This window comes from Camellia sinensis, chromosome 3 (genome assembly GCF_055761805.1).
Source record: "Camellia sinensis isolate YWXY chromosome 3, ASM5576180v1, whole genome shotgun sequence".
Taxonomy (NCBI): Eukaryota; Viridiplantae; Streptophyta; class Magnoliopsida; order Ericales; family Theaceae; genus Camellia; species Camellia sinensis.
Window position 1 is genome coordinate 126842111 of NC_138963.1, and position 132787 is coordinate 126974897.

Sequence of the window (132787 nt, forward strand, 5' to 3'; positions counted from 1 at the left end):
TTCGCGAAATAACTTCGCGTGGGGCGTTGGAAAACGCGTATAAAGTGCAGATCTGAGAGAGAAAATGGTCTAGGAAGGAAGATGGATGTATTTCGACCTTAGAGATGTGAGCGAGAGTGATTTGGATGTGTGAACTTAAAGGGCCGAACCTTAAAAGACAAAACTGCCCCGAATTTTGTAAACTAGTCGGCCGAGCAGTTTTTCTGGCTGGCCGACCACTTGGTGGTCAATAACTGGTCGGCGACTGTTCTAGGTGGTCGGTGGCCCTCATGGGTGGTCTCCAAAGTCCCTTTGTTCTCCCTGTGTATTTTGGTGATGATTGGAGTCCTCGGCTCTCGAGAAAATACAAGAAAAGTACACTTTTTGGCGCGAAATTGTCTCTGCGGGAACTTCAAATTCGAATCCTCGATGCGTGGCTCATCGTTACTCATCATGGGCAAGGTGTATCCTTTTGGAATACGGTGTAACCCCTCCGAGAGGTAAATCGGAGGTCACGGTTGAATTGCTTTCTTTAAGGCATGAACTTCTTTACTCGTCATTTTGTTCCAAACATGCTATTGAAGTTGCTCTTTTCTTGCATTGTTATGCACACCTTGTTTGCGTTGTTGTGCACGTTTCCTGCATTGTCATGCACTTTCTTTACTTGCGTGATCTCTACTTGCGTTGTCACGCATGTTACTCGCATTGTTATGCGCGTCTGCCTTGCGTTGTTATGCACGTTACTTGCATTGTCATGCACCCCTCCACTTGCGTTGTCACGCGCTTTTCACTTGCCTTGCCATGCATGTATCTAACGATATTGTACCTGTTGAGTTTCATCCTTTTGCAGGCACGATATTGTATGTACGATTCATTTGAAGCTGGCACGACAAGACGACCCGGACGGTATTGTATTCTCCGCGTGAGAAGTAGCGAGAATTGTATAATTCTCTCACATTCTTTCTGCATGAAATGTAGTTTGATTTGTATTTGTTCGCTTAAAACTGTTGCATTTATTGTGTATAATTGCTTCGTTACAGCTTTCTTTGCATGATCATAAGTTATGTTCGGCCTCGTGCGTGTCTTTTCATTTCGCCCCTGCCTGCAGGCACGTCTCTTTGTTATCTTGCCTATTTGTCTAAGTCTTCGGCCTTGTCAAAAATGAGTCGTCTCTGGGCTTTGACATTCACTCCTGTCATTTATGACTCTCGAGTTCTGTCAAAGAGGGGCAACAGTAGACACCCTATTTTTGACTAACCTTAAAACTCAGACGTCATCGATTGAGCACTTGGTGATAGTGCATGTCGTGCTCGTTTCGAGCTTCGGAGTTTTGGCTGAGAGCCTTGCCTCCGTGTCTCCGAACTTTTTGTGCTTCGGCTCGGTTTGCGGACCAAAGCCTTGTTTCCCTTCCCGGAGGGAGGGAGAGGTCTTGTAGACTATCTCTCTGTGGTCATAGACTACTTTTCGTGGTCGTAGGCCACTTTTCCCGTTTGGAGACTAGTTTCCGATTTTTTGGAGCCTTCGGTCGTGCGCCTTGTCTCAAGACCGCTTAACGTTCTCCGTTTGGCTTGGTTTTTGAACCACACCTTGCTTCCTCTCCCTAGAGGGATACTGTGGTCCGAGAGACCACTTTTTGTGATCGTGTACCACTTTTGGTGCTCGACAGCTAGTTTTCGAGGCTCCCGACTGCGCACTTTGCCTCCTGAACTCTCGTCTTGCATCCATTTTGGTTTATTTTTGGTACAAATCTTGTGTTCCTTGTTTGGAAGGTGGTATATGGGTGGGAGACCAGTTTTTTCCCTTGGAGACCACTTTCCTTCCCCCCAGCCCATTTTTTGGTCGGAAAATTGGTTTTCTTGGTCTTTAGGCCACCTTTTCTGGTCTCCTCCCCACCATTGGCTTGCTTTCAGTGTGAAGACCACCAATTCCCCCTGCCGATCACCTTTTTTTTTTTTTTCTAGGAGACCACTTGAAGTGGTTGGCCGACCACTGCAAGTAGCAGGTCGACCACTTTAAGTGGTCGATACCTCTCCCCCTGTTTTGGCAGACTGTGTGGATGCCTGCTGGAGGGCACAGACTGTATCCTCCATATGTATGGAGGGATTGCATCCAAGTTTTAGCTTCTCTAAGAAGCTTTAACTTTGGTTTTTCTATAAGACAGGGGCCCTCTCTCCATGGCAAGGATTCGGATTTTGGGCTAAGGAGATAGGCTTACACTCTCTTTATATCCCTCTCTTTCTCTCTTTATATGGGTGCTTTGCTTCACACTTGTGCACACAACCTCTCTTACCTTGTTGCTGAGTTGCTGGAGGTTCTTAAGGGAGCTCAAGAGGTGGTTTTGGCTCAAGAAATCTGCTGGTTTTACAGTGCTTCAAGGGTAACCTCTATTCTCCCTTTTAAACTTTATTTTGGTTGCTTTCTTGGTCTCATTTGCATGCTTATTTAGGCCTTGCTTTTAACTGAAAAAAGTTTTGTATTTAAGTGTTTTTGATGTTTTTTTAAGGCCTCCTGGGCGTTGAGGGTCTTCTACTCTCTTGCATGTCTTGTTTGGCCTTGTTTTGTGCCATGCCTTAAGGCCTTTGGGTTGGTCTTTGCTTGGCCTTTTAGTCACTGAAATCCAGTGGATTTTCAGTGGTAGGCATGTCGTTTTGAGGCCTCAAATCAGAGGGGGGTGATCCCCTCTCTTCTTGTTTTGTTTGCTTGCATTATTGGCTTATCAAAAGAGCATGCACCTTCATACTTTCAAGGCTTGGTTCAGGCACTTTTTCATGACTTTTAGGGCCTGCCTTAGCTCTGTTTATGGCTGGTTTGGCCACCTTGTGTTTGCTTCTTGTATGTGTAGTGTATTCCCATTTGTGGCTCATCAAAGTAGCATGTCTTTCTAGCATGTATTAGCTCTATTTTAGTAGATTTTTGGCCATCATTTGACATGTCATGACTCTTTTTTTGGCTGGTTTGGTAGCCTCTTGCATGCTCCATATGCTTGTAGTGTAAATCTTGTTTACTAGCTTTGTATGCATGATGTTTTGGCTCATTATCCTAGCATATTTTGGCTATGTTCTAGCATGATTTTGTTCTTATTTTGGGTTGTCTTAGCTCTGTTTTGAGGCTTCTTGGTCGATTGAGGCTTGTCATGCATGCTTGTAGTGTAATAGCCTTGACTAGCTTTGAGTTTTGAGGTCTCTTGCATGCTTAACTTGAGGTATTTGCATGTTTTGGCATCATTGAGAATGATATTTCAGAGCATGTAGGGCTGTTACACTTCCATATTTTCCACTCCTTAAGTGCTCTTGAGGGTTGTGCCTTTATGCCCTATTTGTGAGCCATTACATGAGCCTCATTTTCGTGCCTTTCAAGCATCATCTCAACCCATCTTTGCTACTATTTTGGCCTGCATAGGGTCTATTTGGGGTTGGTTTGGCCATTTGAGGATTGCCTTGTATGCCTCTAGTGTAATACACTTTACTAGCTTCGACGCTTGAGCTTTTCAACATGCATTACACGGGTTGTTCGCATGATTCTAAATCATTTTGCATGCCATTTCAGTGCTAGAGCATATGCCATTGTACTCCATGTTTCATCCTTTTAATGCCTTTGGAGAGTTGTATTTTGTGCCTTGAGCTTGGACTAACATGCATGCATGTTTGTATAGCATTTTGAGTTTCCATCTTAGCATGTATGGCCACTGATTTGGACATGGATGAGGCCTATCCATTTTGGTTTAAGTCCATCGAGCATTGTGTATGCCATGTGGTTCATTGCGATGTGTATGCCACGTCCATTTGCATTGTGTATGCTAGTTGTTGTTCACATTGATTGCATGCCTGTGTTGCCTTGCATTGAGTATGTGTGCATGTGCATTGAGCATGCCATTAGCCTTGTTAGGTTGTTCATGTTGCATTGCATGTTTTCATGCTTGTCCCTTGCATCTTGTTCACATGCTTGTTTCCTTGCATTGTATGTTTGTATGCTTGAGCCGCATTGTGTATGCCATGCCATGTTATTTGTTGCATTGTGTTTGGAATAGGAGTTAGTCCAAACACGGGAAACGAGGGACGTTTCATACTCAAAGTGATGAAATGTGTCTCAATTCTCGGTCGCCGACACTCTTGACTATACATGATAGAGTTTTAGGCTTTATGTGTTCGTGTGTGCATTTATTTCATATTGAGTTGTACAACCTAGGCTCCTCGGCCATCATGCATTGAGATGTATGATTGGTGGCCCGAGGGTCGAGAACCATATCCCCTTGAGCTTATGTAATGAGAGAGAGAGTGGTTGTGCATACATGTGTTGCAAATACTTTGCCATGCCCCCTTTCTTGCTCTCTGTTGCAGCAAACTGAAGTCTGGCAGCAGAAATTGGTTGGCCGATCAGATAAAGTGGCTGGCCGACCACTTTTTCTGGTTTTCAGCACAGAAAGTGGTCGGCAGGTGGTCTCCAATGCCAATAGCTGGTCGGCAGCATCCCTACAGATTCCCATGATGGAGTTTCAGCCTTCTGGAGCTTTTGTAGTGTTTTGAGACCAGTTGCAAACAGAGGCAAATCGGGGCATCGCGATGGATTTTTGCACGAGGTTACTGGACACGCATCTTTCGTCATCCAAGGCAGAGTTGAGGCAGCCTATTTCATCATTCAATTGCTAACTTAGTTAATTTGTTAATTAGTTAGAGTTATGTAATAATTAGTTCTAGCTTGTTATTCATTCTATTGTGTAACAACTAGTTTAACTAGATTAGCTTAGATTAGCTAGTTGGTTCTGTATTATTCATTCGGATCCTCCATCGAGAGCGCACAACGGTTGTAAATAAGTGTGCGTGTGTGTGATGCATGTCTTCCAACCCCCATTTCTTTCTCCCTTTTATTTACCAACTTACGATGGTTAGTTTTAGGGCATGTTTCAATTAGCATCCTTATGCTCGCATGTTTGCATCCATTCATCTGTCTTGCATGCACCGGGCTTGGCGCATCATGCTAACTGCATTATATTTCAATTCCTGTTTGAATACATGTATCAAATTGCATTTCACATGACATTTTAGAATAGCCGAGCCTATCTTAGTTGCATTTTGTATGTGTTGCATTAGGCATTCTTGACATAGCTAGAATCATGCATTGATTTCTAACATAGCTTTTGTTTTGGCTTGGAGTACTCGGTAAGTGTTTATGCTTTAGCATCCTTGCATGTGTGTGAGTGACAGCCCTGATAGCATGCTTGCCATGAGGCTAACTGCTTATGTGATATAACTACCTGAATGCCTGTGGGTGAAGGTTAGATTATTTGAATTGGAACAATTCATTGATTGCGAGTTTTAAGCCCACTTGAGAGTGGCAAATCACCATGTTTTCTAAGCCCACTTGAGAGTGGCAAAATCCGCATTTTAGCCTACTTGCGAGTAGTAAATCGCTTTCAAAAATAAACATGAGATGTTTTGTTCCAACTTAGGCGATCTAGTCTATACTTGTATGTTGTGCGCATCACATAGTAATTCTAGATTAAATAACCGGAATAAGAGCACATGTGTTTTCAAAAACAAGATATCATGTTAGTAAAGGCCGATCTTTGATCGGGCGAGCGGGGTTGCTCATTGCATGACCTTCCCCTCTTGTACCCAAGTTCCCGAGCCGAGGCAACTTTGGTGATGACGGAGACGTGGCCTTAGGCACGAGTCAAGGTTTCCTAAATTTTCCAAAATATAAAATTTAGGTGGCGACTCTGTATCTGGCAAAGCAGTCCATGTTTGGCACTTTTTTTCTAAAAATCAGTTTTTCAAAACGATTTGCCGGATTTGGACTCTTTGGTGATTTATCAATCTCGCATTACACTCTGCGAGATTAGATTCAGACCCGTGACATTTGAGTCCGAACTGTAGTGAGCCTAATGAACAAAACGGGATTTTCCCGGGACGTTCAGGCGCGTCTACAATAATTAGCAGAGAATATTGCTTCCTCCCACAAGTTTTGTGGTAAGCTTAAACTTAGTAATATGGCATTCATCATTTCTTTTAGGGTTTTATTATTTCTTTTAGCAATTCCATTTTGCTGTAGAGAATAGGGTGCTGTAGTTTGGTGAATAATGCCATGTTATGCACAAAATTCATTTAATGGTGCATCATATTCACCACCCCTATCACTTCTAACCATTTTAATGATTTTACCAAGTTGATTTTCAACTTCAGTTTTGTAGAGTTTAAACATTTCTAAGGCTTCATCTTTACTTCTAAGTAAATATACAAAACAATATCTTGTGCAATCATTGATAAATGTTATGAAATACTTTTTGTCTCCTCTAGTTTGAACAAATTTAAGATCACATACATCAGTATGAATTAATTTTAGAGGTTTGATTTTTCTTTCAATTGATTTAAATTGAACCTTAGTTAGTTTCGCTTCTACACAAATCTCACATTTGTGATTAGGATCAATTTCAAACTTCGGTATATAGTCCAAACCAATTAATCTACGCAAAGCATCAAAATTTACATGTCCTAATCTACCATGCCATAAATTTGACTTAAGAATATAAACAAAAGATGTGTTATTCTTATTAATAGCAAGTTTTGGTACAACTGTCATTAAATTCAACTTGAAGAGACCATCACTCATGTATCCCTTACCAACATACATACCACTCTTTATTAATACAAATTTATCATACTCAAATATAAGCCTAAAACCATTTTTACTTAACAAAGAACCAGAAACTAAATTCATCCGAATGTCTGGTACATGTAGTACGTTGTTAAGGGTAAGTTCTTTCCCTGATGTCATCTTCAAGATCACCTTTCCTTGTCTAGCCATGGTAGAAGTAGAAGAATTTCCCATGAAAAGTTGTTCACCATTTGCAGACTTATTGTAAATAGTGAACATCTTATCCGACAAATGTGTCGAGTTGCCCTAATGTCAACCCACCATTTTTTGGGATTTCCAATCAAATTAGCCTCAGACACCACAGCAGAGAGATTGATGTCATTTACCTCGTTGGAGATGTAATCAAGTTCTGTCACATTGGCTTGATTGGTAGTCTTCTTGCTTATACTTTCATGATCCTTCTTAGGGCGGCGGCAATCAGAAGCTTGATGTCCGGTCTTGCCACAATTATAGCATAGACCTTTGAACTTTTTATTGCCATTGTTGTTGCCTTGTTTAGGACCATTTCCAGTAAACTTCCTCTATTTATTATATGGTTTGTGCACTTGTTCAACCACATTAGCCTTGGACTCAATGGGATTTTTACCATTGCTCTTTTCAGCCTTTCGGTTATCTTCCTCAATTCTTAGTCTTACAATCAATTCATCCATGGTCATCTCCTTACGTTTATGTTTTAAATAATTTTTGAAATCTTTCTAGGCCGGTGGTAACTTTTCCACTAAAGCAGCGACGTAGAAAGACTCGCTAAGAGACATACATTCAGAATGAATATAATGCAAAATTAATTGAAAATTTTGAACTTGAGAAATTACCGTTTGGGAGTCTACCATAACGAAGTCCAGAAATTTACCGACAACAAATTTCTTTGTGCCGGCATCCTCTATCTTGTAATTTTTCTCTATAGAATTCCACAATTCTTTTGCTATTTTTAGAGGGTTGTAAACATTATACAGCATGTTGTCAAGGCCATTGAGGATGTAGTTTCTGCACATAAAATCAAAATGTTTCCAAGCGTCTACAGCAGCAACAACTTGCCGATCACTTTCATCCTCTCTAAGTACTGGAACCTCTTCACGGAGAAACCGGGCTAGATTTAGAGTTGTAAGATAAAACAACATTTTCTGCTGCCATCTCTTAAACTCAATACCATTAAATTTTTTCGATTTTTCTCCATGATTTATTGGAACTTGAACATGGTTCTGGATAGGGACCGGAGTTGGTGTAACGATCGGATTTGGAGTACTACTTTCAGCAGCCATAATATCTGATTACAAAAATAAGAAAAACCAAAACACAAATTAATTTTTTGGTTACTAAAACCAGAAAATAAATTATAATACAAAATAATTTTGCTTTCTCTGTTACTAAAACTAGAAAAATAAAATACCACAATAATTTTCTGTAACACAAATTAATTTCCTGCAATTGTTAATGACACCAGTATATTCTTACTAGTTGTCAAAGAAAATAAGCAGTATATTACTACTATTTGTATTTTCCAACCAGAATATCACTTTGTGACACAGAAAATTAAATACAATGAAGACACCAAAAAATAAATCTGTCTTAAGATTGTTGGACAATCTTCACTGTATTTAAAAAAATAAATTCTGTTTGTGTACTTAACAACAAACAGAATATAGAAGAAATAAAGGAAATGAGAGAGATTGTTTGATTACAAAAATCAAACCAGAAAATAAAAATAGATAAATAAAAACAGATTTTTATTTTGTTACAAAAACAAAATCAACATCTGAAGCAGAAAAACAATAAAACGGAAAGTAAATTCATAACTTACCAAATTAAATGTGATCGGTGGAAAATGTGATCGGTGGAAAATGTCCAAAACGCGAAGGAAATCGCGAATCCGACGACGAAACGAGCGTAGAACGCGAAGAAACGGGCGAAAAATGAGAGAGAAACACTCTAGAGAGAGAGAGCAAGGGATTTCGGCGGTGGAGAAGTGAGGAAATAGGGCTTGAAGCCCTATTTTAAAACACCCAAGGTGAAAAGTCAAAACTGCCCCGCACCAGCAACTGTTTGCCGGTCGGCAATGTTTTGTGCAGGCCGGCACTTTTTTGTGCCGATGGAATTATTTTGATGCCGGTGGCCTCCCCTTTCGGCCGGTGGGGTTCCCACAGCCTTGTTTAGGCCATATGAGAAGTTTGTGGTCTTCATAGCTCAAGAACGTGCAAGAAAGTGCATCTCCGACGCTCAACCGGCCTCCGTTCTGACCGCAGGCCGTGTCTCCAGTACGTGACACTCGAATTCGTGCAAGGTGTATCCTTTTTGTATCCTTTTAAATTCAAAAGTTGCCCCATGTGTGTTGCACGAGTTCATCGCACTACTTCGGTGCATTACATCACGCTGTCATGCGCCACGCATTTGCATTGTTATGCACGTGTTACACGCATTGCAACACGCACCCCTTTGCATTGTCGTGCACATTTCTCATGCATCATCATTGCATTTCCATTCCATGCATTGTCATGCATTCTGGAATACATGCGTTGTTGCGCATTTAAGCCCATTTACATTCCGTGTGGCATGCGTGTCACACTTATTGTCGCACTGTTTTGTGCATTGTATTTCAATCGCGCTGTTTTGCGCATCGCACTGTTTTGTGCACCTCACTTGCATCTTGCATGTATCCATTCGCGCTATCTTGCGCATCTTGCTTGTACTTGTTAGTACATTGCATTGTTTTGAACACAAACCGGCTTCGCGTAGCGTATAAGTCCAACTTTCAAAACCGGCTTCGCGTAGCGTATAAGTCCAACTTTCAAAACCGGCTTCGCGTAGCGTATAAGTCCAACTTTCAAAACCGGCTTTGCGTAGCGTATAAGTCCAACTTTCAAAACCGGCTTCGCGTAGCGTGTAAGTCCACTTGTATCATTTTTGCATCTTATGAGACACACGTATCTCATTTGTTTCATTTTGCATTCCGTGTGGCATGTGTGTCACACTTACATTTTGCGCATGGTCTGGCGAGGCCTTAAACACGTACGATCTAGGAGACCTTAAATCCTTGGAAGGTGTAAGACCTTTAGTGTTCGCATTGTCGTACACTTCGAGAGCCGCGTGTTGTCGCGCATTCCATGCAACATGCATCACTTGCATCATGTGCATCTCAAAAAAAAAACAAACAAAAAACATGCATTGTCATGCATACATTTTGCATCCCGGTCTAGGAGACCTTAAATCCTCTAAAGGTGCAATTCCTTTGGTGTTTGTCGTGCCCGAACGACTTTCGGTGGTCTGGTAAAGCCACCTGCCTATGTTTGCGATGAGTTCCTAGAAGACCAACTGGGACGGTGGAAACTAGAGTTCGAACGGCTTATGCCTAGAACGCAAAGGTTCGGGAGTTCCGAGACTAAAGTCTGGTTTAAATACCCAGGGATTTACCCTCGGCTTGAAATCTGTATGGAAGCCCCATAGGTTGAGACGGCATGTCTACGCCTCAATTCTGGATACTGAACCAACCTAGTATATCACCCTGTTGGTAAGATAGGGAAAGTTGCAATCATAGTCATTGCATCATAGTGCATTGTCATGCATTTCCATTGTAGCTTGCATGCATCCATTGCATTTTCCCTAGTGGGTCGCATTGCACTGCATTGTCATGCATATTTGTAAATATCCACTCCATTGCATATTTGTAGATATTGCATTGTAGATTGCATGCATTCATTGCATCACCTTCCGCCTATGGCTTGCGCCTTTCCAAGTTGAGCTTGGTCCGGTATGTGCCCTTACTTTTCATGTTAAAACACAGTTCTGTATGTGTATCGCGCCGATTCCACGCTGATATGTTGGTTGAGGGTTGCGGCACCTTTTCTGTGTTACACATGGCTCGTACGTGTACATGCCTTTCCTAGGCAAAATTTGGTTTGGCTCGCGTGCCATATCCATTGTATCCATATCCATTCCATTGCATATTTGTAGATATTGCATTGTAGATTGCATGCATTCATTGCATCACCTTCCGCCTATGGCTTGCGCCTTTCCAAGTCGAGCTTGGTCTGGTATGTGCCCTTACTTTTCATGTTAAAACACAGTTCTGCATGTGTATCGCGCCGATTCCACGCTGATATGTTGGTTGAGGGTTGCGGCACCTTTTCTGTGTTACACATGACCTGTATGCGTACATACCTTTCCTAGGCAAGATTTGGTTTGGCCTGCGTGCCATATCCATTGCCATCTTCCTAGCATATCCATACATATTACATTGTAGTGTAATTTTTGCATCCGGCATTAGGATCGTAGTCCTTTCTCTAGCGGATCGTTTCCCCACTTATGTCAATTCCACCCAATACTTGTTCTTGCGTCTGTCTACAATGCTCATAGTTCAGTTGACTGTTCTATGGTAGACAGACTTGTTATCTCCATCAATCTATTTGACATAGGTGTGGTTTCGAACCACTCGTGATTGGATCACGATTCAAATGCTTCGCATGTAGCTTGCATTGTTTCAATTACATTGCATCTTCACTTGCATTGTTTATACATTGTTTTGTATATATTGCATATCGTTTTGCATCCATTTTGCATTGTCATGCATGTTGCTAACAATATTGTACCTGTTAAGTTTGTTTTCTTTTCAGGCACGATATTGTATGTACGGTTCATTTGAAGCTGGTGCAACCAGACGAGCCGCACAGGTATTGTATCTCCCGAGTGAGACGTATTGAGAATTCCATAATTCTCTTACATCCTTTCTGCATTGTAGTGTAGTTTGGTGTATGCTAGCTTAAAACTATCGCATGTTTGCTTCATTACAGCTTTATTTGCATGATCATAAGTTATGCTCGGCTCTGTGCATTGTCTTGCATTTTGCCCCTGCCTTCGGGCGCATATCTTGATTGTCTTGCATGTTTGTCTAAGTCTTCGCCCTTGTCAAAAATGGGTCGTCTCTGGGCTTTGACATTCACTCCCGTCATTGTTATGACTTTCGAGTTCTGTCAAAGAGGGGCAACTGTAGACACCCCATTTTTGACCGTCCTCAAGACTTGGACGTCACCGTTTGAACACTCGGTGATTATCCATGTTTGTGTTCGTTTGGAGTTCCCGGAAGTCTCGGCTCGCGCGCCTTGCTTCAGGATCCCCGAACTCGACCGTTTAGTGTCTGGTTTTGCACCAAACACTTTTGTTTTGCCCTTGAGAGGCAGGGTAGGGCTTGTAGACCATCCCCACCCACCACCGGCAGTGGCCAGAGGCCACCGGCTGGTGTTTGCTGCCACCGGCAATGTTTATTGCCGGCCGGCAATATTTGTTGCCGGTTAGCACTATTTAGTGCCGGCCGGCACTCTTTTTGGCCAAGATGGCATTTTTGGCCGGCCGATTGCTGTTCATCTGCTTTTGCAGATATTTTTGGACAGCTGTCTTACTTTTGCATCCCTCCTTACACGTGTATGGAGGGATCTCCCTCTTGTAAAGCTTGTCTTGTGAGCTTTACAAGACATATAGAGAGAGGCTTGTCTCTAGACTAAGAGGGAGAGGTGGAGAGATATTTTGAGAGCAAGAAACAGCCATTGTTGAGCTCTGGTTCTAGGGTTTGAGTTACATACATTCTCTATCTCTCTTTCCCTCTCTTTTGTTCACTAGGTGCTTTGTGTCTTACTATTGCACACAAACACCTAGTGTTTCACCTTCCTCTTGGAGCTGAGGTTCTAAAGGGTTTGTTTTGAAGTTTTGGTGTTAGATTCAAGCTAAAGGAGGCCATTGGAGCACCATTTGTGAAGAAGGCTTCAAGGGCGAGAATCTAGTCCCATTTTCCCCCATTTTTGCATTGATTTTATACCTATCTTAGAGCTGTTTTTGTGTTTATTGTATAACATAAAAAAGTTCTGTTTTTAGGCCCTCTTTATTGTTTATTAAGAGTGTTTTGTTGTTTGAGGGTTGTTGACCACCCTTAGGCCTTAAAAGGCCTCATTTTGAGCCATTTTGTGCTAGCTCCGGGATTTTGGTGTTTGGGGTCTCTTCACCACTGAAATCTTGAGGGATTTCAGTGGTGAAGGTGATGCCTTGAAGTCCCAAGAAGGAGAGGGTCACCCCCTCTCCTTGTTGTCCTTGAAAAGGGCATGTTTTGGCCTCTTGAGAGAGCATTATGCTTGAGTGTGTGTTGAGCATGTTTGGTTTGTTTTTCATGCTTATATATCCATAATATAACATGATTTTAAGTTGGTTTTGGAACTCCATGCATGCTTAGCATAGTTGCCATGTAATGCCTTGTTTATGCCTTAATGTGCCTTAGGTTGTTAGCCTTTGTTGGAGCATGTTTTAGGCTTAGTCTTGTGAAGATTATGTGCTTATCTTGCCATGTTCTAGGTCTGTCCTAGGTTGTTTGGGTTGATTTTGGCATGCTTGATATAGCTCCTTTGTATTTGGGCTTGTTGGCCTTGAGTATGTGCATGTGTAGCATGCCATCTTTGCATTGTTTTGGTGATTTGGGATCATTCTACATGCCATTTCAGTCCCATTTCCATGCTTGTTTGATTGCCTTGCATGCCTCTTTAATGCTTTGGAAGCTTGTGTAGCAATGCTCCATGTTTTGGTGTTTATGCATGCCTTTGTTTTTTGAGTTACTTAGATGCCATCTAAGTGGTCCTTTAGCTTCTTTTAACATGCTAAACCCCTGATTTTGGTCCTTCCTTTCATGCCATGTTTGGTCTTGTTAAGTATAGTTCGACGCCTCATTGATTTGCTTTGAACACTTAGGCCATTTGGTGCATGCTTGGCTTGATTTGTTGCTTGGTTTGGCACCATGTATTAGCATGATTTCAAAGCTTATAATGCATGCTAATTGTTCATGTTTGTCCCTTTCAAGTGTGCTTGAATGTTGCTTGATTTGTGCTTAAGTATTGGTCCTTATGTGCATATGTGTGTGTATGCCATTTAGCCCTCACTTTTTAGCACTTTGGCCACTGTTTTAGGCCTTATTAGAGCTGCCTAATTCATGTATAAGACCATTTTTCCATCTATTTGCATTGCCATATGTATGCTTGCATGATAGCATAAGTTCATTGCCATGCCATGTTGCATCCTTAGCTTGTATGCCTAGGTTGCATTGCATCTTGCATGCATTCCTTGTCCCTTGACTTGGGTGATAGGGATTGGGAGTTTTGTTTGATTGGTTTGCATACATTTGAAATCAAAGTTGCATACTTGGTTCTTTTGGCCATCATGCATGGAAATGCGTGATTGGTGGTCCGAGAATCGAGGCACATGCCCCTTTGAGTCGCAAACATGATAAGGGACATGATTATTGCATACATGCCTTGAATTGTGCTGCCATACTTTGCCTTGCCCTCTGTTGCTGTCAGTTGCAGGTTCTGCAGGAACACTCTGCCGACCGGCAGTGTAAGGTGCCGGCCGGCAACAATTTCTTTGCCGACAGCTTCAATTTTGTGCCGATGGCCATATCACACTGCCGGTGGCAATTTCATTCAGCCGGTGGTGATCCTCTCTGTCCAAGGGAGCAGTCCTGAGGTTTTGACAGTCTCCAGAGGAGTGAAGGAAGGAAAATAGAGGCAGCTTGCGCATGGCGGCGCGCTTCTCGAGGCGTTTTACTGTTTTTCTTAGTCTATTTAATTTGTTAATTAAATTAGGCAATTTGTAATATTAATTAGCTTGCGTAGTTAATTAATTTGTAATATTTATTCGGTCCCTCCGAGTGAGGGCGTGTCTGTAATAAGTGTGTGTGCGTGGTGTGCATGTCTTCCAACCTCCACTTCTTTCTTCCCTTTTATTTACCTGCTTATGATGGTAGATTAGGGCACATTTATTTTAGCATACCTTATGCTATGCATGCGTGCATTCATGCATTTGTTGACATGCACCGGGCTCGGTACATCATACAAACTACATTGTACTTTTCAATTCCAAATTAAATACATGTTACTTGTAGCATTTCATATGCCATTTTAGGGTTAGCCGAGCCTGTTTAGATTGCATCTTTGCATGTGTTGCATTAGCCATTTTTAACATGAACTAGGATCATGCATATGATTACTGACTAGTTTTTGTTTTGGCTCGGAGTACTAGGTAAGCTTTTATGCTTTAGCATATCGCATGCGTGTGAGTGTTGCCATGACAGTATGATTACCATGAGGCTAGCTGCTTATGTGATATAACTGCTTGAATGCCTGTGAATGGAGGTTGAATTACCTAAATTGGAATAATGCATTAAAACTGTGAGTTTTAAGCCCACTAGATAGTGGCAAAATCATCTTCTCTAAAAGCCCACTTGAGGGTGGCAAAATCTGTATTTTAGCCTACTTGCGAGTAGCAAACCATTTTCAAAACAAACATAAAATGTTTTGTTCCAATTTGGGCGATTTGGTCTATACTTGTTTGCTGCGCGCATAACATAGTAATTCTAGGCTAACAATTGGTTTAAGAACACATAAAGTTTTCAAAAACGGATATCACGGTTAGTAGAGGCCGGTCTTCGGACCGGGCGAAAGGGGGTGCTCATAGCTGACCTTCCCCGATCGTACCCAAGCTCCCGAGCCGAGACAACTCCGGTGATGATGGACATGTGGCCTTCGGCACCGAGTCAGGGTTTCCTAAATTCTCCCATAAAAAATATTTAGGTGGCGACTCTGTATCTGGCAAAGCAGTCCGTGTTTGGCACTACTTTTTCAAAAATCTGTTTCTCAAAACGATTTGCCAGATTTGGACTCTTTGGTTCAGATTAAGAACCGTGACACAAATCGAGTCCGAACTGTAGCGCGAGGCCCACGGGCGCGTCTACAGATAGGTATTGGACCAGACAAGCCCAACCCAACCTCACACCACGCACCCAAGCCCAAGCCCATCCCAGCCCGCCCAACCGGACAAACAGCGGCGGCGCGCACACGTGTGTTTATTTTTGGGTCCAATGGGTCTAGCCCACTTTGCCTATAACCTCACCCTTCTACAAACTTGGGGTGCCCCTTGGGGCCCTCTCCAAGTTACAAACCCATGCCTTATAAACCCATAAAATTCTTCCCACCAAACCAACGTAGGACAAGCCTTTATTCAAACCTTAACGAATTTTCACCAAAAACTCCATTTCCATGGAGCTCACATTGGCTTCAATTTTCTATTCACCCGATAATGGTTTTGAGCAACCAAATATACCATGTGAATCACAACACGGTATAGAACGCGCTACCACTTAGACCCGCTAATTTTGGTGCATGGGTCTCACCTAAAAAATAGACCAAAGTTGAGGGAAAATCTGATTTTTCTAAAACTTCCAAAACCATTTCTAACACTAGAGCTCCTGGATGGTTCATTTGTTTCATTTAGTATGATTTGCTAGATTCAACAGTAGTTTGGCTGGATTGATCTAATGTTGTAATAATTTCTTTAACCCCCCTTCTTTTCTTTTGTTATTTATTCAAAGTGTTGTAACAATCTCTCTTTCTCTCTCTCTCTCTCTCTCTCTCTCTCTTCCTCCCTTTCTTCTCTTCTTTCTTGTTCAAATTGTTGTAATAATCTTCTAACCGCACGTCTTTTTAACCATTTTATTTATAGGAAACTTATGTGTAGGTCATAATAGGTGGACTTATTGTTCAATAGGTTCTATGATACTTAATGACATTTTTCATTAAACACTATTAAAAAAGTGACTAATCGTTATTTTCCAGCGATAGTTTGAAAATTTTGTTACAAAAAATATTACCAATTATAAGTTTTAGCGATAGTTTTAAAAAAATCGTCACAAAAAAAGGTCACTAATTTTTAACTCTCAGTGACAGTTTAAAAATTTGTCACAAAAAAGTATCACTAATTGTAAGTTTTAATGACAATTTATAAAAATCGTAACAAAAAAAAAGTTACTAATTATCAATTTTTAGTGACATGTACAAAAAATCATCACAAAAATTATTTTTAACGACGATTTTACTAACTTATTTTCAATAGGATTTGATAGGAATTAAGTATAATTATTAGGACCTATTGGTAGTTTACCCTTTATTTATAAGCTTTATGTACAACATCATGTCTTATATATCACGCCCATGTATTACATCCATTTTTCATGCATTAGGGTCCGATTCATTTGAATTTGTGAAATTTATCGTTTCTAAGTTGAATATATGTGTCATTCCATGGCTTGAGATGATATTCATGCCATATCCTAGTATTCGGACCTATAGATGCATGTCGTGTACATATTGCATTAATTATTTGTATATAGGATCATTCATATATTCTAACCTATTCTTTTGGCTCACCTCGAAGTACTAGGTGAGTGTTTCTTTGTTTTAGCATGTTGTATGTGCGTGTTATTTATCATGTTCATTGTTATACCATGAGGATGAATGCTTAATTGAGATATTTGCATGAATGCCAATGGATGGAGATGTGTTGCTTGTATTGGAATGTAATTGATTATTATGTTTCTAAGTTTGTATAAAAAAGTTTTTCAAAAATGTATGAAATCAAAACATAAAAAAAATTAGTGCACAATCTATATTTGATTGTCTCAGATAGTAATGTTAGTATTAATAATAATTGGAATATGAATATATATATATATATATATATCAATTATAAAAATCACATCATGACTTAGTAGAGGCCAATTTTTTGATTGGGTGAGCGGGGGTGCTTAATTAATAACGTTCTCCCCCTCATACCTAAGTTCCCGAATTGAGACACTTTGGTTATGATGGACAGTGGCCTTTGGCATAACTCACGGGTTTCCTAATTTCCCTAAAAGATTAGGTGGCGACTCTGAAATCTGGTGATGTAGTATATTTTCTAGTACATTTTGACAAAAAAATGGATTTTCTATAAAAGTTGTTAGATTTGGACTCTCATTTTCTGTTCACATTGCACTAGCAAGACAAGATTAAGAGATTAGGAGTCTGAACTGTTGGGCGTGTTTAGTAACCCCAAAAGCATCCTACAAACCCCCTTATGGCTTGTGGACCAAAACACACCATTAACATCGTTGACAAAAATCAGAAAAAGACTATTTTACCCCTATATATAAGGATTACTACATTATTTTTTTCCTTTTTAAAACTTTTTCCCCCTCTCGACTTCTTCTAAAGTAGTTTAAATTCTTCTCTCTACTACAACCACCATTATTGACATAACAGAGACAATTGGGAGCAAGAGAAGGGGTGCTGAAAACCAGTCTGGTGCTCTCTCTTTCTTCCACACCTACTATTGGCACCTTTCCATTGCAGGAGCCCCATCTCTACCCTTCTCCAGCTGTACCCAAATCATCCTAATGATTTCCATTTCAACACCACAAATTTGTATGAATTGATATATATATATATATATATACTATCATATATATCTACATTGGTCTCTTAGAAATCAATGAATTGGTTCCATCCCTATGGGGGCCAAGAAGATGATTACCTCAGAACAGCAAATAGAGTATATCCAAGCCCATTTTAGATGGGTCGAATAAAGCCCAAGCCCATTAGACGTTGAACCATTGTCAAGTATACACAAGAATATAGAGAGTATGTCGAATAAAGGATATCTGAGCCATAAGGTTGAGCCGAGTATATCTGGAAAGTCGACTCCACCAAGTTAGACTAATCTGGATTGTCCTTTCTTTTAATAAAATCTTTTAATAGCAATATGATAGGGAGATCGGCCCTAACAGAGTAATGATAGAGGGCTAGGCTACGTGGAGAAAAGATCAAGAAGAATAACGATAAAAAATGAGCAGGGACGTCAAAGAAGGACGTATGTCTAAAAACCTTGAACCTCAAGAAACTAAAAAAAACACCAACCTTTCTGTAGAGACTAACTTATTCATCGGAATGTTGATTCCGGTACCACTGTCTAGAGCTTTATTTTTATTTCAGGTGACAGTAGAGAGGATTATCCAAGATCTTGTTTGGACTAGAGGAGTATTCCATATCCATTTCTACACAATTGGCACCGTTTGTGGGAATACTCAAACTCATCCATGGTGAGCCCAAACCAAGATCCTCCGATCACTGGAGATGATAATATCACACCAGGAGCAATTTTAGGCCCAGAACAAACCCCTACAAGGCGGTCGTTGAATTTTGACCCGCTAACCCGATTTCAGCCTTCAACATTAGCAGAGGATGCCATGCAAATATTGATGAGTCGGATGCAACGTAGTGAACAGCGTCTCGAAGACATGGCAGTGGAAAACGAGCGCCTACGTTAGGAGTTGGAAAAGTCCCAACAATTACCTTCTCCCCACGAGCGTGTTCGATAGCCAAGAGTGCAAAAAAGGCGACAACGTCAGCCTTGAAGGCATGGTAACAGTACATCAGATTTCTCCTGGGAAAAACCCAAAAAGTAAGGCCGAGTAGACACGTCTAGCTTATCAAATGAGGAAAGCCCTCCGCAATAGCGTCACAAACAAAAAAAGAGAGATGATGATTCAGACTCAGAGGATAAGCATGATCCTTTCACACAACGTATTACCAAGGTTGTCCTACCTAAGAAGTTTAAAACACCATTGTTCACTCTCTACGATGGAAAGTCGGACCCCACAGATCACATTTGTCATTACAAGCAATCAACGAACCTATATGCAGATAACGATGCACTCATGTGCCAGATATTCCCTAATAGTTTGGGACCGCTCGCCGTCAAGTGGTATTACAAGCTTGACCCGGCTTCAATTGAGAGTTTCCATCAACTCTAAAACTCCTTCAAGTCTAGGTTCATTACCAATGAGACCTAGCTGAAATAAGTAGACTCACTGTGAGCAATGAAAATCAAGACTAATGAAACCTTGCATGAGTATTCGGCGAGCTATTGAGAGTGCTTTAATTTGGCGGATGACGATTGCAATGACTCCATGGTAATCACAGCCATCAAGATAGGGTTGCATCCCGATAGCACGCTCAGGAGTTTGCTAATTCGAAAACCTCCCAAGACAGTTTGGGCTCTGATGAAGAAGGTAGAAGAATACTGCAAAGTGGAAGATGATGCAATACGAGTTAAAGCCAGACTGCAAGCTGCAGAAACGGCAACACCTATCTTGGTACAGCCACTGACTATTACACCACCAAACACAACCCTGCCAAGGAGGAACCCAGAGTCGATAGGCCAATCAAGAAGGAAAAACCGCTGAGATTCATACTGGGAGCAATACCAAGTAGAAAACAGGCACTCTAGGCGGTCAAACAAGAAATACACAGAGTTGTTCGAGCCGATTAGTTAGATTCTGCCAAAAATCCAACATCTGTCTTCCTTCAAATGGCTGACCAAAATGGCCAGGCCCGCTAACCTGAGATAGCGAGACCTGATATGCAACTATCACAAAGACCATGGGCACACGACTGACAAATGTCACGCCCTGACCTGGTCCGAAGTGGTCAACTGACTGAATACATCCCAAAAAAGGCTGACCTCCCAAGTGTACTTGTTGTACACCCCGACTTACCTCCACTCAAGGTAATTCACGGGATATATAGCTTACCCCAACTGAACAAGGTGAATATGATCCAGCCGCAATGTTCTTCCCAATTTAGTTTGGAGCCTAGTATATCCTTCAAACGGCATCAGTTATCGAATAAAATTAGCGTCTCTGATGCCGATCTCGAAGGGGTAACTCTGTCCTATGACGATGCCCTTGTGATTGAGTTGCAAATAAATAAGTTTGTTGTTAGGCGTATCCTAGTTGATTAGGGGAGCACCTTCAAGATAATGTACTATAAAAGGTTTCTCAAACTTGGCTTTAAGGATGTAGATCTCATGCCGGCCGACTACCCCCTTTTTGGTTTCAATGCCAACTCGAAATACCCTCTAGGAAAGATCATGTTACCGGTACTGTCATGACCCAAACCCGCTCCCATGGATTTAGGTCATAACTGGCCAGTAATTAGGAGATTACCTACGACCTCTAACCAAATAGAATGTATTTGAACAGAGTTAAGGGGCCAAAACGGAAGAAAATTTAAAACTTTTGTCCATAGAGCTGTGCTTACATGGCACATCATAACAATCCATATATATATATATGTTAATAACTCACATCAAAGGAATAACAACACAAAGTTCTATACATACAGGATCATTCAAGTCTAAGTTAGTCAAATCCAAAGTTTATATACAAAGGTGATCCAACGTTTTCGCCATCGTAGCAAAATTATAACAAAAGAACAAAAGAGGTGAAGACGAGTCTAGTGCGTGAGACGTTTGGGCTGACTCTTCAAAACCTTGACTATTTTCTGCATATTTCACCGAGGCTGGGTTTAGACATCTCTTGGCTCACCTACATACACATGAATGAGCGTGAGCGAAAGCCCAGTGAATAATATCAAATAAAGAAGGTACACGAATGTGATTCACATATATCAAACGGCCTTGGGCCCATTTAGAGTTCTATTTAGTGCATTATTTAGTACATTAGGCGATTCAAGCCCGAACATGTCAAACGGCCTCTGGCCCATTTCGTTCCTTAACAAACGGCCTCAAGCCCAAATCATTGATGTCCAACGGCCTTTGGCCCAATCATTTATGTCAAACGATGTCCGACGGCCTTTAGCCCAATCATTCATGTCAAACGGCCTTTGGCCCAATCATTTATGTCAAACGACCTTTGGCCCAATCATTCGTGTCAAACGGCCTTTGGCCCAATCATTCATGTCAAACGGCCTTTGGCCCAATCATTCATGTCAAACGGTGTCTGACGGCCTTTGGCCTAATCAATCGTATCCAACGGTGTCCGACGGCCTTTGGCCCAATCATATGGCATAACAAATATTTGTCCACAATTCTGTTTAACAAATTTATAAGACTGATATGGAAATAAGCAATTGGACAAATAACATACTTCAAATATCTTTACTAAGATATTACTCACAGTGTTCTGCCAGTGGATTTGCCCTGGAGCTCGACCCTGCACATTACATAACACATATAGGTCACAATTGATTCAATTCGTTCTTAATCTATACATCCCTCTTAGGCTTCTTTCTTATTCTTTTAATTCATTCATAATGTTCAATACATCCCTAAGAGTGCTTGGAAGTGAAAGAGAACGGAAAATGAAACACAGAACACCTTTACAAAATTTCTGAAATAGGGGCTCCCCGCTCGAGCGGACCCCATGGTCTGCAAAAGTACTGGTTGCCTTACATTCACACTCGAGCGCGACTTCGGATGCTCGAGTTGAACGTTAAACATGTGCCTTGGACGCTCGAGTGTGATTATCCCTGCTCGAGGGGAAGACAATGCCTGCAAAACTGCTGGGAGCTCACATTTCACGCTCGAGTGGCCATTTCCCTGTTCAAGCGGACACGCCAGATTCTGGGTTTTCCAGCAGCCATTTGGGCTTCAAACTTGCATTCAAACTAATGTAACTTGCATATTATGACTCATACTTCACATGCAAACCTTCTAACATGATACAAATGCTAAATTACAACATTTTGAAGTTCAATTCCCATGGATCAATTTCATACTCATACCATTCTTGCCAAATTCATCTCCAAAATATGTAGTTGAGTCCATAGTCTCATTTTCATGGATGCATGTCTTAAATAACTTCCAATTCAACCTAATCAACATGTTTTATACACAAACATGAGGACTCATAACAAATTGCTACATGTATGCACACATTAATCTCAATTTCATCATGATTAGCATGCTTTACCTTCAAATATGCGACTATATGGCAAGTCATGGTAATTACACACATGCATGTACATACAAGCTCCATATTCATCAATTACATCTCAAATTATGGTCTCAATTGCCATCTAACTTTGGATTCACAAAATTACAACTTAAACTCATAAGTTTTTGCTCAATTACTTACCTAGGAGCTTCAATCCTCACAATTGTAGTTAGATCTCGGAGCTAAGCTTCCAAATTCACAAACCTTGAGCCAAAAATGCAAAATTCTCCCTCTTTCTCTCTCTAGAATCGGCTCCCCTCTCCCTCTCTAGAGTGATTTCAGATTTTGAGCTCACCAAAATGAAGAATTGAGTATAATAAGGCCCTTATATAGTCCCTCTCTTAATCAAATTGATTAAGGTTAATAATAGAGCTTAATTCAATCAGTTTACTCGAATTATTTTGATCCGAATCAATTTCCAATTAAATTTCACCATAGGCTCTAAAAATTATGCTAATCACGACGACGTAATAAATTTCTGCTTCTGTGGCCGATAGGGCCCTCAATTTTCAGTTTTTAACAGTAAGTTGAATAGATTTTCCTACGGTGAACAGATAGAAATTCAAAATCACATATAATCATATAAATGGAACCCAAAATCATATTAAACACATAATCACAATTATAATTAAGATTAATTAACATAATATGGAATAGGGTTATCACAGGTACGGGCAGGCACCAAGACACTAGAGGTTGAATTCCTAGTCGTCAAGCTCTCATCGCCTTATAATATAATCATGGACCGAACATGGCTTCACACAATGTAGGCCATATCGAGCACTTACCACTAGCTCCTTTGATATCCAACTCAATTCGGCGTCGAGCAAATTTGTAGTTCACAGAAATCAACAAAGGATTGTTATCTCACAGCCATTGAGAAGAGGCTAAGAGAATTAGAGGTGAATTCAATTGAGTTTTTAAATCGGGAGTGTTTGGAGGATGTTGGAAAACTTCAACAGAGAAAGTAACAGAGGATCTAAATCGAGTGCAAATCAATGATGAGCCTCAAAAATTCTTTTTATTCGGAAAGAGTCTTGATGCTACCCAGCGACGAGAGTAGGTTTCATTCCTCCTCAGCAATATCGATGTTTTCACTTGGTCACCCTTCGACATGCCGGGGGTAGACCCTGACATAGCTATGCATAGCCTAAATGTTGATCTTAAATTTAAACCTGTCGTTCGACGAAGTTGTCATTCAGCTGCCGAGCATGCCGCGACAATAATTGATGAAGTTGACAAGCTATTCGACGCCGATGCAATTCGTGAAGTTACATACCCTAAATGGTTATCTAACACTGTCGTGGTAAAGAAGAATATAGGGTCATGGCGTGTCTGCATAGACTTTACGGATCTAAACAAGGCCTGCCCTAAGGATTATTTCACCCTTGCCCAAAATTGATCAATTGGTGGATGTAACTGCCCTACATCAGTGCATGAGCTTCTTAGATGCTTATAGGGGTTATCACCAAATTGCCATGAATCCAGCCGACCAAGACAAAACGGCATTCCTCACTCCTAGGGAAACATATTACTACAAGGTCATGCCCTTTGGACTGAAAAATATCGGGTAACGTATCAAAGATTAGATGAAAGTGATTATGTGATAGGATATAAGTGAAAGGCTGTAGGGTTGCAAGTGTCTATGTTTGTTTTTTAAAAAAATAAAAAAAATTATGTCCCACAAGAATGTAATTCCCCCAAAATTATTCAATAAGCATGTCTAGGTGGTGTTCCAAATAATTAGTTATTGGTTAAAATTATGAGATCCACCACTTTTGTGTTAGAGTTTTAGGAGACAAAGTGTTAAGTGTCAATCTATTAATAGAATAGGAGTATGGCTATCAGAGCATTGAATAATTACTCCAATTTAAGAAAACAAATGAACAAGTGTCCAACCGTGATGTTGAGCAATACTCTAAGCCAATCAAATACCTTCTCATAAATTTGAGTGGAATAGTGAATATGTTAAATCCGCATTTAATGCAATTTTTTTGAGTGTGATAGTTATTGAAAAAAAGATTTTCATCTCTAACATAATTACTTTGTGATTATTATAACTATTTACAATTTGTTCATTTTAATATGAGGTAGTCTAATTTAAAACTATAATTAAGATTAAGTTGAAAAATAAATGACTAGGTGTGGTTTGTATTGTAAAAAACAATTTTTGTTAAACAATTTAATAGAGTGTAGACAGAGTTAAAATTATTATAAAATTTAAATATCAGAGTTTAAATTACAATAATTAAATATTTAAAGTTTGATTTGTTAGGTTGGTCAAATGTTAATTTATTTATTTTTTTTGTAATTGTTCCCCAAAAAAATAAAATAAAAAGGTAAATTACAATAAACTTCCTCAATTATGATATTTTTACACTTTACCCCAACATTTAAAACCTAACCAATCAATCCCTTTATGTTTGGGGAGTAATGCGGGTTAAAGGGCCCAAGCCCTAACTTGAGTTATACTAAGAGTTTTCCAAGTCAGCCCAAACCCTACTTCCAACCCAAATTTATTTGTCCAAGCTCGACCCAAAGCTCAATAGGTTGAACTCGAACTTAGCTTGAATTGTCCAAGCATTTGAGCTACATTCTCTTTTGATTTGATTTGATTTATATTTTGTAGCTAACCAAGTTAATTTTATTAAACCTGAGTCCTATTAATATTTTTTGACAAAATCATAAGTAGTTACCAAATGTATAAATCGCAACAATAATATGAATTGAAATAACCTAAACAATATAACAAATTATTGTTATAGTATCACCCTAGACATTATTGCATGACATAAATATACTTTTATCAATAATGCTACAGGTGTTCAGATCCTCTAGAGTGCTACTTGTCTATAGTTTTTTTTTTTGCTATGAACAAAATGACGTCATTTTACTTAAGGCTAAAAAAAAAAACACAAAACAATGAAGAAGGAAGAGAAAGGAAGAATGCTGGCGAAACCATATTTGGAACCCAGTCCCCTCGATATTCTCACAACTCCAAATTCTTCCCATTTCTCACAGATCCAAATCCAAATCCAAATCAAAATCCAAATCCTCTCCCTCTATATTCTCACCATCTCTCTCTTTCAACATATATATTTGATTTGATATTTACTACTTGCAATTTTGCTTAGGTCTACGACTTCTAGTGAGCTTATTAGCCGAAAATGGGAATTTTCTATATTTGATTTGATCTTTTTCCTAGGTACATTTCACAAAATTATAGAATTGAACTATTTATTGGTTGGATTCACAACCAATATTCATGTGCAAAAAATCTTCAAAGCTAGTAGACAAGCGAGGCATTTCCAATTTAGTTGAATTATTTAGGAAAAAAATTGTTGAACAAAGTTTTTCCCAAATCGTTTTAAGACAGTGAACTTTTTCCCAACTTGTTAACCAATGGTTTTGTTTTTTGTAATTACCTGGGAAAAAGATCTTCAAAGCAGTAAATAGTGGGAAGAGAAGACTATCCAAATATGGCTTCGTCGGTGGTAAGGGAATGGTAGCTATTGTGGGGAAGTGGTTTTAGGAAATACTCTTCTGATCCTGGAGGACGCTCGTGGTCCACTGATAGGCACCTAAAAGGAAGTAAACGCTCTGGTCGGGGGTGCCGGAATTAGCACTCCGACGGACAAGTCAGTCTCTCGTTCTAGATTACTTGTATTCTAAGTTAAACACCACAATTATCATATACCTCTTTCTGGCTGATGTCACTTCTATTTATATCTTTTCTTCTTTGGGCCTCGGGATTAGTTCCAAATCCAACCTCCTATTCGGCATATTTTGTAATAAAACGATCTTCACTCGGCCCCTTGCTTAATTGACTATCTAACCGAATAAGGTTGGGTCCGAATTTCCGTAGCAATGGCCGAATGTTTCGAATCTTGATTCTTCAATGTTCGACTCTCCGGAATCTCTACGACTCCTAATATTCAGCCCCCACAATTGCCCCCCAAGCACATCACTAGCAGCAGTTGGCTGGAATGTTTGGCTTTGAACTCGAAGAGTCAGAGCCGAAATTCGGCAGCTGACCGTATTCCAACGCGAATGTCTGTCCACAGGCTTCTTGGTTATCATTTCAACTTCTCGCCTCTTCGTACACTCTCATTTATTGTGATTTAAAATTTCGACGTCTTTTCAAATGGATACACGCTTTTAGACACCCGTCGTTGGATTGCCTTCCGAACTATCTCTACGGCCTCCTGCTCTTCTCCACCTCCTTCGCCACTTGTAAGTTCTCTCCTTCTTTGCTTTGAATTTCTTTTCTTGCTTTGTTTTTGGCTTAGCATAATCATATTGGCTAGGGAGAATGGCGAAACATTTAAAAGATCTCCTCTCACCGATCAAATTTCTGGCTTCCGACGCCATTTTTCCATCCCTGATGACGTCCGTCTGTCTTTTGTGGCAGACGGCACCCTTGATATGGAGAGGGTTGATAAAACCACAATCGCCTTCCCTCTTCTATCAATCGCAGAGGGCGGGCTCCGTTTCCCCCTTCACCCACTCCTTAGGGCCGTGCTTTGCCATTGGGAGTTAATCCCTTCATAACCCAACGTCAATTTCTTTAGGATTGTGATGGAGATTGTCGCACTAAACCACCGCCTTGGGCTTAACCCTGGCATCCCCGCTATTCGGCATTGTTACGCCTTGGCCAAGTCTTCTGGTCGACACGGGCGTTATTTCCTTAGAGCCAAAGACTCCGACCATCAACTAGTGACTATGCTTTCCAGCTCTAGGAAGCGAGTCGATGATGTCATGGTCGTCGTCCAAGGAAACTGGGAATTCAGCGAAGGCGAGGACCGCCTTGATCGTATTCCTAGACAGAGGGGCGAACCAGGTGGCTGAGTATCATTTTTTATTCATTTGTTAAATTTATAAAGTTTCATTTTGGGGATCTTATGGTTTTGCTTTTGCAGGAAACGATTTGAAGAAAATCTTGACCTCAATTGACGACACCGTCCTTTTAGAAATCAAGACTGCACTCAAGTACTTCGGCCAACAGAGTCTTTAGAAGCAGGGGAGGGTGGCCCACGTTCTGCTTCGCTACAAGCTGACTTATACAACCTTTTCGGCAGCAGAAAATATCCCAATTCCGATCGGTGAGCAGTTTCTTGTCGCCCGTATCTTGACTGACTTCAAAAATTTGAGGTAAGTCGGTTGCAAGGAATCAGATTCAGAGCGACCAGAAGTAGCTGAGGTCGCCGAATCAGACGAAGCCGAAACAGAGGTTGACGAGGCTTTGAAATTAGCATTTGAGGAAGCCGGCCTCAATTCAACTGATAATCCGTCCACTTCGGGTTGAGAGGACTGTCTACTTGACGATATTTTTCAGGGTCTGGAGGATCTTCCCAGCGTGTACCCAGAAGATATGGCTGGGCTGAGCCTTACTAAGCTTGCCACGAAAGCGAACGCAGAAAGGCTAGCTGCACGGTGAAGGGCGGAGAAGATTCGGGCTGCCGAATCTCAGTCTCAGTCTCAGTCTCAGTCCTCCCTGCCCGTTATTGAGGAAGCGACGACAAATGGAGGAAGCACCGAAACGGAACCCTTGGTGTAGGCCAGTGTAGAAGCTGAGCAAAGGGTGGAGAAGCGCCCTCCCAATGTCGAGGTCGGCTCAGAAGAAGATCGCGCCGACAAACGGCCTCGTTTGGAGGAATCAGACGTGATTGTACCTTTTGTTATTCAGCCGAAGATGAAAAATACGCTGATCTTCTCTGATGCTTCAGTAATCAAAGATCCAGCGGTTGCACTTAGTTTGGCGACGTCCGTTCCACTACCTGCTGATAAGGCGACTTTTCGAGCGGAGCCGGATCTAGTTGCAATCGCGTTGGCTACGCAATCGGCTCTTTTGGTACATTTCTTGACTCTGTCTTTTCCCCTTACACATTATTTTGGTTTAACTTCCTGTTTTGCAGACCGTCAGAAGGATAGCCGACATAGGCCATTGTTATCATGATGCCGTGGAGCAGATTGGCCGTTTACAAGCGGAGGTTGAGGTCCAAAGGAGTAGGGCACAGATCGAGGGCGCTCGTGCCGAGACCGAGTTGGAGAGAGCCCGTAATGTTGAAGATTTGAGATCGGTCGCCGAGGAGAGGGTGAATGCGCGCGACACCGCGCTTAAATTGGCCCAGGAGGCGAATTCTAAATTGAAGGCTGAGTTGGAAGAGATGAAGGTGGCGAAGGAAACAACTGACCTGAAGGCTTCCAACGCATTTGATGCCGGGAAAAAAATTTGCTTATGATGAATACGTAGACGAAGTCCCTAAGTTTGAGAATCGGGGCTTTAAACACTGCTGGCTCAAAGCCCTTGCTGCCACTAATGTGTCTTTGGCTGCGCCAATTCCATATGAGCAAGTGGATGTTGAGCCGCTGGAGTCTGATTCCGATGGCTGATTTCAATGGCGCTTGTTTTTTGTTTTAAGATTTGCGTGTATTTTTCAGCTTTTTACAGTTTTTTGCTTAGTAATTTTCATATGTAAAATGGTTACAATTTGTGCCCAATTTACTTAATGAAAATTCATTTTGTACCTCGCTGTTACAGATGAATGGAATTACTTTGGGTCAAATGTTGTATAATTGCTGACTAAATGATTAGGACGCTTTAAAAGCCAAAAATTGGTGAATGAACTGGCTGCGGCACATATCGATCGGCATGAGGTCAGGGTACGCGGCCGGCTAGATTAATAAATCTGCCCTTGCTCCAACCAGTGCATGAACTTCAAAGGCATTGACCAAAAATTGCCGTTTAGATAGTTAGGCCGTTTTAAAAGCCAAAAATTGGTGAATGAACTGGCTACGGCACATATCGATCGACATGAGGCCAGGGTACGCGGCGGACTAGATTAATAAATCTGCCCTTGCCCTTGCCCCAGCCAGTGCATGAACTTCAAAGGCATTGATCAAAAATTGCCGTTTAGATAGTTAGGCCGTTTTAAAAGCCAAAAATTGGTGAATGAACTGGCTACGGCACATATCGATCAGCATGAGGCCAGGGTGCGCGGCCGACTAAATTAATAAATCTGCCCTTGCCCCAGCCAGTGCATGAACTTCGAAGGCATTGGCCAAAAATTGCCATTTAGATAGTTAGGCCATTTTAAAAGCCAAAAATTGGTGAATGAACTGGCTGCGGCACATATCAATCGGCATGAGGCCAGGGTACGCAGCCGGCTAGATTAATAAATCTGTCTTTGCCCCAGCCAGTGCATGAACTTCAAAGGCATTGGCTAAAAATTGTCGTTTATATAGTTAGGCCGTTTTAAAAGCCAAAAATTGGTGAATGAACTGGCTGCGGCACATATCGATCGGCATGAGGCCAGGGTACGCGGCCGGCTAGATTAATAAATCTGTCCTTGCCCCAGCCAATGCATGAACTTCAAAGGCATTGGCCAAAAATTACCGTTTAGATAGTTAGGCCATTTTAAAAGCCAAAAATTGGTGAATGAATTGCACATATCGATCAGCATAAGGCTAGGGTACGCGACCGGCTAGATTAATAAATATGCCCTATCGTTTGGAGAGTAGTGTTAATGAAATTGTCTCGGGGGCGTTGCAAGTATTAGAAATAAATGGGGGATGGCTGTTTGCGCCAGTAACTTCGCTTACTGTGTTTTCAAGGCGACTTATCACGAATGGCAAATAGAGTTTTCTTCAACAGCAGAGGCGAATGTCGAACTTTGGCTGAGCTTGATACTGCGATGAATCGCGACAGAGAAGCGACCCGTGCGGGAAGTGGGGCGTCCAAAGAGCGAGAAAAACGTCAGCCTCCAAGTCGTTGAAGCAGATCACCCCGAAAGGAGAAACAGCAACGGGGAAGCTCTCCGCGACCATGACCTTTGAGTTTCACAGTTTTTGTGGGGAACAGACCGATGACGGAGGCAAACTCCATTATTAGGGACCCAGTGGTGGCGGTCGAATTTGCTCGACAGATTTTTCTACCGGAGGTGCAGCAGTCGATGGTTGGCCGACAAGATTTCGACGTCTTTCGAGATGGAATCCACGAGGCGGTGAAGGGGCTGTACACCGCTTACGAAGTCGGCATGCGCCTACACGCTGCGTGGCGGGAGATAGAGAAGATGGACGAAAGGGTCCGTAGTTCGGAGTTTCGGGCAGAAAAAGCCGAACGCAAACTTAATGAGCTTAGGATGGCTAAAGCCGCCGAGCTGCACGTGGCGGGTCGATCTAATCCAATCGTGAACGAAATGGTGACCCAACGGCTATTGAGTCATGCCATTGCCGATCGAGACACAGCTAGCATGTTTGCTATAGAAAATGCGAGATCCAAAGGTTATGAGCAAGGCTTTCACGCGGACCGGAAGGTTGGGATCGACAAAATGAAGGAGAGGCTTGCAGAGGAGTCTACCGATGCGAGAATCGGGGGTTTAAGCACAATTGGATCGCGGCACTTCAGGCCGCAGAGGCTCTTCAAGCAAAGGGTGTTGATTCGGCATTGCCACGGTACTGACGCAGTCATTTTCCCTTTTTCCGCCTTTGAGGTCAAAAAGAGCAATGATGAGGGAGAGGCCGCCTAAAAATATTCGTTGTAATGTTCAGGCGCGGATTGCGTCGAAAATTATGTAATTACTTATCAGATGAATAAAATGCTATGTTGTTAATATTTCTGTTGCCTTACAATTACTTGTCAAATTGTGTAATTATGTAATTCTTTGGTGTATATATGTTTGCATGTTTTGTGCTTTATTGGACAGAGATTGCCTAATGGAGCACGTACTAAATATTTATTTAGTATGCTCGTTACATTGCCCAAAAACGATGTTGATAAGACTCCGAATCTGGCATTTTCTTTAGGTATTTATTTGGCTCGAGCTTGGACGACGTCATGCGCCGAATGGGCTCCGAATCCGGAGACTTTGAGTGGCCGATCGTGATATCCACGAAGGGCGCTCCGAATCCGGAGCCTTTGATTGGCTGATCGTGATATCCATGAAGGACGCTCCGAATCCGAAGGCTTGTTCGGCCCAACGGCGTCATGCGCCGAAGGGGCTCCGAATCCAGAGACTTTGAGTGGTTGATCGTGATATCCACGAAGAGCGCTCCGAATCCGGAGACTTTGGTTGGCCGATCGTGATATCCACGAAGGGCGCTCTGAATCCGGAGGCTTTTTCGGCCCAACGGCGTCATGCGCCGAAAGGGCTCCGAATCCGAAGACTTTGAGTGGCCGATCGTGATATCCACGAAGGGCGCTCCGAATCCGGAGACTTTGATTGGCCGATCGTGATATCCACGAAGGGCGCTCCGAATCCGGAGACTTTTCCGGCCCAACGGCGTCATGCGCCGATGGGGCTCTGAATCCGGAGACTTTGAGTGGCCGATCGTGATATCCACGAAGGGCACTCCGAATCCGGAGACTTTGAGTGGCCGATCGTGGTATCCACGAAGGGCGCTCCAAATTCAGAGGCTTTTCCGGCCCAACGGCGTCATGCGCCGAAGGGGCTCCGAATCCGGAGACTTTGATTGACCGATCGTGATATCCATAAAGGGCGCTCCGAATTCAGAGGCTTTGATTAGCCGATCGTGATATCCACGAAGGGCACTCCGAATCTGGAGGCCTTTCTGGCCCCACGGCGTCATGCGTCGAAGGGGATCCGAATCCGGAGACTTTGATTGGCCGATCGTGATATCCACGAAGGGCGCTCCGAATCCGGAGGCTTTGATTGGCCGATCGTGATATCCACAAAGGGCGCTCCGAATCCGGAGGCTTTTCCAGCCCAACGGCGTCATGCGTTGGAGGGGCTCCGAATTCGAAGATTTTGATTGGCTGATCGTGATATCCACGAAGGGCGCTCCGAATCCAGAGGCTTTTCCGGAACACTTTTAGAACAATTATCGACTAGAATCCTCGTATTACAAAAGTGGAATTGTACATGGTGAATCGTTTAACACTAAAATCATTCCCCACAGGTCGGGTTTAATGATAAAACTTTCGCAAGTGGGTCGAGTTCCAAGGCCTTGGAAGACTCCTTCCTGTCATATCTTTCAGCCGATATGCCCCTGTCCCTGCGATGGAATCTATTTGATAGGGGCCGTGCCAGTTTGGACCAAGTTTTCCATTAGCCGACTTCCTGTCGGCTGGAAGCACCTTCTTCAGGACCAATTTTCCTAGTGTGTAGCAGCGCAGCTGAACTCATTGATTATATGATTTCACCAACTGTTGTTGGTACCGTGCCATGGACGCAAAGGCGCGGTCTCTTCATTCCTCGATTAGAATCAAATCCAAAGCCAGCATCATGTCGTTTCGGCCCGTATTAAAAACTTGCGACTTGAAGGTCGGAAGGCCGATCTCCAGGGGTAAGATCGCCTGGTTGCCAAAGCATAAGGCAAACGGAGTTTCTCCAATTGATCTCCTCGGTGTTGTTCGATGAGCCCACAATACACTCGGCAATTCTTCGACCCATTTGCCTTTGGCTTTCTCCAACCTTTTCTTGATGCCGTCCAGGATGGATTTGTTCGAAGCTTCAGCCTGACCATTGCTTTGAGGATAAGCCGGCGCAGAAAAATACAGCCTAGAAAAATACGGCCGAATACCATATTTGTCGCACAGTTCTCGGTAAACACCACAATCAAATTGAGTGCAATTGTCTGAAATAAGGGTTCTTGGAATGCCGAATAGTGTTATGATGTTCCTCCACACAAAGTGTTTAACATCAACGTCTCGAATGTGTGTTAATGCCTCCGCTTCGACCCATTTTGTGAAGTAATCTGTTGCGACGATCAAGTATCGCTTATTCCCTGGTTCCCTCGGCAATGGTCCTATGATATCGAGCACCCACTAGGCGAACGGCCAGGGACTGGTAATAGAGTTTAGCTCTTCTGCGAGCAAATGGGTTAGTGGGGAGAACTTCTGGCACTGTTCACACTTTTTCGCATAACACTCGGCGTCCGCTCTCATTGTCGGCCAATAATACCCCTGAGTTATAGCTCGATGGGCTAAAGAACGCCCGCCAGAATGGGCACCACAACTGCCCTCATGTATCTTAGTCAGAAGCTCCTCGACTTTGTCTAGGTGCACGCATTCCAAATATGGGCTAGAGAGGGATTTTTTATAAAGCCTTCCTTGCGAATCTAAGTAGTATCTCATGGCTTTGTTTCGCAACTTGTGCGCTTCTTTCTTCTCCTCTGGGAGTTGGTCAGAAGACAGGAAAGCAGCAATGGAATCCATCCAGCTTGGGGCAGATTCTATAACGTTAATCTGGACTTCCTCCGAAGGGCCAATGCTTGGCTCCGGCATGAAACCTACTTCGATAGTCCGTTTAATCTCTAAGTTGATAGCGGAGGCTAGGCAAGCCAAGGCGTCTGCATGGGTGTTCTGACACGTTTTATCTGGTTCAACTCATGATGGTCGAATTTTGCTAACAAGGAATTGGCCGTTTTCATGTAGGCTGCCATACGGTCGTTCCTTGCCGCGTACTCCCCCTTTAGCTGGTTGATCACCAGTTTTGAATCACAAAACACAAGCAAACGCCGAGCGCCAAGAACGTGCTCGTTCCGTAAACTGGCTAGGAGGGTTTCGTATTCGGCTTCGTTATTTGATGCTTCGAAGCCAAGCTTGACGGCCTGCTCAATTATTGCACCGTTAGGAGACATGATGACAACTCCGGCTCCACTGCCCCGCTGATTGGATGATCTATCGCAATACAACTGCCAAATATTCCCAACATAAATCCTTCAGTTCGGCTTCGGTCGAATTTCGTCAGGCTTAAAGTCGGTCAGGACACCAGTGAAATCGGCGACAAAGTTGACAAGCACCTACCCTTTGATTGAGGTTCTGGGTAGAAATTGAATATCGTATTGGTCGAGTTCCAGAGCCCACTTTGAAACAGCTTCTGTACAGCGTAGTACAGACCGGAGGGAATAGTCTGTTAGCACCCCGATGCTATGACCCTGGAAGTAATGCATCAGTTTCCTCGCTACCATAACTAGGGCTAGGATGAGCTTTTCTAGCGGAAGGTAGCGTGTTTCGGCATCGACCATTGCCTTGCTCACATAATACACCGGTCGTTGCTCTCCCAGCTCTTCCTTTATCAGCACGGCGCGACGGCCCGGTCGGAAACTACCAGATACATAATGAGCGAGTCACCAAGAGAGGGCGTTGCCAAGAGTGGTACTAAGCGGAGGTATGTCTTAAGGCTGTTGAAAACGGCTTCGCATTCGGAGGACCATTCAAAAGTCTTGCCCTGCCGTAGTGTATGAAAGAATTATCGGCAGCGATCTGTGGAATAGCTGATGAACCTGTTGAGCGCGGCGGCCATCCCCATTAACTTTTGCACCTCTTTTACTGATCGGAGGGAGCTGAGCTCTAGGATTGCTATGATCTGCCTTGGGTTAGCTTCGATTCCTCGGTGATTGACGATATATCCCACGAATTTGCCAGAACCGATTCCAAAGGCACATTTAGAAGCGTTCAGCATTGCGTAGGATGCCGAATGTTTCTTCAAGATCAGCTATATGATTCTGCTTTACCTTTGACTTGACCACCATATTGTGCGATCGAGTTACTTTTTAAACATGGTGGTGACTAGTCTCTAGTAGGTTGCCCCGGCGTTCTTCAGCCCAAAATGCATAACCTTATAGCAGTAGGTTTCTCTTGGGGTGAGGAATGCAGTTTTCTCCTGGTCCTCTGGATACATGGCAATTTGATGGTAGCCTCTGTAAGCATCAAGGAAACTCATGCGCTGATGGCGTGCTGCAGCATCTACTAGTTAGTCTATCCTTGGGAGAGGAAAACAGTCTTTGGGGCAGGCTTTGTTTAGGTCTGTGAAATCAACGCAGACTCGCCATGTACCATTCTTCTGCTTCATAACTACAGTATTAGAGAGCCATGTGGGGTAGGTAACTCCTTGATTGCCCCTGCATCAAGCAGCCGATCAATCTCTTCAATCACGGCAGTAGTGTGCTCTGCAGCAGATCGCCGACTTTTCTGAACGATCTGCTTACACTTAGGGTCGACATTCAAACGATGCTCAGAAATAGTTGGGTCGACGCCCGGCATTTCATATGGAGTCCATGCAAATACATCAAGATTATTGTGCAGGAAGGATACTAGCTGCTGTTTGTCGGCTTGATTCAGGGAGGCGCCGACCATGAAGAATCTCGCTGGATTGCCGTCAATCTCAATTCGGTCTAAGTCTTCCGTGGCTTTCTCATTCGAGAGCCGCCCGACATCGTCGAGGCTTTCACGATCTGGCACCTCGATGGAATTAACTTGCAAATCCTTTGGCGTCTTTCCGAAGAGGAGATAGCATACTTGTGCCGGTTGTTGGGAACCACGGATCTGCTCGATGCCGTATTCTATCAAGAAGTGCAGAAGCTGATGATAGGTGCTTGAGACAGCCGCATAGTATGCAACGAAGTTCGCCCTATGATGAGATTGTATGGCGAAGGCAGCCTGACGACCAAGAATTTCACATCCACTGTTCGGGAGCCTGCTCGGACGGGTAGTATGATTTTTCCCAATGGATATTCTGGATTTGCGTTGAAGCCGAATTATGGATAAGGAGCCGGAGACAAGTCTGATTCGTTTAAGCCAAGTTTGATGAAAGTCTTGTAATACATAACCTTAGAAGTACTTCCCTGGTCTATGAGAACGCGCTCGATAGTAAATCAGTTGACACGTAGTTCAATGACCAATGGATCAATGTGGGGAACTATTATGCCGATACGATCAGAATCGTCGAAGGTGATACTCGGAGCTTCATGCGGCCGTTTCGCCAGCGTGAGTTGCTTCTGGGATGTAGGGTGTGTTTGAATTGTATGCACGGCTGAGGGTGTTGGCAAGCTGTATTTTTAGCCCACTTTCAAAGATTCTAGAAAAATGTAAAAAATCCTATTGACCTCATTGTTATGTCAAAACATTCCCTAAAGTGTTAGATTTCAAGTAAAAATAGTTTTATTGAAAAAGAGTGGGTGGTTTAAGAGAAAATCTGATTTTCATAACAGTCGATGAATCTGGACTGTGCTGGAACATTTCTTTAATACCTAAAAGTATAAGAAAGCTATCCCATTTTTGAAAGATGATCTACAAAATAGATAAAATTATCTACGAACCATAGAAATTCTGAGTTCGGAAAATTTGAAAATGCCTCTTTAATTGTGATATTTAAAGTGAACCGAATCTAGAAATTTATTTTCTTATTAATGATTCATGTTCTTCATTTCTTGAAAGTGCTTGTCATCACTTGTTGAGCCTTGGTATGACTTTTACATATGTTTGTAAATATATTTCTTTACAATGGTGCTTTTATAATGCTCATGCTTATGTAGAGTTTATTGTCTCAATAGTTTGTTCTAACCTTAACCTAAAACAAAACTAGATGGGGTGGTATTGAGTTTTCGATCACTTGAATAATGACGAGATGATAATATGTTAATTTCAAGTATGAATTGATGAACGTATTCTCTAATTGAAGGTTAAATCTTGCATAAATAGTTAGCTTAGAACTTTTGAATGGACTGATCGTATTTGGACCCTGCGTATTTATGGCGAATAAGGTTGGAAGAGGTTATGGGCAAGGCCTTTATTTTTACTGTCTTTTTTGAGGTCCTCAGTTGTCACTATGCAGTACGTAACTGTTGTAGGCATCCAGGATAAGGCCTGCAAAGCAGCAAAAAAAGGGGGCATACTGAATAATTCGAGTCCAATTTTTGCGATTGGGAGGATGAAATCTCTTTGGGGGATTTCTAGATTACTAAGACCTAACTTTGTAACCATTTCCTTGTTTACCTGATTATCATGCTATATTGTTTATTGTAAATATGATTGGGTATTGGATTGGGAAAAATAGATAGGGTGAGTGTGAGTTTACTGGGCATTCAAAACTCATGGCGTTTCATGCTAGGCATTGAAGACAATTAGTCGGTCGAAGATGAAGCCAAAGCATTTGAAGATATATGGCTACCCTAGAAGAATTAGAAACTAGTTTTGTTAAGTCCCGTTTTGTAATCTTGTTTGGAATTGTAATATTTAAACTCTTGATGTAATTAAAACTTATCTCCAATAATTATTATTTTACTTATATATCTATATATCTATATATATATATATATATATTGTGAACTTATCCTTATCATTTCGTCAATTTATGTAGACCCTGTATTAATATCTTGTTAAGATATGTTAAAAATGTAGCTTTGTTATCTAAGGATATTGCACTTTGAAGGGAGGCTATATTGACTCCTTCGATCTTTCTTGGGATCTTACTTGGTTATTAACCAAAGAACTCATTAGTGACGTTTCCTAGACTTGTAATCTTAGAAAAACCCTATATTTATTTGTTAATATATATTCTTTGATGTTCTTGATTTTTGGGGCGTCACATGAGAGGACTTACCTGTATGCCCACTTAAGTGTCTTTCATGCAATACATAAATTAAATATGATCTAATATACAACTAATCATGCATGTAATGACCCTAAGCTTGGTTCAAGGCTACTAATATGATGTTTATGTACAAAGAGAAAGTAACAAGTAAAATGGGACAAATACTAAATAATGCATGCTCCTTACATTATTAAACAGAGCCTAACACATGTTGTTTTAATAAAGTAAAGAAAACATGTGAGAATAGGCGAAAAAGCTAACAAAAATAATAATCTACACGATGAGATGATAGACTAACCCCCTAGCATGAACTAAAACCAAAAAAAATAAAGTGAAGAGATACTAAAATAAAGTTGAGGAACAAAATATGGATGTTTGGGATAATTTTTTAACTTTTTATAGAAAAATGTGTATTAAAAAATTGTGTAAAGAAGTGTGTAGGAGAAGATATGTAGTACGCTGTACGGATGAGAACACTATAGTTGGCTTGGTGAATATATGGGAAAAGATTGTCTCCTTTTCAGGTTTTGATTCGACGGTGTTGTTCGGCCCATGGGGGCCCACCACGGGTCCCGCTTTTCTAATCAGAACCGTTCATTGTGTAGAACTCGTCGATCACTATATACTTATAAAAAATCACATTAATTAGATATCGATAGCTATCTGATCATATTAGTTTTTTTTGTCAACTATTAACTATAATACCATGTAATTTTTATACAAAACTGATTTGATCTGTAATTAGCAATATTCGATAGACGTGATTTTTACAGGCATATAGTACTAGACTAGTTCTACATATTAAACGGTTCGGATTATCAAAACGAGACCTATGGTGAACCCTCACAAGCCTAACTTTACCATTCAATTTATTGAATGTACACGTGTTATTATTATTATTTTTCCTTTCATTGAAAGTGGTTGACGTCAGTACGTTGATGGGTGAAAAAAGTTAAACTTTTATATTAATTTACCATTCAAAATAATATTTGTATATTAATTTTTTAAAATTTTTTTAGTAAATAGTGACAAATTTTTAATTTTTTGATAATTTTTTAATTTTTTTTTAAATTTGTCAAACCAACCCTCAATATACCTTATTATATTCCCTAATCATGATACCTTACCGGCCTTGTCTATCAATCATAATTATCCGATTTGGGGTGGTTTGTTTGTATAAAGCAGTAAAAGATTACAGGGGGAGTGATGATAAAGAAATTGATGCGTACACGTTAAAGCAAGCAAAGCCATACTTGTCAGCAAGTCGCTCTCTTCCTCCGGCTCCGTCCAAGTTCCATCGCCACATAAAAGAAAAAGAAAAAGAAATTTAGGGTTGGTTTGACATAAATTAAATAATACAAAAAATTAAAAAGTCACTATCCTATTTAAGTCACATCATCTTATTTAAATCACATCACCTCTCTAACACATCACATTAAACCCAACCCAAACCCAACCCATATAAACCAATAAGTCAAAAAGTACATTTTTTTAGAACATTCCAAACCAACCCTTAGTGTGTTTAGTTTGAATTTTTGAATTAAATTTTTGAATTTTTATATTTTTTAATTTTTTGTGAATATTTTTAAAATTTTAAATATTTTTTATTTTTTTAGATGCACCTTATTTAGATGTATTTAAAAAATAAAAAATTTATAAAAAAATATTTTTAAAAATTAATAAATATATAAAAATATAAAAATATACTGAATTGTCATATATATATATATATATATATATATATTTTTATATATATATTTTTAGTATTTAGTGAATTTTTAAAAAGTTTTTGTCAAATTTTTTTTTAACTTTTTAAGTATATGTATGTTAGATATATTTAAAAATTAAAAAAATTATTTAAAATATTAAAAAAAATTATTAAAAACAAAAAAATACAAAAAATAAAAAAATAAAATTTTCTGAAAATTATTTTTAAAAAATAATAACCACATAAGGTAAAGTCCGTCCTACAATATGAATCCCCACCGCTATCACTGTACTCCAAAAATAATAAATAAGAAAAAGACGACCGCATCCCATGTGATCAAATCACGACCCCATCCCATGTGATCAAATCACCAATAATACTAATACATTGTTTCTAAGAGAAAAGGTAAAGGGAAAGTCATCTTTTGCTTGCTGCTGCTGCTCGGTTCTGAGAATACAAATACGAAGAATACCAGTAGTCTGTTTCTGTCTAGTTTCTATCTACCACTACTAGTACTACACTGCACTATACTAGTTCTCTTTCTATAATTTGTAGGTACACTTCACTTCTCACCTTTCCTCCCTCCCTCCTTCCCTCCCTCCCTCAACCTACTCTGCCTTGTAACCAAATGAACCACCAGGAACAGGTACTATATCTATCTGTCTATCTATTTGATTATCCATGTTGTTTCATGTTGCATTAAGATTCCATGCCAGCTATACACACACACACACACACATATATATATATATGAAAAATGATTTATCGCCTAATTTTGTCCCCCAATTTTACCCCAATGATGTGCAATTAGGGGAATAGAGATGAGAGAGGAGTGTGAGATCACTTCACATTGGTTTAGCCACGTCATTGGGATGGAATTGGGGGTTTCAATTAAGGGATGTAACATATCTCATATACATATATGCATGTGTATATATATATATGCGTAAGAGCACTTTTTGTAAACTCCAGATCAACAGCTTGTCTTACCTGTAATTTCATTAATTTTTACTGCACATTCCACTCAATTCTCGTATTGGTTCTTTTTGATGCGTTTGAATTATGAATTTGGGGAAAAAGGAAAAAGAAATGGAAATTTTAGAGAAATATGAATGAATTTGGGTAGTGATTTGGAAAAGAAAAAGGGAAATGAAAATTCTAGAGAAATGTGAATGAAATATAAGTTCAAATGGAAAGATCATGGATTTGGATTTTGGTAGTGATTTGGAAAGGTAAAATGTTAAGGAAATGTGAATGAAATATCTGTACTACTATAAAGTGAAGTCTTTCTAGGGAAATTCTATTTCCGTGCACCCTTTCATCTCTGTGCACATCATATTTTAGTTCACACAAAAAATTTGAAAAAAAAAATATTCTACTCAGTACACAACCCATTATACTAAAAATACCCTCTTCTTCAACCTTCCAACACTAACCCTAATCTCTAACCTTAACTAGCCACTGTTGCCACTTCCACCGTCAAAGGCAGCATCGGTGCCAACACCACCTTCTCCCTTTGCAGTTGCCATTTCCCTAACCCCCTTCACTCTCAGTCACCTTCCTCGGTAGCCATCTATAACTGGTGAACCCTACTTCCTCATCCTTTGCCGCCGTCGCCCAGCTTCTCCCTAGTGTTAGCCGCCACTATCTCCACCCATCGGCACCATAATTGTGACCTCCAACCCCTCCCCTTGATCTCACCTCCCCCCTCTCTCTCTCTCTCTCTCTCTCTCTCTTGTGCACGCACATATAATGGAAGGCGTAATCGTGATGGCGGAGATCGCAATGGTAGGGGTTGTAGGGATGGGCCATCATGAGGTGAGGGAGATGACAGAAGTGATTGAGGTGGTCAAGGGAGGAAGCCAGTGGTGGCGGTGGTGGTGCGGTGACTGGTTAGGGTTAAAAATTTTTGAGTGGTTTGGAAATTAGGGTCTTGGATGTGGAAGATAAGGGGTATTTTGGTATTTTTATTTTAGGATAAAAATGTAATTAAAAAAAATTTCATTAAGTGTGTAGAGTGAGAAGAATTGGTGTGTAGAAATAGAATTTTCTGTCTTCCCATGGTGTTTATGTTTCATAATTTTGGTTTTCCAAAAATATCTCTATATTAGTTATGTGGGTAGTTTAAGGCCTCATTTGGAAACATGTTATTTAGTAACTTTTTGGCTTTTTACGAAAAGATGTGCAGAAAAATAGAGAGAGTGATGTGACAACTTATAGTGACGTTTTAGCTTTTTGGCTAAAATACTTAGTTCTCAAACGAGGCCTAAATTCAATTTTTTTTTTTTTTCAAATCTCTCAACTTTTGAATTTTCCAAATTCATTTCAATTTTTAGATTTTGAATTTAATCATAGTTTACATTTTTATTTTATGAAACAAAATGATCATATGTGTACACATCGTGCGCACCATCGCTTCTAGTAAGTTAAAATGTAAAGATTATAGATTTGGTAGTGTTTTAGAAAGGAAAAGGGAAAATGTTAGGGAAATGTGAATGGAATATTAGTTAAAATGGAAAGATCATGAATTTGGGTAGCAATTTGGAAAGGAAAATAGAGATGGTTAGGAAAATGTGAATGAAATATAAGTTAATTTTTTCCATTTCCCTTGCCCTTTTCAAATTCTTATTTAAATCAATGATCCAAGCGCAACATTTGAGAATGAGGGAAACCAAACAAATGGTTAAAATATTTCATGATTTGTACGACAAGGATTTAAGTTCTTGTTAGAGATTATCCTTGATTAGCTCTCCTTTGACCTTGTATAAATGGAATAGTTGATTGCATTTATTAGGGTTTTATTACAGGCTTGTGTTTAGGTATAATGTGTGTACATACGCATATGTTGTAATCGCTATATGCACCTCAAGTGAGATGAATAAATCATTCGATTCAATTCAGAAAACACTTACATGGTATCAAAGGGTTTAAAGATTCATCATGTTCTTCTGCTTTTTACTTTCTCTTTCGTTTTTATTTGAATAGAGGCTCTGCCTCTTTTGATCCTCTCTGCTTCCTTACAGTTCTCCACACAGTTTTGTAATCCCAACAACCAAAACTGCTTGAATTCACACAAGAAACATTCACAAATAGAATTCGAAGCATAAAACTCTAGAAACATAGGCTCTAGATAGTAAATTTCAACATCTTAGAAGGGAGGCTACACATTGCTCATGCTTTCTGCTGCTAGGTATCACCTCCAAAGCAAATTTGCCAAATTATATGGAAAACTGATCATACTATCACTGCGCAGTGACAAAACACGTTAGAAGCTACAAAGCATAGACATGAACACGGGACACGGATACAACATGTCACGGACACGTCGACATGGAAAATTCCAAAAAAGTAAGACATGGATACAGTTCAGACACGCCACAAATTATTATATTTTGATATGATATTATCTATGAATATATTATATTATATTATATAGTTGTATATGTGCTTAATATATATAAAAAAAAATTAAATAATTATTTTATACTAAAGAAACTTGTGTCTAATTCTCTTACATGAATTTTTAGACTATGGCAAACATATATAATTGTAACATTCGCCTCATCCTTCGTAGCCATTTACTAATACATTTATGTCTCTTTTTCATGTTTCATTTAATTTTGTGTGAAATTTCTATAGGATTATTCTTAATAATTATATATATTTTTCAAGATATAAGATATTTATGTCCAATTCTCAAATTTTGAAAACTATATGTTGCAAAATGAGTGTAGGACATGTGTCCGAAATTAAGATTTTTATTTTTAATTAAGGATACTAAAAAAGAATTCGGACACGTGTTCGAAGAGTGTTGGTATCTGACGCGGACATATCACCTTCTTAGAAATATCCATGGTTCTCGGGTTAGAAGTATTAGAGAGACAGAGAGGCCGTCTAGAAGAGAGGAAAGAGTCCAAACGGAGAGAGGGAGGGGAACCTGAGTTCAAAGTACATAGCTCGAGTGAAGAACTCAATTTCAAGTAATGCGTGTCTTGTTCTTATGATTAAAGGGGGTAGAGTCATCTATATATAGATGTTAAGCATGTGGCCTTAACTGAGTGGTTGTTTCGGGTTGGCTTTTTTGTGCTTTTTGGCCTTTTTAGGAGCTAAAAAAGATGTAGTGTATTTGGGAAGTTGCTAAAACAACAATTTTTTTGTGAGTGAAAAAATTGATGTGACATCTAGCTTTTTTAGCTGATGGAAAACCAGCTTATTGGCTTTTTAAGCTAAAATCTGGCTTTTTTGGGAGTTCGCAAACAGCCTCTGAATACCCAAGAATGTCACCATATCTTATATAAACCATTAGACTTGTCATGATTTAGATTGACTTTAGAATTGTCTCTTGGCAGGAAACAATGTCTTTAGGAAGTTTCTAGAGCAAGTTCAGTGGCAAGGTCTTTACCTCCTTTGGGTTGGGCCAAGGCAACTTGACTTGTGTTGGGTTGCAGCACAACAACAAAACTTGCATTTCTAGTCTCCAATTCCCTAGAGTTGCATGATGCGTGCCAAATGATTCGACATACCAGGGCCCAACTTCTTGGCCCTGGTTTGGGAGTTGTGCAGTGCAATGACCATTGTAGTGAAGCAATGTGTAGGGTATGACCACTGCAGTAACAAGTTCATGGAATGTGCAAATCAGCCTCCGTGATACTAATATGATGTTTATGTAGAAAGAGAAAGTAGCAAGTAGAATGGGGAAAATACTAAATAGTGCATGCGCCTTACATTATTAAACAAAGCCTAACACATGTTGTTTTAATAAAGTAAAGAAAACATGTGCGAATAGGTGAAAAAGCTAACAAAACTAATAATCTACACGATGAGATGATAGACTAACCCCCTAGCATGAACTAAAACCAAAAAAAATAAAGCGAAGAGATACTAAAATAAAGTTGAGGAACAAAATATGGATGTTTGGGATAACTTTTTAACTTTTTATGAAAAAATGTGTATTAAAAAATTATGTAAAGAAGTGTGTAGGAGAAGATATGTAGTAGGCCGTACGGATGGGAACATTATAGTTGGCTTAGTGAATACATGAGAAAAGATTGCCTCCTTTTCGGGTTTTGATTTGACGGTGTTGTTCGACCCGTGGAGGCCCACCACGGGCCCCGCTTTTCTAATCGGAACCGTTCATTGTGTAGAACTCGTCGATCATTATATACTTGTAAAAAATCACATTAATTAGATATCGATAGCTATCTGATCATGTTAGTTTTTTTTGTCAACTATTAACTATAATACCATGTAATTTTTATACAAAACTGATTTGATCTGTAGTTAGCGATATTCGATAGACGTGATTTTTACAGGCATATGGTACTAGACGAGTTCTACATATTAAACGGTTCGAATTATCAAAATGAGACCCATGGTGAGCCCCCACAAGCCTAACTTTACCATTCAATTTATTGAATGTACACGTGTTATTATTATTATTTTTCCTTTCATTGCAGGTGGCTGACGTCAGTACGTTGATGGGTGGGAAAAGTTGAACTTTTATATTAATTTACCATTCAAATTAATATTTGTATATTAATTTTTTAATATTTTTTTAGTAAATAGTGATAACTTTTTAATTTTTTGATAACTTTTTAATTTTTTAACTTTTTTTTGAACATATCAAACCAACCCTTAATATACCTCATCATATTCCCTAAGTACCTAAGATGATACCTTACCGGCCTTCTCTATCCATCATAATTATCCGATTTGGGGTGGTTTGTTTGTATAAAGCAGTAAAAGATTACATGGGGAGTGATGATAAAGAAATTGATGCGTACACGTTAAAGCAAGCAAAGCAATACTTGTCAGCAAGTCGCTCTCTTCCTCCACCTCCGTCCAAGTTCCACCGCCTCATAAAAGAAAAAGAAATTTAGTGTGTTTGGTTTGAATTTTTTAAATTAAATTTTTTAATTTTTATATTTTTTTTATTTTTAGTGAATATTTTTAAAATTTTAAATATTTTTTACTTTTTTAGATGTATCTAAAAAATAAAAAATTTGTAAAAAAATATTTTTAAAAATTAATAAATATATAAAAATACAAAAATGTACTAAATTGTCATATATATATATATATTTTTTTATATTTTTTATATTTAGGAAATTTTTAAAAAAAAATTATCAATTTTTTTTTTACTTTTTAGGTATATGTATGTTAAGTATATTTAAAAATTAAAAAAATTACTCAAAATATTAAAAAAATTTACTAAAAATAAAAAAGTACGAAAAATAAAAAAATAAAATTTTTTAAAAACTATTTTTAAAAAATGATAACCACATAGGGTGAAGTCCGTCCTACAATGAATCCCCACCGCTATCAATATCCTCAAAAAGTAATAAATAAGAAAATCACGACCCCATCCCATGTGATCAAATCACGACCCCATCCCATGTGATCAAATCACAAATAATACTAATACATTGTTTCTAAGAGAAAAGGGAAAGGGAAAGTCATCTTTTGCTTGCTGCTGCTGCTGTTCGGTTCTAAGAATACAAATACGAAGAATACCAGTAGTCCGTTTCTGTCTAGTTTCTATCTACTACTACTAGTACTACACTCCACTATACTAGTTCTCTTTTCTATAATTTGTAGGTACACTTCACTTCTCACATTTCCTCCCTCCCTCCTTCCCTCCCTCCCTCCCTCAACCTACTCTGCCTTGTAACCAAATGAACTACCAGGAACAGGTACTATATCTATCTGTCTATCTATTTGATTATCCATGTTGTTTTATGTTGCATTAAGATTCCATGCCAGCTATACACACACACACATATATATATGAAAAATGATTTATCGCCTAATTTTGTCCCCCAATTTTACCCCAATGATGTGCAATTAGGGGAATAAAGATAAGAGAGGAGTGTGAGATCACTTCACATTGGTTTAGCCACGTCATTGGGATGGAATTGGGGGTTTCAATTAAGGGATGTAACATATCTCATATACATATATGCATGTGTATATATATATATATATGCGTAAGAGCACTTTTTGTAAACTCCAGATCAACAGCTTGTCTTACCTGTAATTCCATTAATTTTTACTGCACGTTCCACTCAATTCTCGTATTGGTTCTTTTTGATGTGTTTGAATTATGAATTTGGGGGAAAAGGAAAAAAAAAATGGAAATTTTAGAGAAATATGAATGAATTTGGGTAGTGATTTGGAAAAGAAAAAGGGAAATGAAAATTCTAGAGAAATGTGAATGAAATATTAGTTCAAATGGAAAGATCATGGATTTGGATTTGGGTAGTGATTTGGAAAGGTAAAATGTTAAGGAAATGTGAATGAAATATCTGTACTACTATAAAGTGAAGTCTTTCTAGGGAAATTCTATTTTCACGCACCCTTTCATCTCTGTGCACATCATATTTTAGTTCACACAAAAAATTTGAAAAAAAAAATGTTTTACTCAGTACACAACCCATTATACTAAAAATACCCTCTTCTTCATTCTTCTAACACTAACCCTAATCTCTAACCTTAACTAGCCACTGTCGCCACCTCCACCGTCATAGGCAGCATCGGTGCCAACACTACCTTCTCCCTTTGCAGTTGCCATTTCCCTAACCCCCTTCACTCTCAGTCACCTCCCTCAGTAGCCATCTATAATTGGTGAACCCTACTTCCTCATCCTTTGCCGCCGTCGCCCAGCTTCTCCCTAGTGTTAGCCGCCACTATCTCCACCCATCGGCACCATAATTGTGACCTCCAACCCCATCCCTTGATCTCACCTCCCTCTCTTGTGCACGCACATATAATGGAAGGCGTAATCGTGATGGCGGAGATCGCAATGGTAGGGGTTGTAGGGATGGGCCATCATGAGGTGAGGGAGATGACAGAAGTGATTGAGGTGGTCAAGGGAGGAGGCCAGTGGCAACGGTGGTGGTGCGGTGACTGGTTAGGGTTAGAAATTTTTGAGTGGTTTGGAAATTAGGGTCTTGGATGTGGAAGATAAGGGGTATTTTGGTATTTTTATTTTAGGATAAAAATGTAATTAAAAAATTTTTCATTAAGTGTGTAGAGTGAGAAGAATTGGTGTGTAGAAATAGAATTTTCTGTCTTCCCATGGTGTTTATGTTTCATAATTTTGGTTTTCCAAAAATATCCCTATATTAGTTATGTGGGCAGTTTAAGGCCTCGTTTGGAAACTTGTTATTTTAGTAACTTTTTGGCTTTTTACGAAAAGATGTGCAGAAAAATAGAGAGAGTGATGTGACAACTTATAGTGACTTTTTAGCTTTTTGGCTAAAATACTTAGTTCTCAAACGAGGCCTAAATTCAATTTTTTTTTTTTTTCAAATCTCTCAACTTTTGAATTTTCCAAATTCATTTCAATTTTTAGATTTTGAATTTAATCATAGTTTACATTTTTATTTTATGAAACAAAATGATCATATGTGTACACGTCGTGCGCACCATCGCTTCTAGTAAGTTAAAATGTAAAGATTATGGATTTGGGTAGTGTTTTAGAAAGGAAAAGGGAAAATATTAGGGAAATGTGAATGGAATATTAGTTAAAACGGAAAGATCATGAATTTGGGTAGCAATTTGGAAAGGAAAATAGAGATGGTTAGGAAAATGTGAATGAAATATATGTTAATTTTTTCCATTTCCCTTGCCCTTTTCAAATTCTTATTTAAATCAATGATCCAAGCGCAACATTTGAGAATGAGGGAAACCAAACAAATGGTTAAAATATTTCATGATTTGTACGATAAGGATTTAAGTTCTTGTTAGAGATTATCCTTGATTAGCTCTCCTTTGACCTTGTATAAATGGAATAGTTGATTGCATTTATTAGGGTTTTATTACAGGCTTGTGTTTAGGTATAATGTGTGTACATACGCATATGTTGTAATCTCTATATGCACCTCAAGTGAGATGAATAAATCATTCGATCCAATTCAGAAAACACTTACATGGTATCAAAGGGTTTAAAGATTCATCATGTTCTTCTGCTTTTTACTTTCTCTTTCGTTTTTATTTGAATAGAGGCTCTGCCTCTTTTGATCCTCTCTGCTTCCTTACAGTTCTCCACACAGTTTTGTAATCCCAACAACCAAAACTGCTTGAATTCACACAAGAAACATTCACAAATAGAATTCGAAGCATAAAACTCTAGAAACATAGGCTCTAGATAGTAAATTTCAACATCTTAGAAGGGAGGCTACACATTGCTCATGCTTTCTGCTGCTAGGTATCACCTCCAAAGCAAATTTGCCAAATTATATGGAAAACTGATCATACTATCACTGCACAGTGACAAAACACGTTAGAAGCTACAAAGCGTAGACATGAACACGGGACACGGATACAACATGTCACGGACACGTCGACATGGAAAATTCCAAAAAAGTAAGACATGGATACAGTTCAGACACGCCACAAATTATTATATTTTGATATGATATTATCTATGAATATATTATATTATATTATATTATATAGTTGTATATGTGCTTAATATATAAAAAAAAAAAATTATATAATTATTTTATACTAAAGAAACTTGTGTCTAATTCTCTTACATGAATTTTTAGACTATGGCAAACATATATAATTGTAACATTCGCCTCATCCTTCGTAGACATTTACTAATACATTTACGTCTCTTTTTCATGTTTCATTTAATTTTATGTGAAATTTCTATAGGATTATTCTTAATAATTATATATATTTTTCAAGATATAAGATATTTATGTCCAATTCTCAAATTTTGAAAACTATATGCTAACAAATGTCCAAGAAGTGACGAACATGTTGCAAAATGAGTGTAGGACATGTGTCCGAAATTAAGATTTTTATTTTTAATTAAGGATACTAAAAAAGAATTCGGACACGTGTTCGAAGAGTGTTGGTATCTGACGCGGACATATCACCTTCTTAGAAATATCCATGGTTCTCGTGTTAGAAGTATTAGAGAGACAGAGAGGCCGTCTAGAAGAGAGGAAAGAGTCCAAACAGAGAGAGGGAGGGGAACCTGAGTTCAAAGTACATAGCTCGAGTGAAGAACTCAATTTCAAGTAATGCGTGTCTTGTTCTTATGATTAAAGGGAGTAGAGTCATCTATATATAGATGTTGAGCATGTGGCCTTAACTGAGTGGTTGTTTCGGGTTGGCTTTTTTGTGCTTTTTGGCCTTTTTAGGAGCTAAAAAAGATGTAGTGTATTTGGGAAGTTGCTAAAACAACAATTTTTTTGTGAGTGAAAAAATTGATGTGACATCTAGCTTTTTTAGCTGATGGAAAACCAGCTTATTGGCTTTTTAAGGTAAAATCTGGCTTTGTTGGGAGTTCGCAAACAGCCTCTGAATACCCAAGAATGTCACCATATCTTATATAAACCATTAGACTTGTCATGATTTAGATTGACTTTAGAATTGTCTCTTGGCAGGAAACACTGTCTTTAGGAAGTTTCTAGAGCAAGTTCAGTGGCAAGGTCTTTACCTCCTTTGGGTTGGGCCAAGGCAACTTGACTTGTGTCGGGTTGCAGCACAACAACAAAACTTGCATTTCTAGTCTCCAATTCCCTAGAGTTGCACGATGCGTGCCAAATGATTCAACATACCAAGGCCCAACTTCTTGGCCCTGGTTTGGGAGTTGTGCAGTGCAATGACCATTGTAGTGAAGCAATGTGTAGGGTATGACCACTGCAGTAACAAGTTCATGGAATGTGCAAATTAGCCTCCGTGATAGAGAAGTCATGGGCTAGATTCCTTTAAGCTTATTTGGTGTGACCATGGACCTACGTGTTTCCCTTAAAGGTTGACACATGGAGGCCTATATTTGGATCTACAAGGCACACACCATTGCAAGAATGTCTATGACAGGTGGCATGTAAGGAGGTATCTACAATAATCGTTGGGTAAATTGCAGCCCTGACTTTTCTGGTTACTTAAAGCACTGCATTGAATTTTGTTAGAAAAACCCTAAGGGTAATCGATTTTAAAAAGTTCGGCTCTTCTATGCTGAAATTGAACAAAATTGTGATTCCTTGTGCTGCTGTTGAAGCTACTGAACTTGAATAACGGATGCACCTGCAATTCAATCAAAATGATTTGACTAGTGCTTTGAAACACATAAAATGTTCTTAGTGCAGCTTTTACTAATGTATGTCATTTTATTTTTTATATTTGTTTTGTTGCATCTTTAAAGTAATTGGTCATCATTATTCTTCAATACTGTTTTTTTAATAAGTCATTAATCTTCTGCACTGTTATAAAGGCAGAATACATTTGTGTCCATTTCTAAGCTTTTAGAGAAATATTACCGTTCAGTATTTCAGCGTTTTTCAATCATTTGAAAGAAAAATAAGTGATTTGATGCTCTTGTTCATAATTGCAAATACTCAATTGTCTTCCTATTCCAGTGATGTTGGGACTGGTGAGCAAAGTTATTCTGCAACATGCACTGTTTTTCCATCCATGGTAAAAAGAAGGAAAAATATAAAACCAATATATATATTTATGTATTTTTAAATTTTTTGTTGTTAGATGCATGGTAAATTCTGAACCTCAAGTGACTTAATGAGACTTGAGTCAAGTCTCATTAAGTTTTCAAGCCAAGCTTAAATAACCTACTACTTGGCTGGACTCAATTCGTTTACAACTCTAGGAGATTGGAAAAGAAATAAGATCTTGGATTTATCTAGCATCTTAGCTTTATGTGGATGTCCCACGTCACTTTATGGCTTCTTTGAAATCCTACTTTTCATTAAAATGAGGACTCTATGCTTTTTGAGAAGTTTGATATGCTGTATAGTATTAAATATTTTTCCTCAAATGAGATTTATAAAGTAGCACTTTCAGGCTGTATTCTGGACTCTGGCATTTGAGAAATAATAAAGGAGTTATATTCCAGCGTTGAAGAGGTCAGAATTGTCACTGATAAATCTAATCTTGTACTGCAAACAGAATCATAAGGAGGTGTCTTCCTTAATATTATACACTCTATTAACTGAAGCACTGGAGAGAAGCATCGCCTTTTATATTATATGACATAAAACATGTTTGGTTGTTTTATTTGCTCAAGGGGGTAACTTTTTGAAATTAGAATGTATGATAAAAAAATAAGTGGAGAAGGTTTCCCTGAGAAGTGTGGACCCTGACATGAGGAAACTAAATTAGCATTGTAACTGACTGTCTTTAGTGTGCAAGGTCATTGGCAGTCGGTATAATATATATATATATATATAATTTTTTCCGGCAGTGGTGCTAGTCGTCACTATGGATAGTGTACCAGTTAATAGTGAAGATTGTAGTGGAAGATGATATGTGAACCCTGCCACTGCAAATGAGCTTTAAGTTAGTAAAGGTTTTTGGATACATTTTTTGCATACTTTTAAATTATGAGGTCTTATGTACTTTTTATTTGGTTCCCTAGATGGCAGAGCCCAGACCTGTGTACACAATAGATCATGCACTTTCTACCATGGGATTTGGGAAATTCCAATGTCTTGTGCTTGCTTATGCTGGGCTCGGTTGGGTTGCAGAGGCGATGGAAGTAATGATTCTCTCTTTCATTGGACCAGCAGTTAAGTATGAGTGGTCACTCTCATCTAGCGAGGAGAGCCTGATAACCACAGTCGTTTTTGGTGGCATGCTAGTGGGAGCATACTCATGGGGCCTTGTATCAGATAACTTTGGAAGGAGGCAGGTTCTTTCTACTTCATCAGTCTTGTATTTTGCCTCTACCATTACTATACCTTCGCTGTTTCTGTCATAAAAGGGTAATCTATCTGTCACAATGTGGTATGATATATCAAATGACTTACAAGTAATAGAAATTATATCAATTTTTTATTCCAATTTTTTCATCTGATGCTTTGCCTATTAGGCTATTACCTGCCACCTTAAATGTTTTCTTTCCTTAGTCATCCTGTAAAATATCATCGACATTTTATTTCGTTCATAATTCAAAATTTGAAGCAACCAAGTAATGCAGTGAATTTTTCTCCTTACAACTCAGCAGAGCTCTTAAAACACTTGTAGTTGTGGGGACTATATCTCTGAAAGCCTTTAGACGGATTGTTGAGATATAGATTATAGTATGGAATCAAATTTATATATTGATGAGGAACACCGTTGTCAATACAGTACTGTACTACAGTGTTATTAAAGTGCGACAATGAAATTTTCAGAAGCTAGATCTCATCTAAAATGCAAAGGAATTTTGTCTGTTTCCTTCTTATTTTGTGGGTGCTTGGAAGATGAAGATAAAAAAGAGAGAAAAAAAACTACAGACGACACAGAATCCAAGAAACTGAAACCTAACAGAGCTGTCAAAGGAATTAGGCCATGGGATGCCTCTTCATTAACTGAATTCACTTTTTAGCAGGTGCCACTCCCAAATTATTATTATTTGGGTACCTTATTCATCACTTGGGGTTTTTCCAGGTCAATAATGTAAAATTCATAAGTAGAGGTTGTCACCTGCAGTGATGGCAAGTTCTATCTGCTCCCAGCGCTGTGGTGCTGGTTCAAGTCATGGGAATCTACCTCTTCACAGCAAAGGTGTTAGAATATGTTAGAATAGGAAATAATATTTGCTATATTTTATTCTTATTTGATTTTATTTTCCCTTGATTGATGTAATGGGCTGGCCCATAATTTATGCCTAATGGCACTCCTGTAATTACATATTATTATCAATATAAAAGGGAATGAGGTCTCACTCATTCCCTATCTCTTTTTCTTCTCTAAACTTACACGGTATCAGAGCCAAAACCATAGCCCATCCCTCCTTTACTCTTCTTCTCTTCTGTCGGCAATCACCCATCCCTTTAGCACCACTGCCGACAGTCCCTTTTCACTTGGGAGTGCTGTCGGCAGTCCTTTCTTTCCCCCAGCAGTCCAGTCGGCCACTATAGACTCTCACTCAGCCCACCTACGGTCAACCCAAACCTCCGACACCCTTGCCTCCTTAATTCCTCTAACTCGGGTGGTGCCATCTTGTAAGGTGCTTTGGCGGGTGGTGTTGTGCCTGGCTCCAACTCGATCTTATGATCCACCTCCCTCCTAGGTGGCAGTTTCTTCGGTAGCTCAAGTGGCATCACTTCTTTGTACTCATGGAGTACCTTCTCAATCTCCTTGGGTATTGATCCCTTGGGCACACCCTTCTTTTCCTCTGCCATGGTTGCAAGGTAGGTCACTTCTCCTTTTTTGAAGCCTTTCTTGAAGCCTTTCTTTACTTGCATAGCTGAGAGAAGCGGGGTCTTCAACCCTTTTCCTGGCACCGATTGTACCACATAAGGTGTGTTCTCTTCCAAGATTGCCATGGAGCGTAGGAATGGTATTGGTATTGCCTTAACTTTGCCCAAGAAGTCCATGCCTATGACAACTTGGAAGTCATCCATAGGTGCCACCGTGAGGTCGATCTTGCCCTTCCAAGCACCAAGGCTTATGTCTATCCCACGTGCTACTCCATGCAAGGGTTTTGCCTTTGAGTTGACAGCCTTGAGCCATCCAGACTCTTTGCTAGTCTTTAATTCCAACCTTCTTGCCTCTTCCACAGAGACGAAGTTATGGGTAGCTCCTGTGTCCACCATTGCACGAGCAGGCTTCCCATTGAGGCTTACCTCCACATACATCAAGCCTTTGTCACTTTGGGTAGATGTGGCATGCTTCGATTTGATGGCATTGAGTAGTTGCAGGGATCCCATGTGGGGAGTTTCCTCTTTTTCCTGCTCTTTTATCATGGCATTGAGGGCTTATCTTCTAGGACACTCTCTTGCCCAATGTGATCCATCAAATAAGAAGCAGTTGGTCTTGGGCTTGAACTTGCCTTTGTTTTTGGATTGGTACTTAGCTTTGTCTTTTCCCTCTTTGCCAGTAGGGGGTTTGTTGTGCCCTTCTTTACGATGGAACCCCTTGTTCTTGTCTCCCCCACCTTTATTATGACTATCCTTGGATGACCTGGCCTTATTATCTCCTCTCTTATACTCAATTAGGGACTCGGCTATTGCCATGGCCAAGGAAAGATCTTGCACCCCGCGCCGGCGCAATTCTTGCTCCGCCCATGGTTGTAGGTTGTCCAAGAAGTTAAAGTGTAATTCTTCATCAGTGATGCTCGGGACTTCTAACATAAGAGTAGAAAATTCCTTTACATAGTCCCGAATAGATGATGTGTGTTTAAGTTTCTTAAGTTCTTTCTTAAGTTCTTTCTTAAAGTCATCCCAGGTGTCTATGGTGCACGTACCTTTTTCAATGTCAGCATGCCTACGACACCACCATAGTGTTGCTGTATCGGCGAGGTAAAGGACTGCAGTGCGTACATTGGCATCTTCCTCGGTTACTGCCATTGCCTCAAAGTATCTTTCCATGAGCCACAAGTAGTTGTCCACTTCTTTGGCATCTCTCTTTCCGTCAAAAGGCTTAGGCTTTGGCTTTGGCACCTCCACCTTAGATGTCCCCGGCATGTTCATAGCTCCCCCGGCTATGGCCTTCTTGCACATTGCCACGTCTTGGTGCATCTCCTCCAAGCGGGCTTCAAAGCTTGCGAGCATCTCCAACACTTTAGCTTGGAAGGAATCATTGGCAACTTGGCCATCATGCACCACGGAGTTAATGGTGCTGCCATCACGAAGTTCTTTGATCTCCCCCTTGAGACCTTCTACCTCCTGCTCCAAGCTTTGCTCCAACACATCAAGGCGTTCCCCCGAATCGCCCACGGCAAGCTCTACCTTAGCCAGTCGAGTCTCCATGATTGCCATAGCATCACGTGCATCTTGTGACTTATCCTTCCTTGCCCTGCCAGTGTTGTCCCTTCCACAGGTTTGCTTGGTCACCGTTGTTTCTTTAGCACCGGAAAACATGTTACCTTTTCTTCTCTCGTCTCAACCTTAGCTCTGATACCACGTGTCACGGCCTTTTTGTTTCCAAGCTATCTGTGCGGCACTTAGACAAATTCAAGCTTCACTTGATGATGCTAAGTCAGCCTAACTCGCTAACTTAGAAGAAAGACAAGGGGAACACGAGAGAGTCTGAGAGAATGCCTTGTATTCACTATGAGAAAGTTTTACAACTCTTGGATGGGTTGGAGCAAATGAGCTCCTCTCCTATTTATAGGCTTCCTAAGAGCATTCTAGAATTCTCAAGAGAATGTCATGTAGAAGCTTCCCATGGAAGCCTTCTTTACAAGCTACAAGAATGTTCCAGAATGCTTTAGAAGTATCTATACAAGACATTTACAAGTCAAGTGTTTTGAATATTCAAGGATGTTCTAAAATCCTCCATGTTCTCTTCAAGTGTTGGAATGAGCTAGGAAGGTTTAGATCCTTCCATTAACCTCTTGTCCTCCCAAGCTCCCATGTGGGAGGTTTTTGCCCTAGGAAATTTGGCAGCTTGTGACAAGAAGCCTCAATTTCCTTAACCTGTTTATCCCACAACATCTATTCAGAGTAGCTACGTAAATAAATGAAATGAAGCAATTTACTATTCCTTGTTATGAACATCCCACATTCAGTTACAAAAGTACAAAAACAAAAAAAAGAACACTCTGTTGTTTTCCAAACTATTTATGTACAATGACTTCAAACTTAACTTACCCCATGGTTCAAAGAGAAATGGATACTTCTCCCTCATTTCATCTTCTATTGCCCCAGTTGCGCCTCTCTTCCATAATGATCTTTCCATTCCAATTCTTACCATGGTTTTTTTCTTAATAGCTTCTCCTGGCAATCAACAATTTAGATTTTCCTTTCTTCATACTCCAAGTCCTCTTCAATGATCAACGTTGGCAATCCAATACATGAAAGGGTTCTCTCACATAGCCTCTTAACAGATTTGGTGCTGTTACAGACCTTGCAGTGACCTGTCCTCTCATTCTTTACATAGTGCAATTGTGAAAAACTGCATTTTTTATTTTTATTTGGTTGTCTTTGTTGAAACATAAGATGAGTGTTGGACAACGAAGAAATGACATGTAGATAAGATGAGTGTTGCTGAGATGAGGATGTTAAGGTGGGTGTGTGGCAAGATTAGAAAAGATGAGTTCGGAATAAGTATATTCGTGAATGGATAGGAGTAGTACTGATAGAAGATAAGCTGTGAGAGAATAGATTGAGATGGTTTTGTCATACACAACGGAGACCAACAAAGACAGTGGTGAAGAGATGCAATATAGTGACAGTAGAGGAAGGTGTTAGGAGAAAGGGCAAACCTAGATTGACATGGGTTAGGGTAGTAAATAGAGATATGAATCTCCTTAATTTGACTAACCAAATGGCCTTTGATAGAGTTGAGTGGAGAAGAAAGATTCATGTTGCTAATTCCATTTGATGGGATTTAAGGCTTTGTTTGGTTTGTCTTTGTTGAAACATGTCCATTCAATTATAATTTGATCTTTTTGAGGATGGTATTAATGTTTAATGAAACCAAAACCTGCATCTGTCAAACATCACCTTTACTCCCTCTTATAATGGAATTCTATATGGGTTTATTTTAAAGTCTTTTACATCTTTTCTTTACCTGATCATAATGTTTTAGTCAAGTGTAATAATAAATAGAACTTAATCATTGCAATGTCGACGCAATCTTTTATTAGATGTTTGAAGTTCTTCCACATACTCTACACTGTTTAGTAACTTACGCAGCCTTCATTATGATTTCCTACATTCACTTGCCATTGCCAGGAAGGGTCTTCTCAGTATAGCTATTGTAACCACTGGAGCTGGGTTTCTAAGTTCTTTTTCACCAAACTATACATCTTTGATCATTCTCCGTTGTTTGGTTGGCTTTGGTCTGGGTGGCGGTCCTGTGTACTTGTCTTGGTTTCTGGAGTTTGTTCCTACTCCAAAAAGAGGAACTTGGATGGTAATCTTTTCATCCTTCTGGACACTTGGAACAGTTCTAGAGGCTTCGCTTGCATGGGTATGTCAATAGTTTTCTTACTATTTCTGGTTGCTCTTCGAGCAAGTCATTATTGATACTGCTTTCCTTGGTTCCTTTTTTCTCCTCTAGTATGAAAACTTGGTGCTAGACAGGATTTCATAAGGAAGTAAACGAAGAAGGATTGCTTGGCATTGTTGGATTATATAGATCTCAATTTTCATTTTCAGTCTCAGCTTACTCTCTATACCATTAAATTGTGGAGCCTTCCTAATTTGTGCCTAGAGAGGGTGAGTAGGCAAAACAACCTTAATCACTTGTTACCAATTAAAAATTACCAACCTTGTTTATTTAACAAATTCCAATATGTGATTCAATCAATCATGATATGCACAAAAATCATACAAAGATAAAGAAGACATGCAATTGTACATGGATACCTTGAGGACAACTCTCCCCAAGGGAAAAATCATTGACACAACCAATCCAACAAAATCCACTATTGAATCAAGAGTTACAAGACTCCAGATGAAAATAATTACAACCCTTACTTGGTTAAATTAACTCTTCGAGTCTTTCACAAAGCTCCTTGCTTGTTCTCCACTCCACGTGGCTTTGATCCTATTCAACTCTTGATTCAATAATAATCTACATTGCTCCTTTCACCGATCTTTGTTCAACACGCCTTTGTTAATAGTGTCCAACAGTTGAGTGTGTCACGCAGGAGTGTGTGGGTCTTATAAAGGACCTATGTTATGTGGAACCCAACACTTGGACAAGGGTGGGGGATATGTGTCCAATACATTCCATCACACTTTTTATATATTTGTATTTAACACTATCATTATAGATATATATCGTCGTATAATTGTTATAAAATCAGTAAAATGTCTTTTTGACACTCTATGTTACATATAATATCATTTCACCTCTCATAATATACTAAAAATATAAAATATGATTCTTTTTTGCCAAATCGCATATCCTTAAATTTAAGATTTAATTAGTCCAGCAACCTTAAGATTAGCACCCATATAGAAAAGGACTCAATGTAAAGTATAAATAACGTGTTAAACATGAAAGCTTTTGTTTTTGCTTTGAAGAAGATGAATAGGGCTACTCCACATCTCATAAGGTTGTTAGGGCAGTATGTATGCATCTTACTGAATGCAGAAACTAAGTTTACATAGGTTTTGGATTGGAGGATAAAAACCTGATCTTGGCAGAATCCCTCACGCATGCTAAAGTGGGCCTTTGAGCATGCTTTAGGCGGAGCTTGCAAGCTTGCAACATCTCTTCAATTGGTAGTGCACTCGAGCGGGCTTCCATGTGTGCTTTTGGGAATAGCCCTTAGTATGTCCGCACAAGGCCAGGTCTAGATAATTTGTGGCCTAAACCAATAATTAAAAATGTGGCATTTTATATAATTAAAAAAATTTGTTATATTTTTATTAGATGTAATAAATTTATCAAGAGCTTCTTTTTGAGATTGAATAAGATTTTATATATTTCTTTTTTTTTTTTTCTTAAGTTTTTCATATCCAGATTCATATTTTCTATTAGACATATTTGTTTTCTCTATAAATAATCCAAAAAAAAAAAAAAAAAAAATTGTTCACAACACTAGCAAAAATAAAAATACAAAAAAAAGAAAAAGAAAAAAAAACTTTAAATTAAAAATATTAAAAGGGTAGAACAATAGAAATTGATTTTCCACCGTAAGTGATAAATAGTAGATATTGATCAGATGTATGTTTAAATTTTCTATAATTTCTTCAACATGAGAAAAAAAAATTTGGATTAGAAATATAATTAAAAGAAAATATAAAAAAAAAATAATGTAAACAATTTACCTCAATAATATATCAGTTTGTGGAGTTGATGATGAATAAATATCTTTGACCTAAGAAGCACGGACACTTCTAAAAAGGTAACGTATCCGTGTCGTGTCCGTGTCGGACACCGACACTCTTTGGACACTTTCCCGACACGTGTCCGACACTCTTTATAACGTGTCCTATCTTTTAAAGACCCGGACACTCTTTGAACACTTGGAGGACACACATGTACATCTCTTAAACACACATGTCTATCAATTAGACACATGTGAAACTAATTATAAGTTTGAACAAAACAACTTAAGATACAATAATAAAACAAAAATCATATAAATTTATAGGGATTAATGTCATATTGCATTTTTTTATTATTTTTGAATGATATATTCATATATATAACATATAATAAATATATAAAATTATATATTTCATGCGTGTCCCCCGCGTGTCGTGTCCTACATTTTTTGAAAATTATCGTGTCGGCGTGTCCGTGTCGTATCCGTGTCGTGTCACGTGTCCGTGTCCATGCTTCTTAGTCTTTGACAGAATTTTAAAAGAGTCAGTAAACAAAACTTGAAGAAAAGTGCACAGAGAGAGAAGGGAGAGTTTTTTTTTTTTTTCCTATTTTGCTAGATAGAGATAATGATATGTATTTTTTTGAAAGTATATGGGAGAGGAAACTGAAAAGACTTAGAGAGAGAGAGAGAGAGAGAGAGAGAGACATGAGTTAAAGGAAAAAAATTAGGCTACTTTCTTGGAAATTGATATTAATTAATAATTTATTTGTAGTTATACTAGTGTATGTCAAGAATATCTCTATGGGCTTGACTTCCCAAGTTAGCTATCTCAACTTAAGAGAGCGTTTGGGCCTGGTAGGCTCATTTTGGAACCGATTTTGGTGATCCAAACCGTTCACTTTTTAGGACTTGTTAAATAGAATTTTCATGTAAACAATCAAGATGTTCAAACATTGGTAGCTATATATTTAAATCTAATTTGTATTACAAAAAATGAATGGTTATTCTTGGAAGTATATTTGTCGTCCATTTTTTTAAAAACAAATGATTCAAACATATAGCTGATATTTAATCATCTTGATATTTTGCATGAATATTTTACTTAACAAGTCATAAAAAGTAAACGGTTTAGATCACAAAAATCGGTCCCAAAATGAGCCTACCAAGTCCAAATGCTCTCTCAAGTTTATATGACAACTTGAGAGAAGCCAAATCCTATCTCTATGATCAAGGATAGTAATCATTCATTTGCCCATTTATTCAATCTATACGGTACAACATTTAGATGAACATTTTTACAACATTATTATTATTATTATTTCTTGATAAGATAAGATACAATTTGTTGGGAGCCTTTTGTTGTATAAGTGGATTTTTCATATTATACTATATTAAAAAATTGGGCCTTCCCAAATATGGGGGCCTAAAGCAAAGGCTTGACTGGCTTTATAGTCTAGCCGGGCCTGTCTCTGCAAGTGATTCCCAGTTTGAGCGACCTTTCAGGTATGCTTTCAAGCAAACCTTGCAGGATCTTTGTAGGTTTGTATGTAGTGCAGTCTACTGGGCCTGATGGGAGCTCGAGCGGGCTTCTTTATATTTGATTGTATTTTCAAAGCCAATTTCTCATAAACATGAAGCCAAGAATTTAAATATTAAACTAAGTTAATTTTGTGCATTTTGGGAACCATGCCCAAGTCCAATGCGAGTGCTTATACAATTTACCTATAAGTGTAACGAAGCAAGTCCTGCACAAACCATTAAACGATTCTCAAAAGCTCTTACACAATCTAAATCTAACCTAGCTACTGTTACAACCATGCCCGAATTACAATACATTGACTTAGTGCTCGTTTGGGACGAACTTTTTTAGCGTGATTTTTTGACTATTTGGCTATTTTAGCCTAGTTAAAAGTTGTGTTTGGGATGATTTTTGGTTTGTGCTGTAATGGAATTGATGGTTGTGAGAAAAAATGAGATGATTATGGTTTGAATGTGACATTTTGTCTTATTGGCTGTTTTAGTCTTTTTTGTCTTTATTGGCTAAAATAGCCAATTTGCTCATCCCAAGCACCACCTTAATAGTGTTGTCTCACATAAATTAAAAACCTAACCAAGATTGTGTAACAATTTTCTCCTTTTTACATTTCCTTAAAAAACTGAATTACAATAATGAAACCCAAAACAAAGACATAGCTTGACCTATGGTCCCCACAAACATAGACCTAGACAAGCTCCTTGCTTCACCAAATTGCAATAGGATCAACTTGTAAGCTTGTATCAAATACTCAATTGAATGCCTCACGAGGCATATAGAGCATTGATGAGGGCAATAAAGAACAATAAACAACAAATATCTAACGATAACATGAATATGGACTAAAAGTCATAAACCAAACATAAATCTTAGAAGAGATTAACTCAACAACCAAATAATGTATGTAAACTTTAGTAGCAGAACCTCCTACTTGGGTGACTTTTCTTACTCATAAATGCTATTCCACTCTCCCAAGTAAACAACCTGTAAGAAGTCTCTCCCAACTGAGATAGAAATTCTCAAACATACAAATCTCACATTTAAAATTAAAAAAAAAAAAAACCTCACTTATTCTAATAGTTCATATTAACATAATATTTATTAATACTTACAAAGACAATTTACAGTTAACATCAATCTCTAATATTTAATATTTATTTATATTTAACAAAAACAATTTGTAGTTGACAACTTTGACATCAATAACTATTATTCATATTCACTAAGTAGAAAACATACACGCCATCGGATAGTAATGTGGCTGCAATGTGGTGATGCAATGTAGAAGGGCTAGATCCATGTATCTATGCACATTATCATAATTCAAAAAGATCAACACATATCAGCATCACAAAACGTATTCTTTCCCATCAGCAACCTTAGACCAAGAAGGCTTGATGTGTGCTTTTTGTCTAATGGTTGAGGTTAGGGCTGACCCTGAATGCAATCAACACTTTGATTTTCTTCTCTATAGATATGTTGTATGGGAGCGAAGCACTATATTATTGAATGCTGATATCACGTATCATTGATAGTGATATCATGAATTGGTGATAGTATATATCGGATTATTTGGTGTAGTTTACATAAGGTTTTTTTTTTTTTTTTTTTTTTTAATTTTTATAGCAATTTCTGCTTACAACTTACTAGGTAAAAATTGTTTAAATGAATTGGAAAAAAAAAATGATTATCTGAAATGTAAGAGAAAGATGATTTTAACTTATACTTTTTGATTATTAACTTTTGATTTAGGGTTGATGATGTGGTCCATAGAATTAAGGCGGGGTGGCTTAAGTGGCGAAGTGCGTCTAGGGACTGTGCGATAAACGAGTACCCACTAGACTAAAATGAAAGTTCTATAGAACGGCTATTAGACCAGCGATGTTGTATAGTGTTGGGCAACCAAGAAACAACATGTAGATAAGATGAGTGTTGCTGAAATGAGGATGCTAAGATGAATGTGTAGCAAGACTAGAAAAAACAGAATTAGGAATGAATATATTCGGGAATGGGTAGGAGTAGCACCAATAGAAGATAAGTTGAGAGAGAATAGATTAAGATGGTTTGGTCATATTCAACGGAGACCAACAAAAGCAGTAGTGAAGAGATGCGATGCAGTGACGGTAGATGGAAGTGTTAGGGGACAGGATAGACTTAGATTGACGTTAGCTAGCGTAGTAAATAGAGATATGAATCTACTTAATTTGACTAACGAAATGGTCTTTGATAGAGCCACATAGAGAAGAAGGATTCATGTAACCGACCCCATTTGATGGGACTGAAGGCTTGATTTGGTTGGGTTTGGTTTGGTTTACGTTGCACTGAACATGCCCATCATCATTACAGTAAAATTCACCTAATTAGGTTATCAAATAATATACGTATCCTCATTAATACTTCTAGTAATCTGCAAAATACTCAAAGGTGGTTTGTGAAATGTCTTTAGGAAATTGAAAATTAGTAGGGCAATGAAAAAATATTTACATTTTTATAGTGGTGCAAATTTTGTGTGCATGGTACAAATTTTTTCTATACTTGGTACAAATTCTTTCTGTATGTTAAAATTGCACTAAAAAGGATCTATCTATAGATGTGGGTCTAATCTCTATCTTATTAAATAATTAATTTTGTTTTCTACCTACACATATAGGTGTGGGTTGCACACCCATATGAGATTAAACTCATTTGTGTAATTAGTGAAAAATTAATAAGTCAACCTGCAAACTTTATCATTTCACTTTTATTAAACTAATGCACTTGTGGCTCAAACCTAAACAACTTTATTCATTAGTAAAACTCCTTGATCTAATCTAACGTGCCATCGACAAACGTCTTGGTTATTCAATCTTGGAATATCATGTTGTCGGTGTACACAAATTAAGTGTGCAAAATACAAAAAAGAACACATGAAATATATTACGTACCTGAAATATTATTTCAAGTATAGCTCATATCCACTTGAAGCAGGGCCAGCTTTGAGGCAATGCAAGCAAGGCCATTGCCTCAACCCCCTAATTCTGTCTAAAAAATAGGGCCCCCAAATAATTTTTGATCTTAAGTTAATGTTTTGTTCATTGAAAGGAAATGAAATAAAATAAAATGAAAATCACTTCAGCATAATGTCCATTCTCACGTTTGGTTTACTTAAAAAAATAAAAATATTACAAATGAAATCATCATTTACATTATCAAGGAATTGTTATTTTATAAAGAGACTAAAAAATGATCATTCTATTCAATTAAATTTCATTTTTGTGAACCAAACACTACATAATAGTATTAGTAGTTTAAAAATAAAGTTTTACAAAAAAAAAAATATTAAACAATTGAATTGATGAATTATTTAAAATTAATAGATAGTTGTTTGCCTTGTGCATTAATTATTTATAGAATATTATTTGACTATACCAATTACAATTGTCTTTAGAGAAATATTTTTTTTTTTCAAGTTGAAGTTTATCAAATTTTACAATTCAATCTACTACATTAGGAAAAAGTGTGAACAAACTATTAATGTTAACAATCGAAAATGTTTAAAATTTATCTCAATATTAAAATAAGCATAAGGCTTCAGCCCCATTTTTTGAATTTCCCTTGGGCCCCAAAAAAGTCAGGGCTGGCCTTAGTTCAATTGAGAGATGACATTGTAAGTTCCTGAAGAGTTTTTGTATATTTCAATTGTGTATCAATTACATCAAGACTAGTTTATATAACCCTAACGACTAACCAAAAAGGAAATACAAGAATGAGACAAAAAAAGGAAATACAATAATCACAAACATGCCTAATATATACGAATATATTCTCACATCTCCACTCAAACTCGAGGTGTTTTAGCTGAAAACACAGAGAGTTTGTCAAGAAGAAACCAAAAACGAGCAATGGTGTGAGTCTTGGTGAAGAAGCCAACAAGCAGTAGAGCCGAAGGGACAAAAGGAAGCGAAATAGAGCCAGACTGTAGGTGCTGACGGATGAAGTGACAATTAATCTCAATGTGCTTCGTTCGTTTATGGAAAATAGTGTTGTGGGCAATCTGAATAGCATTTTGGTTGTCACAGTAGAGAGAGGTCGGAGAGGACTGAGGAACGTCTAAGTCAGAGAGGAGACAACGAAACCAGACAAACTCAGCAGTAGCATAAGCCATAACACGGTATTCAGCTTCGGCAGTAGAATGGGCAATAACGGTTTGTTTCTTGCTTTTCTATGAAATCAAGGAATCACCAAGAAATAGACAAAAACCACAAGTAGACTTACGATCAGTCACATCACCAGTCCAATCAGTATCAGCATAAGCCGCCAAGGAAGAAGTAGAGGACAACAAGCCTTGGAAGATAGTACCACGAAGATAGTGAAGAATTCAAACCAAAGCAGCCCAATGCAGAGAGCGGGGAGCAGAAACAAATTGGCTAACCACATGAACAACATAGGCAAGATCAGGGCGAGTAACTATCAAATAGACTAAGCAGCCCACAAGCTCGCGCTACAAAGTAGGAATCCAGGGGGACACCATCAATAGTGTTAAGCTTCACATTAAGCTCAATGGGGGTATCAGAAATCTTAGTGTCAGTAAGACGGGCACGGTGAATAACCTCATTAGCATATTTGGCTTGAGATAGAAAGTAGCCCTTGGGAGAATAAGCAACCTCAATACCGAGAAAATACCGCAATGGTCCCAGATCCTTCATTTCAAAGGTGCGGAAGAGATGTTGTTTGACCTTAGAGATAGCAGAAGAGTCAGAGCCAATGATGATCATATCATCCATATAGAGTAGGAGAGCAACAAAAGCTGAGGTATGTCTCAGAAACAAAGCAGAGTCGGAAGCAGAAGGATGAAACCCAAGCTCGGTAACACCAGTGTGAAAGTGATCATACCAAGCACGAGGAGACTGTTTTAGACCATACAGAGCACGCTGAAGGTGACAAACCTGTCCAGAGAAATGGTGAAGGCCAGGGGGAGGACGCATGTAAACCTCCTTAGTGAGATAGCCATTAAGAAAAGTATTTTTAACATCCATCTGATAAAAAGGCCAAGAACGAATAGCAGCGATAGGGATCAAAGTACGGACAGTAGTCATCTTGGCAACAGGAGCGAATGTCTCCTCATAATCAATACCATACTCCTGTGAGAAACCTTTGGCAACCAGACGAGCTTTGTAGCGCTCAAGAGAACCATCAGAATGAGTCTTGACTTTGTAAACCCATTTGCAACCAACCAGATTCTTACCGGCAGGCAAAGGAACCAACTCTCAAGTACGAGTTTTCTGTAAAGTAGATAACTCATCCTCCATAGCTTAAACCCAATGAGGATCCTGACAAGCTTCCTTGTAAGACTGAGGTTCTGAAAAAGAGTGAATAACAGACAAAAAAGTACGATAGGAAGCAGAAAAACATGTATTAGACCAACCCAACCTGTTTGGAGGACGACGCTCACAAGGAGGATAGTGGTGTGCAGCAGGATCAGAGTTGTCAGAAGTAGAAGGAGCAGCAACAGGAGTAGAGACAACTGGTGGTGGGGGAGCCTTGCGACGAGAATAGACCAACAACGGAGGGAAAGAAGCAATCAAAGGAAAAGAAGGAGCCATAGGTGACTTAGACGGAGAAGTAAGAATGACCTCAAGAGGAACAATGGCGATATACTCATCTGATGGGACCTCAAAAGGAAATGAGTCAATGTGAACCAAATCCTCTTTGGGAATGGGAGCAGTGAGAGGGGGAAGCTGAAAGTAAGACAGACGTTCGAGAAAGGCAACATGATGGGAGACATAGAGGCGACGAGAGACAGGGTCATAACAGCGGTAGCCTTTCTGAGTAAGATTGTAGCCCAAAAAGACACACAAGACAGACCGGGCACTAAGTTTGGTCCGATCCTTGCGGGGAAGGAGGACCCAAACAGACAAAGAATGGAGTAGTTAGCAATTTGGGAGAACAAAGTCTCATAAGGAGACCGACCAGAAAGAAGGAGAGTAGGCATGCGGTTGAGAAGAAAAGCAGCAGTAAGAACTGCCTCCCCCTAGAATGGAGCCGGAACTGAGGCAGAGAGAAGAAGATACCTAGCTGTCTCAAGGAGATGACGGTGTTTACGCTCGGCTCAACCATTTTGGGCAAGTGTATCTGTACAGGAAGTTTGATGAATGGTACCCAAATTGACCAAATACTCACAAAACTCATTTTTAAAAAATAACACTTTAATGGTAGACCCAAACTGAGTAGTAATCATAGACTAAAAGATACGGTATATCTAATAAAAATTGAACTTATGAGTCATAAGATAAACCCAAGTGTAACGGGTGTAATCATCAACAAATGACACATTGTATGTAGAACCTCCCTTGGTGAGAACAGGAGAAGGGCCCTAGACATCAGTATGAACTAAAGAAAACGGTGTAGCAGATATAGAAGTGCTGTTACGGAAAGGTAAGGCTGTCATTTTGGCAAGTTTACACCCCCGACACTCAGTAAATTGATTAGGAGAAACTTTACCCAATATACCTGATTGAGCTAAAGACCGTAAGCGGTCAGCAGACAAATGCCTTAATCTGGAATGCCACAAATAGAAAAGACTGAACAGAGAATCTAATTTGAAAAGAAGAAAAGGCAGTCGAAGATGTAGTCATAAACAAATGCAAACTCTCCATCACATAGAGGTCTCCAACTCTACAACCAGTCCCAATCTGCTACTTGGACATCCGATCCTGCACAGAACAGATAGAAGAAGAAAAGATAATATCAAAACCAAAGGCATCAAGTTGCCTAATAGATAATGAACTGACAGATAACTGAAGAACATATAAGACGGGAAATAGAGACTGCAGACATAGCAGATGGTAGGGCAGACCCAATAGATATAACTGACATACCAGACCCACTAGCAGCATTAACAGTAATAGGAAAGGGAGGGGGAGTACAATTCTGAAATAAAGAGAGATGAGGAGTCATATGATGAGAGGCACCAGAATCAAAAATCCAAACAGACAAAGAGATACCTGAAGAAGACCCAAGCAAACCTGAATGAAGAGAGGAAACAATGGAGGCAGACGGGGATGGCTGGGAGGTAGTTATTGTATGCTGAAGCTGACTAATCTGAGCACTCAAGGAAGCCAAGTCAGGATCAGGAGCTGGAGTTGGAGCAGATGCAGTAAAACTGGCGGAAGCTTGAAAATTACTCAGAGACAGACATCCCTTCTTGGGACAGTGATACTTCCAATGGCCTTTTTTATGGCAATAGGCACATTCATCTGAAGCTAGTGATCTATTTTCGGACCTAGCAATCTTATCATCCGACATTGCAAGGAATCAAATAAATAAAAGAGCTAATGGACTAAATTATAATAAATAGAAAACCTTGGGGGTTGTAGTGTAATAAGCCTGAACCTAGGGTGTTAGTATAATACCCAAGCCAAGTCTGAGAACAGTAGTACTGTATCACAGAATAAATCGAGGACTAGAGACAGTCTGAAGGAGACAAACCAGAGTCTGAGACGAACAAACAAATTGAGAACCACAGAGAATCTAAAGGAGTACCAAAATCTGATGTCAACGTCAAAGACGTATGAGTGCGAACATAATCGCGAACCAGAGGCAAAGAGGAAGGGTCGCAATGCTGATGTTCACGAGCTAGAAACCAAATGGGTCGACCACGAAGGAGAGCCAGAGAGAGAAGACGAGTTGTGAGGAGGCGACGACTAGATGGGTCGAACCGCTGGATGGGTGCGACTACCAAATAGCACGAACAGAGAGGAAATCCAGATGGGTTGACTGAGATAAGGCACAATCACGAGCAGATGGGTCACGAACCAAAATGAGCAGATGAGTCGACGACTAGATAGGTCGACTGAGACAAGGCATAATCACACACCAAAGTCGAACCAGAATGAGCCTGGGAGAAGCAAGCACAAACACGAACAAGAGAGCAATGGAGACAGCTCTAGGGTTTCGGATCAGAGAACGGCTCTGATACCATGTAAGTTTCTGAAGAATTTCTGTATATTCCAATTGTGTATCAATTACATCAAGACTAGTTTATATAACCTTAACGACTAACCAAAAAGGAAATACAATAATGGGACCAAAAAAAGAAATACAGTCATCACAAACATGCCTAATATATACAATGCCTAATATATACGAATATATTCTCACAAACATTACACACAAGAAGTACCGGAGACTAGTGGTGAGTGGGTGACAAACAAAATTGCCCAGCAAGGGAGTCTCATTGCACTGTTTTGAGTTCAAAAAGTCCCAAAAGTGATGGAGAAGTGCATCCTTCTATTTATAGAAGGGGAGCACAAGCATATAACTGCATATCTGGAAACCTAGATCTCTATTAGGGAAAGCAGCTGGACTGTTAGAACATCATGTTCTCCCTTTCAGTAGGAAACCTAGGCAAAAGAACCAAGTTTCTAGAAAGTTCTAGGAGATACCCAAGTAAGGAGAAGCCTCTCTCTCTCAGACCGTGAGGGATGAAGTACCTTGTCAACCCTTGGTCTGTAACCACCAAGTCACAGGCACCTACAGTCATGCAGCATACAGCGAGTTGTTTGGCATGCCTAAGCGCTGCCCTCACTTTGGAAATGTGGCCTAAGGTGTCATCTAGACTCCTAACTCCCACAACCTTTCTCTTACCTTTCAGATAATCATTTTTTTTTCTAATTTATTTAAACCATTTTTACCTAATAAGTTGTAAGCAGAAATTGCGTAAAAAAAAAGAAGAAAAGTAACTTAGATAAACTACACCAAATAATCCGATATATACTATCACCGATTCGTGATATCACTATCAATGATACGTGATATCAGCATTCGATAATATAGTGCTCCACTCCTATACAACATATCTATAGAGAAGAAAAGCGTAGTGTTGATTGCATTTAGGGTCAGCCCTAACTTTTTTGGGGCCCAAGGTGAACTTGAAAAATAGGATCCAACCCTCATACATATTTTAATATTGAGATAAATTTTGAATATTCTCGATTGTTAACATTGTTAGTTTACTCACACTTTTTCCTAACGTAATAGATTAAATGGTAAAATTTGATAAAATTCAACTTAAAAATATACATATATTTTTTCCTTGTGACAATTGTAATTGACATAATTAAACAATATTCTATAAATAATTCATGCATTTGGCAAACAATATGTATCACTTTTAAATAATTCACCAATTCAATTGTTTAATTTTTTTTTTTTTTTTTTTGTTGTAAAACTTCGTTTTTAAACTACTAATACTGTAATGTAGTGTTTAGCTCACTAAAATGAAATGAAATTGAATGGAATGATAATTTCTTAGCCACTTTATAGAATAACCATTCCCTCACAATGGTGACTGATGATTTCAATTGTAATTTTTTTTTATTATTTTTCAATAAACCAAACGTGAGAATGGATATTATGACGGAATACTTATTTCATTCCACTTAATTTCAACAAACCAAACATAACTTTAAGATAAAAAATTATTTGGAGGCCCTATTTTTTAGATAGAATTTGGGGGCCTGAGGCAGCAGTCATACTCGCCTTGCCTTAGGGTCGGCCCTAAGTTGAACCTTTGATCACCTTTATGTGATATTTTTATGTGTATCATCGTTTTTTGGAAAATTTTATTTTAAGTCTTTAAAAAAGGGCAATATAAGAAAGATGTGGACTATTTGGACATCATTATTCTATTGTTTTACTGCAGATTATCATGCCAAGATTAAATTGGAGGTGGCTACTTGCGCTATCATCTGTACCATCTTTTATGGCACTTCTCTTTTACTTTCCTACACTAGAGTCTCCCAGGTATCTATGTATGAAAGGTAGAACAACTGATGCACACAAAATCTTGGAGAAAATAGCAAGACTCAACCAGAAAAGTCTCCCTTCTGGCACGCTTGTGTCTGACCAAAGTATTGAACTGGACGAAGAATTTGCTCCATCAGAAGATACCCATTTACTCTGCTCAAAAGAAAATAAAAACAAGGTTTTAATAGCAGGCTTTTCTTCAGTACTTACGCTCTTGTCATCACAATTAATTAGAACCACACTTAGCCTGTGGCTGCTGTTCTTTGGAAATGCATTTTCCTATTATGGCATTATATTGCTGACCTCTGAGCTGAGCAGTGAGCAAAGTAAATGTCAGTCAATTTCTTTGCATTCAGAAAATTTTCAAGATGCTAGTCTCTACGTGGATGTATTTATCACTAGTTTGGCAGGTGATGCATATCTAGATTTGTCCATCTAAATGAACTAAATTTAATTATTTATTTCATACTGTATTGTCAATGGTGTTCTCTTTTCCATTTTTTTTGTTTTGCTCAAATACTCTTTAACGCTACTTTGTAATTTGTTCCAGAGCTCCCCGGACTTGTTTTATCTGCAATTATTGTCGACAGAATTGGTCGCAAGCTTTCCATGGCAATTATGTTCATGTTAGGTTGCATTTTCCTTCTACCACTGGCTTTTCATCAGAAGGAGGTTTTAACCACAGGTTTATTATTCGGGGCACGAATGTGCCTCATGGGAACCATTACAGTTGCCAATATTTATGCCCCAGAGGTAAGTGTTTGATCTATACTCTTTATTGGATCTTTATAGTTGTCAATGTTTGTACCCTAGAGGTATCCCCTTGTTTTGTTCCTCTTTCCTTTCTTTCCTTCTTTTATTTTTAAGGGGCCAATTGTTAATTAAATTTTGTTTAAAGCAAGATACTTAATGAAATCAAGCTGAAGAGGTACCTAGATAGTAAAAGAGAGGTCCATTTATCATGGAATTATTGGGCAATAAAATATTTTTGGATCGTGAATTCTGCTGCCTTCTTTGTTTGCATTATTAGTGAAGGGAATTTTACTGTACAAAAAGAGCACATACTTTCTTCCATGTGTATCTGAATGTTTGATTTTCATATGGAGTGGAAACTTTCATTTGAAGCCTATTATTTTTATACTTCATGGCATGCAAATTAATTCTATATTTATTGCTTGTATAGGTTCTATTTAAAAGTTAATGTTGCCATTTTAGTTTCTTTTTTTCTGTTTTCTTTTGCCATGTTAGCCACTTGACTGGAACACAAGGCTTAGCTCAGTTTGGTTTGGTTTAGTTTCTGGGTTCATGTACTAGTATTTGAATTGGTGGCTGCTTGTGCTGCCACTTTGTGCAAATAAACTGGAGGTTAAATTTGTACATCTCCAACAGGCTCCTTAAACAGCTCAAGTTTGGCAATTTAGCTAGTTTCGATTCAATTGTGGCCTTCCAACAGGCTCGTCCCATCCAAGCTACACATTTGAAGAGTCTATGACACTTCTTAAAATAGAGAGTATTGTTGGAGTACATGCTGGCTAATGTGGTAAGGTAAAGAGTTTTGTTGTACATCTAAAGAGCCAAAATAGAGAGTAGTGTTGGAGTTGCTTACTCCCGAAGATCAGACCACTGTTTTACAGTAGTTTCCCATTTTAATCATAGAGTAACTTGGGTGATGATGATGATGATGATGATGATGATAATGATATAATTTTCTATTTTTCATGAGGGAAGTCTGAACATGCAACAACTAAACATGCTATCTTTATCACATGACAAGAACATGATAATCTTTTTAGAAATTTGTTTGGAGTTTGTTTAGATTTTATGGCGGGAGAAAAATTTATATAGCTACGAGAATTCATGTTGTTTTGTTTACTTGTTTGATTTGTTTCTCTGTAGATATATCCAACCTCTATAAGAGCAACTGGGTATGGAGTAGCAAGTGCTGTGGGAAGAATTGGTGGCATGATATGCCCTCTTGTAGCTGTTGGATTGGTGTCTGGTTGTCATCAAACGGCTGCGATTCTTCTATTTGAGGCTGTAATGGTTGTTTCAGGATTGTCTGTTATGCTTCTCCCACTTGAAACGAAGGGAAGGGGATTGACTGATGTTGTTACTGTTACTGTTATTGCCTCTGATTGAAGTGAAGAAATTGTAGTTGAGATAACTCACTTTTATGCACTTCTTAGAACCCTTTTTTTTTTTTTTTTTCCTCTACAACTTGTTAATAAAAATAAAACTTATATAATATTTGAAAAAGATGCTGCTGAGGCGTATAATGCTGTTTACTCACCAAAGAGGTTTTGAACTGTCTATGAAAGTCTAAAGATTGATTGAATCACATCAACGTAGAGTACCCATGTAAAAAAAGCCTTCAAAAGAGGAGTTATTGAAAAGCCAATATGGGACATAAGTACATACAGCTCTCTGGACAACTCACATCAACTGTTACATATATAAACATGAGATGAAAATTAGTTCAATTTCAATTTGGTAATGCAAAAATGTCAAATTTAGAACTCTTATCGCAAACTTGCTCCAATGCTACAAGTGCTATATTTTGACACAATCGCCTCTTTCTACCTTTTTTTTTTTTTCATTTTAACCACTGTTCTTCTAACCTCCAACAATTTTTTTAATTCGTGTGTTAAAATTGGACTGATTGGAAATTAAAAAGAAGACTTGTTTCACCAACTAGGAGCTTTGCTTTATAAAAAATTTCAAAATGGGCTATTGCACTATTACATGCAAGAAAAAGGATCTAGAACTCTTATCACATAGTCATCACACCAGCAACCTAAACAAAATTGTAGTTACGAGTTTACACACCACCCCCAAATCTACCATCCTGTTGCCACACAAGATCCCCTTCCAATCCCTTAAGATCTGAGAAATCAGTGTAGTTTGACAATGGTCAATAGTCAACGGTGCAATGGTCAAGCGGTGGTCAGTGGTGGTGATCCTCGATGATGGTGGTCTAGTGTTTCGTTGGTGATTGTGAGTCTTCTTTCTCATTTTTTTCTCCACTCTTTAGGTCTCTCAAATTTGCAAGTATGAATATATATACATGTGTTTACATATCTTCATATATATGTTTCTTTGTGTATATGTCAATAGATGTATATATTTGTGTGTAATAAATATTTTGTTTTGTTATTTTTTTAAGGAAAATGTTGGCACAAAGTATAACAATGCCAAAATTTGACAGCTTGAAGGGCACTGAAATGGAGCTCTGTTTTTTAACCAAGCTGCCATATTAAAGCAAAGCAGCTTAAATGGTAGTTGCATTGAAGATGCTCTAACACAGTTCTCTACATTACAAATTGTGATAACCTTGTCCCCTGTTATGTTAATTAATCTTAATTATGATTGTGGTTATGTGCTTAATATGATTTTGAGTGCTACTCATATGATTATGTGTGTGTTTGAATTCCTATCTGTTCACTGTAGGAAAAATCTGTTTGATTTTCTATTATAGAATTTAAATTGAAGGTCGTAGAGGCTTCAGAAAGCGAAATTGACTGTATTTTTGTACTTGGCATGATTTTTAGAGTCTACGGTGAAATTTGATTAAAAATTGATTTGGATCGAAATAATTAGATTAAATTGATTAATTTAAGCTCAATTAATTAGCCTTAATACAAGTTGATTAGATATATATATATATATATATATAGGTGACTTATTTACATTTATGTTCACTTTTTGAACTCATTCCTTACAACTTGGCTGAAATCACATTCTAGAGAGAGAGGGCTGGTTCTAGAGAGAGAAGAAGGCTCAAATTGTGAATTTTAGCTCAAGGCTTGGAAATTGGAAGCTAGACTCAAGGAATTGACTAAATTTTGGGGGATTGGAGCCTCTAAGTAGGTACCCAACTCTTGATTCATGAGTTTGAATTGTGATTATATGAATTCAAAAGAGAATTAGTGATAAAGAACAAGAATTAAGCTATACATGATAAATTTGAAGTCAAATTACACATGCATGTAAGAATTGTCATGGTGTGAAGCTTAATTCTAAAGACTCATGTGTTGTATTTAGTAGATGATTGTTGAAACATGAAGAATATATCATCAAGTCATATATGCATACATAATTTTCATGAGCTTCATGATTATAAGCATCATTTGTGCCATTTGAAATAGAATTAAAGTCAAAAATTAACATGCATGCATGATTGATAAAGATATAAAGTTTGTATGAGGTTGAATACGTGAGTTTTGAAATTGATGAAGGGGATTGGGAATGATTTTGGAAATGGACCATGATTTTGAACAATTGGTCTCATATTGCTTATGTTCTCATGTTATGTAATGTGTTCCCATGTTTTTGTACCAAAAACACGAGCGTTGGACCTTTGAACATCAAGTTTGAGCTTCAAACAGAAATCTGGAAAACCCAGAATTCGACCTGTCCACTCGAGTGAGAAAAGCCTCGCTCGAGCCTGAAACTGTAGCTCCTAGAAGTTTTGTAGAAATAACACGGTGGCTTGAGCGGCCGAATCTACGCTTGAGCGTGCCCTGCCTTACATGACTCCTCGCTTGAGCGTCAAAAGTCTCGCTCGAGCATAAATTACAAACAACCAGAACCTTTGCAAACCAAAAGGGTCCGCTTGAGCGACCAATGCTGCACTCGAGCGGAGATCCCTATTTCAGAAAATTTGAAAAGTTTATTTATGTTCTATTTTCTGTTCTCTTTCACTTCTAAGCACTCTTAAGCATGCATTGAACGTTGTAAATGAGTTAAAGGGATAAGAAAGAGGCCTAAGAGAAATAAACGATTTGAGGACGAATTGAATTTTTTATGACCCAATATGTTATGTAATGTAAGGTCAAGTGCAAGGGCAAATCCTTTGGCAGAACAATGTGAGTTATATCTTAATAAAGATATGTTCAAGTATGTTATTTTCCAAAGTTACTTCTGTATGAGCCTTATGGATTTGTATTTTGAATTATGGATTAATCAGTTTTTTACATAAGACTAATTGAATACGAATATAATCATGATCACGGATATGTGACACACATAAATACAAATATGAAAATGAATTAGGCCAAAGGTCGTTTGACATGAATGATTGAGCCAAAGGCCGTTTGACATGAATAATTAGGCCAGGAACCGTTTGACATGAATAAATGGGCCAAGGGCCATTTGACACGAACAAATTGGGCCTGAGGCCGTTTGATAAGAACGAATTGGGCCTGAGGCCATTTGATGTACTAGATAGAATCATGAATGGGCCTAAGGCCGTTTGATATGACTGCTACAAATTTCATTCATATACTCTTTTATTTTGATATTATTCATTGGGCTATCTCTCACTCTCATTTATCTGTGTGTAGGTGAGCAAAGAGATATCCAAACCCAGCCCCAGTGAAAGACATGAGAGGAGTCGAGTTTTTGTAGAGTCAGCCCGAACGTCTCACACATGAGACTTTGTTTTGTTTCTTTTGTTTTTGATTCCCTTTTGTTATCTTGGTGAATATGTTGGATCACCATATACATAAGCTTTTGTTTAGCTAACTGCATGTTTGAAGATTCCTGGACATATAAGATGTTAACTTTTGACTTCATGTGTGAGTTATTATAGACCATTTCTAGAATGTTTTACTTCACCATGTAAGCACAGCTCGTTGGACAAAATTTTTAAGTTTGCTTCTATTTGGCCCCTATTACATGTCTGATATTGATTAAGGCAGTAGGTAATCTCATGATTACTGGTCAGTTATGACCTTAATCCATAGGGGCGGGTTCGGGTCATGACACAAATAGAGCAATTTTGGCCGACATGTCAATAACACAATTTGCCTCTTGACATACATGCAATAGTTGGATGTGCTAGTTATAGTTAAGAAGAGATTTGCAATAAGACATCTGCCATTCCTAGTCCCTTCCATCCTCACAACAACCCTCTTCACCCAAAACCTAGCCACTATAGCTATTGCAAACCCTTCACTCATTGCCCTTCCTATCACAACCCAAAATCACCTACTATATTATTTTTTGGGTGGGTACCTACTATATTGTTACGAAACTTGTTTGGTGTAAGTGTAACTTGTGCCATGTGCACATGTAACTTGTGTAGCTCGATTGCTTGCCTTAAATATAACTTAATTTAAAAGATTTAGGGTTGATTTGGTATTTCTTAAGTATTTTTCAAGTTATTTTCACTACTTATTTTACTAGTTTAATGATTTAATGCGATATTTTCATACCTTATGTTAACATATTGGATTATTTGACGACTTTTGGGATGATAAGGGTAAAATGATAGATTAGGCTCATTAGGGGTAAAATATTGGGTTAAAATGAGTTAATGGTTGATTTTGAAACTCTTGATAAGTCGTGGTAGAGACTGAGGGTTGCATGGACAGTTGCAAGGGTATGTTTGGCTGCACTTGTGCTTATAAATGTTTTTGTAACTATGAGGTGGTGTTTTCTTTTAGTGCCATAGGCTTGTTTACTATTTCAACTCAGTTGATTAGATTCTAGAAATTGACCATGCAGCTTTATGTGACTCGTTATGGTGTTGTTCTTAGTCCACTTCCTACATTGCTTGAAAGTGATTAAGGGGTTCACTATGGGAAATTAAGGCTCTGTTTAGAACGATTTCCAAACGTTGATTCTACTCCCACATTTGAATATGATGTTTGGATAGGTATGTGGAACTAATTTTCCACAACTCTGCAGAAAACTCTGTCTGAGGCACGATTTTCAAAAAAAAAAAATTTGAAATTTGGCCTAACTAGACGTCCCACCAATCGTCTGGCCGGTTGACCGGAACAGTGCATTTATTTATTTATTTATTTTGCAATTGATATGTTAATTTTTATATACTCGAAAAAATATTTTTCGAATTTTAAAAAAAAATTTATGTGCTTTAATAGAATTTTGAGTTGTATGTTTGGTTATGAGTTGTAAGTTTTTGTATCAAATATCATATGTCACATCAAAAATTTTCCACTCAATTCAAAACTCTTTTACCAAACAAATTTTCAACACACAAATTATAATTCCAAAACTCACAAACTCAAAATACAACTCCTACTCTCAAATCATATTTACAAAACTTTACCAAACGCAACCTAAGGCTCTTGATCAGCTGTGGTAGAGACTAGGGGTTGCAAGGACATTTTTGGGGTTGGTTGACTGAGTTTGTTGATTTTCTTGGGCTGTGTATCATTCTAACTACTGGTCATATCGTGGATCTGGTACCTTCATGTGACTCTATTGGGGTTGATCTCGAGCCACTTCCAGCATAGCTGATAGTGATAGGGGAGTCACAACCATGGGGAATTCAGCTTCGATGATTCGTTTTGACAGAGATTGGGAGACGTTAGGTCAACTGATGTGGTTTGGTAGGTGGTTAGCCTGTACAGCTTTTTTGGTTGCTTTGGTGGCTTTTGTTGGCTGTTTATTGTGTATAGTTTGCTATAGTTTGTCCTTTGTTAGTGTTTGTTATGTAACTGTCTTTTGTTAGTTGCTAATGTATCGCCCCTAGTTATTTTGTCTTCTTTATTGATGGCAAGTAATTAGATGGCAGAAGTAACTAGGGCAACTAAAAAGCATTAGCAACACTTTATGTTTAGTTTTCAGGATTGTATTGGTCCCCTATTTTTAAAGGGTGGTGTGGGAAATTATTTGTAGAGAGTTGTAATCACCTCGAGTATACCTCTTATAGATTTATATATATTATTATTTTATTTTATGACGTACTTACCTAAAAAATAAATAAAATAAATTGCATTATTCTTAGCTTACTAATTAATGCACCTGCATTGCAATACTTAGATATTATTATGGTGAGCTAATTTGTTGCTCACCTACTACCTTAGAAGTGCTCACATATTTATTTATCACTTGTGCTACAGTAGTTCTAGGCTGTAGGATAATTGGATTTAGAAGCATTTGTTGTACTTCATTTGAATTACATTATAGTATGTAACATTTTATGTTGAATGAATGTGATTTCATTTTATTGGAATGCGTGCAAGCTGTGAGTTTTTTTTTTTTTTTTCCCCCTCAATGGTACTACATACCAATTGTTATACTAATTATTGTATCAATACATCTTATAACATTGTATTTTTAAAATTATAAACCCACTCATTATGGGAACTACAAAGACTCAAAATTAATAAAATTATGCCACATCAGCCGTTAATATACTAATTAGTACATATAATTTTACGGTTTCGCTACGTAGCTCGAAATTACCGAGCTCGAAATTGGCCCGAATCCAAAACAACGTCGTTTTGGTGTTTTTATTTTTTTATTTCTTCTTCTCATTTTTTTGAAGAGGAAGAAGAAAAGAGAAGAGGGAGCAGCTGGTGAACACATTAAGATGATGAATAAATCTGATGAACACATTCATCAACACATCATCATCATCAACAAGATGATGAACATATCTGATTTGTAATAAAAAATTTATGTTAAACAGATCTGATCTGTTTATGTGAGATGAAGTTAAAACAAAAATTATGAATTAAAATTATGAAACAGATCTGATCTGTTTATGTGAGATGAAGTTAAAACAAAAATTATGAATTAAAATTATGAAACAGATCTGATCTGTTTATGTGATCTGATCTGATCTGTTTACTCTTCATTATCAAATCTGTTTTTTTTTTTTTTTCAAAAAAAAAAATTGAAATAATAATAATCAACAACAACATCTTCATCAACAGCAACATCTTCATCAACATCATCACCGCCATCAACATCTTCCTTCTCCGCCATCACTACCATCACCGTCTTCTTTTCTTCCTCCTCCTCTTCCTCTCTTCCTCATTCTCTACTTCTCTCTTTCTCTCTAGGTTTAGCTCAACCTTTGAGAGAAAAATGAGAATTGGAAGGGAAAGAAAAAGAAAAAAAAAATCAAAATCAAAACGACCTCGTTTCTGAAAATCGAGCCATTCGGGGAAAAATGTTTCGAGCTACAAAACATTTTCCATAATTTTATTTATTATTATTTATTTATTTTGACCAAAACATGCACATCTAAAGGGAGACCCACCACAAACTCATATCCAGACAATTGCTTACTAGATAGTGCAAGCTATGAGTTTGAGACAAATATATGAGTGAACTTTTTATTTCTCTTGAGAATAAAATGGTGAAATTATTCAACTAAGGTATATTTTGAAAACAAATTAAAAATAAATTATTTGCATAAACTAATCAAAATTTTCAAATTCAACAAAAGTGATAATTTTTTTCGAAACAAGTGAAAACCTGTCATGTAGGCTATTACATCACTCAAACAACAACTTTTGACATTTTAGGCGTATTTTGAGAAAATTGGTTAAAAACTAATTTTTTTAATTCTTTTTAAGTCACATCATGTCACTTCACAATATTTAACTCATTTTATAATTATCGATCATTTATTAATCTCCAATTTAAAAATGTGAAGAAAGAGTTAGAGAAAATTAATTAAAGTACAACAATTTTACAAGTTCAATATTTATCTATTCTCATTAGATTTCTCATAAAAGTTATATTTCACTTTACAACCTTAGTGTTCAAAACAATAATACATTATAGTTCAAGAAATACAACAAAATGTCCAAGAGGGCTTACATCTTTCAAAGCTAAGGTCTTGATTACACAAATAAGTAGAATTCTATCCCACACACATAAGCCTGGTGGCTATAATCACATAAAACATCTAAAGTGAGCTTCCGTGCTCCATCAGGATGTCCACCAATTCCTAACTAATTGGGGGCACATCATCACAACATGAAATGTTTGTTTTGATAGAAATGAGTTAATACCCAGTAGGAATACTATTAAAAGAGTATGTGAATGATTAAAATGCATATGATCATGATATACACATGTTAAGATAAAATCTATATTTTCACTTTTAGAAACAAAAAATGTTCAATGCATGATTTCCATTTAAAGTCTCATCTACAACCATGGGATGATAAATATACTATGACATCCCAAGCAAGAGCCGTAAAACCATATATACATATATAGATTTATATATAAAAAAATATTTTCACATTTGTCGACTCTAAAAATGACGGGGTGATAGACGCCCAAAACCTTTCCCTTCTACATTTGCCGACTCCTGAAATGGCAGGCTTGTGGATACCCAAAAGCAAGTTTTTCCACATTTGGCGGCTCTAAAAATGGTGGGCTTGTGGACACCCAAAAATCTTTTCCTACATTTGTCTGGCAATAAGCTCTAGGCAGAGCAATTAGGCACCTTGACTCCCCTATGCGAGTACCAAATACAATACACAACTCGTTTCCCAAAACCCGACTCAACTACCCAGACTCATACGCTATTTACCCCCTTTTGACATTTTTCAAATATCCACAAGATTGTAAAATCACATGAGAAAATTATAATTCACATGATGCGTGAGTTTTCAAATTCAATTTACTTAAGGTTTATTCAATTCATAAATAAGATTTAACAACACCAATAACAAGAGATTACTCTAACTTCTCAATTCCACAATTCCCACATTCATCTATTTCAATACATGTATCGAGAAGGTTCACAAAACCTCATGTCTAACACATTCATCTTATACATGAGCATAACTAAATAATTATCACATATACACCTCAAATCATAGATATACTAAGTTAAAAGTACCCCTACCTCGAATATGAAGACAAGAAGATGAAAACCCATGGAGAACTTCAAAGATAATGCTATTCAATCTGTAAGAACGCTGATCTTCACTTCATTTTCGTTTTTAGGACAAGATCTTGAATAATCTCTTGAAGCAAATGGGTAAAATCAAGGTTAGGGTTAGGGTTTTTCAGACAAGAAGACAGAGAGAGAAGAGAGAGAAAGACAAAGTGAGAAAAAATGAAGCAAAAGATCGAAGTGGTTGATTCCGAACAGACCGCTCGAGCGCTCACTCTTGTGCTTGAGCGAAGTATGAAAGCTTCCAAAATTTCAAGCGTAACGAGTAGACCGCTCGAGCCCTCACTCTTGTACTCGAGCGAACTGAGATTTGTTGAACAAACACAACCTCATAGACTCAGTTTTTAAGGCACTCCCTGCACACCAACCTTATTTCCATTTGTAACCATTTAAGTAAATATTTTCATTTAGCCTCTTACATTCAAAGAAAAATACAAAAAAATGAAATCTAATTAAATCAGAAAATGGTTCCTCCAATTTTATTACAAAAATAATTTTTCGACTGAAATTTCTAAGTTTGACATTGAAGTAAAGTGATTTTCATTGTAGAAAAATCTCATAAAATCAAATTAGACTATTTAATATATAATGAACAATTACCGCCAAAAATTATTTTCAAAATCGTAAATTTTGAAAGATCCAACTTAGAAAATTTTCAAGTTAAGTCCAATTTTCAATAGAAAACTTTTTTAATACAACCATCTTTATACGAAAAGGAATAAGGGTCGGGTCTCAACTTGAGTCATTATACATCACCTCTCTACTTTTTTTGCACTTTTTTTTTTAAAAAAAGGTCAAAATATCAACTTTTAACCTACTTCCCAACACGTGAACGTAGAAGTAAAAGATGTGGTAGGGTACATAATGGCCTTTAAGGCCATGTAAGTTACAGATGTGGCAGATGAACGATTATCTAGAAGATTTAAATTCAAATAAATGGGGGAAGTTAAGTAGTAAGTTCAGTTGGAAAGTACAGATCGTGGGAAGCACTTTGAGGTTACCATGCACACCAAAAGACTATAATAACAGAACATTGAAGAGAAAGGTCCCTCAGACAAATTCACAAATTCTAGTACTTTATTTTCTATTTCGAAGTAGCAAGGCAATATATTGTTCTCTTGTAATTGTATTATTTAGTTAATCAATCAAGACTTGACTTCTCTCTAGTCCATTTAGAAGGTACTGTTCGAGCCACTGAGACCCACCACAAGTCTATTTTGATAATTTGAACCGTTCATTTTGTTAGATCCTTTGTGTATATGATATACAAAAAAATTAGGTCAATTCGATAATTATAACTTATTCAATTTATCGCATTTGTCTAAAAAAATAGCCAAGTGTGTTTTTAAAAATAGACCATCAAATTATTTTTTTTTATTAAATTTTTTTTGGTAACAAACGTGATAAAAATAGAATAGGGTACATATATCATATCGACCTAAATTTGTTTGTGTGAATGATACACATGAAAGACTCGATAAAATAAACGATTTAGATCTTCAAAAAGGGACTTCTTGTGAGTTTTAAGAGCCTAAATAGCGCCCTCTAGTATAAATCAAGAATGGGGAATGGGAGGGGATCCCGTCCAATCAATTATACTCTCTCTCTCCATTTATTTTCGTTTATTATCATTCTAAGAAACTTGGTTATGAACGTAACACTCACAATAAAATTATCTTCATTGAAGCAAAAAGAGTTCATTTATTTTCATTAATTATCATTCTTGGAAACTTGGTTATAAACGTAACCCTCACAATAGAATTATCTTCATTGAAGCAAAAAGAGTCTTTATATAGGCCATATTTGAAAATTGATTATTGCAATTAAATTTTTGAATTTTTACAAAAATATATGCAAAAAAATAGAAAGAGTGATGTGATAATTTATAGTGATTTTTTTTTATTTATTTTATTTTTTGGCTAAAAATCAAAATCCCCAAACGGGGTCATAATTGTTAGACAAATGTTTCGTTTATATAAAATCTGTAAGAATTTTGTAATCCTTACTCAAAGGCTCGCAGTTATTACTTTGAACGCTCAAAATTATTACTTTGACCTTCGAAAGCAAAAAAAAAAAAAAAAAAATTCTAACAATTTCATCATATTAACTTTTAGAAATTCAAGGTGTGATAAGTGTCGTGGGGAGGTTTGGTACTAGAGCCGTGGCAAGTAGGTAAGGGATGGTGGAAGAGCAAGGGAAAGAAAAATGAGGGAGGAGATAGAAACAAGGAGGGATATTTGCGTAATTGCAACTATCCATTGCGTCTTTTTGTAATTTTATCACATTGTTTTGTTATCTCTGTTTTATTGAAAATTGAATTTTTTTTTTTTTTTTTTTTTTTTGTAGTGAATTTTTAAAAATATTTTATGCATATTTTTATTTTTTTAGAAATACCTAATCAAGATACATTTAAAAAATATAATATTTATGAAGTTTTTTAACAAAAAAAAAATCACCTACTACAAAAAAATATATATATAAAAATTCAGTACATTTTCATATTTTGTTATATTCAATGAATTTTTAAAAATTTTATGTATAAATTTAATACTTTTTAAATATATCAAGATCAAGTAAGCACCAGAGAGAGAGAGAGAGTAACGAGAACTTCTCTCTCTAAGTAATTTTTGACGGTGCTCCAGTGATACTCCAGCAACTTTCTTTATAGTTTTATAGTTCTAGGGTATAGATCTGCTATTTTTTTTTTAATAGAGGTTTTGAGTGTTTCTCCCTTGATTTCGGTATAGATTTTTAAATTTTCATCACCCACAATGGTTTTTTGGCTTTTTTTTCTTCTTTTTTCTTTTTTTTTTTTCTTTTTTTTTTTGCAGTTTTCGTTTTGTTGTATGGTTGTGGCCCTTCAGGGTCTTGGTGTTTTTCTTTTATTGATTTGTACGTTGTTGTTTTTATTTCAGTATAACTACTTTTTATGTTCTAAAAAACAAATAAAAATAAAGATTAAGTGGATCAAAAAAAAATGATTAAAATATTTTTTAAAATATTGGAAATGTAAAAATATAAATTAAAAACTTAAAACATTATTTTTAAAAACTTTAATTTTTTGATCTATAACTTTTTTGTAATTAATAGCTGAAAGTCTATTTTATAAGTAATTTTCTCATTTATGTGTTTTTACTTCGGAAAATTTTACACACGATTAATCCTCTCATCACGCATCATTCGTACTTCATACCACACACAATTTAATTTAATTTTTTTTGTAATTTTCTCAATTCACACGCAAATTTCCTAAAAAAACATCATCTTCAACATTTCATTTTTTGCCCTAACTCTAACCCTCAATAACCCCCCATTACCACCACCTCCGCCACCGCTCTTTCCCGACACTACCTCTCCAAGCCCATCGCCTAATTGCCACCTTTTCCACTACTCTACTCTCTTCCCCATTACCCCCTCTCTAAACCTTAACGCCACAAATGCGCGATCACCACCATCGTAGCTCCCTACGATGACCTCCATATCTGCGACCCACGATCCATATTGTTTTTCTTCCTTTCGAACCCTAAATGTAGGGTTTGCGATGGAGCAACAATGGTGAAGAAGGGGGTTTGCGAAAAAAGGCTAGAAGGGAGTTCGCAATGAGAGGGGGTTTACAATGGAAAGGGAAGTCGCGGCAATGGTGGGGGTTGGGTTAGGGTTCACAGTGGTAGAAAATAAGTAGAAAATGAAGGAGAAGAAGGTGGATGGTGATAGCAATAGAAGGGGTAGGTTAGGTATTTGTGGCAGCGGAAGGCTATGGGATCTGTGGTTGGTTGCGGCTAGAGTTAGGGTCGAACAAGAAGGAAAAACGAAAAAGGCTTGCAGTAATGTGCTGGTGGCAAGGTTTGCAGCGGCTACTAGTGAAAACGAAAAAGGTTTGTAGCGATTGCCGGCAATAAAGAGGTTTGGATTGGTGTGTCCTTAAAGGTAATTTCAATAAGGAACAAGATCGTAATTAAAAAATTTAAAAATTGGTGTGTACTGAGCAAATTAATGGTGTGTAAATAGAATTTTTCTTTTTCTTTTTCTTTTCGAAAATTCTATTTACATATTTCCACTAATTCTCTTAGTGCACACCATCAATAGATTAAATTTATATTACAATAATATCCTCAAATAAAAAGACTATTAAGGACAACATCGGTATGTATTCTACCAATTCAAAGAATTCATATATACAAACACAAAACACTAATTATACACCATTACCTATATACATATAAACACTGTATTTCTTTATCATCTTTTAACACTCATCGTCTTCACCATTATAATCTAACACACTACACTCATGATATTATTCATTATTAATTAGCTCACCTCATTTTGTTCTCCATCATACTTATTTCCCAAGCTCAAAACATTATTGTCTTTGAAGATTTAGGATTTAAGAACATTAAAATCAATTGGTTTGGAATAATGTAGTAATGAAAAAGTCAGTTTACTACTTACAATGACTTTTTAGTTTTTTGTTTATCACTTGTTCAAATAATCAGAGTTGAACATTTACACAATATTTGATTATTTACATTCAAACAAAACTATTTGGTTTAAAATTATTAAAGTTGACCAAATATTAAATATTGATACCAAAAAAAAAAAAAAAAAAAAAAAAAAATTGAACATTTTGGATTCATTCAGTTAAAAAAAAAATTAAACTTCTATTCTTTATTAAGACACTCTGTATTCATAAACAAGATTAAAATTATTATTTTTTTGTTATATTTTTTCCAGAATTTTGTACCCACCTAACATTGGAACTAATTGTGTTGTTGACTACACAACTCAATTTGTTATTAAAGTACACCCATTTTTCAAGACAATATAAAATGATAGTTTTTTTATATTTTGTTTATTTATTTATTTATTTTTTAAATTTTGAAAATGTACTTAAAACTTGTTTTCCTATTATATATAGATTTTTGAAGTAAAGAAGCATTCAATTGGATCGAAAAGTTAGTTAAGAGAAATGGTTTTGTTGTTGTGATCAAGATTTCAAACTGTGTGGTAGTTGTCATAGAAGACTAAGGATATATCTTAAATATGTTCAATAGAATAAAAATAAATATATAAGAAATGTTCAACTTAATATGTGAGAGGGTAATTCGTGTAGACAAATTGGACTGAGCTAGTAAAATTGTCTTCGAAGTTTAGGCTGCACGTTGGGCCAAGATAAGAGCTCGGATAGCTCGGTTCTGGGCCGAATGGATACTAGGCTAGGTAATGGAATTGGACCTAGCTATCTATGTACATGTTGTAAACAAACCGAGACGGCTTTGGTGAAGAAGGCCGAGCCAACTTTAGCTCGACGGATCATTATTTGGCTGTTTGCACGGTTCGGTCAAAGGAATAGCGAAACCTGGTTGCTCGGTTAGGCATGGTTAACCGAGAAGGGTGTTTGGCCATCTCACTTGGCTTGCAGTGAGGGGGGTGTCCCCGGTATAAGCATAATCCTTTGGGACTGTGATTCCTAGGAGGACTCTACTAAGGAGAGTTAGAGTCCTACTAGGGTTATGCCACGTGGAATCTATAAAAGCTCACGACAGAACCTATTCCCAGGTATTGCAATTCTTACTCTCGATTACATAGAGCTTTTTGTTTGTTGTCTACTTGCTAACTTAGGCATCGGAGGGGTTTCTGACACATACCCGCTAGCAGGTTCACGTTTGTGTTTTCAGGTGATTGGACGACAACGTTTAAAGGAATGCAAGCTTGATCAACAGGATTATACGAGAAAAATTATTTTGTGTTCGTACAATTGGCGCCGTCTATGGGAACATATAAAGAACTTACCTCTTGATTAAGTTTTCTTTCAACTAGTTTCTATGGCGCACAACGAAGACTTGCCCCAGTCTGCCGTTGATGGACAGACTCCAGAAGGAAATAAGAGGCGTGAGGATTTACCTTCTGTTCTGCTCATGGGAGACTTACACTCTCAGCAACGGAACCGTCATAAGGGTGCACGGGAAAAGCGAGGCTTGAGTTCTCATCGCTCTCAAAGCCTAAATGGACAAAGAAGAAGGACAGATGCCCAAGTTCTGGAGGATCATGTGAGGGAGTAAGATGAATTAATTAAGAGAATGGTGGCTGACATGGAAACCATGAAACGCCAGGTGAAAGGCAAAGGCATGGTAGAGATGGAAATCCATGAAGACAGAACGCATCCTCGCCACTTAAGAGAACACGATATGTAAGCCATGCCAACACATTCTGAGAGCAAAAGCCTCTAGACAAGCGATATGCGTTCAAGGACCTCCAGGACTTATTATTCTAGGTATGAGAGAACAAGGACTAAAAGTGTCACGACCCAAACCCGGCCCTATGGGTTTAGCACCGTAACCGGCCAGTAACCCGAGATTACCGAAGGCCTGCAGAACAGTAATACAGTAAAACAGAGTACAGGGCCTGGCGGAAGCCAATACAGTAAATAAATAGTGTCCATTGAGCTGTGACAGTCTGTATGCAAAAGGCTTATCATACATTTATACACAAACAGTACAGAACAGTATACTCAATATTTACAATCATTCAGACTAGGGACTCAACCCTATGCAACAATACAGTAACACTCGGTCTATACAGAACAGTAAAACAGTACAGAAGGGGGAAAAACAAACAAAACACCCCCAAGCCATAGCATGGCAACTCGGAACCTCGCAGTGAGGCACAAAGGCTGGCTTGACAAAACTGGAGTAACCCTGACGCCTCTAGCTGCGGTCTGGTGCCTGTACACCTACATATATATATGAGCAGTGAGCTAAAGCCCAGTGAATAACATAAAGCGTAAAGGGGTTTAGAATGAATGTCCTTACAGTAATGAAAACAGTTCAATTCAATCAGTATTTCAGTCGTTCAGTACAGTAAACAGTCATATGTGGTACATCCATTAGCATAACAGTAACAGTAGGTCTTGAAAGACCGAACAGTAATGATGGCCATCAGTCAGTAAACAGTAGTGGTTCCACGAGGGAACCGACAGAGATCTCTGTAACAGTAACAGTAACAGTAAACAGTAGGTGCTAAGGATGCCGCAGTACAGTTCAGAAATAAAGGACATACATTCATTCAGTTAACAGTAATCAGTTCAGAAAACAGTACAGTTCAGTTGTTCAGAAAATAATCATTTGTGAACATATCTTTACACAATCGTTACTCACAGAGTTCTGGGCTACGGTATGCTAGAGCGTGTCTCCCCAGTCGCCAACCCTACACACTTAACAGATTGAACACACTAAGCTACACAGTTGGGAAATCTCATAACTTAATCCCTAATTTGCCTTGGTGTGTTCTACAACGATATCCTCATCTAAATGTCTTAAACTAGGCCTAAGAATGCCTAGGATGGGATGAGGATGCAAAGATGCGATCAGAAAACAGTTACAGAATTTTCAGTAAAACAGAGTCTCGCTCGAGCTCAGGTTTCCCCGCTCGAGCGGTCATGCAACAAAGGTACACGCTCGAGCGTAACTTTCCCGCTCGAGCGTACTGTAAAAGTACTGGATGGGTGAAATCCCCGCTCGACGCCCGCTCGAGCTTGAGACATGACTCCGCTCGAGCGCCCAATCCTCCGCTCGAGCGGACTGTAAAACAGTGCAAGATGCTGGAAGCTCGATTTTCCCGCTCGAGCGGCACTTCCCCCGCTCGAGCGGACGACTGAAATCTGGAAATCCCAGATTCGAGCTCCAGGTTCAAAACCAAGCTCAAAAGCATCAAAACCAATCCTCTTGGGCCCATTTTCTGAAAAACATTTATAAACACATAGAATAACATGAATCAAGGCTCAATTTTGAGAAATCAAGGCCCAAGGGTGGTTAATTCAAACCCAATTTCAAACCAATTTCAAATCATTTTCAAGAACAATTTCCAAACATGACATGCATGATCTTAAAGCATTTTCAAAGCTTCAATTTGATGCTCTAAAGAGCCAATTCTTTTCAAAACATGATGAAATCATGGACTACACTCAAGACATGAACATGCATGTAACATTTCGTCATGAAAACAACTCAAAATCCAACGATACTACCATGCATGCAAAGATTGGGCTTCAATTCACCATTAATGAACCAATTCATGGCTTAACTCTACAATACAAGCATGGATTGTGCAAGAATGAACTCAAGAACAACAACAAGAAGATGAATGTCCTACCTTAGTCTTGTATTCAAGGTCTAGGAGCTCAAAGTAGCAATCACACTTCAATTCTCAAACAATTCCAAGCAATTCAAGATGAAAACCAACTCCTCAAGTCTCTCTCTCTCTAAGGTCGGTTGAGGCAAGAAGAGGAGAAGAAATGTTTGGTTTGATCACATACGTGGAGTGTAAAAGGCTCAAGAGGTGTGATGTGGTGGCCACTAAGTGGCGGAACGGTAATTAGGCCAAACCATGCGATTAATCGATATTTAATCTAATTTAATCATACCTAATCAATTTTCAGATAAATATACCATAAAATCACATAAATTATGAGGGTCATAAAACACTAATCGGTTTCTAATTCGGCCGCCGATAAGGCCTTCAATTAGCAGTTTAAACATATAAACATGAACAGATAATCAGACAATCAAACAGATAGAATGCAATTAACTAACATATACTCAGTCAATTTAATTTCCAATTTCAGTCAGTCAGTTCAGTACTTTAATCAGTTCAATTATCAGTCAGTTATCAGTCATCATCAGTTCCGTTTAGCAGTAATCGGTGATTATCGGTAATCAATCAGTCCCTAATCAGTAAACAGTATGAGGGTTGTTACAAAAAGGTCTTGGACGGAGGGAAGCAATTGTCGACCCTCACATACTCACCAAACCACCTTTCAACACATTGAGCTGCCCAGATCGGTGGATCTACGAACCATTCTAGAAGAAAAGGCACGAAGGAGAAAAGATGCCCAAGTCCATGACCTTCAAAGGATATCAGCTCTGCAGGGGCTAGCGCTTAAGACGCACAGAAGTATCGAGGTTGGAATGCTAGTACAGTGCCTTGCTTATGAACCAGCCAATAAGGCATCAGCAGTTGCAGAGCTCACCATTCGTTTCGGTGATAGAGAATGCACCACTGCCCTTGGGCTTCAACCAGCCTAAGTTCACGATCTACGACGGGAAGTCAGATCCTTACATGCATTTAAGCCACTTTTACCAAGTTATGGCCATACACCGGCAGAACGACGCTCTAATATGCATTTTGTTCCCATCCAGCCTTGGAGATTTGGGCTTTAACTTGGTTTGAAAAGTTGCCAGAAGGCAGTATTGCTTTCTGGGCGCAACTTGCGGAGGCGTTTGTTACCAGGTTTAAGACAAACACCAAAACGCCAGTTTAGATAGATCAGTTGCTCACCATCGACATGGGCAAGAAAAAAAACATTGAAGTCTTACAATAACAGACATTGGGAGACCTTCAACCCGATAGGCGATTGCCCCACCAGCGTAGCTATCGTGCAGTACAAGCAGAGTTTACCAGTGGGCCATAAGTTGAGAAATTCAATGATAATGGTGTCACTCCTCACTATGGAAGCCCTGATAGAGAGAGTGCACCAGCACATCAGGGTAGATGAAGATGGTGCTCACACTAAAGTGAAGTCCAACACAACAGTGATGTGGGACAAGAAACCTGCGAGAAAAGGTAATATGGTCAAAAAGAAGGGCCGACCTAACAACAACAATCGCGGTGCACCACCCAATGATGAAGACACCAAGGGAAGGAGGTTGAGGGTCTGCACCACCATTACGACTGTTTTCAAGAAGCCCATCTACCGAATCCTTAGTGAAATACGTAATGAACCCTTCGTTCGGCGGCCTGCCACGTTAGAAAAAGCACAGAGGGGCTACAACAAGAGGTATAAGTGCACCTTCCATGATAAAGTAGGGCACCGAACTAAAGATTGTACGCCTCTAAGGCAACATCTGGTAGAATTGATGGCAGGTGGCCACTTAGATCAATACATTGAAGGGGGGCTCGGCCAGCTCCTCAAGATGGAAATGCGACAAACGGGATACCGGTAGCTGGTCCGCCTTAAGGCATGATCAAAGTGATTCTTGGGATCATAGAACCTGAGCAAGTTTGCGAGCTCAGAAGGATGATTAAAAAAGTGGAACACATGAGGAAAGTGTTGAGTGTTCAACCAACCATTAAGAAAGGAAAGACAGAAGCAAAGAATGTAATCACTTTCTCTGACAAGGACTTAGCAAGGTTGCAGAACCCCCACAATGACGCGCTAGTTGTTACTTTGCACATCAAAAACTTTGATATCAAGCGGATCTTGATAGACCAGGGAGGCTCGTGTGAGATAATATACTATGAGACCTTCAAGCAATTAAAATTGGAGGACAAAGACGTGACACCGGTGACTTCCCTGTTGGCCGGCTTTAATTCGATGCCAAAATGGCCAATTGGCAAGATAATTTTGCCGCGCAAAACTAGATAGATGACAAAACAAGTGGAGTTCTGGGTGTTGAAAGTTTCCTCCACATACAACATCATTTTGGGAAGAGCATGATTGCATGCTATGCAAGTTGTAGCATCGAATTACCATCAAGTGATGCGATTCCCAAACAAAGCCGGAGTAATTGAAGAGGTCCTGGGAAACCAAATCATGTTCAAGCAATGCTTCGTGACCGTGAACGGCCGCAGAGCTGCCAATGGATTTGTGCAGATGGTAGAAGAATTGGAGAGCGACGAGATGTTCGCAGACGTCGACAAGGCAGCTGAACAGAAAGAGGTGGAAGATCTGGTGGAAGTAAGAATCGAAGAGAACGACCCACACTACAACAAAAAAGGGTTTTTACGACACCAAATGCACGTCGTGAAAAAGATTCTACGATGCGCAAGGTAAAGCCGTGTTATAACTGGTCATGGAAAGTCATTCATTTCAACGGCATGTTGTAGTACGCCTTTAAAAACCTTTTAACTGCGGATCTTGTGTGTCATATTTGACTTTTCTTTAACTACTTTTGCACGCCGTTAATTTAAGGGACAAACTACGACGTTCATTACTAGTCGTTGAATATTTAATACAATGACCTATTTTGCTTGCCATAGATAGCCCAAGTTTCATAACATTTTTTGCATGTCGTAGAATATGTATATTTTTTTTTAAAAAAAAAAAAACATTCAGCAGGTGTTATTTCACTTGTTCTGTAAAATCTAAGAAAACATTGCAAACAAGCTTCACAAATGTATATATATATATAAGCATTAATCAAACACCAAAATATTATTTTTTTTGGGTGAATAAGTCATAAAAGAAAACATGAAAATATATAAGATTCCAAGGGACATACCCCAACCCTACCATAGCTATACAATAAAAACAAACTAACAAAAACTACAACCAAGCTAAAGAGCTAGAAGACAGAAAAAACAAAGGGGCCAAACAACCTATTCAACATCTATATCTAAAAGAAAATAGGGAGACAGAACAAGAACAAAAGGGCCCATATCAGCAAAAAGAGAAAACCAGGAAAGCAAAACCCACTAAGTCCAAACAACTGAGCCAAGGCATTACTTCATCACAACCAATAAGCAGTGGCAACACAAAGACCTGTAGACAAACTAAAAAGCCTTCATATGTATGAGTAGCCGCAATAACTCTATACCAAGGCCTTCAAGATCATAACACACATCACTATCTAGTTATAGCAGAACAATAAGCTTCGTGGGGACACCATAACCGACAACTACCCAAGGAACATATCTCTTGCACAGCCCGTAGGAAAAGGGACAACAACACTGATACACAACTCAAATAAAAAGAAAATTTCCAAAATCACAAAGCACTGAGAGGAGGAAAGAAAATAAATAGAACAACGGATTGACCCAAGGCACAAAGAACTAGAACTGGTGCAGAGTTGCAACCTGGCTCCCATACAAGACCATCACTCTTTGATAAAACCAAGAAGAATTTACTGAAAATTGACTGGGCTACCTAGATCATACCCAGCCAAACCATCTACATAACCTGGAATATCTAAACACAGTAAGCAAGATGAAATGAACTAGCAGCACCACACTTAGTATATACTTAGATCACTTGACCCACAAACTCAAACTCTCAGCAGGAAGATAAATAACAGTGAACACACAAAAAAAAAATTCATCCTCATAGACACTGGGCTCACAAAACAAAGAATTCCCTAATAATAGCACCAGTAATGGAGAACCTGCAAAACCAACAAAGTTAGGACACAATTTATAACTTACCTTCTCTCAACCCACAACTCACAGCCAACTCCACACCCTAAGTATGTGCTCACAAAACTCAACTCTTTTGCCCTAAATGAAGACCAGCTTTGCGGCCTGCATAGCAAACAATTAGGAAAAACACAATATATACAAAACTCATTTTGAGCTCACAGCCACTCAACCGAGAATATGGAATCTCACAACACTCAACCCTTAAAACTCCTATCTTCCACATTTTTTAATTCAATAGCAGCCATATACCAGCACACATGGGTGGGAAAAAACAACCTGTAACAAAAAGGTTACAAAACACAACTAACTCATAAACTCGAAGCCTCTTTAAGGATAGAGGTTGGAAGTCTCCATTTGGACAAAAACCACTTATCCTTTGAATTTCTCTTCAAGTTTTTGAGAGATAGAACTCTAAACTTGATCATGTTAACAATATTTACAACAACAATATCTTCAGGAACTCTCTCTTTTGTAAAAACTCTGTTATTTCTCTCAAGCCAAATACGATAAACAGAGCAAGTAAAAACTAGTCTGGATATAATGGAACCAAGGGACTTACCCCTCACATTCACGGCAATATAGGGGACCAAATCAAGCCAGTTCAGAGCAAGCCAGTTCACATCAATTTGTTCCTTCATAGACAACGAAACACTCTCAGAGAAGGGACATTTAAAGAATAAGTGAGACTGGTCCTCGGAATGTTGGTGGCACAATGGATAGGTAACAACATGAGAGATGCCAAATGATTTCAGCTTATCCCCTATATTCAATCTATTCTGAATGGCTAACGAAGAAATAAAATTAGCCTTAGGGATGGAGACTCGGGTCCCCTTTGGGTATACCCCCAGAATATTCTTCTGTGTGAACCTAAGGGGGACAAAAGAGAAAGATTAATAAAAACAGTAGAGATCTAATCACTCACTGGAGTGAAAATATAAGTGTTTTAAGATAATTCTTAGAAATATTAAGCACATAAATAAAAATAACTTATTTGTAAAGAGTAATTGAAATTACTCCATCAAAAGTGTCTCGCCTCCTTACTTTTGCAACATATTCACCTTTGAACTTTTGTGAGAATGGAAGAGGGATGGGAGGTGGAAGAGAGAGAGGTGGGCTATATAACTTTTAATATACAGCCCGTAGTACTTTTAAATTTTCTCCATTTTTTCTCTAGATATATAATAAAATATAGTAGTTCTCGAAAGTGCAGTGAAACCATTAAAATCTATTATTGATGTTGAGAAAGCTAAAGTAGTTGTTTGTTCGAAAGAAAGATTCGGCATTGGAAAAATATATTTCAAATGTTAACCAACCACCAAAAAACAAAATGATTTGATATATATATATACACACAATCTTTTTACATATATATAAATAAATAAATTGAAAAAACCGACATAAATTTTACGGGAAAACAAACCAACCGAACCGGAACCTTAGTAAGACTTCTATTTTCCATGGATAAACTTACCTGAGAAGCGATGGCATCAGAAACGTCAGAGTCGGACTCTGATGATTCCCCATTTTTTTCCATACCTTTCACCAAGGACTGCCAATAAACCACAATTAAACTGTGTCCATAGGATAACCCAATTCACTAAATCCTAGTAATAAATTCCATACAAAAATAAGATAACCAATAAATCAAATTCCCTCTAGCATACAACCAAACAAATTTTTTGTTTTTCAGAAAACTGGTTCTGAAAACAAAAACGAATTCAATCATTAAAAAAAAAAAAAAACACAAACCCAAATAGATATTTGCAATAACAGTGATTTTGTCTAAAACCTGGGATACATTCTTTCTATTTTATGCGTTTTCTATCATATAGTTCTGTGTTACGTAGCAACAACGGTAATAATCAACTGCCTAAACAAGGTGATTTGAGCTAAATTTGAGCAATACAACAAAAGATCAAATTACCTGAATTTCGCCCAATATATCAGATAATTTACCATTCTTAACCAGGACCGTACTACTGTACCCTGCAAAGTATAATCAGATCGATATCAATAGGCAAGAGAGAGCCTAATACCGAAATCGATTAAGCGAGTTTTGTGTGTGTGTATGTCTGTGAGTGCAGATAGATTACCTGCTCCAACCAAGATCAAGATCTTGGAGAAGCCCATGCCAGTTTGCATCGCCATCGCTGGTGATCTCACCCCAACTACATATATATAAATAAATAAATTGAAAACACCGATGTAAATTTTACGGGAAAACTAAACAAACGAAACAGAACCTTAGTAAGGCTTCTATTTTCCATGGATAAACATATCTGAGAAGCGATGGCATCAGAAACGTCAGAGTCAGACTCTGATGATTCCTTATTTTTTTCAATACCTTTAACCAGGGACTGCCAATAAAACACAATTAAACTGTGTCTACAGGATAACCCAATTCAACAAATTCACTAAATCCTAGTAATAAATTCCACACAAAAATAAGATAACCAATAAATAATTCCCTCTAGCTTACAACCAAACAAATTGTGTTTTTCAAAAAACTGGTTCTGAAAACAAAACGAATTCAATCATTAAAAAAAAAAAAAAAAAAAAACCCACAAACTCAGATAGATATTCGCAGTAACAGTGATTGACAAGGTGATTTGAACTAAATTTGAGCAATACAACAAATGATCAAATTACCTGAATTTCACCCAATAAATCAGATAATTTATCGTTCTTAACCAGGATCGTACTAGTGTACCCTGCAAAGTATGATCAAATCGATATCAAAAGGCAAGAGAGAGCTTAATACCGAAATCGACTAAGAAAGTTTTGTGTGTATGTGTGTTTGTCTGTGTGTAGATAGATTACCTACTCCGACCAAGATCAAGATCTTAGAGAGGCCCATGCCAGTTTGCATCTCCACCGCTGGTGATCTCATCCCAACCCAACCTTAGCTAGGTCTTCTTCTCTCTCCTCCGACGACACTACTGAATTCTCAAAGGGATTTTTATTCACTTTATACCCTACTTGGAACGACGTCGTATTTTAGCAAAATGGCGGTGGAAGTGATTTGCTAAACGGAACCAGTATTCAAGCAAATCACTTCCACCGCCATTTTTCTAAAATACGACGTCGTTCCAAGTAGGGTATAAAGTGAATAAAAATCCCTTTGAGAATTCAGTAGTGTCGTCGGAGGAGAGAGAAGAAGACCTAGCTAAGGTTGGGTTGGGATCAGATCACCAGCGGTGGCGATGCAAACTGGCATGGGCCTCTCTAAGATCTTGATCTTGGTCGGAGCAGGTAATCTATCTACACACACAGACAAACACACATACAAACAAAACTCTCTTAGTCGATTTCGGTATTAAGCTCTCTCTTGCCTTTTGATATCGATCTGATTATACTTTGCAGGGTACACTAGTACGATCCTAGTTAAGAACGATAAATTATCTGATTTATTGGGCGAAATTCAAGTCATTTGATCTTTTGTTGTATTGCTCATATTTAGTTCAAATCACCTTGTCAATCACTGTTACTGCGAATATCTATCTGGGTTTGTGTTTTTTTTTTTTTAATGATTGAATTCGTTTTGTTTTCAGAACCAGTTTTTTGAAAAACACAAAATTTGTTTGGTTGTAAGCTAAAGGGAATTATTTATTGGTTATCTTATTTTTGTGTGGAATTTATTACTAGGATTTAGTGAATTTGTTGAATTGTGTTATCCTGTGGACACAGTTTAATTGTGTTTTATTGGCAGTCCCTGGTTAAAGGTATTGAAAAAAATAGGGAATCATCAGAGCCCGACCCTGACGTTTCTGATGCCATCGCTTCTCAAGTATGTTTATCCATGGAAAATAGAAGCCTTACAAAGGTTTTGTTTCGTTTGGTTTGTTTTCCCGTAAAATTTACATGGGTGTTTTCAATTTATTTATTTATATATATGTAAAAAGATTGTGTGTGTATATATATATATCAAATCATTTTGTTTTCTGGTGGTTGGTTAACATTTGAAATATATTTTTCCAATGCCGAATCTTTCTTCTAACAAACTACTTTAGCTTTCTCAACATCAATACTAAATTTAAATGGTTGCACTGCACTTTCGATGACTACTATATTTTATTATATATCTAGAGAAAAAATGGAGAAAATTTGAAAGTACTATGGGCTGTATATTAAAAGTTATATAGCCCACCTCTCTCTCTTCCACCTCCCCTCCCTCTTTCATTCTCACAAAAGTTCAAAGGTGAATATGTTGCAAAAGTAAGGAGGCTGGGCACTTTTGTTGGAGTAATTTCAATTACTCTTTACAAATAAGTTATTTTATGAACACTACAAGAAATTGCACTTTTGACAACTACTTTTGGCGACGATGCCAATTTTTCATAGCCAAAAATATATTTTTGGCGAGACAGTGATTCATTTCGTCGGTAAAAGTAGACCTTTAACGACGCAATTTACTATTGTTACTAAAAAAACAAAACATTCACCAGGCGCCAAAATTATTGGTTGGCACCAAAATTTCAAAATTTTAGCGACGAGGGTTAGTTTGTTGCAACACGATAAGCGTTGCTATTAGTTTGTTTACTTTTGGCGAATATAAGTTGGCGTGGGCGAAGAATTAAAAATTTAGCGACGACAAAACTATACGTTGGCAAAAGTTTTGTTAGTGAAATATGATGGTTTCATGATTTGCGTTTTTATTAGAACTTTTTAAAGGAGTTTGGATTCTTTCAAGTTGTCCATATAAATTTGTTTCAAACATATGGTTACTGATATCCGATTTTCATGAAAAAAAATTTCATGATTATTTTAGTCAATGAATAGTAAAAAGTGCATGGTTTAGATTGGTGAGATCAGTTTCAAAATAAGCCCACAAAACCCAAACACTATCTCAAGTTGAGATAACCAAATTAAAATAATCGAAACTCTTTGCAAAGTTGAATTGATGGCTATATTTGATTTGATTTTTTAAAACTTGATTCAAATTTATTTTTAAAGACAAAAAATTAGTTTCGTGAAAAATTTTAAAAATTTAAAAGTACTATACTTATCAATTTTATATAATTTTACAAAAGATATAAATACTTTTTTAAAAATTCAAAAATACATTTTTTAAAAGAAAATCAACCAAACATGACCTCAGTTTCTTACCTTCCTCCCAAAATTCCCCCCTCTTTTTATTTTTTTGTTCATAGGTAAAACCCTTCTCTCCATGATTTTCACCCTTGCGCAGCCGTTCTCTCACGATTTGTAGTTCTCTCCCTCTCGCACGCTTGCACAGACATTTGTCGATCATCGGGGGTTTCCGCCGTTTGTCGTTGCTGTGATAGACCCTCTCCGCTTCATTCTAGCTCTGTAGGTTTGTCCCCTCTTTGCTCTATATCTTAGTCCCCCTCCACGTCTCTGTTTCTCTATCTGCTTTGTATCTCCATATCCAATGGATTTTTGATTTCTGGATTCTTCTTCTGTATCCGAGAACGAGCCTAATTACCTTATGCTCGCTCAGGTTCAACTTCCACTCGAAGACACAGAGAATGATGCGAGACATTACAATGACGATCATTTTGATTTCGGCGAATTTGGTTACACCAATGACAAGGTACAGTGTGTATTTAGATGTTTGTATGGAAATTGCTTTGATTTTCTTATTGGTTCACTGTTAGTTCGACTTTCTGAATTGGTTTAAGGAATGATTGGATTGAGAAATTGAGAAGCTTTAGTTGGTCATTGTGAAAATTTTGCCAGTTTTACCACTTGGGTTTAGGGTTTTACTGGAAATTAAATTAGTAAGATTGGTTGCTTGGGTAGTTAACTTGATGTCTGTATTCTCTTGTTATAAGATCATACATTATGTATTGTCCATTTAGTATTTAAGCTAATGTAAAGTCTTTTGTTATTTATTTATTTATTTTGGTTAATTTTGGCTCCATTTGTGGTGCTTTCCAGGTTTCTTTTCTCCGTTACACTCAGCAGTGGAAGAACAAAAGTTGTGTTTGTGTTGAATAAATCTAATCTCTATCAGAATTCTAATGATTAATTATGCATTCTCTAGTTTGATTGTTAATTTTATTCAAAGGGATTTCTTGTAGGAGGGACTATAAAGAATGGACAAATTTCCCCTATTTTAGATTTGTTAATGAAGTAATTCTAATCTTCAATTCTTTTACATGATTTGATGCAACTCAAGGAAGCTACTGCTTTCGTCAAGGAAAATACTTAGAAGTTGCTTAATTTAGAACATGTGACATTTTATCTTGTATCTATATACTATCTGCCCTTGAAGCAAAACTTTCAGTTTCCTACCATGTTCAGAAAGAGATTGAAGAACTATCTATGACTAATCCTCATTGGAGAACCCGTAGTTTCTATGAATTTGAAATTTTTTTGTATAGCTTTTTAGATGGGTCAACAAGTACATGAATTGAAAGAATGAAGCTTAAGCTTGAAACACCTATTGCAATGGCAGAGCAACTGCTTTCTGCTTGTCAGGAGCTTGTGAAAGAAAGTGCCAGCATACCAAGCAGGATTTGATGTCAGTAAATGAACAAGTAGACAGTGTGAAAGAGTATGCAATGAAGATGGAAAGTGTTAGCGTTTTGTGGAAGAGACAGACTTTATCATTGATTCACTGGTATGTTTCTTAGACTCCAAAATATTATGAGCTAGATGCAAACTTTTGGTGTCAAATCGATGTAACCGATCTATGTCTCTAACAATATTTATCAATCTTTTTCATTCTTTGTCCTAAATTTTATTTATGAAAGCTATACAAATGCAGATTGATAGTACACTTTCATGAATTGTGAAGATTATATAATCAACTCTACAATTATCAAATCTTGATCTTGTTGCTTCATATGCTTTCAAAGAGAAATCTGTTCCAATGTCTGCCACCTCAATTACTCGAAATGACATTATTGGCCTTGCACATTCTAATGCACAAGTAAGTAAATGATTCTAACCTGTTTGGGATTTGAGTTGAGCTCTAAAATTAACATTATTTGTATGTTCTTATAAACTTTACATGTCTATAATTGTCTTGAACATATATATATGATACTTATGAAAATATAATTTAGGAGAATGTAAAGTTTAAACCTTGAGCTTTAGTCTAGAGTACATATTTATATACTTTCAAGAAGGGTAACTTCTAATGGTCAATAATGTAGAACCCCCAAAAATATAAAACTAGTTTTTATTCAACTGCTCTAATTGGTCTCTTCACCAAACAACCCCAAACGATGAAAGGAACAAACAACTCAAGATTTTTTAACAGCTCTTTTATCTTTTTTTCTATTTCCATTGGCATTTAGAGGGAAAAATCATGAAATCGCCACAAAAATGCCTAGAAATTAGTATGAACGCCTTAGTAAGCATAAAAGGAACTTGTTATAACTCAAGGAACAAGCATGGGACTCCCAGCTTTCAAATTGAGCTGAAATGTCTTTTTTGAGCATTTATGCTTGAAAATAGGCATTTGAAGGGAAAAATCATGAAATAGCCACGGAAATACCCAGGAATCAATACGAACAACATTGTAAGGATTAAAATGTTGAAACTCATGGAACAATCACAGGATTCCCCATTATAAAATTAAACTCAAATTTGCATATTTTTTAACACTTAATCTTGAAAATTAGCACCCGGAGAGAAAAATTGTAAATTAGCTATATAAATACCCGAGAATTGGTTCAAACACCTTAGTAAGGACCAAATTAACTTATAGAAACTCACAGAACAAGCATGAGAATCCTAGTTTCAAAATTAAGCTCAAACTTGTATATTTTGAACACTTAGACTTAAAAATAGGCATTTGAAGGGAAAATTTGTGTAATAGCTATGAAAATGCCCAGGAATTGGTTTGAGCACCTTATTAGGGGAAAAATGACTTGTAAAAACTCATGGAATAAGCACAAGACTCGTAGTTTCAAAATTAATCTCAAACTTGCATGTATGAACTAGACACTTAAAAATGAAATAAGTTTAGCTAATTCAATTAATTTTAACTATATTTGTATATTATTTATGAAGTTAATGCATTGATAAAGTACTAATGTTTTTGTCTTTTTATTGACAGGTTGATGATGGACGTTCGTGGTTTGGGTGGTGATATTGTTATTAAAGATACAAGAGTTTGTCGTTCAACAATGTAGTCATTTATTTTATTTTTCTTTGTTTCGTTTTATAAGTTATTTTGTCAAATATTTGAATATATTTTGGAATTATTATGTTTGGGATTGTTGGATATTTGGACACATTTTAGGATTCTTATGTTTAGTATTGTTGGATATTTGAATGCAATTTGGGATTGTTTGATATTGGAATGCATTTGACATTAATTTGGTTGGATTAACAGTTGTTACGATGTATGGCGTTAAGTTTAGTTTGCATAGTTTGTTATATATAGATTTGTTTGTATGTATATACAGGTTACAAGGAAAACAAATCACATGGAACATTTTATTAAAAAAAAATATTATCATATATGCAGTTTATACATGCCTGTGATTTATATATTTTAACTACATAATCAATCATTGATAAAAGAAATCCTATAGAAAATATAAATAATTTTTAATTGATTTTGCCGATGCAAATTTGTCGTTGCCAAAATTGCTTTCTTGACAAAACAAATCATCGGCAATTGGCAACATTTACCGACATAAATGTGTCCCCAAAAGTTTACTTTTGTTGACTCATATTGTGTTGCTAAAAGTGTATTTTTTTGCTGATGCAAATTTGTGTCGGGAAAAGTGCCACACAATCATCATATTTGAACTACTTTTACCGACGCAAGGTAAATTGCCGACAAGGGATGAAGGCTTTTACCAACAACTATATTTGTTGCTAAAGGCATTACTTTTACCTACGCAATATAATTTCGTCGGCAAAATGTTTTGTCGATTCACTTTTACCTACGGGTTGCCAACGTAGCTCCGTGTGTCGGCAAAACTTTTTGCCGATGAGTTTTCCCTTTTAGCAACATATTTTGTTATGTTGCGAAAAATGCAATTTCTTGTAGTGATATAACTTCAGTGACTACCTCACAAGGTCAATTCCATAAGATTCCGCTGCCTTTTCAAGTGTTGTTTCACTCAAACTAAGACGTTTAATTTTTCCAATTCCAGCCCTCAAAGCCTCTTTCAATCCATTCTTTGGTTTCCCAGCATGAATTGCAATCAGATGCTTGTATTGACGTGCTCCTAGCTGGCATGATTTCTGCTCACAGCCATCACTGCCTTCATCATCCTGATCAATGTCGTCCTATTAGCCATGACTAAATTCTAACATGTTAAAGTAATTAGGCACCTTATATATTATAATAGAATGAAGTAAATTTCATTCCTAGATTATAAGCTGATGAAATAAATTTATTTTTTAGCTCACCCTGTCTTCGGGATCCAACTCAGCTGCAAGGTGTGGCGACTCCTTTCCCGATGTAGCTTTAGTAGATGAATCTTTCTCTGTTGGACCCTCAGATTCAAGATATTCTTTTGGTGGTTTGGTTGAAAGAATAATTCGATGCTTTAAGGCTTCTGGTGAAGGGAATTCTTCCAAGCACCCTAACGCAAGGTAATATAATAGTTCTCTAAACATCTCAATGACCGTCTATAGGAAGATTTAGTTTTTATTACAATAGAAACATTGAAATCAATTCATCTTTTTGTAATTTAAAATCATGAAGGTAAAAAGAAAAAAAAAAAGAATTAAAGCTAACCTCTGCAACCTTAGCTTGAAGGTCTGCTGTAAGGTGGTTCTCCAAAGTTACTATAACAGGGTATGGAGATTTAACAAAAGCATATTCTTTAATGGACTGCAAGCATTTCATGAGTGTCACAGGAACCATTAGGGTCCTAGATTCATTCAGAAGTTGAGATTATTCCAAACATAAACATAAGTCAATAATGAACTTAAGAAACTGAATGTAATTTAAAATATTTAGTAAATTCATATTTAAGATTAAAATTTATAATCTATATTGCAAATGCAATGGGATCAGGCAATCCCTACAAAAATTACTTGATACGAGTGTATAACTAACAATTATGCCAACACATAATATCACTTGGATAGTTTCCTAAATTCTCCAATAATTTTGGTTTGCAATTATGATATCATTTATGATATGTTGCATAAACAATCAATATTGGTAAGTAGCTGCATAAAGAAAGACTAATAAAAATGGTAAAAACAAGGAGAAGAAGAAGAAAGACTAATAAGTAATTACAAATGACAGAGTATTTCATCTTACTTAGCATATTCCCGGCCTTGAATTGCTTCCCATTTATCCAGCCTCCAACACTAAAATCCCATCCTGAAGAATCACCTACAGTGAAAGTAGCTGAGTGAGTTGTTTCCAAGTGAAGTGAGAGGGAGACAAGGAGAGCAATGGCAAGAACCACAACTCTGTTTGCACTGCATCTTCCCTGGTGATACTTCAATGCCATGACGCAAAGGTGGAGACGAAGCTACAAATAAATTACTGTGAGCTTCCTAGCTAAGGGCGTATTTAAGAAATGGGGTTGTTGTTGCTTTTATAAAGGTGCGTGTCTTTGGGTATCAAATGGAGGGTGTTTTGGTTATCGCCTGGAAATAATTCATTAGTTTAAATTTGTTAGTGGGCAAAACAAAAATAAACAAAATAAAGTAATTTCTTCATTATCTTATTCCATGGGAATAGGGACACTAAACATTGTTGCCTTACAATGATTAGCAAGCAGCATTTGTTGACTACACAAAGCGAGTGGAAAAACAGGTACAGATAATAAATAAATTCATGCATCATTTTCAAAAGGAGAGATCATTCTGTGTTGATTAAAGCTATAGAATCGGCCAAAGACATGAATTGGTTCCAACTTTCTCTAGTCTTCATAGAATAGTTCATGCATTAAGAAGAACATCATCCAATGGAAGAAAATCAAGGTTTCAAGTTACACAACACACTGCATCCAGAACTCTAAAACAGACACACACAACTAAACCTCTGTAGTAAATCACAGTACAATAATAATCTTCAAACAGATAAAAAAATTGTAACATACAATCAACCAGAGCAATCAAATGAGAAAAATACTCTGTTTGGTTAGTCAGAAAAGAGAATCAAAGCAAGAGGAAGCTCACCTTACTTGAGACTTTTGTCAAATATGTTGTCTTCAGCAACCAAGCAACATATATGCACATGAAATTAAACACATCAATTAGAGTTTTGGGGCAAGACCAGTATCAATTCTAACCAACTTAATCAAACATATATGAGTGTGTATACATATATATATATATATATATATATGTAAAATTCTCGAATGCAAAAAACATGAATCAAATCAAATAAATGAAATAGAACACTCTAGAAAATAAAACACTAAATAGATGAAATTGATAGTTTAAAGGATAAAAATGATCAACTAAACTCTAGAAAAAAACATTAATCAAATCAAATTTTGCTTTAGAAAATAAAAAAATTACTTCAAAAATGACAACAAGCAAAGTTAGAACTCACAATTTAGATAGTATTCTCCAAGTTCTGAGCAACACCATGAGCTAAGAAAATCAACAAGAAGGCTCTTGGTTAGGGTTTCAGAATTCGAGTGTTTAGTAATGAGTGGTGTCTCTTCATCCATGGCTTCTTAGAACTCTCAATTGGGTCGATTTGCCACAATAAGATATATATACCCTAGAAATTGGTGGTGTGGTGGGGCATATAAGAAAGAGTATGAGAGTGGGGGGTGAAGAGAGAGAGAGAGAGCACCATTTGAAACCCTTACCGTTCGAAGCCTCTCTCTTCTTCCACTCTTCTCGATTTTCCTCCTTGAACAGTATTCTATGTTTAGCCATTAGAAGTCAATGAGTGAATGTTTTGAATAGTATTTGGTGCTCAGACCCTTCTCTTCCCCTGTGATTTTTCTTCTTCGAACCTTTCTCTTCTCTTCTCTGTCCCTAACCCGTTCTCTACTCAGACCCCTCTTTTCCGGGCCATTTTCCTAAATAAGCTAAAATAATAAATTAATTCTCAAACTAAGTTTTGAAAAAATTTTCCTAAATAAGCTAAAATAATAAATTAATTCTCAAACTAAGTTTTGAAAAAATTCTCAAAATAAGTTAACTCGTGATTCATAATCGCGATTTCAACATATTTGCACCTATCTCACGTGAAATTTGGTAAATTTTAAATTCGTGGTTACAAAAAGTACTTTTGATTAAGAAATCGTGGTTACAAAACGTGATTTTAATTAATTTTTTTTTCCTATGAACTCGCTGTTCTGAACCACGATTTTATCCAAAAAAAAATTTCTTTTGAACTTGCTGTTCCTAACCACGATTTTATGGAAAAAAAATTTCTTCTGAACTCGTTTCGAGTCACGCTTTTAGACCAAAAACTTTTTCTATTGAAATCGTGGTTGTGAACCACGATTTCAATACTGATTTGCCAACCACGCTTGGACCAACTGATGCCTAATGTAAAATAAACACAGTTTGTCTAATAAAGTTATTTCTTAAATAACAAATAAATTCTAACAAATAAATTTCTAAAAATAAAAATAAAATAAAATTCTAAAAATTTACGCTACCTTAGTGTTTAGGGATAAAATTTATTTTTTTTATTTTACTAAAATAAAAATAAATAAATTTTAAGAATTAAACCCTAAACCCTAAAATAAAAAAAAATAAAATTTATCCGTAAACATTAAGTTAGCGGTTTGGTAACGTTTACGTTTTTTGTTTATATTTATGAAAATTTTATAAACTAGTTTTTATTTATTTTTAGAAAAATATAAATTACAAACGAGTTTGGTTTAAACAAAATGTTTAAAAAAATTTATAAAATTTAAATGCATTTAGTTTTAAAATGTTTAAAAAATTTTAAAAACGTAAAATAAAAAATATGTTTGTTCAAGCCTAAAATATTGAAAAAATAATTATTTGAAAAAAAAAATTAATTGGGAAAAAAAATATTTCAAAAACATTTAATTGAAAAAAAAAATTAATTGAAAAAAAAACTAATAGAAACAAAAATTAATTGAAAAAAATTATTTGGTCTTAATTTCAATTATTTGGTCTTATTTTTTTTCAATTATTTGAAATTAAGACCAAATAATTTTTTTTCAATTATTTTTTTCTATTAATTTTTTTTTTCAAATATTTTTTTCCCAATTAATTTTTTTTTTCAAATAATTACTTTTTTCAATTAAATTTTATAAAAAAATTTTAAACAATAATTATTTTATAAAATTTTCTTTCAATTATTTGTTTAGGGATAAATAATTGTTTAGGGATAAAATTTTCAAATAATTATTTTCTTTCAATAATTATTTTATAAAAAATTTTAAACATTTTGTTCAAACCAAACTCGTTTGTAATTTATATTTTTCTAAAAATAAATGAAAACTAGTTTATAAAATTTTTATAAATATAAACAAAAAACGTAAACGTTACCAAACGCTACCTTAGTGTTTACGGATAAATTTTATTTTTTTTATTTTAGGGTTTAGGGTTTAATTCTTAAAATTTATTTATTTTTATTTTAGTAAAATAAAAAAAATAAATTTTATCCCTAAACACTAAGGTAGCGTAAATTTTTAGATTTTTATTTTTATTTTTATTTTTATTTTTAATAATTTATTTGTTAGAATTTTTTTATTATTTAAGAAATAACTTTATTAGACCAACTGTGTTTACTTTACATTAGGCATCAGTTGGTCCAAGCGTGGTTGGCAAATCAGTATTGAAATCATGGTTCACAACCACGATTTCAGCAGAAAAAGTTTTTGGTCTAAAAGCGTGACTCGAAACAACGAGTTCAGGAGAATTTTTTTTTTTCATAAAATCGTGGTTAGGAACAGCGAGTTCAGAAGAAAATTTTTTTTAGATAAAATCCTGGTTCAGAACAGCGAGTTCATAAGAAAAAAAAATTAATTAAAATCGCGTTTTGTAACCGCGATTTCTTAATCAAAGGCGCTTTTTGTAACCACGAATTTAAGATTTACCAAGTTTCACGTGAGATAGGTGCAAATATGTTGAAATTGCAATTGTGAATCGCGAGTTAGCTTATTTTGGGAATTCTTTCAAAACTAGACTTAGGCCTCGTTTGGCAACCGAACATTTTAGCCAAAAAGTCAAAAAGTTACGAAATTAGCCAAAAAACCAACAACCTGTACCAAAAAGTCAAAGATTCTTTTTTCTCTCTACTTTTTACACATCTTTTCGTAAAAAGCCAAAAAGTCATCCCAAACATACTAGTTTTTTTAAGCTCATATTTTAGCCAAATAGCCAAAAAGTTACTAAATTAGTTTGTTCCCAAACGAGGCCTTAGTTTGGGAATTAATTTATTATTTTAGCTTATTTAGGGAAATGGCCCCTCTTTTCCCTTTATTTTTTTAAATATATTTTTTTGGTGTTTTGGAGCTAGAGTTTTTCATTTTGGCGCCTACTTTTTTTTTCGTCATAACATTCATGACATGCATTGTGCGTAGTAAAAAGGTAATACTTTTAATGACAGGCATTGTGTGCGTCATAAAAAGTGCAATACTTCTAACAATGGGCGTTGTGTGCACTGTGAAAAGTGCAATACATTTCACAGCTGGCATATATGTGTCGTGTATAGTTGATGTATTAACGACATGCCATATGTATGTCATAGAAAGTTTTATTATTTACGGCAAACATTGCAAGCCATAAAAAAATCAACATTACTACCATTCACGGCCTACACAATAGACACGCTGTGGTTGGAAAATTATTTATGACGTGCAAAAAAAGCAAGTCGTAAAAGTGAGAAACCACGGCTTGCATTTATTGTATGTCGTTGATGTGAAGCCGTAAAAACCCAGTTTTGTTGTAATGCCAGAGAAGTTCTTCTTGCTTGACTCATCTTTGTCCAACACTAAGAGAACAAAGATCATGGAATTTTTGATGTCCAATATCGAAGAGTTTGCCTAGATGCCATACGATATGCCTGACATTGACCTAAACTTCATCTATCATCAACTTAACGACGACCCTACCGCCAGACCAATCATACAGTGAACATGCAAGTCGACTCTACATCATGCCAAGATAATAGCTAAAAATGTGGGAAACCTATTGGACGCGAGGGCGATCAGAGAGGCTCACTATACCAAATGGATCTCTAACACTGTGGTGGTGTCCAAAAAGAATGACAAATGGTGCGTTTGTATGGACTACAAAAAGGTCAACAAAGCATGTCCAAAAGATAGTTTTCCTCTACCAAGGATAGACCAACTAGTGGACCTAACTGCAGGCCACAACGGACTTAGCTTTCTTGATGCATATTGTCGATTCCATCAGATTGCTATGTATGAACTGAACCAAGAGGTCACATTCTTCACGACTCCAAGAGGGTTGTATTGCTACAAGGTCATGCCTTTTGGCCTAAAAAATGTAGGGGCAACATTTCAGCGAATGGTCACCAAAATGTTCGAACTATTGTTAGGCAGAACAATGGAGGCTTACATTGACGACATGGTGGTCAAAAGTAAGAATGAAGCAAACCATCTCATCGACCTAGCTGAGATGTTTCAAATTTTGAAGACCCACAAGCTGCGCTAAATGCTTCCAATTGTGCATTTGGCGTGGGGCCAGGCAAGTTTTTGGATTTCTAGTGACCAACCGCGGTATAGAAGCAGGTCCCTCCTAAATCAAGGTTGTTTAAGAGCTCGAAAGGCCTAACACGGTCATGGAATTGCAACACTTGACAGGCCTGGCTACCACACTAAATCGATTCATAAGTCGGTCGTCAGACAAATGTTAACCATTCTTCCGGGTGCTTAAAGCAAAATTTGAGTGGAATAAAGAGTGTGACCGACCTCTGGAGAGCTTGTAGGAGTGCTTGACCTCTCCGCCACTATTACCAACCCCAATGCTTGGAAAGGAACTTTACTTGTACTTGGTGGTTTCCCAACATGCAGTTAGCACAGTGTTGGTGTACGCAGAAAGAATACAACACTTGACCATTTTTTATGTAAGCAAAACAATCCTAAGCATCGAAACAAGGTACTTGCCATTAGAGAAGCTTGCTTTAGCTTTAATAATGGCATCGAGAAAACTGTTGCACTACTTTCATGTGCACACTGTGGTCGTATTAACGACATTCCCTCTAAAAGCCTTGTTTAAGAGGGCAGACTTCTTTGGAAGAATACTGAAGTGGGCAGTAGAGTTGGGACATTTTGACATCAAATTCTAAGCCAGAACGGCAATAACGGCCCAAGCCTTGGTAGACTTTGTGGCATAGTTTGCTCCAGGAAGTTACTCTATTTGTTCGATCAACTTGACAAAATAAACTGGACAATGGAGGAAGTGTCGTAGGAATAGCGCATCCTTCATAGCAAGTTGATCAACCGCACAAAACACCATTAAGCCTAACAGTGGCTGTACTGTCCACTAAGGCTAACAACATAATGCCAATAGAGGAAAGAGTAAGCCGCACAATTACAAACGCAATTTGCGAAGATATGCTTGAAAGGGAAATGGTAAGGCAATTGAGCAGAGAGGACAAAGTCCATACGGCAGACAAAGACTTGAAAGAAATCACCGATGTCCCAGATCCTAAAGCATCTTCGGACCCATCCACATGCTGGAAGTTGTTCATAGAAGAGATGTGGAAGCTCATCGTGGATAGCATGTCTAACAGACATGGCATTGGACTTGGAATAGTCCTCATCTCGCCAGATGGATTGACCATTGAACAAGCAATCACACTTGGATTTCCAGCATCCAATAATGAAGCGGACGAAGCATTATCAGCCGATTTAAAGTTAGCCTACCGAATCAAGGCCACCGAGCTAATGGTGTACAGCGACTCCTAATTGGTCGTCAACCAAATATCAGGCGACTATGAAGCAAAAGATGACAGAATGGCCAAGTATCAGGAGCTGATCAGAAACGAGACCATGAAATTCGAAGTAATGATGATAGAACAAATCGGCCAAGAGAAAAATAGCAACACAGACGAATTGGCTGATTTTGTGTTGATGGTAGACATTTCTATCCCACATCCTTAGCTAATTAACTTCCTACCAAAACCGAGCATCGAGGAACTTGAAGCAGTCGAGGTATTATGTGCCGAGCTAGGTCCGTCCTCGATGGACCCCATCATCACCTTCTTGAAAGATAGGATTTTGCTAGAGGATAAGAAGGAGGCAAACAAGATTCGAGCGAAGTCACAACGGTTTTGGCTTTCTCCATCTCTAGTGCTACACAAAAAGTCCTTCACTGGACCATACTTGAAATGTGTCCATCCTAGAAAGGTTGAGGCCTTTCTGTTCGAAATTCACAAAGGCATTTGCAGAAGCCATCAAGGGGGAGGTCTTTGGCCTACCGAGCTATCTTGCAAGGATATTGGTGGTCGTGCATGCAAGTAGACGCGGAGAAATATTTCAGAAAATGCGAACAATGCCAGAAGTTAGCACATCAAATCTATTAGCCGGCCAGAGAGCTTTTATCTTTGACCAGCCCTTGGCCCTTTGCAATGCAGGGCTTAGGCATAATTGGACCACTCTCAACGATGCCGGGCAACATAAAGTTTTTCATCGCGGCAACAGACTACTTCACAAAGTGGGTGGAGGCAGAAGCAGTTGCATTTATCAAAGAGAAAGACATCAAGAAATTTGTCTAGCATAACATCATAAATCGATTTGGAATTCCCAAGGCCTTGATATCAGACAACGACACTCAATTCGATAGACGACTCTTCAGAGGCTTTTGTGGAGAGCACAAAATAGAATTCTACAACTCCACGTTGGCTTACCCTCAAGCCAATGGCCAAGCTGAAGCATCAAATAAGGTGATCCTGGATGGCTTGAAGAAGAGGTTGTAAAAGGCGAAAGGAAAGTAGGATGAATACCCAATGTCTTATGGGCCTACTGGGCTACACCAACGCGGTCAACCGGAGAAACGCCCTTTGCCTTGGCCTACGAGATAAAAGCAGTGATCCCTCTAGAAGTCGGCCTCCTTATCATTAGAAGTGAAAATTTTGACCCAGATTTGAATGGTGAAACAATTACCTTGGAACTAGACCTTGCCGAAGAGCGAAAAGAAAGGGCGCTAATCCACATTACTTCATATCAACAAAAACTGTCTTGAAAATACAACAAGGCGGTGCATCTAAGGCAATTCAAGATTGGAGATTGGGTATTGCGCAAAGTAATGGGAAACACTTTGGTGCCTGGTGATGGCAAATTAGGACCCAACTGGGAGGGGCCGTATAAAGTGGTGGGATTAGCAAGAAAATGAGCTTACCAATTAGAAGATGTTGACAACCGAGCTATCCCAAGGCCATGGAATACGACCAATCTTAAGATAGTTTATTTTTAGCAACTATAATCTTCCTATCTTTTTGTATGGTATTTAATAAAACAAGTAGACAGTTTTTTTTTTGAAAATTTTCAATACTTGTATTTATTTCGATTTGTGCATAAAAAAACCTTTGCACAACTGGGGGCAAAGTGGGTTGGCAGGTATAACCAACTCTTTCTTGAAATCCTTTGGCCGGGATGGTTATCTTGGCCAAAGTAGGTTGCCAGGTTTGATTAACTCTTTCTTCAAATCTTTGATCAAGATGATTATCTCGACGAAAGTAGGTTGGCAGGTTTGATTAACTATTTCTTCAAATCTTTGATCAAGATGATTATCTCGGCGAAAGTAGGTTGGCAAGTTTGACCAAATTGTTTTATTCTTTTGGCTAGGATGGTTATCTCGACCAAAGTAGATTGGCAGGTTTGACTAACTTTTTGAAAATATTTGACCGAGATGGTTATCTCAGCCAAAGTAGGTTGACAGGTTTAACTAACTCTTTCTTCAAATCTTTGATCGAGATGATTATCTTGGCCAAAGTAGGTTGGTAGGTTTGACCAACTTTTTTGATTCCTTTGACTGAGATAGTTATCTCGGCCAAAGAAGGTTGGTAGATTTGACCAATTTTTTTAATTCCTTTGACCGGGATGGTTATCTCGGCTAAAGAAGGTTGGTAGGTTTGACCAACAAATCTTTGAAATCTTTGGCCGGATGGTTATCTCGGCCAAAGCAGGTTGGTAGGTTTGTCCAACAAATTTTCGAAGTCTTTGGCCGGATGGTTATCTCAACCAAAGCAAGTTGGCAAGTTTGACCAACACATTTTGGAAGTCTTTGGTTGGATGGTTATCTCGGCCAAAGCAGGTTGGCAGGTTTGACCAACACATTTTGGAAGTCTTTGGTTGGATGGTTATCTCAGCCAAAGAAGGATGACATGTTTGACTAACAGGTTTTTTACACTATTTGATCGAGATGGTTATCTCGGCCAAAGAAGGTAGGCAAGATTGACAAGAACCGAGTTGGCTAACTCGACAGAGCATGCAAAGCCCAATAAAGTAAATTCAAGACACAGTTGACAAGCAAAAAAGTTGAAAGTTTCATTAATATTGAACTTGGTTACAAGAGGAGGGGCATGCAATCTAGTTACAGTGTAAGGATAAAATGAAGAAAAAAGAAGACTATAAAAGCCAAAAATAAAAAATGTTAACAGGATCACAAGAAGAGACTGTCCAGCTCGGCCTCAGCATCGACACTGGTCTCGTCCTCACCTAGCATGGCACCACGTGCATCTTTAAGTATGAGATCGGTGATGTCCTCCTCATTGGCAGTGGTCGGCTGGATTTGATCAAGAACTTCTGGCTGAGTTGGCTGTATTTGCTGGCGACTGAGATTAGCCGATGGAGTATTGGTTAGGGCTGGGCTATCCTTCTCATCCACTTGCAGGAACTTTTGTTCGACAACATTAGCATACCCTGTTTTGTAGCTCGAAATGAAGCGAGAAGGAGGATTCAGGAAGCTGTAGAATTATGCGCTTGGTCAAGATGCTTTGTCGCCCGCTTTCCAACCGCATTTGAAGGACATATCCTTGGCTGCTTCACATTATTGGACGTAGATTTCTTTACATTCCTTGAAACCACGACCCTCAGTAACCTCCATTTTCCTGTCTAGGGCCTTTATTACATCATTCTTTGCTCTTTCTAGCTTGGCGAGCTCGCGCAGATAGCGGTCTTTCTTCTCCGCCAAAGCCTTTTGTTTGTTCACTTTGGCCATATGGACTTGTTCGGCTAGCATTTCTTTCTCGCTATTTAGCTCGGTCATGCTAGCCCTAAGCTCATTCAGCTCAGCATCTTTAGCTTCATTGTCGACAATGCCAGCTCGGGCAGTTTTTTCTTAATTCGAGCACACGTTGGTGGACAACGTGGTTCTTCTGCACAGCTTGCAATTTACGTGGAAAAAAATTAACAAACCAAGCAAAAAGTTGGGAACAAAGAAAATAAAGAACGTTTACTCACCAGAATGAGAGACTTCGTGGTAGACTGTATTGCCTTCAGCTCAGTCAATTGTTCATGCCTCTTCATGTCGACTGGCAGGTAAACACTCTTAGCCAAGTTAAAGGCTATCTGGTGGTCCTTTTCGGCGTAGACTGAATCGGTGGTGGTCATAACTCGGCCCTTATATGTTATAACCGGTGCCTACACCGGGGGAAAAGGAGTAGCACAGCGGCCCCCTTGGGCATGTTCAGTTATGTGCAACCCAGTTGCTGGCTACTCGGTCTCTTCTTCATCCACTAGCCGTTGTTGTTTGGTGGATGAGGTGCGAGCCCTCTTGCTAGTCCGAGATGAGGACGCCCTTGTAGTTGGGAAGGTGACAACTGTCATGACCCGAACCCGCGCCTATAGATTAAAGTCATAACTGGCCAGTAATCATGAGATTACTTGCGACCTCAAATAAGATTAAACGTATCTCAATAGTAATAAAGGGGGCCAAAATGAAAGCAGACTTAAAAAATTGTCCAATGAGTTGTGCTTACATGGCATACCAAAAACATTTCTCATGTACTGTTAATAACTCACATCATAAACCAAAATTAGCATCTTGTACACCTAGGATCATTCAAACATATAGTTAGCTATACCAAAAGCTTATACACATAAATGGTCTGTCATGAGCAGTGGAAGTAGCAAAAAAAAAAAAAAAATACAAAAGATCATAAACAAGCCTTTTGCGTGAGGCACCTAGGCTGACTCCACAAAACTCAAGTTCCTTTCTCAAACTCCACTAAGACTGGGGCTGAATGTCCCTTTGCTCACGTACATACATATAAATAAGAGTGAGTGAATGCCTAATGAATAATACCAAAGTAAAGAGGTTATATGAATGAGACTCATATTAAGTACACCGAACCCGTAAATTTCGTATACAAATGGCCTTAGGCCCATTCTTTATTTTTTTGTTATACATGACAAATGGCCTCGGGCCCATTTTAGATCCTTATCAAACATATCAAATGGCCTTGGGCCCATTGCATAACTTTGTCAGATTCATAAAACGGCCTTGGGCCTAATTCAAACATTTTAGACGTATCAAACAGTCTCGGGCCCTTTATTTTCCATATTCATATTTATACGCATTTCATATTCATGATCATGATCAACTTTTTATTCAAATGGCCTTTGGCCCATCAAAATATTTAAACGCATCAAACGGCCTCAGGTCCAAATCATACATATCAGAAGTATCAAGCGGCCTTAGGCCCAATTCATACATATCAAACGGCCTTGGGCCCAAATTATGGTCTTCGTCAAGCCATATACAAAAATTAGGCATATCGAATACTCATTCACAATTCAATTCAACAAATCTATGAAGCTTATACAAAAATAGCATTTGGAAGATAACATACTTGAAGATATCTTTACTAAGATATTACTCATAGTGTTCTGTTGATGGATTTGCCCTCGCGCTTGACCCTATACATTTCATAACACATTGAGTCACAAACAATTCAATATGTTCTTACTTGTTTATTTCTCTAAGGTCTCTTTCTTATTCCTTTAGTTCATTTACAATGTTTAATGCATGCCTAAGAGTGCTTACAAATGAAAGAGAACAGAAATCGGAACATGAAACAACTTTTTCAAAATTTCTAAAACAGGGCGCTCTGTTCAAGCGTAGCTTTGGCTGCTCGAGCAGTCTGCAAAACTCTATAAAAGTACTGGTTGCATGATTTTCACGCTTGAGCGATGAGTCTTGCAAAATAAGGTTCACTCGAGTGCAAGGTTTGTTGCTTGAGCTACTGTGCAATTCTCTGTAAAACTTCTGGCAGTTTGATTTTTACGCTCGAGCAGACAAGCCAAATTTTGGAATTTCCAGCATACTTTTTGAGCTACAAAACACAACTTTACATGGTGTAACTTGCATATTATGGCCTATATGTCAACCATATAACTTCTATCATGATATAAATGTCAATTTTATAAGATTGAAGCTTAAATTCCCATAAATTCATCACATAAACTCAAATCATTTCAATTTCATTTCTATAACTTCAAAACCCATGTAAACAAATTCTATATCTCCATGGATTGTGCATGCATTTGTAATGAAGCTCCTCTTTTCATCTCAAATGGCATAATTAATGCTCAAACCCATGAGACTCAACAAAATCATGTAAAAATATAGCCAATTCATACATGCATGCACATATTAACTTCAAATTTATCATAATCAACTTAATTCTTGTTCTTGATTACCAATTCTCTTTGAATTCATGTAATTACAAACTCAAACTCAAGAATTAAGGGTTGGTTACTCACCTAAAAGCTCTAATCTTTCCAAATATGGCTAATTCTTGAGCCTAACCTTCCAAGTCTTCAAGTTTTGAGACAATTCTACAATTTCTTCTTCCTCTCTCTAAAATCGTCCCCCCCTCTCTCTCTAGAGTGTGATTTTAGCCAAATTACGAAACATAAGCTCAAAAAGAATGAGCATAAGTGCAAATAGATCCTTATATTTGCTTGCCTAATCAAATTTGATTAAGGCTAATTAATTATGCTCAATTTAATCAATTTAATCTAATTATTTTGATACAAACCAACTTTTAATCAAATTTCACCATAGGCTCTAAAAATCATGCTAATTACAATGGTACTGACAATTTCAATTTCTATCATCTCTACGGTGAACATATATGGGTTCAAAAGCATAATTAGTCATATAATTCGCACCCAAAATCATATTAAGCACATAATCACAATCATAATTAAAATCAATTAACATAGCATATGACAGGGTTATCACAACAATGGCTTTACGAAGTTGCTCGGCAGGGTGCTGCTCGGTTTGGGTCTCGGCAGGGCTTGCTCGGTGATCAGAGATCAGATGACTCTCTTTTTCGTTATCTTTTGCCCCTCGGTAAAAGGAATAAGATTGATTTGGGGGAGAGTTGGGTCTGGCTTGAGCGAAGACTCCAATAAAAATCTATAACCTTGCTCTTTCGCTTATCGCTGTATCGGTAAGTCAGTTCTAAATTCAAGAGCTCGGTCCAGTCTTTATGTCGGTGTTGTAGCACGGCACGGAGAGCATCCTGGTTGGCGTAAGCATAGTTCTCCTTAAGCATGTTCAGATCTGCAAAAAAAGATTCAAGGGTTAGCACGGCAGGAGATACTGACATCACAAGAGAAAGACGAACCAAGCTATTCACACTAGTTGTGCCTTTATTTCAATTTATGTTATAGCCTGGTACTAGGCCTCTTGGTCTTCATAATATTACCCAAAACCCAGAGAAAACCATCGTCGAGCAAGTCTTTGCTTGGTGTACACTGGACGACTTTCTCTCGGCCTCTTTTGACTTTAAGGTAGTATATCCAGACGTCATCATTCTGATCGAGCAAATATTGATGGAATATCTCGGCCAGTCCAAGGTTAAGGCCAAGAAGGCAGTTGAGCTCAACAATGCCATTTATAATTCTATATATATTGGTGAACACTTAGGTGGGGCAGAGTTTGGTCTGCTTAAGGAATTCACAAATGAGGGGTTAGACTGGGAACCAAAGTCCACCCTCTACGATTTACAGTATGGTGAAGGGAAAAAAATCGGATTTGTCCCAAGGTATAGTATCTTGCTCGGCTAGGGTGAACTGCAAGTCATTAGGAATGTAATCTCTCCTAAATTTGGCTATGGCACTTGGAGAGCTAACCATGAAGCGGTATTTGCCCATTGGTTTTAAATTAAAGGTTATTGGGGTTTGCTCGGTCGAGCAACACCCAAAATAGTGCAGTAAAGGTGTGCCTGGCCAACCTAGTCAAGTCTGCAAAGTGAGAAATAAAAAATGTGTTATGCCCAAGTATTGATCGGGCTAAGGCAATAGTGTAAACTAATTGATAGTTTGCTCAATCAAAAGTGTGTGTGTATGTAAGACTTAGTTGGGCACAGTTTGGCCCATAGCTAGGCAAGGTTTTAGCACGGTTCTGGCTAAGGACAAGGTTTCAATCCGGTTTGACCAGAGGGGCAAGGTTTTAGCCCAGTTCAGGTAGTACTTCTAGTTTGGTTGGGTGTACTCATTCTTATACAGACAAGTTTTTAGCTCGGTCGTAGCATGATTTTGACGAAGAATAAATGTGACGATAGCCCATAAATAAATAAATCAAAACCCAAACCAATGACAAGTTACAAGTATAAATGGTAAAACTAGCCATAACCAACTTCCAAAACTATATACTAAATGGAACACAAACCGCCCACCAAATAAAATAATTCTAAATAAAACCCAACCACAATGTATGCACAAAATCAAACATACACAAGCTAAAACAAAATAAATGAATGTTCTAGAGATCCATGCAATTGAATCCCCGCTACGCCATGAGTCTACTCTAAGTTCTTCTAACACCTGGAAGTGATAAACAACTAAGTCAGCTGATAGCCGAATGAGAAGCAACATGGATAGTAAATATAGTTTTGAAAACAGGGTTCAATTCCAAAATAAGATATATATCACAGAAACTAGGTTGGTATATAATTTTGATAAAGATAATTTGTTTCAAAAAGAAGGTTCCACAGTTCAATAGTTAAAATACTCATGTCTCTCAAGAACATGATAAATGACATTTTTCACTTAAAACAAATTATAACATGAATATCCATAATTTTCTAGATACCAAGAATAACAAATAACATGGCACAAAGTTCTCAAGGCAATAAACCCATTGTATCCAATATTGAACCAAGAGTTATCCTCGGGGTGGCAACCTGGGCCTTTTCTCTAATACGATCCGATTGAAGGTCACCTAGCCTAGCCCAGGTCTTTTCCTTACAATCGTGGAGCACTAGAGTCATTACAGCCCAACCCAGATCTGTTCCCTAGTGGCCAGAGTCACCACACAGCGGAATAATTTTCCTAGACTAAAATATACAAACAATCCCGATAATCAATACAATTTAGTTTCGCAAAACATGGTAGTTCACCATTATAAACATGAGACCAAAACAAATAGTTTACAGTATGCCAAGTTTACCCATGTTTCGGAAATAATTTAATTCCACTGATAATATAATAATTTATCAAAACAGCTTAGTCTTGAAATAACAATTTAATTTTTCAACAGTTCAGGGTAGGGAAACATTTATAAAAATACGTAGCATGCAACTACTCACCTAAAAACGGAATAATGTAATCCTCGAATAGAGTATAAAAGTCCAACTAGTGCCCTGAACCAAGTATGAAAACTATACGTCACTACTAATTCATAAATACTAAAAAGAATAATAAACTAAGTACCCCACACTAAATCGCACTAACACAGCTCAACCCCACTCACCGTTACTCTTAAATAATACCTAAGTTCATGTTCTTCAAGGTCTAAAATTACCTAAGACATGGGTTTAGATCGAAATTTAATTAAAAGTAATTTTAAGATAAAACATATTTTTAAACAAGTTTTCCCAATCTATTCGCTAACTTTGAAAATTAAAAATTCACTCCACGCTATTCAAAAAATTCCAAAAGCCTTTAGATGTCAACTAATATATCCTAAGTTTCAAACTCAATTGGTTTTACTTGATTTACTTATCAAAATAATTATTTACAATTAATTATGTCCAAATAGATTGTTTTCTATAGCACTTTAAAGAAATTAATGGTTCTCTTAGTATACATGAGCAATCAATGTAAAGCCAAAAATATAAGAAACTAGACTCGTAACTGGTTCTAATGACGTTGATTTGATAATTTTCGAATTTATACCCAAAGAGAATGACACTTCCGAAGTTACTATTTTGTACTAGTTTTCTGGACAGATTTGGACGCATTAGTTTATATGGATTTTGACCCCAAAATTTATAAGAAAATTCTGGTATGCAATACAATATGTAATTAATCTACTATAAAAATTTCAGTTCAAAATTCATCCGTTTGATATGATTCCTCGATTTTTAAAGTTTATGGTTCTGTACAAAAATTTTAAACTAAGAATTACACCCATTCTTTACACAATTTATTTCCTCAGGTTTCTTAACAGTGTATATATATACAACATATATAAACCTATAACCTCTCCATTAGTGAACTAAATAATAATAGAATAAGGATAAAGAAGAAAGAAAAAAGAAAACCTTGGAGAGCTATCCTTTGATGATCACATATAGCACAACACACCCCTTTGTTGCAACCTCTTTTTTTTTTTTTTTTTCAATCTCTCTCTCCCGTGGCTGCTGCTGCTACTAGGAACACTAGAGTTGTTTTTTATATATCTAAACAAAAGGTTTTAAATTATTATCTCTTTATATTATTTTATTTTCTCTCTCCATTAATATAAATAAAATACAACTATTACTAGATCAAAATATATTAACTAATTTGTCCCCTATTTTTTTAAAATAATAAATCTTACATCCAAATTAAAGACTTTCATCATAAATTTATTTTAGATTTAAAATTAATTAAAAGATTGTTTAGTAATATTTAATTTGCACCTTAAGATTTATAAGTAAAATATTTAAGGTTTGTAAAATAATTATTATTTAATTATTTATTTTATTTGTATATTTAGGTTCTCACACATTGGGAAGCAGTGGGAAAGTCCAGCCAGATGCCTGGCACGTCGTCCGGTTGGATGTCCAGGGAAGTGCTGTTCTAGGCCTGTGTGAGGGTTAAGAAGAAGAAAATGAAGCCAAAGCTCCAACCCAGACCATCCAAGAAGATTCTCTATTTTTCAAATTTTTATCAACTGCAAACTCTTGTTTCTTCTTCTTCTTGAGAAATTTTATTGTAATGTATTTTTAGTAATTTTTTGTTGTCTATTTTTAGGATCTGGAACTCAGAGATGGTGCCTGAGATCGAAGTGAAGAACGAAACAGAGGTCATATATATATATATATATATATATGACATGGATAGGCCCACAAGGCTTACGACCCACAGCAAACAACCCCAAACCCATCGCTTGGGACCCATAGCATAACCCGGTTGGCAAAGCCCAGGACAGCTGGAGGCCATCTGGACATGGAGGGCCAATGGCATTCGGGCACATGGCAGGTGAAACACAGGCCACGTCAGCAGACAAAGATCTGCAGAGTTATTGCCACAACACATCACCATTAATGCAGCCCATCACAACATTTATTACGACAACACCTCCCCGTCGGAACAGAGCCCCTCACCCTGAACAAGGTAAGTTATGGCACAGGCTTTCGGCGGAACGGGGCACGTCACAAGGGACAGTGAAATGATTACCAAAGGATATAAGCAAGAATGGAAGACAAGAGGAAGGTTAAGCTTTTCTATCTCTCGCTCTCTCTCTCTCTATATATATATATTTCCTTCCTCCTCAACTGATTCGCACGCCGGAGGGTTCACTGGAGGACTACCCCGTTTCCCTTTGGACTTGCTTGCAGGTCATCTGGTGGAATCATCTGCCTGAATCGGAACTTGAGGAGCTTCGACCAGTTCGGCCCATCCACCAGGACGAACTGCATTATCAGTTGGCACCGTCTGTGGGAAATTGTGGTTTATTCGTGCGCTAGTTGTGTTCACTATCGCCGGAGCCCTCCTTTCTCACCGTTACCTTTTCCTCTCACCCGTCCAGGTGTATGGTCACGACTAGGTCCATGGCTTCTCACCATAATACCGCGGATCATCAAACAGACCCTTCTCATCCAAACAACCCACCACAATACATCATCGAACTCACTAACAGCATTAACCGCATGGCCGAGCAAAACCAGGCCCTGATCAGTGCTTTACTCCAAAGAAACCTCCCCGTTCCACCTCCAGATATTCCACCCAACCAAGAAAGAACCCCTGGCCACACTGCTCCACAACCCCCCCCCCCCGCTCAACCCAGAAGGTTTACAACCCCCTCCTCCTCCACATATGAGCCTAGCACCTCCACCTCCACGCCCGTCAGTCGTAGCACTAGCCCCTGAGAGGGAAGCCAGCAGTGTCCAGCCTCCATTGACCGACCATGGCGACAACATTCCCCTCTGGGACGCTGAACTCCGAGCTATGAAGCTCCAACTACAAGGGGTCATGCAGAACATTTAGCACAAGCCCTCAGTCACCGCCAACTCGCCTTTTGTTGCCTCCATCCGCGACAAACCATTGTCCGCCAAGTTCAAAATGCCTACCATTGACTCCTTCGATGGCACGATGGACCCAGTCGACCATCTGGAAACCTACCGCACCCTCATGATCCTCCATGCTTTCCCTGACGAGATCATGTGCCGAGCTTTCCCGTGACACTGAAGGGATCAGCTCGGTTGTGGTTTAGCCAGTTACCGGCGGACTCCGTCTCCACCTTTCAACACCTCAGTGACTCTTTCCTGAGCCATTTTATCGGAGCCCAGCGTTAGAGACGCCCAGCCACCAAACTCCTTAACATTCGTCAGATCGAGGGAGAGTCGCTCCGCAGCTTCGTCACCCGCTTCAACACCGAAGCCCTTCAAGTAGCGGAGAATGACGACAAGGTCATCCTCACGGCTTTCATGGCCGGCCTGCGGTCATCCGATTTTCTTTTCTCCCTCTCCAAAAACCCTCCAACCACCATGGCAACCCTACTATCCAAAGCCTAGAAATACATGAATGCTGAAGATTCCCTGGCCGCTCGGCAAGAGTCGATCACTAAAAATTCGACCCCTAGAGACAAGAGGAAAGACTCAGAACCCAGGACCGCCCAGTATAATAGCCAAACACCCCACTATAATGACCGACCCCACCGAGCCGACCGGTCGACTCCGACCCCACCGCTCGGTCGGTTCGAGCGGTACACACCACTCAACTCCCCCATGGAGCACGTCCTCAATCAGATCCAGCGGGACTACCCCCTCAAGTGGCCCCTGCCTTCACGAAACCCTTCCAATCGCAAAGATCAGTCCAAGTACTGCCATTTCCACCAAGACCATGGCCATACCACCGACGAGTGTATCAACCTCAAAGATCAAATCGAGACCTTCATACGTCAGGGCCGCCTCAGCCGATTCACAGACACCCGCCTTCAACAGAGGCAAAGAACCGACCTTCCCAGGAACAATCGCCGACATACACCACCCCGCAATCAAGCCCCACCTAACTAAGGCCACGATTGCCCACCACCATAGCCTCGGCCTCCAGGCAATCCCCCTCCGCTAGTCGGAGAAATCAGAGTCATTTCAGGTGGCCTTGCTTGCGGGGGACCATTTCGCTCGGCTCAGAAGGCAGAGCTCAAAAAAATCAGGCAGGGCTCAGACAAAGCAGTGGCGACGGTGGACCGATCTCCCAAACAGTCAAAACAGTGGATCGAACCCATCACCTTCATAGATACCGACTGTGCAAGAGTCCGTTACCCACATGATGACCCCCTTGTCATTTCCGCCATCCTCTCCAACTACAAGGTCAGACGAGTCCTCATAGACAACGGCAGCTCTTCAGACATCATCTTCCTCAATTGCTTCCGCGAGCTCAAGATTGGGGAAGAAAGCTTGTCTCCTCTCCAAACCCCTCTGGTCGGTTTCATCGGCGACCGTGTGACCTCCATCGACTTCATCGATCTACCTATCACTATTGGCGAACACCCGAGGCAGACCACTAAGTTGCTCACCTTCCTTGTGGTCGACTGCCCCTCTGCTTACAACATCATCCTTGGCCGCACAGCCCTAAACGCCTTCCAAGCCATCACATCCACCTATCACCTTGCCATCAAATTTCCTACTAATCTCGGTGTCGGAACTGTCAAAGGAGAACAGACCGTGGCCAGGGAGTGTTATGTCGCCTCACTCAAAGAAGTCAAGCTAAAAGAGGCCATGATCATCGAAGGGCTTGACGTCCGAGACGAAGACGAGCTGGTAAGAGGTGAACCCGTGGAGGAACTTGTTGAAGTTAACATTGATCCCACCAACCCAATCAAAAACGCCAAAATTGGCAGCCAACTACCTTTCTAAGCCAAGGCCGACCTCACCGCTCTCCTGACTGAGCACAGAGATGTATTCACCTGGACCCATTCCGGCATGCTAGGCATTGACCCCTCCTTCATAACCCATCGCCTCAACATCGAACCCCACTTTCGACCCCACCGCCAGAAGCAACGCATTTTCCACCCGGAGCGCAACACTCTTATAGCCGCAGAAGTTGACAAACTCCTCGAGGCCCAATTCATCAAAAATGTAGACTACCCTAGATGGTTGTCCAATGTGGTCCTCGTCCGCAAACACAATGGCAAATGGCGACTCTGTGTCGATTACTCTGACCTGAACCGAGCTTGCCCCAAAGACAGCTACCCCCTTTTCCACATAGATCTGCTGGTCGACACCACGGCCGGTCATCAAATGCTTAGCTTCATGGATGCCTTCTCTGGGTACAACCAAATCCTGATGCACACATCTGATCGGGAACACACATCATTTATTACCGACCGAGGTACCTACCACTATTGTGTAATGCCATTCAGGTTGAAGAATGCCGGGGCCACCTATCAACGACTGGTTAATGCCGTTTTCCATCACCAAATAGGCCGGAATATGGAAGTCTACGTCGATGACATGCTAGTCAAAAGCAAATACTCCTCCGATCACCTCACTGACTTACGAGAGACCTTCGCCACCTTACGCAAGTACCAGATGAAGCTCAACCCAGAGAAGTGCGCCTTTGGCGTAGGATCTGGAAATTTTTTGGGTTTTATGGTTAGTCAGCACGGCATTGAAGCTAACCCTGAGAAGATCAAGGCCTTTGTTGAGATGCAGTTGCCTAGGACGGTCAAAGAAGTTCAAAGACTCACCGGCCGAGTGGTGGCCCTCAACCTCTTCATTTCCCGTGTAACAGATAAGTGCTTACCCTTCTTCAAAGTTCTTCGGCAGACTTTTGAATGGACAGCTGAATCCGAAGAGGCCTTCCAACAATTAAAGCAATGCATGGCCAACCCTCCCCTTCTTTCCGAAGCAATCACGGTCGAGCCCCTCTTCCTCTACTTAGCAGTATCGAGCACCGCAGTCAGTGCAGCTCTCCTCAGAGAAGATGGCTCAATCCAACGGTTGGTCTATTACATCAGTCGGGCTCTCAGGGGAGCGGAGCAGAACTACCCCTTATTAGAAAAACTGTCCCTGGCCTTGGTTATTACCTCCAGACGACTCCGCCCATACTTCCAAGCCCACTCTATAGTGGTCCTCACCGACCAGCCCCTGAAAAAGGTCATGCAGCAACCAGAACTCTCAGGTAGACTGATGCAGTGATCAGTAGAACTCAGCCAGTTCGACATCTCCTACCGCACTCGGACAGCAATCAAGGGGCAGGCTGTAGCTGACTTCATCCTAGAGTTCACCAATCCGGTCCCGACCACTACCCCTCCACTCCCACCAACTCCAACAGAGCCAGAAGATCCTCATTCTTGGACTCTCAATGTCGACGGTTCGTCTCGAAGAGAAGGAAGTGGTGCTGGCCTCATCCTCACCTCCCCTGAGGGCGGCTATTTCAAATGTGCCCTCCGTTTCTTGTTTGAAGCAAGCAACAATGAGGCCGAGTATAAGGCATTGATAGCAGGACTCCACCTTGCCAAGGACATTGGGGTCAGCCACCTCCGAGTATTCAGCGACTCCCAGCTCGTCGTCGGTCAGATGACGGGGGACTTTGACGCCAAGGAAGACACAATGCGAGCTTACAGGGATATAACACTCCCCCTTACTCGCCTCTTCAATACCTTCCACATTAGGCACATTCCTCGGGCGGAAAACTCCAAAGCAGATGAGATGGCTCAGTTGGCCTCTGTTGACCATCCTAGTCTCAGCCATGATGTCCGCCTCGAATATCTACACCACCCGGCCATTTCACCCGATCTGCAAGCTGTACAGTTCATCCAAAATGAACCCATCCCTTGGGCATCCGACATTCTCCTATTCTTGACCACAGGGACACTCCCAGATGACCAACAGCAGGCAGCCAAAGTCCAATCCCGAGCATCCAATTACATTATTATCGACGGTATATTGTACAAGCGCAGCTTTTCCCGACCATATCTACGGTGCCTCAATCCAGCTCAAGCAACCTATGTAATGCAGGAGATCCATGAGGGAATTTGTGGTAATCATTCAGGCGGCAGGTCCCTTGCCCAGAAGATACTCCGTACTGGGTATTTTTGGCCAACTCTTAATCAAGATGCGACCGATTTCGTGCTCAAATGCGATAAATGTCAACGTTTCGCCAACATCCCTCATACTCCCCCTACAGAGTTAATCACACTCTGCAGCCCTTATCCATTTGCCAAATGGGGGATTGACTTGGTTGGTCCACTTCCCACTGGCCGAGGCCAGACCAAGTTCGCGATTGTCGCCATTGATTACTTCACCAAGTGGGTCAAGGCTGAACCCCTTGCCACAATCACCGAGCGGAACACCACCAGGTTTATATGGCAATCGATCATTTGCCGATTTGGCATCCCTCAAGCCATCATCTCTGACAACGGCAAACAATTCGATAACGCGAAGTACAGAAAATTTTGTGCAAATCTCCAGATTCAACCATGCTTCTCTTCCCCCGGTCACCCCCAAGCAAACGGCCAAGTTGAGGTCACCAACCGTTCCCTTCTGAAAATCATCAAAACTAAGCTCGAAGCCGCTAAAGGCCTCTGGGCTGAGGAACTACCAAATGTACTTTGGGCTTACCGCACCACTGCTCGCACTCCTACTAGGGAAACCCCTTTTCGCTTAACATATGGCGCTGAGGCGGTTATTCCGGTAGAAGTCGGTCTGTGTCACGACCCCAAACCGCCCCTAGTAGTTTGGTGCCGTGATGGCCAGTAATCCGTAATTACCGAATGCCAACTTCCAAAATTCACACACAATCAGAGTATAATATACGGGGCTGACAAATGCGGAAGCAATAATTCAAATACAAGTGGTCCATAAGAGCAGTGCATAAGTCAAATGGAATGGCATACATCTTTACATAGCATTAAAACTTGAATACAAAAGTACATATTACATCTTGGCAAAAGGCTTCTCAAGCCGACATAAACAAAAACACTTGAGCCACAAATCATGAAACACAAATTAAGAATACAAAATCTTCAGGTTGCCGACATCCTTACAGCCGACCAAACATGCATACAAAACATACATCTCGGCGTAGCCGACTTCTTGCTTGTTACCTACATATATACATAGGGAGGGTGAGCTTGGATACTCAGTGAATGGTACAAGTAATAAAGGGGTTACAAGAATGATTCCCGAGGTCTTTCAAAACAATACATAATATATCTTTGCCAAAACCATACTTATGATAGCTTGTACAAAACATGAGATAAATCTTGTTCATCAAACTTGATCTTGCAAAACTTACATACATACACCAAATCTTATAACATAACCTTGGCATAACCTTGTTTTCTTCAAAACTTGCTCACTTAACATGTGTGCTACTAATGCTTAAAGTCCCCTAGCACGTACGGACTTGTGCCACTAATGCTTAAAGTCCCCTGGCACGTACGGACTTGTGCCACTAATGCTTAAAGTCCCTTGGCACGTACGTACTTGTGCCACTAATGCTTAAAGTCCCTTGGCACGTACGGACTTGCAAAGATTGACATCAAAACAAAGTTCACTTGATAACTTGCCATTCAAAACAAAACTTATACTTGATACATAAAATAGGGATATCATTCATGCTTAACAAATACTTTTATCAAAACAAGGCAAAGCTTATCAAAATGCTATAACATAACTTTATTAAAAATACCACTCACTTTGATTCTTGGGACGTCGGGGTCAAGGCAAAGGTCCAAATCCTACAAACACATGGCAAAACATACTTGAACATACTTCTTAAAACAAGTCTCATATGCATGCAAATAATCTCGGGAAAACATGCTGGAAGTCAGAACAATGTTTTACATGTCAGAAAGACATGCTGGGTACCAACCAGGTCTAAGCCGAGGTCCTACACCTCCTTGCCGAGGTGTGGTCCCGACGGCCTCATTCAAAAGCAAGGTCGGGAAAACCTGGGTTTCCCTTTGAAGAACATGAAGAACATGAACATGAAGATCATGAAGAACACGAATGCCAAAATCATAACTTCTTTATTTACAAAACCTGGGATTTCATGCTATGAGTTCGAAAACATGGACCTGGGTACCCATCCTTGAAAATCATGCAAGAACAAACACAAAAACATGGGTTTAGGCATGAGCCTTCGGATCAAAACATAACTTTTCTTGAAGAACACATGAATGCTATTTTCTCTTTCTAAAACCGAACTTCAAAGCAATGCATGGCTTACAAATCATATTCAATCATGCAATGCAATGGCATGAACATAAAGATCATCATGAGTAGCTCAAGAACCTAACCTTAGGACACGGATCTAACGGTTCGATCTCTAGAAATCAAGCTTGGAAATCTACCTCCTCTCAAGAACTCTTCTCCCTCCTCTAGAGCTTCTCTCTCTACTCTTCAAAACAAGATACAACAAATGATGGGTTCTCTCCCTCTATCGGCTGACTTAACTCTCAGCTCGGACACGTGGCAACGGTTGGTTGGTTCTCTTCAAAAAAGGTGATAGATTGACAAGACAAGACAATGACAAAGTGTATCTAACAAGCTACTCGGAATGGCACTCCGGCAAGTGGTGACATCGGCTAAGAACAAAGCTTCGGCAACTAAGGTGACAATGACCTCGGCTAGGAAGGACAACACTTGACTAAGCTGTGCCACACCTTGGCCTAGATGTGCCATACCTCGGTCTAGGTCATACCACTCCAGGACAAGATCAATCAGGTGCATGGGTAACATCTCGGCCTAGATAATACACATCTCGGCCTTGGTGATTCATACCTCGGCCTAGATAATGACATCTCGGCCAATATGTCAAAGCAAAGATGGAGGTCAACAAAGGGGTTCCAAGATACTTCTAGACTGAGGATGACCTCGGCTTGGAATGATCTAGGCATATCGTAACCTAGGCTTGGCATAACGGGAAAGGGACAAAGCATGCAAGCAATACTCAAACACTTCACAAACATACAAATGCAAGCTTAACAAATCATAATCATGCAGATGCTCTTGAACATGACTAATACGTAAATGTGGGTCCTTACAGTCTGCCTACCCCCAGGGTTTTACATCCGGATCTGGCCTCCACCGAAGAGCTCCATCGAACAAACCTGGACCTCGTCGAAGAGCTCAAAGAGACTGCTGCTGTCAGATTGGCTTAGTACCAGCAGAAAATGAGAACACACTACAACCGCAGAGTTCGACCACGAGAGTTCTCTGTAGGGGACCTTGTCTTGAGAGAAGCAACTCTTGCCACAAAGAATCCAACCGAGGGCAAACTGGCAGCCAAATGTGAGGGACCCTACGTTGTGAAAGCCCGACCACGACTAGGCACTTACCAACTTCAAGACATGGAAGGCCGAGACCTCCCCCACCCCTGGAATGCGGAACATTTGCAGCGATACTATCAATAAGTTCATACTTTTGTATCGTCAACATTGTTGTCTTTCCCTCTTTAATACATAATGCAAACTCTGACCGAAGTTCTCAGCTTTTATAATTCAAATTGTCTGTCTGTCACTCCCATGACACTTTTACTTGCAGCACTTCAAAGCCTTGGCCAGACCGAGCACTCAAAGCCTCAGCCAGACTGAGCACTTCAAAGCCTCGGCCGACCGAGCACTCAAAGCCTCAGCCAGACTGAGCACTTCAAAGCCTCGGCCAGACCGAGCACTCAAAGCCTCAGCCAGACTGAGCACTTCAAAGCCTCGGCCGACCGAGCACTCAAAGCCTCAGCCAGACTGAGCACTTCAAAGCCTCGGCCAGACCGAGCACTCAAAGCCCCAGCCAGGCTGAGCACTTCCAAGCCTCGGCCAGACCGAGCACTCAAAGCCTCAGCCAGGCTGAGCACTTCAAAGCCTCGGCCAGCCCGAGCACTCAAAGCCTCAGCCAGGCTGAGCACTTCAAAGCCTCGGCCAGCCCGAGCACTCAAAGCCTCAGCCAGACTGAGCACTTCAAAGGCTCGCCCAGACCGAGCACTCAAAGCCTCAGCCAGACTGAGCATTTCAAAGCCAAGCAGGACCACATTTTTAACACTTAGTCACATTTTGAAGCTTATTCACAATTCTAGGACCACGTTTTTACCTAGTTAAATTCCAAAGATGTTCTCACGTATTTCATTTACTAATTAGATTATCTACCACCCCACCCAGTTTGTTTCTCCAATCTCTCCTCTACAAGTTTACAATTAACTGTCTAGTTACGATTTGCAACCTACCCTTTGTCCTCATCCATGGATTCTTCATCCGTACTTATTAAACTGGAAGTACTAACCCCACTTGAATATTATGTTCTACAATTTCATAATCCAATTTTTCAATCAGCCACTATCATCCTTTCAATTTTTATACAAATCCAATCTTACTCTGCAGGGAGGCACTTTTAACTTAACTTTGCACGAAATTTTTATTGCACAATTTTTATGACCAGTTTTTTGTGACAAGACTTCATTCATTTTACACAATACAGGCCCACACAATCAACTGACAACATAAACGAAATTTTATTCATTTACAATGTGTACACAAGTTCATTACAAAAAAAAAAAAAAAAAAAAAACAAAAACACAAAACAAACACAGAGAGGGGGCTCTTCATCTCCCTTAATTACTCCTCCTCACTGGATACAAGCTCTTCTTCTTCAATGCCCTCATCCAGGGGGGTCTGGGCCACATCATCTTCACTAATCGTTACACTACTCAGGTCCAAGTCTGGGAACAGCTCTTCAGCTCTGCGTTTGAACATCTTCCAACCGCTGTCCCAGAACTCAGCCATTTCGTGCTTGTAGAAGTCGGACTACTGGAAGCTCTCAATAACTTCTGCCTCTGTCCTACCTCCAGCAGTCGTCCTTGATGGGCCCACCCCCCCAGATTCTTGCCCAGCCAGACTCCTGGCGACTGCGGTATCTACCGCTATCTGAAATTCGGGAGACCCTTTGTATTGCTCCACTGCTGCGATGCATAGATCAGGGTAAGCCGCCCTCTCAAAAGCCGCCTTCGCCCTCTCTTCGTCCAGCTCTCTCTGCAAGGTTCCCCTTTCAGCAGCCGCCGTCGCCCTCTCCTCTTCCACCCTTTTCTTCAGACTCTCCATCTCCGCCATCGCCTTCGCCTTCGCCTTCTTTGTTTCCAACTCCCTCATCAGCCTCCCCTTCTCCTCCTCTGCTTTGACACTCTCATCCTCCAACCCCTTCAACAGATCTTCAATTCTCGCATCCGCCTCATCTTTTTGCCTGACCAGCTCTTCATTGCTGCTCATGGCCTTTTCATGCTGCTCGATCGCAACGGCGCAGGCTCTTTCAAACTCCTCCAACTTCTTCTGTTCGCCAGCCAGTTGGAACTCGAGTGACACGACCTTACGGTGTGTGTCCTCCAGCTCCAACTTGACTGCTTGCAGTTCAGTATGGGCAGCCTTCCAGTCGGCACTCTCCTTCTTCAACTTGGCCAACTGGGCCTTGGCCTCTTCAGCCTTTAACTTGGCAACCCCTGCCTTCCTTAGAAGGGCCCCTGCCAAGGTAGTTACCTCCATTTGGGCGGAGCATAACCCCCTTAGCAGGTCAGCCTCATTAAATCCTGATGCCGAGCGCAGGGCTGTCTCCTCCACAATCTTCACCAAGCAGTCTGCCCCTGCCCTGGCTGGGCCTCCTTCTCCCTCCAACCTTCCAGCTACCGCGCGAGCGTGATAGATTGCCGTGGCCTGACGGACCCCTCCTTCCTGGGGGCAGGGCCTTTTTGGGTCTGCTCCCTCCCGCTCGGCACACCCTCGGTCAACCCAACTCCTACTTGCTCTGTTGGGGCAGTCTCCACAACCTCCAGAGTTGGGGTGACCCCCACCACCTCTGGGGTATCCTTGGCCACAGCGACCTCCACCTCAGCTGGGGCCACCTTAACCCTCTTGGCCCCAGATTCATCTGCAGGTTCCTCTGGGGCACTCCTCTTTTTCTTCTTCTTCTTCAGAGCCTCCCCCTCCTTTCTGGCCTATTCTTTTACAAGATCTACTGGGGCGCGGTCGTGGCTCAAAACTGCTTAAGTCTTTCCCCCCCAACGGCCTTGGGCGCGGTCGGATCCTCTCCCGCGCGATCGGTTGAGGCGGTCGGTCTCCTCGCGCTTCCTTCAACTTCGTGGCTTTGGCCAGTACGGCCTGATCCTCTACCTCCTGAGCTTCTCTTCTCGCCTCCAATTCTGCTCGGTCGAGGTCCCCACCCCTCGGCTGTGGTCCCAGCCCTACCTCAAACAACGCGGACGGTTGAATAAGCTCGCCCCATTTGGCATTCTCTCTCTCCCTCTACTCCTTCACTCTCTTCACCATCTCTTCCACCGCTGCCCCCAGTCTTGACTCCATCGACCTAATGGGCACCTTCCAGATGGTGCGCACCCCCAGTCCCCCATTAGCAGACACGTAGAACCACCGTGGCCGCCACCCCTTGATCGATGTCGGCAGCCCTGCCACCAATCCCCTCCCCATCACTGCCTGTAGGGTGACCCACGTCTCTTGCTGCCCCGAAGCCTTGTAACAGGAAAATAACTCATCTACCGCCATGGCCTCCCCTCCATTCGCCTTGGGCCACGCGCTCGCACAGGCCAGCAGAATCTTCCATGCATTGGGCATCAATTGCCCTGGCGCTACCTCCAGACGGTTCAGTACGTCAACCACCACTTGGGGCAGTGGCAACCTCAGCCCACCTTTTAGCGCCTCCTCGTAAAGGGAAAACTCCTCTGGCCTAGCATCAGACGACCTTTCCCTTGATGTTGGCAGCAATAACTCCACCTCTGCCGGAATCTGGTATCTTTCCCTGATAGCCTCCAAATCCGCCGCAGTAATTGTAGATTTGTCAGCCTTAGTGTGCCACTGATCCGGCTCTACCTAGCTTATTGGCCTTGGGGCCAATATCAGGGCCGACGCTTACGATTGTCCCACCGGTTCCCCCACCCCCACCACTCGTGTCTCCGCCCTATATCGCGCCACTAGCTCTTCTGCATCATCGTCTCCCAAGGGATCCACCCTCACATTCACCGCTTCTTATTGTGCCATTTCTAGGGTTCGCCTACGAATCACTTCTGACGCAGGAGCAAGGAAGCTGAGAAAATGTTGCACAGGTGTGTCGTGCGCAATGACGGAATTAACACTTGGGTATTTTGATTTTTTGTTAAAAGGTAGGTGAAACGAATCATACCAAAAACCCACGGTCTACCCGTATTCCATGGATCCACATTAATTTTCGCCCGTTTCAAAACCTTTCAAATCAACCGCCAAAACCGCCTTTTCAAAACCCCCATCGTGACCTATCGTTTCATTTCTGCTCCAACGCTTCACTTCCTCCACGATTTTACCACGTGT

The 132787-nt window shown here is 38.8% G+C and overlaps 3 protein-coding genes across 15 annotated transcripts; 1 reads left to right on the plus strand and 2 right to left on the minus strand.

Annotated features, from left to right (window-relative positions):
- The first annotated feature begins 39581 nt into the window (after nucleotides 1-39581).
- On the plus strand, nucleotides 39582-72655 carry LOC114322838 (organic cation/carnitine transporter 7). 9 transcript variants are annotated; one of them, XM_082920753.1, is made up of 7 exons: nucleotides 39640-39784; nucleotides 39863-39953; nucleotides 51699-51971; nucleotides 56951-57184; nucleotides 70214-70727; nucleotides 70868-71070; nucleotides 72214-72655. In XM_082920753.1, exons 2-7 carry the CDS (start codon nucleotides 39936-39938, stop codon nucleotides 72454-72456), a joined length of 1485 nt encoding a protein of 494 aa, XP_082776879.1. In that variant the 5' UTR covers nucleotides 39640-39784; nucleotides 39863-39935; the 3' UTR covers nucleotides 72457-72655. The 9 variants fall into 9 exon arrangements, with proteins under 9 accessions (XP_082776878.1, XP_082776879.1, XP_082776886.1 ...); XM_082920755.1 differs by having other exon boundaries at nucleotides 39645-39712; XM_082920758.1 differs by lacking the exons at nucleotides 39640-39784; nucleotides 39863-39953 and adding exons at nucleotides 45686-45825; nucleotides 45905-45999.
- Nucleotides 72656-87458: 14803 nt separating this feature from the next.
- On the minus strand, nucleotides 87459-105112 carry LOC114322839 (phosphoinositide phospholipase C 4-like). Of its 5 annotated transcripts, none has more exons than XM_082920764.1 (8): nucleotides 104643-105112; nucleotides 104264-104293; nucleotides 103395-103469; nucleotides 102861-102996; nucleotides 102530-102751; nucleotides 102186-102391; nucleotides 93747-94054; nucleotides 92183-93289 (listed from the first exon to the last, which is right to left on the minus strand). In XM_082920764.1, the coding sequence occupies exons 4-8, from the start codon at nucleotides 102987-102989 to the stop codon at nucleotides 93252-93254; spliced, it is 903 nt and encodes a 300-aa protein (XP_082776890.1). In that variant the 5' UTR covers nucleotides 102990-102996; nucleotides 103395-103469; nucleotides 104264-104293; nucleotides 104643-105112; the 3' UTR covers nucleotides 92183-93251. The 5 variants fall into 5 exon arrangements, with proteins under 5 accessions (XP_082776891.1, XP_082776890.1, XP_082776888.1 ...); XM_082920762.1 differs by having other exon boundaries at nucleotides 92875-94054; nucleotides 104643-104683; nucleotides 104908-105097; XM_082920761.1 differs by having other exon boundaries at nucleotides 92875-94054; nucleotides 104643-104816; nucleotides 104908-105097.
- LOC145822775 (uncharacterized) lies at nucleotides 94481-95471 on the minus strand. Its single transcript, XM_082920772.1, has 3 exons — nucleotides 95281-95471; nucleotides 95112-95173; nucleotides 94481-94736 (listed from the first exon to the last, which is right to left on the minus strand). The coding sequence occupies exons 1-3, from the start codon at nucleotides 95333-95335 to the stop codon at nucleotides 94548-94550; spliced, it is 306 nt and encodes a 101-aa protein (XP_082776898.1). The 5' UTR covers nucleotides 95336-95471; the 3' UTR covers nucleotides 94481-94547.
- Nucleotides 105113-132787: the final 27675 nt, after the last annotated feature.

What these genes read in the sequence shown, in the direction of transcription:
- LOC114322839 (XM_082920762.1), bottom strand. Translation starts at nt 102,989, where the DNA reads ATGGTTCCTGTGACACTCATGAAATGCTTGCAGTCCATTAAAGAATAT. An exon ending in TTCAAGCTAAGGTTGCAGAG is followed by an intron (nt 102,752 to 102,860) that starts GTTAGCTTTAAT and finishes ATCTTCCTATAG; the next exon opens with ACGGTCATTGAGATGTTTAG. An exon ending in TATGGAATTGACCTTGTGAG is followed by an intron (nt 94,055 to 102,185) that starts GTAGTCACTGAA and finishes TGTCCCCCTTAG; the next exon opens with GTTCACACAGAAGAATATTC.
- LOC114322838 (XM_082920752.1), top strand. An exon ending in TAGAGGCTTCGCTTGCATGG is followed by an intron (nt 57,185 to 70,213) that starts GTATGTCAATAG and finishes GTTTTACTGCAG; the next exon opens with ATTATCATGCCAAGATTAAA. An exon ending in ATTTATCACTAGTTTGGCAG is followed by an intron (nt 70,728 to 70,867) that starts GTGATGCATATC and finishes AATTTGTTCCAG; the next exon opens with AGCTCCCCGGACTTGTTTTA.
- LOC145822775 (XM_082920772.1), bottom strand. Translation starts at nt 95,335, where the DNA reads ATGGCGATGCAAACTGGCATGGGCTTCTCCAAGATCTTGATCTTGGTT. An exon ending in CTTGATCTTGGTTGGAGCAG is followed by an intron (nt 95,174 to 95,280) that starts GTAATCTATCTG and finishes TATACTTTGCAG; the next exon opens with GGTACAGTAGTACGGTCCTG. An exon ending in ATATATTGGGCGAAATTCAG is followed by an intron (nt 94,737 to 95,111) that starts GTAATTTGATCT and finishes GTTTATTGGCAG; the next exon opens with TCCTTGGTGAAAGGTATGGA.